General features: G+C 37.3%; 1 protein-coding gene and 2 pseudogenes across 1 annotated transcript; 2 read left to right on the top strand and 1 right to left on the bottom strand.

Moving 5' to 3' along the window:
* Positions 1–6,281: 6,281 nt before the first annotated feature.
* Positions 6,282–122,840, top strand: MINDY2 (MINDY lysine 48 deubiquitinase 2). The gene is made up of 9 exons (XM_036734558.1): positions 6,282–7,264; positions 36,469–36,526; positions 48,767–48,831; positions 55,588–55,746; positions 72,503–72,605; positions 93,408–93,550; positions 106,005–106,178; positions 116,439–116,651; positions 118,417–122,840. Exons 1-9 carry the CDS (start codon positions 6,449–6,451, stop codon positions 118,549–118,551), a joined length of 1,866 nt encoding a protein of 621 aa, XP_036590453.1. The 5' UTR covers positions 6,282–6,448; the 3' UTR covers positions 118,552–122,840.
* On the bottom strand, positions 76,635–77,373 carry LOC118828369 (annotated as a pseudogene).
* On the top strand, positions 85,586–86,117 carry LOC118828138 (annotated as a pseudogene).
* Positions 122,841–127,912: the final 5,072 nt, after the last annotated feature.

Below are 127,912 nucleotides of genomic sequence, written 5' to 3'. Positions count from 1 at the left end.
ATGATGTGTTTTCTACATTAAAAAAAGATGTAAATAGTCAATAGAAAGGGCCAGAGAGGGAAACAAGCATTTTTTAAGTGCCTAATACGTGCCAGGCACTGTGCTAAGCACTTTACAAGTATTATCTCATTTAATTCTCACAACAACCCTGAAAGGTAGGTGCTATTATTATTTCCACTTTAAAATTGAGGAAACTGAGGCAGGCAGAGGTTAAGTAACTTGCCCAGGGTCACGCAGCTAGTATCTGAGGTTGAATTTGAACTCAGGTTTTCCTAACTCCAGGTCCAGCACTCTATCTACTGTACCACCTAAACTGCATGAAGTACCCTTAGACTTCATGAAGGAGATAAAACATGAGTTCTGCCTTGAGGAATGAATAGACTTTAGATAGGTAGAAGAGAAAAGGGGGAATATTCTAGGCTAGGGGAATGGCATGAACAGAGATACAAGGGTAGGAAGATTAAGGGAGGAATTTCTGAGGCGCAGTAAGCAGACCATTTTAGACAAAGTAAGGGTTCTTCTCAGAGACAGTAAGGAGGTAAAGTTCAATAAAGTTTGGAGATTATGAAGTATTTTGAATGCTAGCCTAAAGAGTTTTATTATACAGGCAACAAGGAACCATTAAAAATATTTGAATTTGGGAGAGACATGAGAATTAAGTTTAAGGAATGTTCACCTGGCAGTGTATTGAATGGATGGGAAGAGACTAGAGATAAAATGACCAGTTAGAAGGCTACAGCATTATAGGACTATAGATAAGGTCCTAAACTATGAAGCAGTAACTGGAAGGAGAAAGAAAGGATAGAGAGGACTCATAGGTGACTATTTTAACTTAAGTGACATTGCTGGTCCCATTCACCTAAATAAAGAGACTAAAAGCAGAACTGATTTGGGAGAATGCGATCATGAGTACAATCTTGACAAGGTGGTCCATTTAAAGACATATATCCAATAGTTTAGCTAGACAAAGACTAAATTTTAAGAAAGTCAGGGTCAGAGATATAATATTGGTAATCATCTACATAAAGATGACTTCATAAGTTGTGAGAGTAGATGAGCTAAGAAAAATATATATAATGAAGAGGCCAGTAACTTAATCTTGGAAAATGCCTAAAATTAGGAGATAAGAATAATGAGAAACAAAGTTAGATATTGTTTGCCCCAAATATGGAGACCAGTAAATACCAGGCCTCAGAATTGAGTCTATTTGATAAGCAACAATGAGCTATCATACTTTCTCTAGTAGGGGAAATGACACGGTGAAAATGATGTTTTCAAAATATTCCTCTAGGAAGGGGACACACACACAGCAGGAATACCAGTGAGGAGGACATTACAATAATCTAAGGGTAATGAAGGCTGAGGCGAGGATGGTAATTGTAGGAATATAGATATAAAGTTCCCCTCCAAGGTTTCTATCCTGGGACTGAAAGAATCATGGTACTGACTATTGCATCATGCTAGGCATGAGGAAATAAAATCCTTGTCCTCTAGTAGTTTATATTTTACTGGAAACATCTACAATGATAAATAAATACAGAGGAATACAAAGTAAGTCTGGAAACAACAAATGTACACAGATAAGTAAATACAAACGTATTTACAGGTAACAATATATGAAATAATACCAAGTGGAGTGGCGAGAACACAAATAATAAGAGGGATATGGAAAGGTAGCATTTAAGACTTAAGTTGACTTGAACCTTTAAGGGAACTGAGGATTGCAAAAGGGAGGGTAAGCAGAGAGAGCTCTCAGGTGTGGGGAATGGAGAGAAAGCCTAAATGATTACTCAGCAGGAGTGAACTATTAGAGAATTTGAGGACAGACAGCTTTACATTTATATCTTGAATTAGAGTTCATAACCTGAAGGCAGTTGTAGAAAACAAGATCAAAGTCACAGATTTGGGAGTCCTTGGGTAGAGGTGATAGTGAAAACCAGGGGGTTTCTCAGGATTAAGGGCAGAGAAGATCAAGAACTGAGTCTTATATATCCGAAATACTATGTACGAGGTTGTTGTTGTTCTCGAAGAGAACATCAGGGAGATGATGCCATGACTTTCAAGTGAATTGGATTTAAGTGAGAGAGGCTGTGGAAGGTCACTCACTCTTCTCGGGAGCCATCTGGGTCCAGTGGCAAGATATAGATCAGGGTGACTGGAGATGACCCCAAGATAGTATAGTCTTATGGAAGCCAAAGGAAAGGAGATATGCAAGTAATAGTGTCAAGTACCACAAAGAGTTTGGTCAAAGTAGAAGGAGGAAAAAGACATTTGTCTTAGGTAAAACAAAGTTACTTGAAAAGTTAATTTTGAGAAATCATAAAATCTTTGAGGGCTGAGATTATTTAAAACCTGGAAATATTTTCTTCCCCTCTCTTCACTGTCTTTGGAAATTCCAATCATTATTCAGGCCTATTTCAAATCCCACTTTCCTGATCTGCCAGTGGTGCCAAACATGGCAGAGGCAGGAAGTACTAAAACTACTAATCTTTGATATGTCTATACAGTGGTGTGAGGAAGCCAGCTTATGGCGGCTCAGGAGAACTGATTGTAAAATTTTCAGTGTGAGTGTTTATGCCTCAAAATCTTGCTACAAATCAGGGCTTTATTTATTGTTTTGTTGATTGGCTAGAGTTAAGAAAATAGAAAATATTAATAATCCAGGCTAAATTTCAAAATGCTTAAAATGTGTTCAATTTTTTTCCTGGACAGGCTGTTGTTTAACATTTACCAATACACTCCTGTGTCTATATCACTTGCTTTGAGTTTTAGTTATCTTTTTATGATTATATACTAGATTTTAAGCACATTAAAGAAAACTATGTCTCATACCTCTCTTAATACTTAGTAAGGTAGTGTTGTCAGGTACATAGTAGATTATGAGAAATACTTAAGTGATATAGATATAAAGTTCCCCTTCAAGGTTTGTATCCTGAGACTGAAAGAATCATGGTACTAATTATTGCATCATGCTAGGTATTCTCTAAAGTATTTAGTAGAGCTCCTTTGGACAGGGATTATATCTTTCCTGGCAAGTTAGTTGTAGTGTGAAATTCTGGATGACCTCTAACATCCTTCTTAACACTACATCTATGATACCATGATATAAGACCCAGTTTTATCATTGACTCTCATTATTAAATTAGAAATGTATTTCTCCGGGAAAAAATAATCCTGATATAATAAACTCACATAAGAATGTAACAAGGCTCTAAAATGAACTTTAAAGAATGTGGATAAACATAAATCAGAAAATAATACAATTGAAATATCAGTTGATTTCTGTGCAAAGTAGAGATTTAAAATCCTAATAGTTTCACCATTTTTCTATCTTTTCTGCTTCACACTACCTTAAAAATTCTTATTTATGCACAATAATTGCACTTCCCTCTATTTCTTTCACCTACACTTAATAACTTCTTCCCAGACATTTTTGCCCTCAGAAAAATAAGCTCTGCTCAAATACAGATTTTTTTTCAGAGAATACTGAAGCAAAAAAAAAAAAAAATCAAACCTGTGTATCTTTATATTCTTAAATAGTAGGTCAAACTTCATGAAAAATCCATTAAAAGTGATATTATATGCCTAAGTGAATATTCTTATAGTTTCCATTTTAAGGATGGTAGACTGAATGGTAGACAAATTTAACAAAATGTAGCTTGATGTCTTTTGTTAACGTATCAAGTTTTTTCAAAATAGTTTAACTCCAAAAATTACTGGAAGGAAATATTAGGTGGCCAAGTTAAAAGAAACCTCACTTTTTCAGCTACGTGGCCAGGGTAAGGTATTATGGAGTCTATATACCGCATTGTGTCCAAAGATTCCCCTTTCTCTAACACTGCTAATGCTGTGGAAGCCCAGTAGAATGTAAACTCTTTGGGGGTCAGCTTATTTTATTTTCTTCTTTGCATCTCCAGTACATTCTAGACTTGTAAATACATTCTCTATTATTTTTAGCAATAATAGCTGCTGAAATTTATATAGTGCTTTGAGGATTGCAATGTTTTACATACATTATCAGATCCAGCTTTGTTGCTGTTTTAAAAGTAGAAAAATACTATTTTGGATTTTCTTGCTTTTTAAAGTAAATATTTGAGCATTTGAATGTATGAGACATGAAAATATTTTTAAAAAATTTAATAGCCGTGGTGAGCTTTCTTTTGGAAAGAAAGGGTCTTTTACACTGTCCCTTATTGTATGTGTTACGATTATATTAAGGTGTGCATATATTTATTACATAAGTACGGTTAACACTTATGATGAATAATATTCAAAACAAAGATTCATAAATTGTTTTAAGATTTACAAAGCCAAGACAGTGCAAATATTATCCCTATTTCATAAATTTTGAAGTTAACAGTCAAGGTCAGGATTGACCCAACTGACCCAAACCCAATTCTCCTGATTCCAAGTCCAGCAAACTGGCTGTCGCACTATATTGTCTTTCAAGGAGTAATACTTAAGTTTGCCAATGTTCTATTTTCTCACAATAGATTATATGGGGGAAGGAAAAGGAATAAGCATTTACATAGCGCCTACTACTGCCCGGTACTGTGCTAAGCACTTTATAAATATTAGATCACTTGATCCTCACTACAATACTTCCAGGTAATTGTTGTTATTAATTTTACAGTTTAGAAAACTAAGACCAAAAACACAGGTTAAGTAAATTACTCAGGGTCAGTCACATAGCTACTAAGCGTACTTATTACACAGCACTTTCTTCACAACAATCGTGTGAGAATTAGTGTAAATATTACCCTTATTTTATAAATTTTGAAGTTAACAGTCAAGGTCTGGATTGAAATGGAGGTCACCTGATTACAAGTCCAAGAAGAATTGAAAGGTAGGAGTAGGCCAGCTTATGCAGAGCTTTGAAAACTAAAAGATTTTTTATTTGATCGTGGAAGTAATAGGGAGTTACTGGAGTTTCTTGAATAAAGGGTGAGACTTGGCCAGCCCTGAGCTTTAGGGAGATCAATTTGACAACTGAGAGGACTGACGAGGAGACTTAAGGCTGGACAAAATAGCCTAAAAAACCTAAACCCAAAAACAAACAAAAAAACTTCACACAGTCTGCCTTAAAGTAAGAAAAAGCATTCCGCACTGCTTTTTACCTGGAGAGCCGCATAATATCAAAATGTTCTAAGTGTGAGTTTTGAAAAGAAAAAACCGTTTATATTGCCCATTCGCAGGAAAATGCACCTAGCAAACACTCGATAAATACTTCACTGTTGAGTAGTTTTATTTTTCTTTTTTAAAGTTTTAGAAAACAGTAACTGATGGGCGTTAAACTGGAAGAAAGCCCGGCAGATCCACAATTCCGGCTACTTTCTCAGCACGACTTGGGTAGAAAGATCCTAGAACCCTCCGCTGGCAGCAGGGAGAAAAAGATTTCGATTTTGTTTGTTTTGTTTTATTTTCCCTGAGTCTCCCCTGGCAGATTCAAGAACTTTCTGGCCTTAAACGAATGGCCAAACCTGATAAGAAATCATCTCCTCATTGCAGGCCAAGTGACAATGAAGAGCCGAGCTCCCCAAACCGCAGCGACCGGAAGAATTACGGGGGAACGAGTTTGTTTTGGGCCTGAATGAACCCGAATTCTTTGGGGACCAGCGGCCTCCAGGGGCTCTGACGCTTTACCGTAGGGGTCGTTTCCGTATTGGGTCACCACTCATCCTGTCTCCTCCACGTGTCAAAAAGGGTAAACAGAGGGTTTTGGCGGAGATGCGGACGGGTCGGGCTCCCAAGTCCCTTTTACAGCATCGGTGGATTGGGCAGCCTACAAAGGGTGACCACATTCTCTTCCTGAGCCGCCAAAACGCCGGCTCCTCGGCCCGGGGTCAGCTACTTAGCTCCCCGCCAAGGCTTTAAAAAAGACAAACCCAAAACTGGGGTGTTGCGTCTTGTCTGCGCAAGCCCGGCCGTCCTCAGATTCAACTTCCTGCACGAGAAGATGTTTTCCTACTCCAGCAGCTGCAGGACTCTCAGAGACTACGCTAACCTCCAGGGTGCGGACGGGCGCGCCCACGGCCCGCCCCCTCTGCTCTCAGTAGAGGGTGGAGCGGTCCTTGCCTAACTCCTTCCTAAGGGACGCGGGGGCGCGCCCGTAAGAGCTCAAGGGGGTGCTCTTTGGGCTGCACCTTCTGCTCCCTCTCTTCTCACCCTTTTTGAATCCGCCCCCTAGTCCGCTGCCCTATCACCAGGCTCGCTGCCACGAAGAGGCGCGCCCGGAACCAGCCGGCACGCGGGCAGAACGGGACTGGAAGGGAGGGGCCCGAGGAGTACCGCTCCTGCTCCTCCGCGCGCGCGCGCGCGCTCCCGCCCTACACCCCCGTGACGTCCCGCGCCGAGGCGCTGTAGCTGTCTGTACCGCTGTCATGGCGTCTACGCCTCTCTCTGAAGAGAAGCGGCCAAGATCTAGATAGAGTCGGGCTGGCGGCTCGGCATGGAGAACAGCCCCGAGAGCCGGCAGCCGCTAGGACACGGGGCGGAGGCGGCCGCAGCGCCGGCAGCAGGGACAGCTTTTCTCGAGGGAGGGGAAGATGAAAACAAGAACAGCGCCGGGCACAACCCTGAAGTGAAGCCGTCTGCAGAGCCTAGCAGCGCTCGCGATGGGCAGGGGGCGGCGGCCGGCCTCGGGAGCCGCCCGCAAGCGCATTCTCCCGGGGTCACAGCTGCGGACCCCAGACCCGGCGGCTCCCAGCCGGGCTCGGAGCAGAAACACAAGCGAGAGAGCCCCGCGGCCTCGGAGGCGGCTCCGAGAGGGCAGCACAAGGTGACCGCTGCCTCGGAGAAAGCGGAGGCCGGAGAAGGAGCGGCTCCCCCGGGGACGTGTCCACCGGCGGCTGGAGATGCCGGCGGCCTGAGCAGCAGCAGCAGCCCGAGCAGCAGCAGCAGCAGTCCCAGCAGCAGCAGCGTCCCGAGCCCTCCCGGGGAATCTCCGAGCCTGGATTCCCTGGAGTCGTTCTCCAATCTACAGTCTTGTCCCAGCAGCTCCGAATTCTGCAGCGAGGACGGTCCCGAGCCCAAGGGCCCGGAGGAAGAGGAGGAGACCGCGTCCGGCCGAGCTGCTCCTCTCTGTAAGGAGGAGGGAGAGGCCGCCCAGGTGCTGGCGGCCTCCAAAGAGCGCTTCCCGGGACAGTCTGTGTATCACATCAAGTGGATCCAGTGGAAGGAAGAGAACACGCCCATTATCACCCAGAATGAAAACGGACCCTGCCCTTTGCTGGCCATCCTCAATGTATTGTTCCTGTCCTGGAAGGTACATCCAGCAGCCTTTCTATTCCCGGCAGCTTTTAGGGAAGGAAAGGTGGGGAGGAAGAAGAAAGGAGCCCCAGAGTCAACAGATACCTTCCCTTCTTTTCTTTTCCTGTTGACTTCCCCCTTTTCATGTTACATGAAATCCACACGGGGACTCCTCTGTTGAAGGAATATTCTCAGATGAGTATCAAGAGTGTTGTCGCCTGACATTTCCTCTTGTAATATTTTAATATTTGTTTAGATTTTTTTTGTACAGCTGTTACCTAGTAGCTAAAGCATCTTAAACTTACCTCCACCCCATCCCCCCCAAATAACAAAGCCAAAAACTTACATCTTCCTACTCCATGCCCATTTATGAACCTCAGATGTCATTCTTTTTTAAATTGAGAAGCATTAAGAAAAGTAAGTTATAGGTATCACTACCAATCTTTGATGTTGTTTTAGACCAAGTTCTAAAGGTCTTCCCTGTTTTTAAATCTCTGGTCAGTATATGGGATGGAGAAGACCCTCACACATTTTTTCCATTTAAGGAAAACTATTGGTCTTGAACACAAACAGTACTGTAGCCTGTGTGTTCTCCTTGCTTTTTACTTGCCTCATTCCTTGCCCCATTGACTTGGATGTTTTATTAATACTATCATTTTACTATATGTTTACTATATATATGTAATGCCATATATACTACTGTGTATTGCTATTTATACATATACATACTACATATTACCATCAGCAGTAATATATTCCTGTGCCAACGGGGCTAATAGTGATGTCAAAGGTCAAAAAACAAAATCTAGAAAGGAGAAAGAGGAATATTAAGATATGAGACCACAATATAAATGGCGCTAAGAGTTTGTAGTTCTGCAAGAAGGAGAAACAGTTTAACTAGATCATATTAATGTAGGTGTATGTGTGGTATTTACAGTACAGTGAAACCTCAGTAATTTGGGACCAATTAGGGTGAAGATCAGGTAAGTCAACCCTTTTTAGTGGTTACCTCTTTAGGGATGATACAGAAGAAGTGGACAACAGTACGTGCCCTTGATGAGCTTATTGTCTGTTTGAACACACACAGTTTATTTTATTAGAACAACTAGAGAAGACAGGACAGGACATAGTGCTAGATTCTGTGGTACAGGCGACAAATGCCAGATGAATTCCGAGAAGTGGAAGGTCATTGTGATTTAGAGTAGAGCCGGTCAGTTTGGTAGAATAGCTGGGTTTGAGTTGTGTCCTGAATGGAAGCATAGAATTTGAGTTGTCAGGGACGGAGTACTTCAGGTGAAAGGAACAGCACAAATAAAAGTTTAAAAGCCAAAATGAACTTGGAGGAGCAGGGTTGTATTTTTTTTTTTGGTAGAACTGTGTCAGTGGATATCGATTTTAGAGTAGAAAGTTCGTATTTGTGAATAGTAAAAGGTTGGAGGAGTAAAGTGGACACAGTTGATGGAAACCTTAGATAACAAAGCCGAGGAGTTTAGTTAATAGTTTTAATCTGAGTCTGCAACCTTTTTTTGAGGAGTTATTTGTTGTAAGAAGAAGGTCATTGTAAATTTTAGAGTTAGGATGGAACCTAGAAACTTTAAAAAATATTAATCTAATGGTCATGTACAAATTGTATTGGAGTATGCAAAGTTTGAAAGCAGACCAGATCAATTAGGAGACCATTGCAGTGGTCCCAGTGTCAGAGAATGTTAACTCAATTCAACAAGTGTTTACTGAGCTCTCATTGTTTGCAAGACCCTGGAGATATAAAGACAGAAATGAACAAGAAACTTATGTTCCACTGGAGGATACAACATAATACAAAAATAAGCAAATAGGAAGTAATTTCAAGAGGGACAGTGTGCTAATAAATGGGCTGTGGGGGCAGGGGTTCAGAAAAAAGCTCTCATATAAGAGATGTCTTTTGAACTGTGCTTTGAAGGAAGCTAGGAATTTTATGAGAAAGGTGAGAAGACTGGTTTGAGGTAAGGTGAGGGGTCAGAGGAGAGGGTGATGGAACTCAAAATGGTTATCTTCAAGAATTTCAAAGGCCATCACGTGGAAGGAGGAGGAGAGAATACATTTCAGAAATGAAGGAAACACTAGCCAAGAAATGGAATGTAATTTGTAGGGAAGAGTTAGTGGGCTAGTGTGACTGGAGCAAAGATCATTTGAAGGAATATAAAATGAAATGAGACTGGAAATGATAAATGGGAGTCAGATTGTGGAGAGTTTTAATTGCCAAACAGATGATTTTATCGTATAGGCATTGTGTATTTTATCACACAAGCAATAGGAGACATTGAAAATTTTAAAAATGTTTTATCGATGTATTTTCCCATAATTTTACCCAGTACACTTCCCTCCAACTTTCCCAGAGAGCCATCCTATATAACATATTATTTTTTAAGAGAAAAAATAACAGGAAGAAATCACTATAACTGATCGGGAAAAGTCTGAAAATAATATGCAATGTACAATACTTGTGTGACCTCCCACTTTTGCCAAGGGGAGGAATGGCTGTGTTTTCTTGTATCTGTTCATTCTAGCAATACTTATTCCTTATATTTTTGCAACATTCACTTTTTTTTAGGCAATTCTTTATATTTACCTTGTTGTAGTTAATGTGTATGTTATTTCCTTTACTCTGCATCTTTTCATGTAGATTTTCCCATGCTTTTCTGTATTCATCACATTCATCAGTACTTATAGCATAGTAACAGTCCATTCATTCGTGTATCACAGTTTGTTTAGCTATTCCCCAAAGGGGCATCTACTTTGTTTCTAATTCATCTGTATCACAAAAAGTTCTGCTATAAGTATTTTGGTTTATATGAGGACTTTCTTCTTATTAATGACCTCCTTGGGGTATAAGCCCAACAGTAGAATCTCTGATTCTAAGGATATGGACTTTTCAGTTAACTATTTGCAGAATGCCAAATTGTTTTCCAGAATGGTTGTACTGCTTTACAGCCCTACTAACCATGCATTAGTTTGTCTATCTCCCCACAACGCCTCCTGGCATTGATTATCAATGTGTTAGTCTTTACCAATTTGCAATGTATTAGGTGAAACCTCAGCATTGTTGTTATTTGAATTTCTTCTTATTGTTGATTGGGAACATTCTTTTGTATGATTGTTAATAGTTTACAATTCTTTTAAACAACTTTCATAGTCTTTGACCACTTGTTGCAACATGAACCGCCACCACCACCACCTCCAAAGTAGATAGAATGAGGAAGACTTCCCCTCCTGAGTTCATATCCAGACTCAGACACTGGCTGTGTGACCCTGGGCAAGCCACTTAACCCTCTTTGCCTCAGTTTCCTCACCTGTAAAATGAGCTGGAGAAGGAAATGGCAAACCACTCTTAGTATTTTTGCCAAGAAAACCCAAAAGGGGTCATGAAGAATTGGACATGACTGAAAAATGACTAAACAGCAATTTAGAGAAATTTAATACAAATATTCTTCCCATTTTTTCCATTTTCCCTGATTCCCTTATTCCAGGTGCAATACTTCTGTTTGTGCAAAAGCTTTTCAATTTCATGTAATCAAAGTTATCTATTTTATCTTCTGTAATTGCCTCCATCCCTCATGAGGTGAAGACTACCTGTGCCCATAGCTGTGAAAGATATATGATTTTCTTCTCTTCTGTTTTTTTATAGTATTATCTTTACTATTAAAGTCATTTCTCCATTTAGACTGAATCATGGAATATACAATGAAATATTGGACTGAGCTTAAAAGTCAGACAGTTTTCCAGTTTTACTAGCAGTTTTTTTAATCAAAGAGCTTGTTCTTTCCTAAGTAATTTATGTTTACCACTTTATTGCACCCCAAGTTAACTGAGTTCTGTTGTTTCTGATCTTTAGTCTGTTCTATTGAGCCACCTCTTTGCTTTTTAAGCAATGCCAAATGATTTTGATAACTACTGCTGCTTTAAAATATAGTTTGAGGTCTATAAATGTATTCCTCCTTCATGTCTACCTCATTTTATCGTTTCTCTCGATATTCTAGATCTTTTATTTATACAAATGAATTATTTTATCATTTTATCAAGTATCCCTTTGATAACTTGATTGATATAGCATTGAAGTGTAAGTTAACTTGATGATATTGTCATTTTTATTATATTGGAATGGCCCATTCAAGTTTTTTTTCTTTAAGGATCATTTCATAATTGAATCTATACAAGTATTTTGTAGTTAGTTGGAATGAGGTTTCCCTTTTAGTCATTACCTCTTGGCTTTTATTATTATTACATAGATTTTTAAAACATATATTATGTATAATATAAATAAAAATACATATTATATATATGTATATATATCTGAAACTATTGTGTCAGTATCTTTGCTGATTCCCTGGGATTTTTTGAAGTAAAGTGTACCAGCAAATAGGGATAGATTTATCTCCTTTTTACCTATCTTTACAACTTTAATTTCTTTCTGTTGTCTTATTGCTAAGCACATTTCACAGTTGCATAAAATAGTAGTGAGAAGGTTGGGCATCCTTGATTTACTCCTTGATTTATTGGGAGTTGTTGGAGATTTTTGAGTTGGAGGGTGACATGGTTATATTTTAGGAATACCTGTTTGGCAGCTGTGTGAAGAATGGGTCAGTCAGGGGAGAGACAGAAGACCCAGAGACCAATTAGGAAGCTATTTTAAGAATCCAGGTGAGACGTATTGAGGGCCTAAATTAGCACAGTCTGTGGTTTTAGGGTATTGACACAAAGAACAAAAAACTAGGGACTAACAGTGTGTGATGTTATATCCCTCTGTAATCCCTGCTACCAGGGTTGTTGTTCATCCTTCCTTCTTTTAGAGGACCTATGACATCACAAGAGTGATGTCTTGACTTGCTTGAGAGTTGAATTTAAGTGAGGCAGAACTGCAAAAAATCATCAGCCTCACTCTGTCCTCCAGAGTTCTCAAAGGCTGGTGGATCACTTGAGTTCAGGAGTTCTGAGTCCCAATAGGACTGATGCTGATCATTGTCCACATTCACCAGCAGGTGAATGGAAGCTGTAGTTCCAGCTTGGGTAAGATAGGGAGACTCAGTTTCAAAAGAAAAGAAGGTCCCAAGCTGGAATACATTTCAACAAATAGCACTTAGTGAGTGGGTAGCGAAGGTGAAGGAGAAGGAAGAGGCACTGCCTTCAGGACTTTGAAACTTGGAAACCAGTATTATAGTGACACAATTAACAGCAATAGAAAAATTTGAAATTTTTTTTATCTTTTTTACTTTGTATTTCTTTGTATAGGGGAGGGAGAGGGAAGTATTTTGAAATGAAGATGATATAAAAAGTGAAATCAATTTGAAAAAAACTTTTTAAATCAATGGAGAAGTTGGAAAGGGGAACCAATTTAAGGGAGGGAAAAATGAATTCCATTTTTGGCATGTTAAATTTTAAAAAGACTGCAAATTTTTTTTGACATAAATGTTGATTTGTAGGTTATGTGATGATCTACTTTGGGGGTCATCAGGATAGAAGAGAGAAGACAGATCACTGGAGTTGATGGCCATTGTCCATAAACACTTAATTGAGTATCTCTTCTGCCCAAGTCACTCTTAGGTGTGGGGCTGTAAATACAGTATAAAATTGAATTCTTTCTCAAGGAGCTAAAAATTCCAGCGTCAGTAATGCTAATTGAGGTATTTATAATTAAAATAGCTTCATTTTATACAGCATTTGAAACTTTGTGGAGCACCTTATCTCTTTGAGCCTCGCAGTAACCCTGTGAAGTAGGTGTTACTATTATCCACATTTTACAGATGAAGAAACTGAAATTTAAGTTAAGTGGTTTGTCCAAAGCCATATATCTGATAAATATCTGAGGCAGGACTTACCTCAGGCAGGTTTTGATGACTCCCAAGTCTTAAACTCTATCTGCTATTCTAGGTTGTTTCTAGATAATTAATGCTACCTGAATTCAGAAGAGTGGGAGATTATGTACCATGAGCTATGGTACAATTGGGGGAAAAGCCTCACAGAGGTAAGGCTGATCTAGGTCTTGAAATTTGCAAAGCCTTGGAGGTGGGTATGAGCATGGCGTATTTTGGGGGACATTGAATAGAACAAGGTGCAGCATGGGTTTGCATTGTAGCGTAGTGGAAGATAAAGATAAAAAGAGAATTGGGATTAAGTTATTGAGAAAGTTGAAAGGTAGAAGAGTTGAGGCTTCGTGCAATCACTAATAAGGAATCATAAATTTATGATGTAAGGAGCAATCACTCAGAAAAAAGAGCTATTTCAGAAAACAACTTGCAGCAGTATATATGATGGACTAAAGGGAAGACAAAGTACAGTAAGGGAAACCTGTGTTGCAGTGTAAAAAGTACTGGTCAGAGAACCTGAACTTGAATTGTTGCTCTGCCACTTAGTATTTGTATGACTTAGGGAAAAAATCTCTGGGTCTTAGTTTCTTCATCTTGAAAATGAGATAGTTGAGGGGGCAGCTAGGTGGCACAGTGAGTAGAGCACTGGCCCTGGAGTCAGGAGGACCTGAGTTCAAATGCGGCCTCAGACACTTGACATACTTACTAGCTATGTGACTTTGGGCAAGTAACTTAACCCCAATTGCCTTCCCCCTCAAAAAAAAAATGAGGTAGTTGGACAAGATCTCTTCTTGTTCTAAAACTATGTGACCACTGAAATAGGAGAGGGCCTATTGAGGTCCTCTGTTGTTATAGTGTCAGCAACCAAGTAGGAGAGGAATGTGAGAAATACTTTTTAGTTTAAAAAGTATATTTTAATTTCATGTCTTTTGTCTTTACATTATAGTCATTCCCCCCTACCCTTAGTGAACTCTGCCTGGTGGAACAGCAAATGGAGTTAAGCAAAAACATCTAGTCACAGAGAGCATGTCTGGTAGAATAGTGTGAATATTGTCAGATATGCTCTCTGTATTCTTACCACTGTGATAAACATTTTGAAGGACAAATTGACATGAATGAATTAATGGAATATAAGGAACAAGGAAGGATGAATTGAATTGTGAAGCCTGGATGATGAGAATGGTAGATAGTCCCTTGATCAAGATAGTGAGATTGTAATGGGGAATGATGATGAAAGTGATTATGTAAATGTTGAGTTTGGGCAAGATTGGGCCATACAGATGAAAATATCTAGTTGGTAGAGGTAACATAGATTCAAGCACAATAAAGACAGAATTGGAGAGAAAGTTTTAGGAGTCATCAGCATAAGTTGTGTGAGAAGAATTTTCTGGGGGAGAGAAAGAAAGGACCAGGGACTGAGATTTGAGGAAAATTCCAACAGTTGAAGAGGAAAGGAACCAATAAAAACTTTCCGAGAGGTGTATGGAAAACTAAAATAGTGATAAAATCACAGAAATAAACAAAAGAAAGTTTCAAGAAGGAGCATAACAATTTCAACAAAAATGGTATCAGGAGAGTTCGAAAGATTAAAGTTTCTAAAGAAAAGTTTAAACAGGACCCTTTAAGAATCAAGAAGAGATAGAATCCAGAGCCCACAAGGGTCTATCTTTCTAACTCAGCCTACATCAAAAAATATGAGAGGGTTAATAGAGAAAGATAAGGTTATGCTGAGGTGATAGAGGAAGCAGGAGAAATTTATGCTGCATAGTTTCAGTCATCTTGACAGACCAAAATTAGAACTCATCACAAACTGAGTATTTTTGTTGTGGAGAGTGAAGTTTAAAGAAAAAAAGTCTGGCACAACTTCACAGATAATGAACCAAGGATTCTATGAAGGATGTGTTGAAATGCTCAGCAGTAGCCATGGCTAAATTGGAGTTTTATAATACAGTGGATCAGGTTGGCATGTTTTCTGAGGCTTTCCTCAGCAGTTATTTGGGATCTTGGAACATGAGTAGGGAAGCTAGACATGAGAATTAAATAAAAGATGAGTTTGGAAATGAGCAGAAATGGAAAATCAGTTCAGCAAGTGTGTCCATCTGTGGCAAGGGTCAGCAGCTTTTTAAAAAAGGAAGTGTCATTTGTTATAATATTCTTAGGATATGATATTGTGGTAATAATATCTAAGGATAGTGTCCAAGATAGAGGATACTATCTAAGGAGAGAAGGCTCAAGTGGGAAGAACAAGTAGAAGCTCTGTGCTTTGGGCAGCATTAAATGTAGGAGGTGAACCATAGGGGGAGCATGAGAATTCTCACCTAACTTTATTTAAGGCTTCTGTAGCTATATAAATCAAGACGTTGGGGGGAAAAACCTAATTTTGTTTCCCTAAAAACCACACGTATGTAATTAAAGAGCATGTAAATATATATTAAGTTTTATTAATTTCTAAAGCATGAGCATTGGGACTTAAGGTACAGGAAAAGTCAGATGTAATCATGAGAGAAGTAACAGTCTGAAAAAAATGAGAGAATTTGAGTTTTCAAAGTAATACGTAGGTGAGGGTGAAATATAATGGATAAGATTGCTTAGATCAGACATTCTGAATGTTGAGTTAGAAATCTAGGCAGTGAAACAGTAGCTTGAGATTAAAAAGGCTAGCATAAAATTCTTATGATTCTAGGCCATGCAGTCTCTTCCTGATAATTATGCTGTATTCAAGCAACACTGCAAAATTGAAATCTAAAACTGCCACTTTAACTGGCATCAGGTCAGCTCACATATTAATAGGTTGTATTTTCTGGAATATTTTGGCAATGATTTAAAGTACATCTGGTGTTTTATCTTCATATTTTTCTCATGTCATCAATTTCTTTTTTAAGAAAGAAAAACATTTTAGGATGTTTTTAAAGATTATGAACCCATATAAAGTTGTGTGTGTCTGTAATTGCTTTAAAAAGTACTGAATTCATTGCATTATTAAGATTGGCAAATCAGATAATTAATTTCAGCTAACATTTCTTGAGCTCTCTTTATGTGCAAGGCACTGCTCAGAGAAGAGGTACAAAATAAATTTTTTTTTATAATTTCTGATTCTACAATCAAATGTGAAAAATAAAATGTACATAACTCTAATGCAAATTATGATCATAGCAAGTGGATAAGAGAGGTACAGAGTGTTGAGAGAATGCAGAAAAAGGAGGTCACTTCCTGCTGGGGGAATTGGAAAGGCTTCATGAAAAAGAGAGCATTTGAGCTGGGTCCTGGATGTTAAGTAGAAAGGTGAAAATATATTCCAGGCATAGGGAGTAGCATGAACAAAGGCAGAGAAGCAAGAAAAAATGAAGATCTTCTAAGAAATGACTACTAAGTCCAGTTTGAGGTACACAGTATTTGAAGAGAGTAGAGTAACAGATGATTGAAAAAAAGTAAGTGGTTACAAATTGTGAGGAACCTGCATGCTAGAATAGGGAGTTCAAACTTTACTCAGGATAGGAAGCTGTTGAAAGATCAGGAGGTGTGCGTTAGGAATGTTGGGTAGTGGTATATAGGAGGTACTGTAATCCTTGAGAGTTGGGATTATTTAACATTTCTGTCTTTGAACTTTCAGAACTTGACACAGTGTCTGGTACATAATAGGCACTTAATACGTGCTTGTTGATTGCTTTACTGGAGATAAAAAAAAAAAACAACTTAAATCTGGTAGTTGTCTAAGCAAAAGTGAGTAAGAGCCTGAACCAATGATGTTGCCAGCAAGAATCGTAGTAAGGAAACACATGTGAGAGACATTATGGGAATAGAATTAACAAGAGTTGGTGGCTGGATGATAGGAACAAAGGAGTAAAAACCAACATTAACCCTTAAGTTTTTGAGCCAATGTATTGAAAATGATTGCCCCTTTAACAAAGATAGTGAACTCTGTCAGTTTTCTGGAGGAAGAGGAAGTCTTAAAAGAAATAAAGAGTAGGGCATTTTGGTTCGAAGTGATCGCAAGACATTTAGCTGGCAACATCCAGTAAGCATTTGGAAGTCAAAGCTCAGAAGAAAGTATTCATTTGGAGATAGAGATGTAAGAATTATATTGACCACAGGAGGAATTAACATGACCAAAGGAAACAGTATAAACAAAGAAGAGGACTGAAGTAGAGAGGGTAAATGTTTACATTTAGAGTAGAGAAGGGAGATGGAACTAGAGCAAAGGACAGAGAAGATTCAAAGAAATAGGAAGAACAGCCAATCAATCACTAAGTATTTATTAAGCACCTAATATGTGACAAGCATGGCTCAGTACTGGGAATGCAAGTACATGGTATGAAACAATTCCTTCTCACAAAGAGCTTACGTCATTTTTTATAAGCATGCAGTTTTAAACATAAAAATAATGTAACCTACATGGATACTAATAATTTATAAAATAACCATAGCATTAATATTAATGCATTGGTTGGACTAATATTTTGGTACTTTTTTTTTTTTAAATGTTGTCTTCAGAGACAATGCTACTCACAACTTTCAAAAAGTATTTAGATTTTTTTCCCCTTAACTAATCCATCCCTCCTATTACCCAACCTCCTACCCTATTAAGCACTTAAAAAAAAACCTAAAAACAAGGCCTCCAAATTTATACCTGCCGTTTCGCAAACAAATTCCTACATTGGGCATTCCTGAAAATGTATATCTCTTTCTGAATTTTAAATTCATCACCTCTCCTGAGATGTATGGAATGTTTCATTTTCATCCCCTTGTTCTTTTGCTGATCAGAATTCTAAAGTATTTCAAAGTTATTTTACTCTGTGATGTCATCGTTGTATATAGATTGTTCTCCTAATTTTGCTCATTTCACCTTGTATGAGTTCATGGGGTCTTCCCAATTTCCTCTGAAACTGCCCACTTTATCATTTCTTATGGCGCAATAATATTCCATTGAATTTATAGACCATCTTTCTTTAATCATTCCCCAATAGGAAGACACTCCCATAAGTTTCCAAAATTTGACTACCATGTAACGAGCTACTAATTACATTTTTATACACATAAGTCTTTTTCCTTTTTTTGTTTGTTTTTTGTTTTCTTTCAAGGTAGAGTCCTAGTAATGGTATTGCTGGATCAAAGAATGTGCACAGTTTAGTAAAGTTGAGAACATAGTTCCAAATTGGTTTCCAGAATGACTAGACCTGTTCACAATTCCAAAAGTGCAACTAGTGTGCCTCTTTTCCTACAGTCTCCTCAGTATTTGACATTTTCCCCTTTTGTCATCTTTGCCAGTCTAATATGTATGAGGTAGAATTTCAAAGTTGCTTTAATTTTCATTTCTCTAATTAAACTGGTGATTTAGAGCATTTTTAAATGATTGTTGCTAGCTTGGATTTCTTCCTTTGAAAACTTCCTGTTCATATCTTATGACTATTTTTCCTATTGGGGAATGACTCTAAATTTGAATCAGGTCCTTATATGTCTTGGAAGTGAGACCTTTATTATATAAACTTGCTGCAAAGATTTTTCCCTCTAGTTATCTGTTAAGGAAGCTTAAATTTTTAAAAATTCAATTTTATTTTCAGGTCCACATTCTTTCCCTCCTGCCTCCCCCATTGATAAAACAAGAAAAACAAAACCCGTTACATACATGTATGGTCAAGCAAAACAAATTTCCCCATTGACTCTGTAAAAAAAAAAGTATTTCTCAATCTGCATGCATTCTGTGTTCATCACTTCTCTTATCTGAAGTTGGGTAACATTTCACCATGTGTCCTCTGGAATTGTGGTTAGTCATTGTGTTGATCAGATTTCATAAATCTTTCAGGGTTGTTTGTCTTTACAATATTTTTATTGTATAGATTGTTCTCCTGGTTCTGCTCACTTCACTTTACATCTTCATGTTTCTTTGAAATCATCTTCTTTATCACTTATACAATAGTATCCCATCATATTAATATGACATCACTTTGTCTATCCATTTTCCAATTGATTGGCATTCCCTTAGTTTTGAAATCTTTGCAACCACAAAGAGAAGCTTACATTCTAATGGGAGAGATAATTTCATGTAAAAATATAGATATCGTAAATACAGTGTAGTTAAATGCAAGGTAATTTGGGAGGGAGGATGCCAGCAGTTGCAGGGATCAGGAAAGGCTTCATGTAGAAGACGCTGAGCTGTATCTTAAAGTAAGAGAGAGACTGAGGTGGAGGCAAGAAGGTAGTGCATGCCAGGCATGTGGGACATCCAGCACAAAAGCACAAGGTATACTATCGGTTCCATTCAGATGACCCCCAGACCTATACATCTAGCCTCAGTCTCTCTCTAAGCTTCATTTCTTCATCACCTATTTCATATTGAATGTTTAAAAATGGATGTCCAACAGCTATCTCGAACTCATTGTGTCCAAAACTGAATTCATTATATTGCCCCCGAAATTTCCCCATCTTCCAAATTTTTCTATTTCAGTTGAGGACAGTATCATCCTTCCAGGCTCCCAGAATCATAAGCTTGACACTATCCTTTTACTTCTTACTCTCCTTCAATCCACATATCCAATCAGTTGCCAAATCTTGCTATTTCTACCACCCACAGAGAGTGTGTTACAGATGATGAGCCAGCAAAGGAGACTGAAAAGGATTAGGTAAGAGATAATCAAGGGTGTCTTTGAAAGCCCTGAGAGGAAAGAGTATTCCTAAGGAGAGTGTTGTTAACATCACATGCAGGTTGAGAAGGATGAGGACTGAGAAAAGACTATCAGATTTGGCAATTTAGAGATCATTGGTTACTTTTGAAAGAGCAATTTCAGTTGAGTGGTGAAGTAAGAAGCCACTTTACAAAGTACTGAGGAGTGAGTGAGAGAATAGGAAGTATAGTCAATAAATAAAGTCAGATTTTTCAGGGAGTTTGGCTGAGATATATCATAGAAATGGGCATGGGGGCAGAGGAAAAGAGGGATGACTAAGTGCCATGCTACAGAGAGGCCAAGTAATCTAAAAACTAAAAGTACACAATTGGAATTGACAATTGAGGGCATAGCCCATAACCACATATGGATCTTTAAGAGCAGTTTGAGTAGCAGTCCTTCACAAACATGTATTAAGCTATTTTGTGACAGGTACTATACTAGGCTCTGGGGATGCAAAGGCCATAGTGAAACAGTTCCTGTTCTCAGAGTTTATATCAGGGGAATCATTTACATATATCAGCACATACTAAATAAATAGAAAAGAAATGCAAGGTAATTTAGCAAGGGAAGACACAAGCAAGTATGGGCAGAGAGGGCAGCAGTCAGGAAAGGCTTCAAGTAGAAATAGTGCTTAAGTTGATCTTGAAGAAGTAATGGATTCTCCTTCTCAAGTCTCCTTTGGTAGTCCATCATCTAATCTTCCAGGTTGATGAAAAAGGCCAGAAGTGAGGAGGGGGGTATATTCTAGGAAAGAGGATGGCCTGTATAGACACAGATATAGGATTCTTGGAATAGCAGAAGAAAAACCAGTTTCACTGAATTATAGAGTTCAAGAAGAAGTATAAAATTTGATGATACTAGAACTGTAGGTTGAGGCCAGGTTTTGAAGGACTTTAAAACACAAGCAGAGGAGTTTAATATTTCCTTTGTTGGCATGCTCTCTTCTCTCCTCTGAATCTTGGAGTCCCTTGAATCATTCAAGTTTTAGGCTTCCTTCGGGAGGCTTTTCTTGATTTCACTAGTTGTTGGTGCCGCTTTCTCAATGCATGTGTACTTTCTGTATATACTTTTACTTAGCTGTGAATATGTTGTATCCTTCAATAGAATGTAATATCTTTGTGGACAGGGACTATCTCATTTCAGTCTTTTTGTTTCCAGCATCTAGCTGAGTACTTGGAACCATAGTAGGCACTTAATAAATGTTTGTTCAGCTGATAATGATGGAGATAGCATGGTATGATGGAAAGAGAGCTGAGTCTGGAATGAGAAAATCTAGATTGTAATCTTGGCTTTGCCTCTTACTTGTTATGTGATCTTATACAAGCTACTTAACATTTTTTAGCTTCACTTTCCTAATTCCTCTCCAGGCTGCCTTCTCAGACATAATTCACACATTGGAAGTACCTTTCTCCTCTGTGGCCTCTCTGATTGGATGGCTTGTCCCTGAACCTTCATTTAAGGAGGATGACTAGGGCTGCTGTGTCTTGTTCCTCTCTTGGCTGCTCCCTGCTTTCTCTACCATCTGCCCTCCTCCTTTTCTGCTTTTCTGTGTTATCTTCCCTCATTAAAATACAAGTTCCTGGCGGGCAGGGACTGTCTTTCTGGTTGTATTCCCAGCACTTAGCACAGTGCCTGACACTTAATAAATAGATGCTTTTCATTGACTGATCTCTTAAAGCGGGGTAATATTACTTGTTCTCTCCTTCCTATCATCTAATTAATTTCTTAGCCCTTTGCAATCTCTCTTAACTTCTTTAGACAACCAAAACTACTTTCTCTGAAGTTTCCAGTGTCCCTCTTAACTGACAAAATATAATGATTTTTTCTCAGTTCTCGTCCTTCTTAACCTCTCTGCAGCATTTGACACTGTTGCCCATCCTCTCTTTTTCTGGGCTTTTATGACATTGCTTTCTTGGTTCTCCCATTTGTGTAACTATTCTTTCTCATATTTCTTTCCTGTATCACCAGCCTAACTCTAGGTATACTTACTGCAGGGTTCTGTCCTGGGCCCTCTTTTCTTTTCTCTTCTTTGTGTACAGTCTCAGTGACCTCATTAGCTCCCAAGTATTAAATTGTCATTTTCATACAAATGACTCCTGGATCTATGTATCTCACTCCAGTGACTAAAGTCTAGTCTCCTTCCTGAGGTTCAGTTCCATATTACCAACTACCTATATTATTTCTGGGATCAAATTCAGATTTCTCATTTGACATTTAAAGCCATTCACAATTTATCTCCAACTTGCCTATCCAGGTTCATTATACATTACTTGCCTTCCTTTGCTGTTCTGATAAAGAACATTCTATCTCTGTGTGACTTTGTGCAGACTGACTCCCAGGAATGTACTTCTACCTCACTGCCAACTCTTAGAATCCTTGGTTTACTTCAAGGTTCAGTTATGCACTGCATCTTAACCCTTGGTTGCTAAGGTTTCCTCATCTGAAACTATCTTGTATTTAAATCCTGAATATTTTACAAATAATAGGTATCCATAGTATTTCCTCTGATACTATGGAATGTGAGCCTTGAAGGAAGATACTCTTTCATTTTTGTCTTTTCTTCCTTAGCACCTAGCACAGTGTGTAGGACGTAGCAAGTAGTTGGCACCTTGTAAATGCCAGTTGATTGATCCAAACACTTCCTTGGTTCTGTCAGTTTTTCCTGTGAAATATCTTTTGGATTTCTTTCTTCATATTCTCACTAGTACCCAGCCACCACTGTTGTCCAAGAGTAAGACAAGTTGATCTTGAAAAAACACCCTTAGCTGCTTTTTATAGTCTTTGCCACAAAATTTAGCCAAGTGGTAACACCCTCTTTGATCTCTTACTATTTTTTATCCCTAATAAGTTTGTAATCAGTTAATAGTCAACAACTATTTATTTACTATTTAATATAGCTAGACACTGTGATAAACCAAGGGTTACAAATATAAGCAAAAAGAAAAACACTTCCTGCCCTTTGCAAAAGGCATGCATTCTAATAGTAAGGTAACACATAAAAGGGAACTATATAAGATGGACAAGGGGGAAGATGCTCACAGGGGACAAATGGCAACTTTCATAGATTTATAAGTAAAACTACAAGAAGAATGAACGGTGACTAGTCTGGGCCCTTCTTCAAAATATAAGCTCCTTAAGAGCAATAATTATATTTATTTTAAGTTGAATCATGATTTCTTGGACACAAAACTTAGTTGACATTCATTAATAAAACGCTTAAAATTCTTTAATATCTGGGATTGGTAACCTGTAGCACATTAGTCACTATTACCATGCCAGTTCATCTCCTTACATAATTTAAATATTTTTTCTGTAATTTTGTTTACACTTTTAGTTTGCTTTCTGAAATTTAGTATTTAGGTGTAGTAAAACCTCATTTAAAAGAACACAGTGTACTGTCCCAGACACAGTTCATAGAATCAAAATTAATTAGGATTTTAGTTAAGTTTTATGGTTATTTCGATAGGCACTGTGCTTAAATTAGAAGGACTATTTATTGAAAATACTTAACAAAATCAGGTTCAAGAAGTACTTGTTTAATAATAATCAAGTGACATATTAATTGCAAGTAATTACATAAAAATCTAATTTAAAACATAGCGTAGTGACTTTCCATATTGATGAAAGTAAGATTCTTAAGAACCTAGCAGATACTATTTAATTGGCTTATTTCAAATAGCGGTATATTTTGGAAGTAATAAGCAATTTTCATTTCTTTTAAAATACAGTCCCTTGATTTAAAATTTTCGGTTTTTTAAATGGCCTATCTTCCATTATCTGGCCCCATTCTACCTTTCACCTCTTCTCCTTCATGAATCTTGTGCTTCCACCAAACTGTTCTAAACATACCTTTCTTCTTCCATGTTTTTGATTATAGTGTTCCTTTCACTTTGAATGTTCCCTTTACTGTGTACTATCATGTATCTTTTCAAAAGATTTTGTTAGCTTGCAGTTCTGACAGTTAATGAATATACCTGTTTTTTCAAAACCCACCAATATTCTTTCATTACTTTTTTTTTTATTTTTATTTTTATTTTTATTTTTTTTGTGCTTGGACCAGTGCTGTTTATTAACATTTTTTTTGGTTTTTTTTTTGTTTTTATTTTAAATGTAATTTATTTATTTAACATATTTGGTTTTCAGCATTGATTTTCACAACATTTTAAATTACAAATTTTCTCCCCATTTCTACCCTCCCCCCCACTCCAAGATGGCTTATATTCTGGTTGCCCTGTTCCCCAGTCAGCCCTCCCCTCTGTCACCCCCCTCCCCTCTCATCCCCTTTTCCCTTCCTTTCTTGTAGGGCAAGATAAATTTCTACGCCCCATTGCCTGTGTATCTTATTTTTTAGTTGCATACAAAAACTTTTTTTGTTTTTGAACATCTGATTTTAAAACTTTGAGTTCCAAATTCTCTTCCCTCTTCCCTTCCCACCCTCCCTCCCTAAGAAGTTGAGCAATTCAACCTAGGCCACACATGTATTATTATGTATAACCCTTTCACAATACTCATGTTGTGAAAGGCTAACTACATTTTGCTCCTTCCCAACCCATCCCGCTTTATTGAATTTTCTCCCTTGACCCTGTCCCCTTTCCAAAGTGTTTGTTTTGATTACCCCCACCCCCATCTGCCCTCCCCTCCATCATCCCCCCCGCCTTTTATTTTTTTTTAATCTTCCTCCCTCTTCTTTCCTGTGGGGTAAGATACCCAACTGAGTATGTATGGTATTCGCCCTCAGGCCAAATCTGATGAGAGCAAGGTTCACTCATTCCCCCCTCACCTGCCCTCTCCCCTCCTCCCATAGAACTGCTTCCTCTTGCCACCTTTATGCAAGATAATCCACCCCATTCTATCTCTCCCTATCTCCCTCTCTCAGTATGTTACTCTCTCATCCCTTAATTTCATTTTATTTCTTTTAGATATCTTCCCTTCATCTTCAACTCACCCTGTGTCTGCTCTCTCTCTTTTACATATATATATAAACACATATATATATATACACATACATACATATACACATAGATATATACATACATACACATTCACTTATATATATACATAAACATATATATATATATATATATATATACATATATATATATATATGCATATTCCCTTCAACTACCCTAATACTGAGGTCTCATGAATCATACTCATCATCTTTCCATGTAGGAATGTAAACAAAACAGTTCAACTTTAGTAAGTCCCTTGCAATTTCCGTTTCTTGATTACCTTTTCATGCTTCTCTTGATTCTTGTGTTTGAAAGTCAAATTTTCTATTCAGTTCTGGTCTTTTCACGGAGAAAGCTTGAAAGTCCTCTATTTTATTGAAAATCCATATTTTGCCTTGGAACATGATACTCAGTTTTGCTGGGTAGGTGATTCTAGGTTTTAATCCTAGCTCCATTGACCTCCGGAATATCGCATTCCAAGCCCTTCGATCTCTTAATGTAGAAGCTGCCAGATCCTGGGTTATTCTGATTGGGTTTCCACAATACTCAAATTGTTTCTTTCTGGCTGCTTGCAGTATTTTCTCCTTGATCTGGGAGCTCTGGAATTTGGCAACAATATTCCTAGGAGATTTCTTTTTGGGATCTATTTGAGGAGGCGATCGATGGATTCTTTCAATTTCTATTTTGCCCTGTGGCTCTAGAATATCAGGGCAGTTCTCCTTGATAATTTCCTGAAAGATGGTATCTAGGCTCTTTTTTTGATCATGGCTTTCAGATAGTCCAATAATTTTTAAATTATCTCTCCTGGATCTATTTTCCAGGTCAGTGGTTTTTCCAAGGAGATATTTCACATTGTCTTCCATTTTTTCATTCCTCTGGTTCTGTTTTATAATATCCTGATTTCTCATAAAGTCACTAGCTTCCACTTGCTCCAATCTAATTTTTAAAGTAGTATTTTCTTCAGTGGTCTTTTGGACCTCCTTTTCCATTTGGCTAATTCTGCCTTTCAAGGCATTCTTCTCCTCATTGGCTTTTTGGAGCTCTTTTGCCATTTGAGTTAGTCTGTTTTTTAAGGTGTTGTTTTCTTCAGTGTATTTTTCAGTATTTTTTTGGGTCTCCTTTAGCAAGTCATTGACTTGTTTTTCATGGTTTTCTCGCATCCTTCTCATTTCTCTTCCCAATTTTTCCTCTACTTCTCTAACTTGCTTTTCCAAATCCTTTTTGAGTTCTTCTATGGCCTGGGGCCAGTTCATGTTTTTCTTGGAGGCTTTGGTTGTAGGCTCTATGACTTTGTTGTCTTCTTTAGGCTGTATGTTTTGGTCTTCTTTGTCACCAAAGAAAGAATCCAAAGTCTGAGACTGAATCTGGGCGCGTTTTCGCTGCCTGGCCATATTCCCAACCAACTTACTTGACCCTTGAGTTTTTCAGTGGGGTATGACTGCTTGTAGACTAACGAGTTCTATGTTCTACGTTTGGGGGGGAGGTGCCAGCTCTGTCAGAGTCGCACTCCTCCTTCCCCAAGCACCCCCAGTCCAGACTGGGCTTAGATCTTCAGCAGGCTGTTGCACTCCTGCTCTGATCCACCACTTAATTCCTCCCACCAGGTGGGCCTGGAGCCGGAAGTAACAACAGCTGTAGCTGCCCCACCTCCGCTGCCCCCGGGGCTGGAAGCTGAACCGCGAACTCCTTCCACTCCCGCAGCTTTTCCCACTAACCTTCTCTGCAGTCTTTGGTGTTTGTGGGTCGAGGGGTCTGGTAACTGCCGCAGCTCACATATTCAGGGCGCTAGGGCCCCCTCCGCCCGGCTTCTGGTCTGGATCGTCCACGCCGCTCAGGCTGGGCTCTTCTCCACTCTGTTCCCAGCTCCCAGCTCCCAGCTCCGAGCTCCGTGTGGGATAGACCTCACCCAGAGACCATCCAGGCTGTCCTGGGCTGGAGCCCTGCTTCCCTCTGCTGTTCTGTGGGTTCTGCCGTTCTAGAATTGGTTCAGAGCCATTTTTATAGGTTTTTGGAGGGACTCGGGTACGGAGCTCACTCTAGTCCGTGCTTACCAGCTGCCATCTTGGCTCCGCCCCCCTCTTTCATTACTTTTAATTATTTTTGCAGTTTGGTGGATGTGAAGTGGTGCTAAAGAATTGTTTTAGTTATTATTTCTTTGATTATTAATGAAGTTCAATTTTTTTCTTTAAAAACATTTTTATTATGAACTTAAACATGAACATTTTAGAAGACAAAGAAGAATAAGAAAAAAGGATTTTATAGAAAACTGTTAACCTCTAGGTAAACTTGTATTTTTAAAAGTTATTAGAAAGCATTCTAAATTAAATTTGACATAATAGTACTAGCATTATCCTTCTTGTTTGTCTTCCCTCTGAGTTTCCTTTTACTCTCTTCTGCACTGTTCTTATTCTTTTGCATCATTAACCCCTAGTAGTTCTTGAGACCCTATTAAGGTGTCTGAGAGGGCAAAGCTATTTTCATAATAATACTAAGGTATTTTATGCCTATTAAAATAATCCCCTTTTTTAAAAAAAAAATTGACCACTGTATTTAATTCAGCCCCTCTTTACACTTCTCAAATGAATAGGTTATATACATCTCTCTTTTGATGCACATGATCAGATTTAAAAAGAAGCTTACTATTAGGGACATTTATGAACATAAAATATTTTAAGTGGATTGGTCACCACCTACCTATATATACAGAGAATATGTCATAAGAAAATAATGTTTAAAAAATAAAGAGTTCAACAACCATTAGCAAAATTCTTAGTCTAAGATATCAAACCTTGTCTTCATAGGAAAAGGAATTTCTTGGCATGACGATCATGAATATAGGTCTCTTGATTTATTCATAGAGCCATATTCTTAAATTAAAAAAAACCCTTTTTTGAATTTCCAGATTAATTTTACATCATTTAATTTAGTAATAATTTATCAAATGGTTATTATGCTCAGTGGACCTAGTGATATTATTGGATCAAAGAGTGTGCACAATTTAATGGTTTTTGGGGCATACTTCCTTTAGCTAATCCAGTTCACAGTTCCATCAAAGGTACATTAATGTAACTGTTTTTTGATAGTCCCTCCAGGGTTTGTCATTTTCCTTTTTTTTTTTTTTTGTCAACTTTGCCAATCTGATGGGGGTGAGTTGAAACCTCAAAGTTGTTTTAATTCGCACTTCTCCAGTTAAGCATTGTTTTCAGATGGCTATTAGTAGCTCAGATTTCTTCCTTTGAAAAGAACTTATTCATATCTCTTTACCATTTATCAGTTGAGGCATGGCTCTTATTTTATAAATTTGAATAAGTTCCTTGTCTATCTTAGACCTTCATCAGACAAACTTACTGCAAAGATTTTCACCTCTTTATCTGTTGAGTAAAATGTATTTCTCTACCCAACTGTGTGCGTGTTTTTGTGTGTGTGTGACACAGAAGTGTCACCCATTCCTCCCTATCCACTTCATTTTTGTTTATTCTACTTGCACACCTCAATTATGTGAGATAAGTTTTCCCGTTCTTTCTATCCCTTTCTGGTCAATTCACTGCATCTATTAAAACAGGTTTTTAAAATCAGTTAAAACTAGTTGTTTTTTTCTGAAACTGTTTCCTTCCTCGTTTCTTATACCACCGTATTATTCAGTCACATTTCTATAACATAACTTGTTCATCCATTCTCCTTTTGGTGGGCATTCCCTCAGTTTCCATTATATCTCATGAGTTAGGGTTTGTTTTACTTAGGACTAGTCTCTCTTTCCAGTTCCCCCACCCATCGAAAAGGCAGGCAATGTAATAACAATTTATACTTAACATTTTTAAAAGGTCATTTTATGTTTTTCTTGACTCATATGTTTGCTCTTCAAAGTTTCTATTCAGCTCTTGACTTTTTGCCAGGAATTCTTGAAAGTCCTCTATTTTGTTGAGTCCATTTTTTTCTGGTTATTTTATTCTTGGTTGTAAAGCTGTATCTTTTGCCTTCTGAAATAATTGTATTCCAGGCTCATTTATGAAATACTTTAAAACTCTTTTTAACTCTTGTTTCATCTCTTCCAGTAATCCTAGTTTAGTTCATGCTCACACTATGCTTTTCTTTGAGCCTTTTTGCTCATAGCTACTTGAAGCCATCCTCTTCTTCTAGGTTTGTGTCTTGAATGTCACCATAATAGTTTTTTACCATGGGATTTTTTGTTTGTTTGCTCATTCTTTCAAGCTGCTTCCTGTCTTTGGACTTGACGTTAGGGACAGAGCTTTCTATACTTCTGGAGGGAAGATCTGGGCTGGTCCTGCAGCAGTGTTCTTGAAGGCATTGAGTACAACTTAGACTGGGTACCTCCAAGTGTCCCCAAAGTGGTCTGATCCACTGCAAAGTCTGATTTTTGCCCTCCTGGTCTCAGTTCTACAAGTTCCTGGTCTGGGTTTGGGTTTAAACAACATGTCTGTGAGCTTGTTCGTGGTTGGGAGTTCCAGCAAGCTGCTGCCAGACACAGCCACTTTCAGTCACAGGGAAAGTGTTGCTGGTTCAAAGGAACAAAACTGCAGGTTCTTCTTTAGTCTTGGATTTCTGCTCTAATTATTCCACTTCAGGCTTCAGATTGGGTTAGAAGTTGGCACTGAGACCCCACTCTGCTTCTGGGGTCAGCCATGCAGCTGCGTTGGCTTCTTGTTTGGCACACTGCCTAGGACCTGTAACCATTCCTCATTCTGCAACACCTCTCATACATTTAGGTCTACTCTTTGATTTGCCCTGGTTCTGTGAAACAAAATTGGGTAGTGACTAACAGAGCTGCCAGTTTGCGGATATTCTGCAACCTGCTCAAATTTAGGCCTTTCTTTGCTGAATTTGGGAACTTTTCTTCCCCTGATACATAGCCTTTCCTTCCACCTGCATTTTTTTGTTCAGCCATTTTTGGATAGACTTCATCTCCAGTATTCACAGATATCTCTCTCTCCCCCTCTCCCTCCCTCCCTATTCAGACTGGGCCTAGAAAAATGACTCACTGATTTTTTTTTCTTGGATTTCCTATTCAGGACTTGGTTTGATACATTTTCTAGGTCTCTATAGGAGTTGTGTGGTACAGGTCGGCTGTACATCTTCCTGCTGTTTCATCATCTTGGGTCCACTGAAGACCATTTGAAGCAACCAGATGACTTATGTTTCAGAAAATATCAATATCTCTCTGAATGGCTAGATGGTTATTTTGAAGGGCTCCAGAGGAGCTCTTGTGAAGTGATTTTGATATCAATGTTGAGTTCAGTCACCCCGGAAAAATTTTTTAAAAAGTAAGGTGGAGAGAAATATCCAGTTAGTAATTATAAGTGTAAAAAAAAAAAAGGTTGTTTTTTTTTTACAGCAAGTTTCTCTGATGAATGTATAGAGAACTGAGTCAAATTTATTAAAAAAAAAAAAAAAGGAGCCATTCCTCAATTAATGAATGCTCAAGGGGTGTGAACAGGCAGTTTTCAGATGAAGTAATCGTTGAGGTCCTCTGCCCCAACACCCAACTTGGAGGGGTCTGTTACTCGCCCCCCCCCCCAAGACCCAGGCCTTTGCCTAGAAAAGGGCCTGATATCGTGGACAATGAATGGGGTGGGAGCCGAAGGTGGTGAGTGACTCCGTTTATTGTTTCAGCAAGCAGCATTTTTATATCTTTGGTTAGGTAGGCATTAGGGCCGCCCTGGTTCCGCCTACTCTCCTCCCCTTCTCTTCCTGTGCTAACCCGAAGTTCCCTGTGGTCAGGCAGTCCAGGCAAAGAACCGGAAGTTCCATGTGCTCTGGCAAGCCCAGACAGAGAGCCGGAAGTGCCATGTGGTCAAGCAGATCCGGGCAAAGACCTGCAATTGCTACGGAGGCAACAAAGGCGAGACCCCTCCTCCTGGCTCCACCCATATCGCAGAGCCCTGAGTTTACCTCAGCAGGCCCTGGGCATGGAGGTCCGAGGTGGGCAGGGCTCTGGCTCTAACTGGCCCCATAATAAGTAATCGGAGCTATTTATAGTGGAATAGTAGTTAAAATGCTGTAGATCACTGTTGGTCAATGAAATGCAGATTAGGACAGACTAGGTGCCACCCCACACCTATCAGATTGACTAGTAAGATGGAAAAGGAGGATGGCAGATATTGGATGGGATGTGGGAAAATTGAGACACTAATGTGCTGTTGGTGGAGTTGTAAACTGATTCAGCCATTCTGGAGAGCAATTTGGATCTATGCCCAATGGGCTATAAAATCATGCATACTCTTCGACCCAGCAATACCACTACTAGATCCATATCCCAGAGAGAAAAAAAAAAAGGAAAAGGACTAGGATGCCCATCAAATGTGGGAAATTGCTGAACAAGTTTTGGTATGATTGTGATGGAATACTATTATGCTATAAGAAATGATGAGCAGGATGCTCTCAGAAAAACCTGGAAAGACTTACATGAACTGATGCAAAGCAAAATGAGCAGAACCAGAAGAACATTGTACACAGTATGAGCAATATTGTACAATGAAAAACTGTGAATGACTTAGCTATTCTCAGCAATCCAAGACAGTTCAGAAAGTCTTACAATGAAAAATTCTCTCCATCTCCAGAGAAAGAACTGATGGAGTCTGAATACAGATTGAAGCATATTTTTCTTACTTTATTTTTTTCTTTGGTTATTTTTCGGGTCTGTGTTTTCTTTCACAACATGATTGATATGGAAATGTTTTGCATGACTGCACATGTATAATGTATATCCAATTACTTGGCTTCTCAGTGAGGGGGGATGAGAGAGAGGGAGGAAGAGGATTTAGAACTTAGAATTGTCAAAAACAAATGGCAAAAATTGTTTTTACATATAATTGGGGGGAAATAAATATATATGTATACGTACATATGTATTTTAAAAAGTAAAAAAAATTTAAAAGCTCCAGGTGACAAATGATGGAAAAAATATGAAGGAACTAAGTTACAGTTTGCCCAGTCTATAATAATGTGCAGAGCCTGATCAAAGGCATTTTTGATGCAAGATGAGATCTTTCTCCTCTGTCAGTGCTATTATTCAACAGAATGGTTCACTTGCCGAAATCAAAAACTTCTTGGTTTAAAAATATATCTGCAAATTATGCATGAGACCAGGTGTTACCAGTGCCAAAAGATGAGTTAATTCCTAAAGGAAATGCTACTGAATTTGTATTAAAAATCAACTGTCCTGGTCCAATAGTCTATAACACTTAAAGAGGAAAAAAAAGAAGTTAGAAAAAAATTGGTTGGAACCTGTATCTAAGAATGTAACATTGCAACCTGATGAATGAATTCTAGAAGTTATCACTATTCAATAAGCATTTATTAAGCTGCTATTCTGTGCCAAGCACTGTTCTAAGCATGGGGATACAAAAAGAGTCAAAGACAATCTGTCCTCCTAGAGGCAGTAGGAAGCCACTGGAGTTTATTGAGGAGGTGGGGGGTGGTGTGTGTGACATGATTAGATCTGCATTGTTTTTAGTGGCTGAATGGAGAATACTTTGTAATGGGAAGAGACTTGAGACAAACAGACCCACCAGCAGGTTATTGCAGTAATCAAAATGAGATAATAAGGGCCTTCACTAGAGTGGTGGCAGTATCAGAGCAGTGAGGAGGACATATTTGAGAGATGTTATAAAGGTGAAATCAGTAGGCCTTGGAAACAGCTTGGCTAAGGGAGAAGGGGGAAGAGTGAGGGTCAGAGATAGTGAGGTATCTAGGCGGACTCCTAGGTTGTGATCCTAAAGGACTGGGAGAATGGTGTTGCTTTCTACAGCAAAAGGTTTTAGAAGATAGGGAAGTTTTAAGGGGAAAGATCATGAGTTTAGTTTTGGACACAGTGAATTTAAGATATCTATTGAAGAGATGTCTCAAAGGTAATTGGAGATGTGAGATTAGGGGCAGGAAAAGTAGATTTGAGAATCGTTAGCATAAAAGATGGTAATTAAATCCATGAGGGCTAATGAAATCACCAAGTGAAGTAGCATAAAGGGAGAACACCCAGGATGAACCCTGAGGGACACCTATGGGTAAAGGGTACGATCTAGAAGCGGCTCCAGAGAAGGAGCAATCACATAGGTAGGAGGAAAACCAGGAGAGAATGATGTCCTGAAAACCTGGAGAGAAGACAGTATCAAGGAAGAGAAAGGATTGAATAGTATTAAAGACTATAAGAGAGACCAAAGACAGTGAAGATTGAGAAAAGGCCATTGGACTTGACAACTAAGAGCTCCTTAATAACTTTGGAGAGAGCAGTTTTTTTTTAATTTATTTATTTAATATTTTTAGTTTTCAACATTGATTTTCACAAGAGTTTGAATTACAAATTTTCTCCCCATTTCTACCCTCCCCTCCACTCCAACATGGCATATATTCTGATTGCCCCATTCCCCAGTCAGCCCTCCCTTCTGTCACCCCACTCCCCCCCATCCCCTTTTCCCTTACTTTCTTGTAGGGCAAGATAGATTTCTATGCCCCATTGCCTGTATATCTTATTTCCTAGTTGCATGCAAAATCTTTTTTTTTTTGAACATCTGCTTTTAAAACTTTGAGTTCCAAATTCTCTCCCCTCTTCCCTCCCCACCCACCCTCCCTCCCTAAGAAGGCAAGCAATTCAACATAGACCACATGTGTGTATCATTATGTAAAACCCTTCCACAATATTCATGTTGTGAAAGACTAACTATATTTCCCTCCCTCCTGTCCTGTCCCCCTTTATTCAGTTTTCTCCCTTGACCCTGTCCCTTTTCAAAAGTGTTTTCCTTTGATTACCTCCTCCCCCATCTGCCCTCCCTTCTATCATCCCCACCTTTTTTTATCTCCTTCCTCCTCCTTTCCTGTGGAGTAAGATACCCATTTGAGTGTGTATGTTATTCCCTCCTCAGATCAAATCCAATGAGAGCAAGATTCACTCATTCCCCCTCACCTGCCCCCTCTTCCCTTCCTATGGAACTGTTTTTTGAGAGAGCAGTTTTGTGGAATGATACGTCAGAAGCCAGATTATAAGGGGTTAAAAAGAGAGTGAGGAGAGAAAGTAGAGGTACCCACTGTAGAAGGCCTTTTTTGAGGAGTTTTGCTGCAAAGGACAGAATGAGAAGAGAAATAGGACAATAGTTATCAAGGATGGAAGGATCAAGTGAGGGGTATTTTCTGGATAGAGGAGATCTGGACATGTTTGTAGGTAGTAGGAAATGAGCCAGTAGAGAGAAAGAACCATTGAAAATAAGAGTGAGAGTGGGGATGACAGAGGATGCAATTGACTGGAGAAGATAAGATGGAAAGGGATCACTTGAACTTAGCCTTGGTAAGGAATAAGGCCATTTCATCATATGAAAATGGATAAAGGAGGAGAAAGTGGCAGAATGCACCTGGGTGATAGATGAGGAGAGGAAGAAGGGAGAAGACAGAATTCGTAGCAAATGACCTCTTTTTTTCTGTAGAATATGGGGCAAGGTTCTTTACTGTGAGAGTAGGGTGAGGGAGGCAGTTTAAGTAGGGGTGAAAAAGTCCATAAGAGCTGCTTTGGATAGTGAGTTGATAAAGGAGGCGTTGCCTAGCATCAGTGAGGACCCAGTCATGATTCTGTAACATAGATTTGTAGTAGACTCAATCAGAACCATTGTGTGATTTTTTTCCACCTTTGTTCAGTAGCATGTCTATAGTTATGAAGGTGATAGATAGTGGGAGTGAGCCAAGGCTGAGGGTTGGCTAGGCATAATTTGTAACATGATAAGGAGGTTAGCAATTCAAGAGAGGAAGACATCATAGAGGTGAATTGCTTCACCAACGAGTCAAGATAGAGAGAAAAGGAGAGGGTGGCTAGTGCAAGGGAGAAGGCCTGGGAAAGAATTGAGAGTTTAAGGGACTGGAGGTCACAGTGAGAATGAAGAGAAGAGGTATATAAGGGAAGGGAGAGGGAGAGATGAAAAGTCAATAGATTATGGTTAGATAAGGGGATTTCAGAGCTCTTGAACATTGAGGTGGTACACTTGTGGGTGATGGCAAGATTGAGAGTATGATCGTGTTTGTGTGTAAGGTGGGATGGAGGAGTTGCTCTTAGGGGGAGAGTAGGCTGAGGAACTGTGACTAGGATATTTGAGGGAGACTCAGTATGTGTGTTGAAATTCCCCCTAGTATGAAGGCAGGAGTTGGGGAAGTGAGAAAAATTATAAGCCAGGTATTGAACTCATTGAGGAAGGAATGGGAGAGACCTGGAGTTCTGTAGACAACCACTACCAGGATTTTGATTGAGTGATAGATATGAATAGCATGAACCTCAAGAGAGATTACTCAATGAAGGAAGAATGGGGAGCCTAGAAATGGCAGGAGAGCAAGGAGTATTCCAGCTCCTACTTGACCAGTGAGATGAATGTAGGTACAGACAGTACTGGAAAGGGTGGCTGGGGATGCTGTGTCATCAGGGGAAAGCCAGGTTTCAGTAAGAGCTAGTAGGTGGAAGGAGTGGGAGAGAAATAGATTTAAGATGGAAGGTAGCTTGTTACCTATGGAACAGGCATTCCAGAGGGCACAGTGGAAGGATTGGATGGAGTTAAGATGAAACTTTGGGGTAGGAGAGTTGAGGGGAATGGGAATGAAGAATGGGGTGATGAGTTTGAGTGGGGTTTGGATGATGATCTACAGGTGTTCAGAGTCATTGAAATATGAAGGGTATGAAGGTGTGAGAATGTTCATCATTGAGTGGAAGGTGCCACTCTTCTGCCATCAAAGGATAGGTACAGCAGGAGATGGAAGATCTGAAGTCAGAGAAGGAGTTACTCTTTGCATCAGAAATTCTTTACATCCCAATTGGGACATTGGGCTGGTAGCAGGAGATGGAAGAAGCCTTGTGCTGGTACAGATGAAAGTGGTTGCTTGGCCCAAACAGCCTTTCCTCAGGGAACATCCTGTGCCAAGTAGGAGTTGGAAGACTGAGGATGCTAGCACACTTGTGGTCTGAGGTCTTCTCACCTAAGGAGGATTGCTGTACAGAAGACAGTAAAGGCAGTGTCCTGTGGATTTGAGATTTGTTTAGCTGTTAAAATATATTTGGTATTCTCCTTTACAACATGACTAATGTGAAAATATGTTTAATGTGAATGTATATGTAGAGCCTATATCAGATTGCATGCCTTCTTGGGGAGGGGGGAGGGAAAAGAAGGAGGGGAGAAAATTTAAAACTCAAAAGCTTGTGGAACTGAATATCATAAACTAAAAACAAATGAATTAAAAATATTTGTTAAAAAAAGAAAAGAATGAAAGAAGGCATAGTCCCTCTCCTTAAGGAACGTAGATCATAAAAGTAGGGTTGAGATATATTAACAAATAGTTCTAATACTAAACAAAATGTAGCAAATGCAAAAGAGAGATCCAAACAGTTTTATGAGAAATTTGTGGATAAAAGGATCACTTTCAGATGGGGGTGGGTCATAAAATGTTTTGTGGAGGAGAAGACTCACCAATTAAAGGGTGGTTTGGTAGCAGTTACCTGACAGGCTAGTTGGTGATCATAGCAGATGACTGCTAGCCTGTACCTCAGGGGCTGAAATTTTCGTGATACCTATGCCATCTTCTTAGCTAGTTGGTTTTATTACAAAGAAATTTTGCTACATTTACAAAATTTTGTCAAATGTAAGGCATCTAAAACAATTATTAAAATATTGTAAAAAGAGATGTAAAAGATGTAGGTATATCACCTTAAAATCCTTGGTAATATTAAGCATTTAAAATTTATTTTTATGAAATGTTTTTATTTTATTGAAGTAATCCTTTATCTTTCAGGTAAAACTGCCACCAATGATGGAAATCATAACTGCTGAACAGCTGATGGAATATTTAGGTTAGTGTTGAATAAAATAGATTGATTGTATCTCTTTCAAAGGAAAACGTATTTCAAAAACTATCTTGTTATAAGGTTTGTTTGGGGGTACTATAAAAAGCATGGATTTAAATAATGAAATCAAATTATTTGGTTTATTTTTAAGTTACTGTTCTTAGAAATTATTTCCCTGCCTTTCTGCCTAAATGTAAGATTATATAGTGGCAAAAAAACTACAGTATTTTAGAAAGTTATATCATTCATATTAATTCCAAAACAGTACAAATTAAATACTTAATGGTGAAATTAGTATTTATAATTTTGTTTATACATTTTTACATCTTGTCATTAGGTTTTTAGTGTATGACATAAAATCAGCTCTAAAATATGGATGGTATTACAACTTCTCCACTGGACTCTTGAGTTCTACAATACTCATTCTTATGCAGGTTTACCACCATAGAACTATGTGCTTTTGGGCAAGTTACCTTACTTCTCTGACCCTTAATTTTCTTTCATGTAAATGGGAGTATTAAAAATGGACATTTGATGGATCTGCAATTTTATCAATGTATCATTCCCTCCAGTGATATATATTGCAATTTATCCATGCCTGTTCAGCCTGGATGACTTGTTCATATCCTCCTATAACCTTGCCTCCAACTTTCCTCATCTGTAAAATTAGGAGGTTTGGACTGTATCTTGCTCTAAAATTCTGATTCTAGTGTAACTATTACTTCTAATATGGTAGAGAAATTTTGTCTTATTAAGAGTCAGGGTTACCGCTTCATAGTGAAAAAAAAATCAAATAAAAACAAGTTTAAAAGTTAACTATTTTTTCTTTAAGAAAAAATAAATTGTTCAGTAATGTGTATTTTAGATTGACTGGGCAGTATAGCATAGTAAAAAGCAATATACAGATCCCACCACCAACACTTAAAATTTATTAGTTGTGTGATCATGAGTAAGTCACTTAACCTCTTTCAACATCAGTTTTCTCATATGTAAAATGGGAATAATACATGTAGTACTTTAAAAGGGTTATTATGAGGCTCAAATGAGATAATACAGGCTTTGGTTTAAAGCACCATATAAATGTCAACCATATTTATGAGTTGCTGTGTTAAAACTAAAGTCTGATTTATCTTTGGTAGTAATCACATTTCTAGATTAAGTTTATATCCCTGTAACTTACATGGAGTCTTTTTTGTAAAAGGCAAGTTAATATCTTATGCTGGAAATTCATGTCTATGAATTATTTCCCTTGTACTCATTAGATTTTTTTTTATTATTTCCAGCATTGGTAGGGGCTGTATTTGTTTTTTAAATCTCCATGGGTCAAAGAAGTCTCTAACTCCAAATCTAAGTTGTTACATGGGAGGTTAGAGGGGCCCACAGGGAGGATTAGAGATTCCCAAATTCTCCCTCTGTTTCCAAGTTTATTGCCTGAGAATCTGAATTAAGGAGAATAATGTAATGTTTTTACTTCAATTCAGGTAGCATTTAATAATTGCTTATTATGTGCAAGGAAGTCTGGGTGCACAGACAGAAATGATAGTTCCTGCTCTCAAGTAACTTCCATTCTGCTGTAGATACAAAGTAATTTCAAAACAAAAAAATTCATAAAGGTATACAAATAGGACAATTTTGTTACTACTTTCTTCAATTTAATAATGCTTCTTTTAAAAGAAATTGTAGATAACAAAAGTTCGTGGGTTTCATGTGCAGTCTTTTTTCTTTGTAATTAGAATTTTTGAGTTCATTGGTCAAATTCATAATAAAAAGACTTTTTTTTAAAAAAGAAATTTCAGAAGGGAGGGAGAGAGCACCAACACGTTTGGAGGATCTAGAAAGATGGATAAGGAGGTAAGACCTCACTGAGTCTTGAAGTAAACTAGAGATTCTTTTATTTGTGTTTGCTTTTTAAAATGGATTTTTATTGGTATTTTTTGGTTTTTGTACTACCTACATTTCCACTTGTATTCTTCCGTCTCTCTTCTTCCTTATAACAAAGTTTTTTTTTTAAGAGGAAGAGAAAAAAAAGCGAAATCAATTAACATTTTGAAAAAATCTGACATTATTTGCAGGGCTTCATATCTGTAGACCCCTGCTGTATGAAAAGGAATGAGTGTGGGGATGGAAAAGAGGTTATCTGCTCAGACATCTTATTTGGGGTCAAATTTTTCCTTTATAATTTCATGACACTCAATTTTAATTGTTTTGTGGCTTTTCTTTCCCTTTCACTCTCAGTGTATATTGAAGTCTTTCTATTCTTCTCTGTATTCACCATGTTCAAATTTTTTTCTTATAAAACAGTAATATTCCATTATATTCACGTACCACAATTTGTTTAAGTATTCCCCAATTTATGGACATCTTCTTTGTTTCTACTTTGTTACTACCACAAAAAGTGCTGCTACAAATGTTTTGATGTATATGAAGCCATTCTTTTTGTTAGTGACCACCTTGGGGTATATACATATATACCTAGCAGTGAACTATCTGGGTCATGTAGTATGGATAACTTTATGTGTAAAAATAAATTTATTTGCATAAATCCAAATTGGACAGCTAGGAACTCTAAGAAGTAGAAGTTATATTGGAAAATGCATTGTAGGAATATGAGTAAGGCTGTATACAGAGGCACAGAAAGAAGAGTTGGCATGTTATATTCTGGCTGGAATATGGTGTGCATGAAGAGAAGTAATTGTGAGTTGAATTTAGAAAGATGAGTTGGACCCAGATTGTGGAGGGCTTCAAATGCCAGGTTGAGAAGCTTGTATTTTATACTAATAGAAATAGGTAACCACTGATGACCTTGAAGGTCTTAGACCTTTAAGATTATCTCGGCTACACTATATAGAGGATCGGTCAGAGAGCAGAGACCTATTGGTTATTACTATAGTTAATAGTCAATAAATGCTTATGAAGTGCCTGCCTTGTGCTAGGCACTGTGCTAAGTGCTGGGGTTACAAATTTTTAAAAAAATAGGTAGTCCTTGCCCTTAAAGAGTTTACAGTCTAATGGGGGAAGACAACATGTAAAAGGAAGCTGAAAGGGGGGAGCAAGGGAAGGTACTCAGTATGAGGACATGGTGGAGAGATCTCAAAGTAGTATAGCCAAATGGGAAATGAGGTAATGAGGGCCTAACCTAGAAAAGTAGTGTGTGAGTAGATAGAAAGAGACTAATTGGGAAATGTATTTTGGAGATAGGATGGGCAAGACCTGGTGACTGATTGGATATTAGGATAAGGAAGAGAAGAGTTGAGAGTGACACTCAGGTTGCAAATTTTTGGTAATTAGAAGGATGGTGATACCCTCAATAGAAACAGTTTTAATGGAGAACATTTTATCGATTGACTTATGTACAGTGCATATAGTTAATGTTTGATTATTTATTCACCTTAGGCTAGCCATTTAACCCCTCTGGGCCTCTTTTTTCTCATATGTAAAATAAAGATATTAAATTAGATAATCTCTGTGGTTTTCCCCTAACCCTAAACCCTTTGACCTTCAATATATACTATATAAATACTTGCTACACTAATGCTGTGGATTGATTCAGCTCTTCTGGGGAAAAAATTGGAATTATTTGCAAAATGTCACTTAATTGTATGTATCCTTTGACCCAGCAGTATTACTATTCTGCAAGGAGGTCAAGGACGGAGGGAAAAGACTCACATATAAGAATATTTATAGCAGCACTTTTTATTGTAGCAAAGACCTGGAAACAAAATAGGAATCCGCTAATTGGGGAGTGGATGATCAAATTGGGCACTATGAACATAATGGAATTTTATTGAGCCATAAAACATGATGAATATGGGAAATTCAGAGAAATTTGGAAAGACTTGTATGAACAAGTAAAGAGTGCCATGTAATCATTTAATAGAATTGATGCTATTTAACCTGGAGAAGAGAAGATTTAAGGGAGACATGGTAGCTTTTAAGGATTTAAGAAATTGTCTTTTGAAAATGAGATTGATTAGACTTGTTCTACTTGGCATTAAGTGGCAGAACTAGGAGCAATGGTGAAAATTTGCAGAGGAGCAGTATTAGGCGTGATGTTAAAATGGAAGTTTCATTGGTGTAGCCTGTCCCAAACTGGAATAAGCTGCTTCGGGAGTGAGTGAGTTTCCCATCACTGGAAGTCTGATTCAAGCAGGTACTTTTTGGAGAAACTGTAGAGAAAATTTCTGATCAAGTATGGTTCAAATTAGATGGCCTCTGAAGTCCTTTTCAGCTCTGAGGATCTGTAATGTTATAAACCAGACTCATCACTTTTTCATCAAAACTAGTTTCCCTTCCCAACTTTACCATTTCTGTTGATTACGCTATTGTTCTGTTCCTCCAGGCTTGAAACTTTGTTATTTTTTACTTCTCTTTTCACTTTATTCTTTAGACCAATGAATCAATCACCAAACATTTTTACTATGTGCCAAGCACTGTGCTGAGCCAGGAGATAACAAAGAAAAAGTAAAAATAGAGCCTTTCCTTAAGATGCTTACATTCTTATAGAGGAGGCAACACATTTATCCACATATAGTTATATATAGAACTGATACAAAATAACTTTGGAGAGGGAAGGCACTAGCAAGTAGGGGGATCAAGAATGCTCTTTTAAAAGTGATATCTGAGTTGAATCTTTAAAGGAAGCCAGGGATTCTAGGAGTTGGGGGTAAAGAGGGAAAACATTCTAGGCATGAGGGATGCCTAGTACAAAAATAGCCTCTCTAGATAAGAGATGGAACATTATGAGTGAGGAACCACAGGTAGACAATATGGCACAGTTATCGTGTGTGTGTGTGTGTGTGTGTGTGTATGTGTGTATGTGTAAGGAGTAATGTGTAAAAAGACCAGGAAAAATAAGAAGGGATCAGATTATGAAGAGTTTTAAATACCAGAGGAGTTTTAATTGAGTCTAAAGATAATAAGCCACTGGAATTTTTTGATTTGGGGGATAGGTTTTTACATTGTCAGACTTAAGCTTTAGGAAAATCAGTTTGACAGCTGTGAGGAAGATGGATTGGAGTAGGGAGAGACTTGAGATAAGACCAATTAGTAAGCTATTGCAATAGTCTATGTGGGAGGCCTGAACTAGTGTGGTAGGTGTATAGAGAGAAGACATGCGAAGAGAGCTTTTAAAGGTAGAAATGTCAAGATTTGACAACAGATTGGCAATGTGGAGTCAGGCAATTTATGGATGACACCAAGACTGGAAACCTAGGTGACTAGAAGGATGATGGTACCCTTGATAGTAATCGGAAAGTTTGGCAGAAGGGTATGTTTAAGCGGAAAGATGAGTTTTCTTTTGACATGTTGAATTTGAGGTTCCCATATCCAGTTAGTAACTATGTCTTCATTGTTCCTTAGATATGTCTTTGCAGGTCATGGGATTTAGAATTGCAAGGGACCTTGGAGATAATTTGGTTCAATCTCTTTATTTTACAGATGAGGAAACTGAGCCCTGGAGAGGCAGAGTGAGTTGACCAATATCATATAGAGGTGTCTGTATTAGTGGAAGAGCCAGAGTTTGGACTCCAGTCTTCTGCTGCCAAATCCATTATTTTTGCCATTACACCATGCTCTTTCTGTTGTCCCTAATATTCTAGTCTTACTATCACACCAATTCTGGGCCTTGTTACCTCACTGTTGAATTACTATGGTAGTTTTCTAGCTGATATTCCTGACAGCATTCTTAGCTTCTTCAATTTTTCCTTCATTACCACTGCCAAATTAATCTTCTCCAAACATCCATTTCATTATATCATATTCTCCTATTCAGAAGCCTATAAGAATTCCCTTTTGTCATTAGATCAAGTCCAAAATCCCCATGGTAGATAGAATTTAAAGCTATTGTAGATAAAATTTTATAATCTGGCCTCACCTCATATACCTAATTTTGTGTTCTACTTTCTGACATGAACTTTCTGCTCAATTCTAGCTAGTCTTCTTAATGGCCTTTCATATACCCTGTTTCCTGTCACCTCTGGTTTCACCCATGACATTGCCCCACTTTTTCTCCAACCTCCTCATCCCCACCTAAGGGAGGAGCACTTCCCTCCCTTCCATTTAGATTTTTAGCTATTCAGAATTAGTTCAGATTCTCTGAACTTGAAGGTTTTGTGGAAGATTCCAGGCTTCACAGCTGTTTTCCTTCAATACTTCCTCTGGGATTTCACTAACACTACATTATACTGTCTTGTTCTTTAATTGTTTTACCTGTGTATCATCTTAACTCCTAAACTCTAGTCATTGGTCCAGTTGTAATATTTCATTGTATTTCACCTTGTCAGTGAATCTGTAATCTCAGTGATGTGGTTTTCCCTCCATTGGTGCAGATTGTAAAATATCCATGCTCTCTCATCCTTCATGATTGATGTCCATATATTCTCCTGTACAGCCTTTACAGAAGAGCCTGCTGGGTGCCATTGCACATGCAGCCTACTTATCATTGCTCCCTGCTCTTACTACATGACTGACCTACTACTTTTTCTAATTGTATATTTATTTCCTGGATGGTATTTGTATGCCACATCTTATGTGTAGGTAATTTTTGGAAATATAGTAGGGACTTTCGACAAGATAGTTGAATGAGTGGTTATGACTCCAGGAACCTGGCTGCCCTGCACCACCCCAAAACAACAATAAATGCAGCAGACAGTTAAAAAAAACTGATAAAGGTGGAGGAAAGAAACCTTCACAAAAAAAGGTTAAAAGAAAAATTTTCACATGAAATAAATGTGTGAACAATGGTTTTGTGTTGTTGCCCCACAAAGCTCCAGGACTACGAATAAAAACTCTTAAGTTAAAGAACACAAGGAGAAATCTTCAGAAGGAAAGGACAGGAATTCAACAATAATATCGCCTCTACAATAAAGTAGGGACGTGCAATAATATGCCAGGAACATGGTAGGTGTTTATAATAATTACTTGCTAATTGATATATTAGTTGATTTAGACTTATCATAAGATAGAAAAAGAAACATATTAATATAATTGGAAGTAAATTGCTGAAGGAAAATAAATATAAGAATTGACTGTGGAGAAAAGACTATTGGAAAACTTAATGAAGCAGTAGACTTCAAAAGGAGCAGTATCACTCAGGTAGAACAACAACAAAATGCAATGATAGAACAGACTGAACAAAATCAAGATGGCAAAACTGAAATACCGCACGTCTCTACAACCTAAAGGACAGAACTTGATGAGACAATCTGGGAATTATCGATTTTCTGGTAAAATACAGAGAAACAGAGTCTGAATTCCGTGTTCTAGGAATTCGTAATCGGAATTCTGTATTCTAGGAATTCATACAAGAAAATTGCCTTAAAGTATAGGAAACAGAAGGCAGAATACTATTTAGAATCCACAAAATTCTAACAGAAATGAACTCTAAGTTGAAGTTCTAGACTTTCAAAGACAAAGAATCTTCTAAGTAACCACTAGTAAACAATTATAACAACAATAGCAGTTTGAATTGCAATGCCATGTACCAAAAGTAAGGAAATAAGCCTCCACCTTAGAATTTCCTATCCTGCAAACTGAATATACTTCACTATGAAAAAAACATGGTTCTTCAGAATTATTTCCTGGTAAGAAATCCAGTACTGTATAAACCATTTAACATGCAGATTTACCAAACTGCTAGAACTTAAGCAAAGTTACCTAGGCTTGAATGCAAGTAAGAACATGATGACCAAATGTTAGCATAGATGTAGAGCAAGGCAAGTCTCCTGTAGATTTTAAGTAACACTTAGTAGCATAATAATAATAATAACCAGCAATTTATATAGTGCTTTAAAGTTTGCAAAGTACTTTACAAATATTCTCATTTTATCCTTGCAGAAATCCCGGGAGAATGAAAGGAAAATGATTTACATTCTTATTTTGGCTCTTCAGGAAAAGATTTTTAAAAGATTATATCATTAAAAATAAAAGGAGGATTTGTCTTTTATGTGATTGCAAGAAGAAAATGGGAGGGGGGGACAATTAACATTGTATTCTTAAAAAGAGAGTTAGTATGCATAGAGTTCTGGGTTTGCAGTTGACAGGACCTCAATTCAGGTCCTGCTTATAGCACTAACTGTGCCCCTTGGCAAGTCATTTAACCTCATTGAGATTAAGGCAACTTCGTAGAACGTACCTACTAAATCATAAGTGATTGGCAAAGGGGGTTCCCAAAGAAAGAACTCTATGTATCTATGGTGGTGTGGGCAGGGAGGTGGGGAGGACAGGACTGGTATTTCTCAGTATATTTTAGTACAGGTAATCAGACTCCACTTCTTGAAACAAAATACAATACTGGCGCTGTGTGTGTGTGTGTGTGTGTGTGTGTGTGTGTGTGTGTGTATCAGGATTTAATAGAGGGAAAACAAAACAGAATGGTCATAATCTTGAATATTCATGGGTTAAATTCATCAATAATAGATATCAGCAGAACAAATTAGAAAACCCCACAGTTTGCTGCTTGGGGGGCAGGGTGCGGAGATTGCTTTTAAAACCAATGATTTCATACAAATTAAAAGTCAAAGGCTACAATGAAAGTTGTCATTTCAGCTGAATTTTAAAAAAAGATGCAACTACTATATCAATCATGAATTCAGGTAAGGCAATACATACCGTTAAGAGGGACAAATGAATAAACTACATTATAGATTATAGATTTAGAACTGAAAGAAACTTTCAAAGTCATCTAGTCAAAGCCTCTCACTTTATGGTTGAGCATACGGGTCTAAAGAGCTTAAATGACCCAGTGTCACAGAGGTAGTTGAGACAGTAGGATAAAAGATAAGATATATTGTATTAATCATATAAAAACAAAAGTCACATATAAAATAGGTATAAGAGAGGTATGGACTGAGAAAAATCTTGTAATCAGATATCTGAAATTTGAAGAGAATGGACATAAATCCCTAAGAGTTACTCATAAATAAATAAATATTTGGCAAAAAGGCACAAATAAGAAACACAAACTATCAATAATCATCTTTAAAATACTCAAAATTACCAACAGAAAAGTATGAATTAAGTCAATTCTTAAGTTTCCATGCTTATCAAATTGGCGTAGATGGTAGTGGAAAAATTCATTGAAGAAATGTGGTATAGTCAGTGCTAGTGGAGCTAGGAATTGGTCCAACCATCTTGGGAAATGATCTAGAAAAGTTAGAGAATTGTTCTTTGACCCAGCTACCCCACTATTTGTGGTTGTTATCCAAAGGCTCTTATTAACAACAAAAAAGACCTGTCTGTTGAAAGTAAAAACATTGTAACTTATAGTAGGAAAAGCCTAGAAACAAAGCTGCACAGTAGACAGTTGAAGGATAGCTGAACAAATTGTAGTATATGAATAATACTTGATAAAATATTGTATCATACCACAAGGAATAAGTATGAAGAATTAAATATAAGAAGACATCTTTAAAGTAATGTACAATGAACAATGCAGAACCAGAAAGAACAATATATAGAGTCACTACAACCATGCAAATCACAACTTTAAGTGGTAACAAAATTTAGATTTTCCTTTTGAGTAATAATGGAAATCATTAAAGAGGTATTTTGTGGCCTGATACAGTAAGCACATTATGCAAAAAGAAACATAAAAATAAGTATAGGGAATCCTTCTTCCATTGAATGCTTTGTAGGACATTTTCCGTAGGCGCAGAGAAAACTTTGACTAGTACACATCTCCTTGTTATCTGTCTTCCTTGAGACAAATTATCAAAGGATCAGTGAATATAGTTCTCTCCTTGGTTTCATTAATGAAAGAATCCTTTATTACATTAAAAATAATCTGTTATGATCATTATAAAAAATTGACTCAGTACAGGAAAACTTTAGACTCTTCTCCAATTAATACACATATTAAGTATCAGCTATTTCTCAGCCTCTCTACTAGATACGAGGGATACAAAGACAAAAATTAAATAGGTACGGCCCTCAAGAGGCAGACATCATGTATATAAATAAGTATATACCAAAAAAAACAAATCTTTTGAGTACTGTAGTATCTATTTTTCTTCTTATTTGGTAATCAGCAAGGAGTAAAGGTATGATTAGATTCTCATTTTGGGCATCAATAGAGAGTTTGAATAGGTAAAGATTCAATTTGTTATAGATAGTGTCTTCTTTAGTCTCCTAATTTGATGCCGATTTTGATATTTTAGTCAGTTGTATTTCTATAATGATGTGGTTTGCTGTATAAAATTATTGATAAGCACTTGCCTGTTCTTATATTTTTATCAAGCATAGCCTCAGTATGTATCATGTTTATAAATGTTTTTTTAAAAAAATGAGAAAGAAGCATATGGGGTAGTTATTTATGTCCTCTCTGTTACCTTTTTTGGGTAATATCATATACATTTTCCTCCCATATTCTTTTGGTATCTTTTTTTAAACCCTAAGAGATCTTGTTAGGTGATCCCACAACATTTTTAGGAGCAGTTAGTTGGTTCAGTGGATAGAGTACCAGCCCTGGAGTCAAGATTCATCTCTTGAGTTCAAATCTGGCCTCAGACACTTACTAGCTGTGTGACCCTGGGCAAGTCACTTAACCTTCTTTGCCTCAGTTTCCTCATCTGGAAAATGAGCTGGAGAAGGAAATGGCAAACTACTCCAGTATCTTTGCCAAGAAAACCCAAAATGGGGTCAGGAAAAATCTGACACTACTAAAACAACCTAACAACAACAACAACAACAAGATTTTTAAGATTGTGTCAACTACAACATGAATTTCTTTGTTGTGTATTTTGTATAGTAAAACCACTCTTCTAAAATCTTATATAGCACACCAGAATTCTAGTATTAGGCCCCAATGTGGTAATTCCACTATTGTTAGTATTGAAAATGGAACATTATAAGAAGCATCGACCATTCTTTTCCTTTCTCCATCAGTTTTTTGTCCTGCTCCTTTAATTAATGAATGCTCTTGAGAGGACAAGTCTCATACCAGTAGAACCTTTCTGTATTATGAATACTCTTCATACCAGGATTGAATTAAAGCCTTTCTGGACATCTTAGAACTTGCCATAATTTCCACTTTCCTTGTCTAGGCCCACTTTCATTTCACAGTGAGGCATCAGATTAGGACTTTGTAGAAAAGTTTAGGCATAAATATATTTATAAACATGTATACATCTAATTAGCATATGTCTGGATATGTTATATGATAATTAGCATATTTATAAATAATTAATATGAAATATATAGAATACATCATTCTGACTCTCTTAAAGGGATAACTAGGAAACCTTGAATGATTACAGCTTTCACTACATTATCCATATCTTTCAGTTTCACTTTCAGATATAGGCCTACCAGGTGTAGAGGAACTGTGACAGTGCTTGTTTATTTCACAGTATCCATAAAATCCTAGTATGAACATGATCTTCAGTAATGAAGATTATAATTCAACTATGCCTTTTTTGTCCTGTGCAACTAATTCGTGCCTTTCCATAAATCCTTTATAGTCAACATAGTAGAGGTCTTTTGGGGGCCTTTTAATATTTCATGAATATCAATGCAGTGCTTGAGTTGTTTAGCTACTATCCTCTGTCTCATTACATGGCTTGCCTACTACCTTTTCTGGCCGTATATATCCCTTATGTCTTTGATGATACTTGTCATATAGAGGTAATTTTTGGTGGTTTGTTCTAGCCTACGTCTGTCTACCATATGTCTTTCCATTGGAGTCACTTTCAGTTTTGATGTTTCTAAGATTGTGGTGAGTTTGATTTATAGCCATGTGGCCTCATCAGGAAAATATTGCTATTAAAAAGCTGTGTTTGTGGAGTATGGAACTATATAGTTTCCAAAATGTGGTCTAACCTGTTCTTTTCCCATTCTCTTCTGACCATTGCTTGTTAACTCTTACCCATTGACTGTTAATATAGTACATCAGTACATACATCTTTACAATTCTCAGTCGTTGGAATAAATAATACAAAACATTTGACCCAAACTAAATACGATTAAAGTTACATACTGTTTAAAAATCTTATATAGTACACAATGTAGCTTCTTACAGATCATAATATAAGTAACATTTTGACAACTTGTGTCTGACTGAAATAAATTAATTGCTTATTATATTTATGTTAAAAATAATTTAAAATGTCATTTTACAATGGAAAATAACTGACTTTAAGAATTGTGCTCCTGTGTTGCATGTATTCTTTTGTTTCCAGAGCCAGAAAACTTGAAAATGTATGCCTATTTTTAAGTTTACATTGAATGCAATTTTATTTTTTGTTTTTATAGGAGATTATATCCTTGATGCAAAACCAAAAGAAATTTCAGAAATTCAACGTCTAAACTATGAGCAGGTAATAAAAAAGGATATTTGTTACAAAAGGGAAATCATTTTACGTAGTTTAATGTAAATTTAGTATCCCATGATATATGCGATACTATATCCTTGAAAAATTACCTGTAAACTATCTTTAATGTTCTTTTCTCATTCATATTTTTCAATGAAAAATGTGTCTTGGACAAGAAAATCAATAGTACAGTGTTTAGGAAGTGTGAGTGAGAGAGTGTGTTCTGCTTTTTCTAAGTCCCACCAGTTGCACACTGTGCGCAGGTGAACACTCTGTAGTTTATTTCATACCATGATTACATTAAGTAGGGTTGTAATGAAACAGAATTTCATCCTTAATTGCCTCTTCTTCGCAGTTCTTAACTGGCTTAATAGCAGAAATGGGAAAGAGATTAGAACTATGTTTGTGACCTTGAACAAATCATTTTACCTCTGCCTCCCTTAATCTCCTTTTCTGTAAGATGGGGATAATAATAATGCCATCTACATAGATATGTCAGGATCAAATGAGATAATGCATTTAGAGCACTCTCTGATTATCATAGTGCTATATAAATGCTCGCTATTATTTGAAAGAAAGAAGGAAAGAATCTGTAATAAAGAGGGGACAAGGAACAAGTAGAGGGGAAAGTATAAGAGGATAATTTAGAGGGAAATACAAATTTAACAATTATAATCGTGAATGTGAATGGGATGAATACATCCATAAAATGGAAGAGTATAGCAGAAGGAAATAGAAAGTAGAATCCAAAAATATACTGTTTATAAAAAATAAACTTGAAACATAAAAACTTACACAGTTGGAATTAAAAGGGATGAAGAAAAAAAATCTGTTATCCCTTAGCTGGACTTAGAAAAGCAGGGATAGAAATCATCAAACAAGACAAAAATAATAGATTTGATTAAAAGAGATAAGGAAACTATTTTGTTGGAAGATACTAAAGACAATAGATGAATTTTAGTGTTTAGCGCTATGCACCAAGTGGCATAGCATTTAAGTATTTAAATGAAAAACTAAACAACCTATATATAGAAAAATGGAAAAACTATTAGTGGAGTACTTTAGCATACCCCTTTCCAGAACTAGACAGAGCTAATTAAAAAAGAAAGAGGGTAGGAATCTGAACTGGAATTTTAGAAAAGTTTGGTGTGATAGATTTCTGGAAATTATTCTTTTGGAATAGAAAGGAGTACATATATTTTTTTATTATGCATGGTACCTTGACAAAAATCAGCCAGGTACAGGAAACTGTGGTTTTGAGCCAAATCTAGCCCATCTCCTGTTTTTCATACAGTCTGCAAGTGAAAAATTGTTTTTGATTTTTAAATAAAGTGTCAACCCCTGTATCAGAGTATAAAAACCTCACAAACAAATGTGGTAAAGCAGTGATACAAAACACTGCCTTTACTGGCTACAGTGCAATAAAAATTGTATTTCGTGAAGGGCCATTGAAGAAAGGACTAAAAATTATCTAGAAACTAAATAACTTAATCATAAAAAATTAGTCGATCAATAAACAAATCATAAAATGACGGATAATTTCATTAACAATAATGACAACAGTGAAAAAACATGACAGAATTTTGGAGATGTAGCCTGAGTAGCTACTCTCCACAAAATAAGTACAGCTCCTCTTCTACATGAAACCTCTTCTCCCTCCCCTCTCTTCTCCCTTCTTTGCTCTCTTTCCTTCTCTTCCTCCTTCCTTCCCCTTTTCCCTCAGGTTTCTTTCTCTCTTGTTTTCTTTCTTTCTCTTTTTTCTCCTCCTTCCCTGCCTCCCTTCCTTCCTGTTTCCCTAGTATTTTTCCCTCCTTCCCTTCCTCACTCCTTTCTTTCCTTCCTTCCTTCCTTCCCTATCAACAGTCATACTTCTCTCCCAGTTTTCACACACACACAAAAAATAAACAGAAACAAAGAAAAACAAAAGTCTTATAACAAAAATAGTAAGACAAAAATAAAATTCCTGCATTGTTCATGGCCAAAACATATGTCCACTTCAGCACCTTGTGTCTGTCACTTCTCTGTCAGGAGATGGGTAGCATACTTTATCATCAGTTTTCTGGAATTAATGGCTTGTCATTTCATTAAACACAATTTTTTCAAGTCTTTCAAAGTTCTTTTTCTTTACTATGTTATTGTAAAAATTATCTTCATGGTTTTATTCTCTTCATTTGTTATCAGTTTACTACATGTCTTCCTGTTCTTTTCTGTTAAACAGTCCCTTTCACCATATCTTATGGCACAGTAATGCTCTATTACATTCATATACAACAACTTGTTCAGCACTTTACTATTTGAGAAGCTCTCTCTTAGTTTCCTTTTTTTTTTTTTGCTAGAATTAAAAAAGCTCTTAGAAACATTCTTTCCTTTTCTTTTTCTCTGATCTCTTTGTGAGATAGTATTGCTTACCCACCATCAAAGAGTATGTACAATCTAGTTATTTTTTAGACATAGTTCCAAATTGTTTTCTAGAATGTCTGGAGTCTCAGGGGTGGGGATTCTAGCCTCGAGGCCACACATGGCCCTCTAGGTCCTCAAATATGGCCTGAATCCAAACTTCACAGAACAATCCCCTTAAAAGGATTTGTTCTGTAAAACTTGAACTCAGCCAAGGTCCAAGGTCCTTGAGGACCTAGAGGACCACAGGTGGCCCCAAGGCCATAGGTTCCCCATCCCTGACCAATTCAAAGTTCCACCAAGTAGTGTATTTGTGTGACTGTTTTCTCAAGATCTTTTTAGATCCTGACTCTCTTGTATTGTATGCCATCCGTGTTGCTGAGAAAAACATAAACAGCACAGTCAAGGACAGATCCTTGGAGTGCTCCACAAATCCCTCCAAGTGGATGTCAATCCTTTAATACCTACTTTTTGGGCAGAGTCATGCAACCAATTCTAAATCCCCTTAATCTGTATTATCTGTCTCTCTCCCTGTCTTATCTACAAGGATAAGATCAGAGACTTTGTCACCTACTTTTTGCTGAAACCCAGGTATAATTAGCATTTCGTTGATATAGCAATTGAATGATTGTCCAAAAAAAAGTTAAAAAAAAAAAAGGAAATTAGGTTTGTGTGGCATGATTTAGCATTTCCCTTTTAAAATCTTCACAAACCATCCTGTGGTTGATAATCCATTTATAGTTTATAAAATTTTCATTTTGTAATAAATATATTATAGAATTTTGCCAGGAATAGAGGTCAGGTTTTTTGGCCTAGAGTTTTCAGTATCTGCTTGCTTTGCTTTTTTGGAAACTGCCCTTTCCCAGTCCTTTAACACTCACTCATTCTACATGATCTTTCAAAGATCACTAAATCTTTGAAAAATTAAAAAAAATTTTGTGGCTTAAAATTATATCTGCTAGTTTTTCAGTACCTTGGGATTGATCCCTATGTAGTAAGTGCTATAGGAATGTTTATTATTCTTATCTTTCTCTTTTCCTATTCCCCCTCCACCAACTACTTTGACCCCACATCTATTGACAATGACCTTGTATCCCAGTTACATAGAGAGCAGATATTAAAACAAAACTCCATCATACAAACACAGCAATTTGGAAAATTAGATTTTATTAATATTTTAACTTTGTATATAGTTACAGTACCTCAGGAATGTATCAAAGAATGGCCTCTTTGTTAAATTGATAGACATGTGAACTTGTTGGATGCACATTAGTAAGTCAGAGCAGATCTAAGCTGGCAGCCAGTACACAAAAGCCAAAATTACAATATTATTTATTAACACAAGTTCCTGCCTATGTATTCATCTAAGCTGTATTGATATAATTGAAAACATGCTCAGTAAGCTTGTAATGAGCCCCTGTTGACTGAGAAAGGCAGGAATACAGTTTATACTAATTTGTACAAATTAAGGAAACAAAGAGTAACTCTTGGAATAAAATTACACAGGTTCCAATTGAAATGTGATTGGCAAAGTACTGGTATAGCTCACTCTTTTATTATTCAGGATAATGAGGAAAAGTAGAGGCATATATTCAGGACCCTTGATGCTTGACATCGTATAGATTATGTATTAGAAAAGGTGAATTAGGTCAATAACTATAGATTATTTAAAAACGTTTACCAATGCACCTTCCAGATATCTGTTTGATTTTTAGAATTCAATTCTACTTTTAGAGGCAGAATTAGTTGTGTCATATTGTGGTTTAAAATTTGTTAGCAACATTGTAGAGGTGATCAAGATATGAATAATTGATTAGAGCTCAGTTGTTTTGTTTTGGTTTTTTTTTTTTAGCAATTTTAACTGTTTTGTTATTTATTGCTTTTTGTTCTTTTAAAGCAAGCAGTGTCTCTACTAACGTATCAACAGGGTTGTAACACATAAAAATTGGTAATTACTCTTTTAGCTCTATCAGCTTCTGGTTAGGCCCTTATTGGAGTTTGATTGTCGACATTTACTAGGAGGATTGACAAATTGGGGAGAGTCCTAGAAGCAGTGGAAAACATGCATAGAGTGATATAAATAAATTAGGGGAGTGTGGAAGAAATTACATGTCAGATCTATGGGTAGGGGAAGAATTCATAACTAAACAAAAGGTAGGGAAGTTTGTGGGAGATAAAATAGATAACTTTGATTACATAAAATTTAAAAGTTTTTATAAACAAACTAAGCCATAAAGTTGAAATTAGGGGAAAAAAGGGCAGGAAACTGGGTGGAAATTTTGCAGCAAGTTTCTCTGACAAAAGGTCTCATTTCTCAAATATATAGAGAACTGAGCCAATTTTATGAGAACAAGAGCCATTGCCCAATTAACAAATAGTCAAAGGATATGAATAGGCAGTTTTAAGAGGAAGAAATCAAAGCTATCAATAGACATATGGAAAAGTGTTCTCAGTCACTAATACTTAGAGAGATTAAGATTTCTCACACCTATCAGAATGGCTAACAGGACAGAAAAGTTAAACAAGTGCTAGAGGGGATGTGGGAAAAGAGGTATACTAATGCCCTGTTTTTGGAGCTGTGAAGTAGTCTAGCATTCTGGAGAACATTTTGGAACTATGCCCAAAGGACTGTAAAACTGTGTATACCTTTTGACCCTTCAATACCACTACTAGGTCTGTAACCCAAAGAGATCAAAGGAAAAGGATCTATCTGTATGGAAGTTTTTATAATAGCTCTTTTTGTGGTGGCAAAGAATTGGAAACGGAGATGCCCATCAGTTAGGGAATGACAAACAAGTTATGATATATGAATGTGATGGAATACTATTGTGGTATAGAAAAAGATAAAAGGCATGGTTTCAGAAAAATTCTTTTTTTTTTTACCACTGGTTCAATAGTCTAAGTGAGGGTTTCTTAACTTTTTTTTTTTGAGGCAGTCATGGTCTTCTTTTGTAATCTTGTGAAGCCTGTGAACGCCTTCTCAGTATAATGGTTTGTTACCTACACTCACAATTACAGGAGTCCTAAATTTCAGTTAGAGTTTAGTGAAAATAAAAGCATTTTTTTTCTCACTCAAGTTCTTGGATCTTAAAAAAAAAAAACCTAGGAGTCATTGGACCCTAGGTTAAGAGCACCTGCTTTATGTAGAAGTAAAGGGGTTCTATAGGACTTCTTCAAAATTTAATGCCTATACCCTCTCACAAGGCTGATCTTAAGTTTGCAATGCTTTAGGAGGTTCTTAAAGTTGTGACTGCTTAGTCAAATGGGATAGAGCCATGTTCTATGTTCAGAACATGTTTAACATTGTTGCTTCTGTTGCTTATGAAACTATATGAAGAGGCCACAATCAACAAGCAGAAGTGACTTACTTGGCCAGTCAGTCATCTTCCTATGAAAGCCAAGTGAATGGTGTCTGTGCATTAACACAGAGTAATTCCAATTCCTACTTTTGTAGGCTGCAGAACTCATGCCTTATCATCATGATAGTAACTAGGAAACTGACAGTGAACATCAGTATTCTGAAGTCAGATTTGGAGATATAAAATCAATATCTTGAACTATAAATGCTCTCTAAGATCCCTTTTAGCTTCCAAGTGCTGGTGCACACCCCAGCCTTGACCATTCACCTTTGAAGCCTCACCACACCCTTCAAACTTTAAATCCATTCTCTACTTTGGGCTTTCAAAGAGAGAGGAGAGGCAGGAAAGGCTAGGTGAGAATGAAAGGCTGGAAGGGGACTGGTCTGCTTAGAAGTAAGGGAGACCTTATTGAGTACTCTGAGCATTTACAAAGTGCTTTTCATTAAAGAATTTAAAGCACCAAAAGAAGAGCATGCCTGTTCTTCCCTCTTCCATCTTAAATGTTTGTTCTCCTGCATGAGGTTCTACTTGGTAGTTGCAGGGCTGTCGAGCCACAGTTCAGAACAGCAGGTTCTACTTTTTAGAGCTTGCTTGTGTATACATGATTGTTTTCTATCTCCTTACCTTTACTGGGAGTTGGTTTAGGCAGTGAAGTATTTTGGTTTGGGATTATTCAGTGGTAGAATCTGTATATGGGGAGATAATCTCAAATTTCTTTTCCTTCCCTAATGCCAATATCAACAAAACAAACCATTTCTGCACCCTAAATTTTGTTGATAAGAATTTCCCAGGAGAATCCAGTTATTTAAAAAAAAAACTTTTTGAAGGGAGATCTCAGAACAAAGTATTTGAACTTTTATTGGAAATGTTGGTATGAATAATGGATGACTGTTTAAGTCAGCGAAATGTTTTGTTTGCAAGTATGCTTTACAGAGAGTTTGAAAGAGTCTTAAATTTAAGCAGCTATTAGACTTTTGATTTCATGTGTTTTTTCTTTTACTTGTAGAATATGAGTGATGCTATGGCAATTCTGCACAAACTACAGACAGGTCTGGATGTAAATGTGAAATTCACTGGTGTCCGAACGTTTGAATATACACCTGAGTGCATTGTTTTTGATCTTCTCGATATTCCGTTGTACCATGGATGGTTAGTGGACCCTCAGGTAAGCAGAGGAATCTCAAATGCAATGAAAAGTTTAATAATGGGAGAAATCATCCCCAGCTAAGCAAGATTAGAGAAGTCTTCATGGAGAAGTTAGCACCTAAATTGAGCTATGAGGCAAGGAATGGTTTTCAATCACGAGAGATAGTAGTAGAGAGGACATTTATTCCAGGGATGAGAGGGAGCAAGAGCAGTTCTTCATAGTAACATAAAATACATGAAGAAATCTAGAAAGGTGTCTTGGAACCCAGTCCCAAAAGGCTTTGAATGGTTGGTTAAGGAGCTTATACTTTATTAGGTAGACAATGGGGATGTAAGATGATGTTGATCTAGAGGAATTATGTGTGCAGTATATTAACAAGAGTGTATGGTTAGCAGTGATAGTAAATGATCTCTGAAGAGCTTTGAGCTCTGAGATACTCTGATTCTCTGAAAAATATATTGGAGGGGGAAAAAAATCTGATGTAGAAATACCAGTTAGGGTGCTATTAAAATAGTCCTAGTGAGAGGAGATGAGGCCATCAATTTGAGGGACTAAATTTTTAGAGCAGTGATGGTACAGTATGTGAATGTTGATAGGTTTGCCTTGGGTTATACAGACATTTCTGTATAGCCTGTAATACTACCAATACATTTTCATATGAGTAAGGGAAGGAAGTTGGGTGGAACACATGTACTCTGTTATTTATAGCTCCTTATATAACCCAGTGAAAAGAAACCATATTCCCTTATGTGTTTTGAATATTATAGTTGTTAAAATTTTGTTTGGAAGCTGAACGTGAAATTTGAACTGGTATCTGTCAATTTAGAGGTTTTACTGATGTAATAGAGTATTTTATGGTTACCAAATGTAGCAAATGGCTTTTATATTATAGTAATTTTGCCATACTGGATTGTTGAGTTGTGAAGGCTTTTTTCCCCCAAAAAACACAATTTAGTTGGAAATAAGAGAAATATAAAGCTAAACTTAATGTTTCAGATGAATTTTCAGATTCTCTAGACACCAAGTATATGTTTAAAAATTGCTTTAGGCACTTATTAGTCAAAAGCAAGCTCTGTTTTCAGCTGATAGCTTCAGTTTCACCTTTACTAAGGAAATCTAGTTCATTCAGCTTGAACTCTCTCACCCCAGTGCTTTGTTTCCACTCCCTTCAAGAATTAAAGTTTCCATCTGCTCTGCAGATTTCATTCCTTGCCAACTTGAAAGATCTTACTCCTACCCAATCTTTCTTTTTCTTACATGAAACACCTTGAGAATCTTCACTTTCTACTTCTTTACTGACTCTACCTTCACATATGCATGGCTCCCCATCTAGGAAAAAATCTGTTAAATCTTGCTGTCCTTTCTTTTTCCTGCCTAACTTCTCCAACCAGCAGTATCTCTTCATTAATTTCATTTCCTCACCATACTTACCTGCTTTAACTCTACCATCTTCCATTTCTTTTTGTTTTTTACTCTCAGAACTTTATTATGTGGAATTTGGGCTAAAAAGAAATGAAACTTCTGGTTCAGTCACCCAATTGGTGGAGGACACAAGGAACAAAGCCTGTGTTCCTCTTGGGTTGGAGGGGACTTGTTTTCTTTTGGGAGGGTGGGAGAGTAGTTGGCCCTACTTTGTGGTGATGGGCTAGATATAGGAGTGGGGACAGAGACAGTTTCAGAAACTATTATGGCCTGAGACCCTGATGGTAAAAAAAAGAAAAAGTTCTTGGAGGGTGGGGCCTCCCCTATACAGACACATGGCTCATGTCCAATTTCACCTTAGGTTGTGGGTTGGGACACTTCTTCTGTCGTCCGACCAGAGTGAATGCCAACAGGCTGGGGGAAGAGATAGAGGATGGGACAAATGACAGAATGGTTTACAAAAAAAAGTAATAGCAAAACCAACATAGGGAATGAAAACTCAATGGCATGGAAGGGCGGCGGGGGCGGGGGGCAGGGGAGCGGCGTGGGGAGGAGAGGGAAAAGAGAGAGAGAAAAAAAAACAAAAACCACCTTGATGCTTTATGTGTACCAGGCCCTTCCAAACCTGAACTGCCTTGGCTGAGGGCCCCTTCCCTTTCCCTCCTCCTCCCACTCCCTTCCCATGCCTCTGTGAAGAGCAAATGGGACAGAGTAGAATCCCAGAGAGTTGGGGTCAAAGGAGAGGCACAGAGGAAGGGAAGGATCCTCTTTCCCGACAGAGAGCACACACAGCTGCAGGCTATAGACACAGTATTCGGGCTTCTGTGACACTTACAAATACATACATAAATATATTACATAAAACAGTGAATTAGGGGCAGGCAGATAGGTGCTCCCCCCAGATGGACTGTTGGCTGAGACAGTTACTGTTTCTCTGTAAGTATTCTTGTAGTAAAATTCCAGTCTCCAAGAATGGATCTCTGTGTGGGTTCTCCTCTCAGGTCCAGTGTCTCCCCCCCGCCTCAGGAGGCTCAGTTTGTCCAGTATGGAGAACTGTCATAGGTGGGTTTGGTGGCCTGAGACTTTGGCTGCAGGGTACTGGGTTGGCTACGCTGGCCAGAGCCACCCTGCCCATCCTGCTGGAGGTGGTGATGTAGCATCTGGGAATGGGGCTGCTGGTAGGCAGGCAGGGTATGCAGGAACGGGGCCGGGACATAACCCAGGACAGCACCAGGGGTCAGTGAGCCTGTGGAGCCCAGGACTGAGGGCAGGCTGAATGCCCACTTACCACCTTCCATTTCCACCATTCTCATTAAAATGGTGTATAATGGAAAGTAATAGGAGCTGGAGAGCATCTAGAGGAAAGGATCCAAGATGAAGAAGGACGTCAGATCCATGGCACGTTAAAATTACTTAAAAGAAAGTGGGAAGAGTTATTCTGGAGAAAAGAAGACCCAAGTGAGAAATGATAACCATCTTTAAGTATTTGCTAAATTGTCACATGGAAAAGAGATTGCAATGATTTTCTGTGCCATTTGACACTGCCAGTCATCCTTTCTCCTGGATACGCTCATCTCTAGATTTTTATGATCCTGCAGTTACCGAGTTCTTCTACCAGTTTCACCACTTCTTTTCTTTTTTCTTTCCTTCTTTCTTTTTTTTTTTTGGAGGCAATCAAGGTTAAGTGACTTGCCCAGGGTCACACAGCTAGTAAGTGTCTGATTCTGGATTTGCACTCAGGTCCTCCTGACTCTAGGGCCAGTGCTGTATCCACTGTGCCACCTACCTGCCCCTCACCACTTCTTTTCAGTCTCCTTTGCTGGATCTTCCCCCAGGTTATAACCACTAATCATGGGTTTCCCTCAAGGGTCTATCCAGGCTACTTCTCTTCTTCCTTTTTACTATCTTGCTTGGTGATCTCATCTGCTCTCATGGGTTTAATTATCATCTTTATGCACTAGAATTCCACATTTTGAATATCTCAAACTGAATATTCCCCATGCATCTCAAATTTAAAATGTTGTAAACTAAACACATTATCTTTCCCTCCAAATCCTCTACTTTCTCAGCAACTTTCATATTGTTGTCCAGAACATCACCATTTTCTTGGTCACTCCTGCTCACAATCTCAGTGTCATCCTTACCACTTGAATCACTTTCACTCCAGGTATCTAATCTATTGCTACATTTTCTTGTTTCTATCTTTAAATCTTACATCTTTATTTCTGTCTTTCTTTACATCTTTCCATTCACACAGTTAGCACTCTACTATAGGCTCACTTAACTTCTTGTCTGGACTATTACAATAGCCTTTTGTTATGTCTCCCTGCCTTTGTTCATATGCATCTCAGACTCAGCAGGTCCAAAACAGAACTTCTCTTTCCCCCACACTCTATACTCTTTCCAGCTTTCCTGTTCACCAAGTCACCCAGGCTCACAACTTCAGTGTCATCCTCAAAGTCATTCCACATAATCTATCTGTTGTCAAGTCTTGTCATTTCTAAATTCACAAAATCTTTTGAATATGTTCCCTTCTCTCTACCATCACAACTAACGCCCTGTTACACTCTTATCACCTTTTACCTGGACTATTGCAGTTTAAAGGTATAAAGGTTTGTCTCCCTGCTTCAAGTTTCTCCTAGCTTTTCTCCAGCCTCTACTCAACTGCCGAAGTCATTTTCCTAAAGGACAGATTTGACTTCTATTTAATAAGCTCCAGTGATTCCCTACCTCTGGGATCAAATATAAAATGCTGTATTTGGCTTTTAAAGCTCATCCCAAACTGACCCCTTCCTACCTTTCCAGGCTTTTTACAACACTGTCCTCCATGAACTCATGACACTGGCTTCCTTGCTGTTCCTCACACACAGCACTCCACTTCCAACACTTGTGCCTTTTCACTGGTAGTCTGCCATACCTGAAATACTCTCTTTCCTCATCTCTGCCTCTGAATGTCCTTGGGGGTCCTTCAAGACTCAGACAAATCCCTCCTTCTGCAGCAAACATTTCCTTGTTTCCATTAATGCCAGTGCTTTCCCTCTGGATTACCTCCAATTTTTATACACACATACGTACACATGCATGCATGCGTGCACACACGCACGCGCACACACACACACACACACACATACATCTTATGTGTATACCTGCTTATCCATTGTCTTCCCTATTAGAGCGAGGTGAATCCCTGAAATTTTGTGATTCTCTGAATTCCTAGCAGTGAAGTCATTGGATCAAAAGTTACCAAATTTCCAAACAGTCTGTCAATAAACATTTATTAAACATCTTATCTAATGCCAAGCAGTGTGCAAAGTACTAAGTTTCTATGACTTTTTATCTGTTACCATATATACATTTAGCCAGTAGAGAAAACATCAACATTTTTTCAGTTACCTGCAGAAAACTCTCTGTATTTGTATCTCTGCCATAGCCAAGTGAGTGTTATATGCCATCAAAATACAGAATAGTCTCCTTTCTAGAAGATAAAGTGAAGGGGATTAAAGACAACCCCTCTATTCTCCAAATTATCAGCAAGAATGGAGTGATCCTTTGTGAGAGGGAGGGAGAACAGCAACTGAAGAGCATCTATGTGAAGGCAAAGAAGAAAATGGAGTTGAAGAGGCACTGGTAAACTTTGATCTGTGTCAGGAGGTTGGGATGCAGAAGAATGTGATGTTGAGAAGAGGGAAGAAGGATCACGGAATACTTAAAGCTAAATCATAATTTTGAGACTTTTCCTAAAGAGGAGGAAGCAGATACTTTCCTCCAGTAATAATGATATAGGTTAGATGAGAAGGCATCCAGGAACGCTCAGAAGAAGAAATAAGTAGCCGTCTCTGGTGACCGCCTCCTGAGTACTGAGTCCTAATAACAACGAAAGCATCTATTGTCTTCCAGGGCATATATAAAAGATGTGACTGAGCATCCCAAGATTTATAAAAACAGACAACTAATACAAATGTGGGGATTCATGTGAGTCCAGACGATATTGCCAGAAGGAATCCAGAAAGCCTTGCTAAAGACTGAAATCTTATACAAGAAATTGAAAACCTTAAAAACATATTATTTAATCACTGCTATTGATCAAAATCAAGGACTTGAGAAAAATATTTTTGATAATTGAACCGATGTTAGGAAGATACTATCTTTAAAAAAATGTGTGTGTGTCTGTGTATGTGTATTAAAGAGAAAATGGTATCTAAGAACAGTCTTTGGATTTCTGGAAAGTATCATAAGATAGAGAAATAACAGGTTCCTGGCCAGGGACAAAGTATGCCTTAAGAAGATCTGTTAAGAATGCATTCGTCTCGGGGAGCAGAGACAAGATGGCAGCTGGAAAGCAGGGACTTGCTTAAGCTCTCCCCAAATCCCTCCAAACACCTGTAAAAATGACTCTGAACAAATTCTAGAGCTGCAGAACAAAATAGCAAAGGGAAGCAGGTCTCCAGCCCAGGAGGGTCTGGAGAGTGCCTGGGAAGGGTCTATTGCACAGTGCTGGGAGTGCAGCATAGCCCACCATGGGCCGCGCCAGGACAGACCAGACCAGGAGTGGGCTGGAGCAGGCCTGAGAGCCATGAATCACTGAGCTGTAGCAGTTATCAGACTTCTCAACCCATAAACGCCAAATACCATGGAACAGGTTAATGGGAGAACTGCTGGATCAGGGTAAGAGCAGTCGAGCCCCAGCCCTGGGGGCAGTGGAGGTGGCACAGCAGTGGTGGCAGCAGCAGCAGGAAGCTCCTGCGGCTACTTCCAAAGCTCCAACATCAGCTGCTTCCAGAGTCCCTGGCCCATGCAGTAGGAGGAATCGAGCTCAGAGTGGGATTGCAGGGAGCGCAAGATTCCCTTGCTTTGTTCTGCTTGGATCTGGGTCTAGGTCCTGGTTGGCGGTTCTTGAGGGAGGAGGAACAGTGTTGTGGCAGAGCTTGCAGTGAAGGTGGAGTAGAAGTAGCTCTGAAAACAGCAGTGCAGCCCCTAAAGCTTGGGACAAAGTACTCTCTACAAGCAGTCATACCCTGAGAAAAAGCTCAAAGGTCAAGTAGTTGGCTGGGAACGTGACCAGGCAGCACAAAAGGACACAGACTCAGACTTTAGAATCTTTTTTTGGTGACAAAGAAGATCAAAACATACAGCCAGAAGAAGTCAACAACATCAAAGAGCCTACATCAAAAGCCTCCAAGAAAAATGTGAATTGGTCTCAGGCCATGGAAGAACTCAAAAAGGATTTGGAAAAGCAAGTAAGAGAAGTGGAGGAAAAATTGGGAAGAGAAATGAGAGCGATGCAAGAAAATCATGAAAAATAAGTCAACGACTTGCTAAAGGAGACCCAAAAAAATGCTGAAGAAAATAACACCTTAAAAAATAAATTAACCCAAATGGCAAAAGAGCTCCAAAAAGCCAATGAGGAGAAGAATGCCTTGAAAGGCAGAATTAGCCAAATGGAAAAGGAGGTCCAGAAGACCACTGAAGAAAATATTACCTTAAAAATTAGATTGGAGCAAGTGGAAGCTACTGACTTTATGAGAAATCAGGAAATTATAAAACAGAACCAAAGGAATGAAAAAAATGGAAGACAATGTAAAATAGTTCATTGGAAAAACCACTGACCTGGAGAATAGATCCATGAGAGATAATTTTAAAATTATTGGACTACCTGAAAGCCATGATCAAAAAAAAGAGCACAGACATCATCTTTCAAGAAATTATCAAAGAGAACTGCCCTGATATTCTAGAGCCAGAGGGTAAAACAGAAATTGAAAGAATCCATCAGTCATCTCTTGAAAAGATCCCTAAAAGAATACTCCCAGGAATATTGTCACCAAATTCCAGAGTTCCCGGGTCAAGGAGAAAATACTGCAAGCACCCAGAAAGAAACAATTTGAGTATTGTGGAAACACAATCAGGTAACACAAGATCTAGGAGCTTCTATATTAAGGGATCGAAGGGCTTTGAATATGATATTCCAGAGGTCAAAGGAGCTAGGATTAAAACCAAGAATCACCTACCCAGCAAAACTGAATATAATGCTCTGAGGCAAAATATGGATTTCCAATAAAACAGAGGACTTTCAAGCTTTCTCAATGAAAAGACCAGAGCTGAATAGAAAATTTGATTTTCAAATACAAGAATCAAGAGAAGCATGAAAAGGTAAACAAGAAAGAGAAATCATAAGGGACTTACTAAAATTGAACTGTTTTTGTTTAAATTCCTACAAGAAAAGATGATGTTTATAATTCATGAGACCTTTCTCAGTATTAGGGTAGTTGAAAGTAATATACATATGTATATAGACAGAGGGCACAGGGTGAGTTGAATGTGAAGGGATGATATCTAAAAAATAAAATAAAATCAAGGAGTGAGAGAGGAATATACTGAGAGAGGGAGAAAGGGAGACATAGAATGGGGTAAATTATCTCACATAAAAGTGGCAAGAAAAAGCAGTTTTGTTGGAAGGGAAGAGGGGGCAGGTGAGGGGGAATGAATGAATCTTGCTCTCATAGGATTTGACTTGAGGAGGGAATAACATACACACTCAATTGGGTATCTTACCTCACAGGAAAGTAGGGGAAGGGGATAAGAAAGGGGGACAATAGAAGGGAGGGTAGATTGGGAGAGAAGGTAATCAAAAGCAAACACTTTTCAAAAGGGACAGGGTTAAGGGTGAAAATTGAATAAAGGGGGACAGGATAGGATGGAGGGAAATATAGTTAGTCTTTCACAACATGATTATTGTGGAATGTTTTGCATATTGATACATGTGTGGCCTATGTTGAATTGCTTGCCTTCTTAGGGAGGGAGGGTGGGTGGGGAGGGAAGAGGGGAGAGAATTTGGAACTCAAAGTTCTAAAGCAGATGTTCAAAAATAAGTTGTTTTCCATGCAACTGAGAAATAAGATATATAGGCAGTGGGGCACAGAAATCTATCCTGCCCTACAAGAAAGTAAGGGGAAAAGGATTGGGGGGGGAGTGGGGTAACAGAAGGGAGGGCTGACTGGGGAATGGGGCAATCAGAATATATGCCATCTTGTAGTGGGGGGGGAGGGTAGAAAGGGGGAGAAAATTTGTAACTCAAAATCTTGTGGAAATCAATGTTGAAAACTAAAAATATTAAGTAAATAAATTATTCCCCCCCCAAAAAAGAATGCATTTGTCAATATAAAATAAACCCACAGAAATCCTCAGCATTCCTATATATTACCAACAAAGCCCAGCAGCAAGAGATAGAAAGAGAAATTCCATTTAAAATTACTGTAGACATTATTAAATATTGGGGAGTCTACCTTCCAAAACAAACCCAGCAACTATATGAACACAATTACAAAACACTTTGCGTGCAAATACAGTCAGATCTAAATAATTGGAAAAACATCAGTTACTCATGGTTGGGCTGAGCTAATATAATAAAAATGGCAATTTCACCTAAATTGATTTACTTGTGTAGTGCCATACCAAATAAAGTACCAAAAAATTATTTTATAGAGCTAGAAAAAAATAATAGCAAAATTTATCTGGAAGAGGAAAAGGTCCAGAATATCAAGGGAACTAATGAGAATAAATGCTAGGGAAGGTGGCCTAGGCACACCAGATGGTAAACTATATTATAAAGCAGCAGTCATTAAAACTATTTGGTAATGGCTAAGGAATAGAGAGGTAGATCAGTGGAATAGGTTAGGTACACAAGACACAGTAGTCAATGACTATAGTAATCTACTGTTTGATAGACCCAAAGACTTCAGCTTCTGGGATAAGAACTCCCCATTTGACAAAAACTGCTTGAAAAACTGGAAAAATAGTCTGGCAGAAACTGGGTATAGACCAATATCTCACACCATATACCAAAATAAAGTCAAAAGGAGTTCATGATTTGTATATAAAGACTGATACTATAAGTAATCTGGGAGAGCAAGGAATAGTTTACCTGTCAGATTTATGGAGAAAGGAAGAATTGATGACCAAATAAGAGATAGAGAGTGTTATGAAATGCAAAATCGATAATTTTGATTAGATTAAATTGAAAAGGTTTTGTACACACGAAGCCAATGCAACCAAGATTAGGAGGGAAGCAGAAAATTGGCAGAGAAGTTTTACAACCACTGTCTCTGACAAAGGCCTCATTTCTAAAATATATAGAGAACTGAGTCAAATTTATAAGAATACAACTCATTCCCCAACTGATAAATGGTCAAAGCATATGAACAGGCAGTTTTCAGAGGAAGAAATTAAAGATACCTATAGTCATATGAAAAATGTTCTAAATCACTGTTGGTTAGAGAAATGCAAATCAAAACCACTCTTAGGTACCACATCTCACCTGTGAGATTGGCTAACATGAAAAAACAGGAAAATTATAAATGCTGGAGAGCATGTGGGAAAATTGGGACACTGATGCATTGTTGGTGGAGTTGTGAACTGATCCAACCATTCTGGAGAGCAATTTGGAACTATGTCCAAAGGGCTATAAAAATGTGCATACCCTTTGACCTAGCAATACCACTTCTAGGGCTATACCCCAAAGAAATCAGACAAATGGGAAAAGGACCCATTTATTCAAAAATATTTATAGCAGCTCTTTTTATGGTGCAAAGAATTGGAAATCAGAGGGATGCCCATCAATTGGGGAATGGCTAAACAAGTATGAATGTAATGGAATACTGTTGTGTTATAAGAAATGAGGAGCTCACAGACTTCATAACAACCTGGATAGACTTATATGATCTGATGCTGAGTGAGGGGAGCAGAACCAGGAGAACATTATACATGATTACAGACACAGGATATCTGTGATGACTAACTTTGATAAACTTGGCTCTCCTCAGCAATGCTAGGTTCTAAGACAACTCCAAAAGACTCATGATGGAAAAAGTGATTCACATCCAGAGAAAGAATTACAGAGTCTGAATGCACACTGAAGCAAACTATTTGTTCTCTCTTTTTTTGTTTGTTTTGGTTTTTTTTTGTTTGTTTGTTTCTTTTGGGGTTTTTTGTTTCTTGTTTTTCATGGTTCATTCCATTGGTTATAGTTCTTCTTTACAACTTGACTATTGTGAAAATATGTTTAGTGTGAAAGTATATGTAGAACCTTTATCGGATTGCATACTGTCTTGGGTAGGGAAGGTGGAGGAGAGGGAGGGGGAGAAAATTTGAAACTCAAAAACTTGAGGAACTGAATGTCGTAAACTAAATGTTGTAGAAATGTTGTAAAATTTAAAATAAATTAATTAATTTTTAAAAATGCATTTATTCCAAGTCTTCAAAATCTAATCAGAAGGAAAGAGGAGGTAGAAAATTACCTAACAAGTTATATATCATAGAGCAAGAATACTTAATCTGGGGTCTATGAACAAATTTCAGGGAGGCCTATGAACTTGTATGGGAAAAACATTAAGTATATATTTTCACTAATCTTTGGTTTCCTTTATAATCCTGTCTATTTTGTTTTGCCATTAAAAGCATCGTTCTGAAAAGCGGTCCATAGATTTTACCAGACTGCCAAAAAAGTCATCATATAGGCTGGCTACAGTGTAGGAAAAATGGCAGTAGAGTCGCCCAGAAATTCAAAGGCGATAGTATCCAGTAAAGAAACAATAAGTAAGACCCCTGGCCTCAAGTTTTCATGCACAAATGTACAAAATATAGATAACAAATAACAATGAACCTCAATCTAATTAGGAGAGATACGACAAAAACAATTGAGAAACTGAAAACAAAACTGAAAAGTTTAATATTCATTTCAACCAACAGGAGATATGGAATAATGAATAGTAGATACAAAATATGGTATTTTATAAAACTTGATTATAAAGTGGTCATGTTTAGTGTCTTAAATGTACAAATAGAATTCATTTACAAATTAAAGGTTTTTGTCTTTAACCTCCTTTGCTAATTTAATTTGCCTTTAAATGAAAAGCCAGGATCTATCCAAAGGAGCACTTCAACCCAGGTATTCTGGACTCTGAAGCTAGTTTTTGATCCACTCTGCCCCTCTGCCTCCACGAACTCCATTTCTTGGTTACAGGACTCTAAAAGAAGTTTGTTCAGACTTTCTGGTGAATAAACAAGATGATGGTTTGAGTAGTTTAAAAATTTCCCATGAGTTTGCAAGTTAAATTGTTAATCACGCTGCTACAGAATAACACATTATTCTCACATTTGTATGGTCAGCTTTTTCCTATGATCCTTAGGTTTCATCTTATCTCAAATTAAACCTTTGAGAGTATTTTTGCGCATAACACTTTCAATACTAAGTTATTAAAAATTGTTGTAATGATGATATTTTTACAGAATAGCAATATGACTCCTGGATCTAAAATACTCAAATAGGACTGTCCTGCGTTTTCTTAATTCTAGTTCTTAATTTTTCAAATTTATTTAGGAGACTTCTTTTAAACAAAGATGATAACCTATCATGATAACATTTGGAATTGTGTATTTTATTTGATGATGTTTGTGAGGTCGTGTTTGTGTTTTTCTCTGAACAATTTAGAATTTAGAAATACTAGATTATATAATAAAAGATCTCATTGTTTTGCTTGAAGGAAATAAAGTGGAAAAATATGGTCTAGTAGCTAGCATTCAAGTTAACACTAGCTGTAGAAAGTACAAATTAAATAGTTGCAGCTTCTCGGAGTAAGCTATAAACAATGTTTCAGTTCTGGCAGCTTTGTCTCACTGCTAAAATTAAACAGATTATTTTGACATTGGATTTGCCAGAATTCATTAATGATGCAAATAATGACAATATTTTATAGTGTGTGTGTGTGTGTGTGTGTGTGTGTGTGTGTGTGTGTGTTGTTTAATATTCTGAATTCAGGAAAAAAAACTTTAAATTCTTATAATAAGTAACTGTCCTTTCTTTTAATTCTTTTGTGAATTTGAAGGTTACATGTACTTTGAACTTTCTCTGTCAGTATTATGGTTGCTTGGTAAGCCAGATTATTTTAAAAAATATTTTATTAAATTAAATATTTTTAATTATTAAATTAAAATTAAGTTAAAGATTAATGTAAATTTAAAAAATATTAAAAATCTGTTTTTCATCATTTAAAAACCTATTATCTTTCCTCTACCAAGCAACCTAAAATTTTTAATTAAGAATTTTTTTTAAAAGGAAAAAATGCAGTTAGCAAAGCAGCCAACTATAATCCCTTACTTCTGCAGTAATGGAAGGAGGGGTGAATTTTCTCATCTTTTCTTCTGTTCCTCCTCTTCATTCTTCTCTTTCCCTTCTTCCTTCTCTTTATCTTCTTCTTCTCATCTTTACCCCCTCCCTATCCCCTCGCCAGCATTGCCACCGTTTTGATCATTCTATACGTTGTTTTCCTGGTTCTACGTGCTTCACTGCATCATTTCATGTAATTCTATGCTTCCTTTGCACTAATCATATTCATTATTTTTCATGGCGCAGTCACATTCCATTCCAATACATATGCCACAGTTTGTAAGGCCATTTCTCAGTTAATAGATATTTACTCTACTGCCACAAAAAGTGTCACCATGAATATTTTGGTATATATGGCAACATTTTTCTTTCTATCTTTGACCTTTTTGTGGTGTTTGCTTAGTATCAAGATTTGTTTTGTTGAAGGGGATGGACATTTGAGTCATTCATTTAGAATAATTTCAAATTGTTTTCCAGAATGGTTGAAACAAATTATAGATCTGTCAGTAGTATGTTATTATTCTTGCCTTTCTGCAGTCCTTCCAATATTGCTTCTTTTTCATGTTTTTGTCCCCTTGTCAGTTTGCTAACCGTGAGGTAAAGCCTGACATGAATTTCTCTTACGAGTGGTTTGGAGAAATATGATTATTAATAACTTATAGTTCTTTTAAGAACTGTTTATTTCCTTTGGGCCATTTATCCAATGAGGAACTTATCTCAATCAAGTGTTTATTTAAGTCATATGAGCTGGTGCAAAGAAGGTTGGTGCTTCTGTGTACTTCTGTGTTCTCTGTAAGGGTTTGGGCTTTTGTTCCTTAACCTTAAACCATATTATCCTACACACACACACACACACACACACACACAAAACTATATTCCCTTATTGTCAGATTTGCATTGAAATGGTTATTGACTTATATGTTGAATTAACCTAAAAGAGTTTGTCAAGATCTTTGCAGGATTTCTCCATTTCTTCATCTATTGGTAGCATATAACATGCAGTTATCTTCACAGTGGTCTTTTTGCTTATTTTCTTCTTGAGGCCTGAGGGTCAGGATGTCAGTGTTCCATGAAATTATTTTTCTGGTTACCCTTGGGTAAATAATGAATTAAATTATTTTACATATCTCTCCTAGGAGAACCTGTTAGTTATCATTCTATGTAGCTATACCTTCTTTAAATTGTCTTTATAATAAGGGTATATGTATTGGTATAATTCATGTCCCTAGAAGTTTATTGGCTCTAGTTATTGTCCAGGGGTCTTATATTTAGAGATCTGTCTTCATGCCTTTCCATTGGCTCTCATATTGGATTGCATTCCTTCCTCACTTCTGCTGCTGAAAATCTCATTTCCTTCAAAACTCAGCTTAAGCCGCCTTCTACTCAAAGACGTTCCTTATTCCCCAGAGTTATTAGTTCCCTAACTACACACCCACACACAAATTACCTTGTATTTATTTTGCATATATACATATGTTAACACTCCACTCCACAATAGAACATAAGCTCCTTGAGTTCAAAGGTTGTTGCATTTGTATCTTTGTGTCCTATAGGGTCTGGCACATAGCAGATATTCAGTAAATATGTGTTGATTGGTATAGTACCAACAGTTAAATTAATCTTTATTAATCCGTGATTCTTAGTATTCTCTGAGGACTCTTCTTATGTCAGTCTACCACCATCACTGCAGAAAGACAAGGGAGCCACAGAGATCTGATACACATTTTGTGTTTTTCTTTGTTTCATGGATTTCCAGAATCAAAGAGTTCATCTTTCAGTAAATAAATAATTATTAAGCATCTACTATGTGCCAGGTACTGTACTAAGTACTGGGAATACAAGTATGAAAAAAGAAAGACAGTCCTTGCCCTCATAGAGTTTACAGTCTAATTGGGGAAGATAACACATAAAAGGAAGTTGAAAGGGGGTGGGAGGAGAGAAGAAATCTGGCCCAGGGACATGATGGAGAAGTCCAGAGGAGTACAGTGCATAGGAAATGAAGAGGCAGCTGGCCCGGGCACCCACCTTAAATGAAGGTTCTGGAAGGGCCTCTTCACATTCCAGTTGGGGGTAAAGGGTACTGATGAGATCTGAGTTCCAAAGAAACCTACTGGTAATGAATGAATCCATCCTTAGATATGCTGATGCTTGGACAGAAAACAGTCTCCCATTAACTATAGTTGAAGCCTATGTAGACTCTGTAGAGTTCATACTTTACTGGCACAGCCTTCAAGAACACAGTCTTCTCCATGCTGTGATGAGTTATCAAAATATAACTAAGATGGAATATATTGGTTTGCTTGAGTCGTATTTTATACGAATTGCCTCTCTCCTTGTCTTCATGCTTATTGGAAGGACAAAAAAAAATTAAAGCAAATGCCTTTGATTAAGCCATGTATATTTTCTGAAGAGTGACTTTCAGCACTTTAAAATTTGATACAATAAAAATAAATGCAAATGATCAATAAGCATATGAAAAAATGACCAAATCACTAGTAATAAAGGGAAATAAAAATGAAAACAACTCAGATGTTTCATAGTTGGATTTTTTAAATGACAAAAGAAACAGGAAAAATTAAAGTTTCAGGGACTGATCTTTTTTTGTGGAAAGAGAGGTACCACTAATATACTGGTGTAGTTTTCAGTTATTCCAGTTCAGGAAAATTTTGGAATTATTGAGGGAAAAAGTCATTCAACTATTCGTGCCTTTTGGCCTAGCAGTCTCATTACTGGGTTTATATTCCCACGAAGGTCAGTGACAGAAAAGGCGGGGAGGTTCCATATATAACAGTATTTTTAGCCACATTCTTTGTGTTAGCAAAAACAAAAAATCTTGAAACAAAATCATTGGAAACAAGGTACCTGTTGATTGGAGGTTGACTGAACAGATTGGAACATATAAATCTAATGGAATATTATTGCACTATATAAGAAAGCTGAATATGAAGAATTCAGAAAAGCATAGCAAGGACTATATGAAAATTATGCTAAGTGAAACAAGCAGATCTAGGAGAATAATATGCACAGTGACAGCAGTCACATGAATGAAAACACTAGTACTAACCATGGACAACTGGTGATGAAACATGTTTTCCCTTCTCTTCAAAGAGATAAATGGGTTACTTTGTCAATCAGATTTTGCTTAACACTTTTCATTGTTGCAAGTAAAGGTTAAATTCCTGGGGAACTGGGAAGGGGAACAGAAGATATTTGGAAATTACCAATATATTTAAGAAGGAATCAGTTTAAAAAATTTTAAAACATCATGCTTATTTACTTCAGTTTGACAAATAGCTAAGTACATATTTATGTGCCTAGGTATTGGTGATACAGCAACCAAACAGTCCTTGCCTTCAAGATTACGTTTTACTATAGCAAATCAAGATTACATGGTTAAAGAAATTCAAAACAATTTGATGAATGAAAGACCACTATTAACTAAGGAGATTCAGGAAGGTTTGGAAAAGGAATCGGTATCTCAGCTGAGCCTTGAAAGAAACCTAGGGATTTGAAGAAGCAGAAGTAAGAAGGGAAGCTGTCCAAGGCATTTAGGGACAGTTTGTACAAAGGCATAGAAACAAGATAAGGAATGTCAAGTTTGGACAACACCTAGTAGTCTGGTTTGGCTCAAACATAGAGTGTCGTGAAGGAGAATAACTATTAAATTTCTAAAAAGTATTAGGTACTGAATTGAATGTAAAATGAAATGTTTACTCAGTTTTTTATTTTTAATTAGAAAAACTAGGTCTAGCCTAAAAATTAATTAGGCGAGCCTTTCCTTGAATGTAAAATTTTCATTTTTGTGGTAAATTAAATAAAAATTATATTGAAACTTTATTCTAGCCTCTGAATAATTCTAAAATATTACTTTTTATTTCATTCAATTAAATACACATTTCCGTCTTATTTAGCAAGGTGACATGTAGGTATATCATTTTTTTTTCTATTTTTGAAGATTTTATATAACCTAGACATTTCACATAAATACAGGTGAAGAATACATTTGTAGTGAATTAGAAAGGAAATGTCAAAAGGTACTTGATACTGACTTTAGTGTTTTACTTGTCACTAGTAAAACTTTACTATTATTGATATAAAATTAACTTGAGTTTTTATATAGGCTGACAATATTAGAGAGAATGGTTTTCCCTCTTGTCTCCTACAAGATAAATGAGTTAGTTATTTGTCTTGCAGATTACTGACATTGTGAAAGCAGTTGGTAATTGCAGCTACAACCAGTTGGTGGAGAAGATAATTTCCTGTAAGCAATCAGACAACAGTGAGCTGGTTAGTGAAGGTGGGTGAGTGCTATTACTCTTATTTTTAAAACATAATTTGCCATGCCATCTAGTCTTTTTACATTTATTAGATTATTTCAACAAATATTTAGTAATAAGACTTCTTATAGATATACTTAAAGATGCTTAAAGAAATTTAGGGGGTAAATTTTCTAATTGTTGAGATTTATATAATGCTTTATAGGATACTTTTCTCACATAGCTTTTTGAGTAACTAACCTCAGTATATTCAGATTCTCTAGAGGTTATTCAAATTGGTTTTTAATTATTTTTATTACTTTGGTCTGCTTCCGTACTGAGTAATTGTTGACAGAACACAAGTACAACTTATATCAATCAATAAGTATTAAGCAACTGGTATTAATTGGTTGATATTAATTACCCGATATGTGCTGGGTACTGAGGATACAAATATAATGAATGACACAATCACTACTTGCAAGTTTACTTTCTAATCAAGGCAACAACATAGATAAAAATATGCAGAGAATAAATGTAAAGTAATTAAAAATAAGGTACTTGAAAGAGGCACAAACTAGCTGTTGAGGGGATCACAAAAGACTTCCTATAGAAGATATTACTTGAGTTACTTCTGGAAGTTTGATTTTTTTTTGCAGTTGAAATGAGGAGGGAATATATCTGTTGCAAAGATACTAAGACAAGAGATGGTGTCCTGAGTGAGGAACAAAGGAACCAGTTTGATTGGATTGCATAATATGGGAGGAGGCATAACTTACAGTAATTCTGGAAACACAAGTTGAGGTCATGTTTTAAAGGGCTTTAAAAGCTAAGCAAAGGGAATTTTGAGAAGATGGTGGCATGTTAAAACCTAGAAGAGCTCAGATTCTGTAAATGACCCAGTAAAGTTTTTAAAATGCACCAGAAAAAACTGTGATAAAAGGAGGGGGCGGGGGGGGGTGATAAAACCAAGGAGAGCTTGATCTAGTCCAGGACCTCACCAAAAATACTGCCAGAACCCTGGAATCTCTAAGCAGAGACAAAGCAGGATAGGTAAAATACAAAGCATGCGAAAAAGCCACACCAGAGCTCAAGCAGTAATTCCCCCCTATCCACAGTTGGAGATAGAACCAGAGCTCAGCTTCCAGAATAGAGCACAGTGAAAAAAGCTGAGTACCTAAACCTAGGCAGCACCATGCTTAGGCCATAACAGGAACTGCAGCAGAAGAAAAGGCCAGAGCAGCCCCTGGAAAGGTGCTCTTGAGGTCTTCGGTCAAGACAGCCAACATCTGGTTGGACCCCATCAGACTCACAGCAAGGGACAAAGCCACCTATGGGTTCAGAACTGTGAAAGAAGAAAGAGAAGGCAGTCAAGACCAGACCTAAGTTGAACCACCAGGAAACTCAACCAAAAACCAGGAATTCCTACAGTAGATGGGGCCTAGTCTTACCTACCATATCAAGAACCAAGCAGGATCTGTCCCCACCTTCCATGAGTTTGGAAAGGAACAAATTGAGGCTGTAGATACAAATAAAAAGAAGAAATTCTAAGTATATGAAGAAATGCTGTGGACTGGGAGGAGCCCAAGAGGTAAACCCAAAAGAAGGAGTAACTCCACAACTAATCCAAGGAAAACTCAGAGAAAAGAAAATAAGGACTATAAAAGTATCCAAAATAAATGAAACAAGATACAGTGTAACTTTTTTTTAACTATTTAATTATCCTTTTGTTTTTAATTCTGCTTTGGTAGTACAAAAGTCTTAAGGTACAAACCATACAGTTAAAAATATATTTGACACACAAATTGATGAAAATGATGAAGAATTACCATTTTACACACGATAACAATAGTGTCATTATATATACTCATGTTGGGAATTCCTCCTACTCCAAAGAAGAAGGGGAAATATAAGCGCTTGTAAACATCTGTTGCTTTGGAAACACTTAAGAATTATCATTAGATACTAAAAACCAACAAACATGTTTACATGATTGATATATGACATAACTTTTAGCATAACTGTAAGATAACCAAATCAAAACTGCTTAAGTTTTAGAAAATACTTTAAAAATGTGCTTTTCATTTAAATATAATTTTTGATATCAGTGTATTTTCTTGCCCTAGTATATTACTAAAAAGTAGTCTGGCCTGAATAAAATTATTAAATCTTTTGAAATACCTTATATTTTCTCTCCATATTGGAATATAATTTTCAAAGCATTAATAATTAGTGATGCCTTTTAACTTAACAAAGCTAAGACTTTTAAATCTTGGCCTAATAAAAAAAATACACACACACAACACACAACCCTTTATCATAATTTTCTGTAACTCAGGAAGGTTTATTTTCACAGTTACATCTTCAATTATATATCCAGCATGTACCCACATGCAGACTTATCTTTAAGCTGTTAGAAAATTGACAGATTTTTGAACTGGACCTAAGATTTAGGTGAAATAGAGAACTCCCAATGAGGAAATTCCTTCTACCAATGCAGATCTGCACCTTTTCTAAAATTTTATAGTCTTAAGAGAGTTGCTGGGAGCCCTGAGAGATTAAGTAACTTGCTACAGATAACATAGCCTATATATGTAAGAAGTGATACTTGAACCAGGTCTTTCTGAGTCCAAAGCTAGCTCTCTATTGTACCGTGCTGCCTTGAAATACGGAAAAGGAAAAAAAAAAAAAGGCAAAATTAAATCTACCAGTTATCTGAAAGTTTGGTAAAATCTTTACTTTATTGCTAGATTTAGAAAAGAATAAGATCATATTTACAGTAATACTTAAAAGCATATTGACATAGAGTTGTTCTTTTGGGAAGCTGTTGGTAGATTTGTTTCTTATTTTTAAATTATTTTAAAGAGAATAAGAGAAATTTTAGGTTGGAAATAGCCTAAAAAACAAAACCCAAAGTAATGGCAGGTTTTATCTAGCTTATTCCATTACCGCTTCTCCCAGACTGTGCCCTTCCCTGCTATTACTGTTTGTCCTTCATTCTTGAAGAGGACCATGACATCAGGGAGGTGATGCTATGACTTGCAAGTGAATTGGATTTAAATGAGGGAAAGCTGTGCAAAGTCACCAGCCTCACTTTCTCCTCAGGAGCCATCTGTGTCCAGTGGCCAGATATGGATCAGGACAGCTGGAGATAGCCCAGGAGTCAGTGGGGGACCTTAGTCTTTTCAAGCTAAGGTCTTTAACAGGTCTCAGTTTGACTGGGACCCATTCAGTGATTAAAGCTTAATAAAAAATGAGGCAAAGAATGGCCTCTTTAAAAAAAAGAAAAGATCTGGGAGGGGAGAACACACTTGGGAGGCTTAATAAATAGTACCATTTGAATACTCTTTAACACCTAAAGGCCATCAAGTGCACCATGGAAAAGGCCTGGAAGAAGTTACAGCTCCTTGTCCTAAACTGGAGGTGCTTGTTTGGGCCTTTGGCTGTCAAGACAATAACATTTGATGGACTTGAAGTCATTTTTTAATTATTAAAATAGGATTGTTGCCACAATTTTAAGGCACTCCTAAAAGGAAGCTATTGGTAGTCCAGGGATGAAATGTGATTATGATGGTGGGGGAGGGGCATGCTGTTATCACTGCCTAGTCTGTAACAGTGAAATTGATCATGCTTACTGCTTCTTCTTCCCACATACAAAAAAAATGAAAGAAGAAACAGTATGGGGTTAACAAAGAGGTACATGGGGAAAAAAAGCACAATCTCCAACTATTCATTAATATTCTCACTGTACGTACATGTTACTGAAATGAGAAAAATATGCATTATTACAGAAGGGCAAAGGAAAAGACTTTTAAGTTAAAATACTACTGAATCTTGCCTTTCACAAAAATTTAATACACTTTTACAAGGTATAAGAGACAATACCAATTATAGAGCCAATGCATGGAACTTGGCATCTAACATAACAGTGGTATTCCATTTTAGAGTCTTAAACACTCATGGCAGAAATGGTACAAAAGATTAAAAAAAAATTTTTCTTCGGCAATTGGCTTTGCACATCACCTAAGTCTTCATTCTCTTTAAAACTTCTTCAAATAAAACTCTACCTCCTATCCTGTCCTGCATCATTCCCTTTTCACAGGGGTAACAGGTACCTTGTCATGGACACTTTCTATGCCACTCATAGACATCAGACTTCGTTCCTTGGCACTGGCCTTATGTTCCAATTTTTTAACTCTAAACCTGCCAAAACAGGCACTTTTCTTGGTGCCGACTTCTTCTTTAGATTTGTTGCTTGGTTTTATGAAGTGCCATCATTTATGTCTGCAACAATGGCTTACATATCTTCCTACTGCCCCTCAAACGGTATATAGATGGTAGCCACACATATGCTTTTATGGAGTACCTCCTGGTGACAAGAGACCAGGACTCACTGGAGGACTGCCTGGAGTGCTAGAAGTCAGAGGGCTTTCAGGATCACAGATGCTGCTGTCTGCCATCATGGCCTTTGAAATGTCAGCATTTGCTTCATTTTTCATGATGTAATGGACAATTTGTTCAGCAGTATCACTATTCTTATATTTACTGCCATTCAATTCTATCTTTTCAACTTTTCCTTCAGCATCTTGTTTAGATTCTGTTGTATCCTTATAGACCTTCTTCTTAAGCAAATGGAAGGTAAAGACTCCACAAAGTCCCGTGATGAAGAAAATTGGAACTGGGTGTCCATTCCCACCACAACTCGTAGGAGATGGAGTTGTTGAAGCCAGGGCAGATCCTGCCTTTAAGGCAGGAGAGAGCTGCTAACCATCAGGCTGCCCCCAGTGTCAAGGTTGTAGCAAGTCCCAAGGGAAGCCGTCAGTATTTCCCCTTCACATTCCTGCCTCAAGCAGCCAGGTTCCCAGTCCCCACAGTTCCAAAACTGTCAATGGCACTGATATAATGTAAATTTTTTTATGTTGTAATTTTTAAAGAAATAACAGCTCGGGATGAAAAGCAAGACAAATAAAAGTAATAGCTTAGAATAGAAGGTAATAAAAAAACCTTGCCCAAAAATTGAACACCCTGAAAATTAAAATAGACCAAACAGAAAGCAATGACTCTGTGAAACAAGAAATCTAAGAATCATTGGACTACAGAAAATCATGACCCTCCCAAAAAAGCCCAGAGAACCAGGGAATAAAATGAGTCTACTGGGCACCTGCTGAAAAAATCCCAAAATGAAAACTACCAGGAAACATCATAGCCATAATCAAGGACTTCCAAGTCAAAGAATAAATACTACAAGTAGTGAAAAAGAAATCATTCAAAAAGCGTGGAGTCATAGGATCACACAAGACAACTGCCACTCCGAAGGAGAGCATGGAGAAAACATGGAGTATACTGCTCCAAAAGGTAAAAAATAAAGTCTTATGACCACGAATAATCTTTTTGACAAAACTGAGTATAATCCTTCAGGGGGAAAAATAGATATTTAATGAAATAGACTTTCAAGCATTCTCGATGAATATTCCAGAACTCAGTAGAAACTTTCAAATACAAACACAAGAATCAAGAGAAATATAAAAAGGTACCTGCATTTGATCAGTTGGAAGTGACTATATGATGAAGTATTGTTTACATTATAATAGGGGGATTAGAAGTAAAACCCTTTAAGGATCATAGAGAAAGTTATGTTAAAGAAGATAAGGTGAAGGCCAAAGGGTGGTTTAATTCTGTCTTGATGGTCTTAAGAGAAGGAAATGGGAAGAAAGGCAGAAAAAGAAGAAAGGAAAAAAATAGGATGAAGGAGAGGGAACATACTTTCTCATAAAAGAAGGGTTAATGAGTTGAAGAATAATCAAACATATTAGAAGGAATAGGAGGAATGAGCATCCCATGAACCTCACTTTCATATGAACCAGAAAAAGCAAGGTTCTACACACACACACACACACACACACACACAGTTGAAATTTATAAATTCAACAAGAAGATAGGTGGGATCAGGAAAAAAGGGAAAGGATAGAATAGATGAGGGAAGATTCATTCATAAGAGTACAAACTCCACCATCCAGAGGGTAGAGCATGAAAAGGACATTAAAAGGAGAGAAGCAAAGAAGAAAAACTTATGTTTGGGGCAGTGAAAGAGGAGGAGAGGAAATAGATTCAATACAGAATATTTCAACTATAGAACACTAGTACTAAACAAACTCATCTTTATCTTTTTTTGGTAAAAGAGGGCACAGTTGAAAACACAAAGAAAATACTTTATGCTTTAAGGAACCTTAGATAAATCATTATCAATATTTTATATATGTATGTATATATATATGTATTATATATATACATTGAATAGCATAGAATCTAAATATTTAAAAGAAAAGTTAATCAAAATGGAGGGAGAATTAGAAAAATTTAAAGAGTAACTTAGTGTATCCCTTTCATACTGGACATTAAAAAAAAGTTAATGATCCAAGTAGAATTTCAGAAAAGTTAAAGATGTTAGATCCCTGGCAATTACCGAATGAGAATAGCAATAAGTTTATATTTTTGGATGCTATGCATGGCACTTTTACAAAAATTGGGGAGGTATTGAGGGTAAAACCCCTCACAAATAAGTGCAGAAAAACAAGTACTAAACACATACTCTTCTGACCACAATCCAATGAAGACCATATTCAATGAAGAAAACCTGAATAATGGACTAAAAATTAATTGCAGACAAAATAATTGGTGGGTCAAAGAACAAATCAAAACATAGAAAATATCATCAAAGAAAACATCAAATGAGACAACATAGCAAAATATAAGGGATAAAGCAATCCTTAGAAGAAAATTTATTTCAAGATCAACAAAATAGAGAAAGAAGAGATGAATTAATTTAATGTTTTTTTTTAAATAGAAAAGAAATGTCAAAAAATTCCAAATAAGAACTATTTTTGAAATTCTGGAAATAAAAGAAGAGATTAAAAACTGAATGCAATAAAAGCATTGAATTGTTAAAACCAGGAGGAGAGTTTTGAAAAAAAATTTTAAGTTACTAGTAAGTTAGTTCAGATTTCTTGAACGTGGAGGTGGTGTATTTGTGAATGATGGCAAAATCAAAGCTGTGGGGCTGGTGTTAAATGAAGTAGGTCATGGGAAGTGAGTTAAGTTGAGGAACTGAGTGGTTAAGGTATTTGAGGAAGAGTTAAATATAAGTCCCTACATATGAGGGCATGAGTTGCAGAGGAGATAAAAATTGACAGCCAGGTCTCGATTTTATTGAGGAAAGAAGAAGAGGTCTAGCTACCAGAATGGACAAATCACACTGCCCTGGAAAGGTTTCAGTATCCTCATGTATAAGATAGCTTCTAATGTCCCTTCCAGGTCTGGTTCTTTGTTCCTATGAACATGAAAGAAGATCATATAACAATTATCCAAGGGAGTTCAACAATCATTTAAGCTTTTAATATGTGGCGGGCACTGTAATAAGTGCTGGGACTGCAAATACAAGCAAGACTCTGACCTCAACGATCTTGCATTCTAATTGGGGAACACATTAGAACAACACATAAAAGGAAGTTTAAAAGGGGAATGAAGAGAGGTGAAGGTATTCATCCATAGGCATGATTTTAAAAAAAGTCCAGAGAGCCAAGAGTGCAGAATGGAGAGAAATGAAGACATGATTGACTGGTTGTCCTCCTTAAAATGGAGATTCTGGGAGGAACCAGCCAATAAGAAGAGGCCATGGAGCTTCAGGTACTAATAAAGTGAGAAGTTTGTGTGTGGAGTGAGCTTCAAGAATGTCAAGAATTTTCTATGGCATAGTAGAGTAAGCCTGGCGAATCAAGTGTGTCTCCCCACTCCCTCAACTCCCCCAAGGAAATGAAGTATATCAAATATAGTAAAACCTGGACTAGCTAGAATCATCAGTTAGATGGAATTTTTAAAGATAAATTTCATTTTTGTGAGAGAAACAAATTAACTTTTTAGAGCTTGACATAAACATTCAGAAAGGCAAAAAAATTTAAATGTTTATCAGATTTTCCTTGATCTTTGCATTCTATAACACACCCAGTAATGTATACTGATTATTTATTTCCCTATTGATGATCCTGACACGTTTCATGTTCAGTATACTCTACTCATTGAATCAGGAAAGTATACATTTTAGAAAAGTTCTTCAACAACAAGGGCTGAAGAAAAATGGGTTTTCCCTCAGTTAAACAGTAAATCTATTGATTAGACCATCCTATTCTTCAAATATACCATTTCTCATGCCATATTATGTTAGTAATAAATACTACCACAGATATCTTCCTGAAATCTGGATGTAAAGAGAAAGTTCAAATACCATTTTCTTCCTTCACAATGACTTCCATTATGAAACTATAGAGGCAGACCAACAAAAGCAATTTTAGATATAGCAAGACTGAAAGAAGAATGTCAAAGGAAGTGATTGAAAGTGATATTTGGGAGCAAGTGTTAAGTGAAAACTTAATCAGTATCAGATCATCTTTCTCCAAGAAGCATTTTTTAATTAAATCTTTTTCAATTAACAAAAATTTCTATCCCTCCGATTCCACCCCCCTTCTCCAGAGGGAAAAAGAAAACCCTCATAATAAATATGCATATCCAAGCAAATCTGATTTGTCCATTGGCCATATCTAAATATATCTATCTATCTATATCTATCTATCTATCTATCTATAGATATATATATATATATGTGTATATATATATGTTTCAATCTATACCTTGAGTCCATCACTTCTCTGTCAAGAGATGGACATTATCTTTTATGATGGATTCTCTGCAGTTGTGGTTGGTCATTGAATTTTCAGAGTTCTTCTGTCTTTCAGAGTTTGTCTTTACAATGTTATTATTATGTGTAAATTGTTCTCCTAATTCTACTTAATCTCACTCTGCCTCAGTTCACTTGCTTTCACAGATTTCTCTGACACTGTTCCCTTCATCATTCCTTAAAGCACAATAGTATTCCATTACACTCATATACCATAATTTTTTCAACCATTCCCCCGGTTGGTGGTTATTCTCTTCATTTCCCGTTCTTTCTGGCCAAAAAAAAAAAAGCTGTTATAAATATTTGTGTACGTATGAGTCCTTTTCTTCTTTCTTTAATCTCTTTGGGGTATTAGCCTCACAGTAGTATCACTAGATTTAGAGGGTATATATAGTTTAGTAACTTTTGGGGTATAGTTCAAAATTGCTTCCTAGAATGTCTGGCCTAGTTCAAGGTTCCACCAACAGTGGTGATTCCCCACAGCTCCCCCATTGTTTGTGGATTGTTTGGGTTTTTTTTTGCCAGCTTTGCTAATCTGGTAGGTGTGAGATAGAACCTCAGGTTACTTTGCATTAGTTGCAGAGTTCATTTGCATTTCTCTCATTATTAGTGATTTTGGAGCATTTTTTCTTTTCTTTTTTTTAATCTAGTGATTTTCTTTATTGGATATTTTTTAGTTTTCAGCATTGATTTCCACAAGATTTTGAGTTACAAATTTTCTCCCCATTTCTACCCTCCCCCCCACTCCAAGATGGCATATATTCTGATTGCCCCATTCCCCAGTCAGCCCTCCCTTCTATTACCCCCTTCCCCTCCCCCCATCCCTTTTCCCCTTATTTTCTTGTAGGGCAAGATAGATTTCTATGCCCCATTGCCTGTATATCTTATTTCCCTGTTGCATGCAAAAACAACCTTTGCTTTTTTTGAGCATCTGCTTTGAAAACTTTGAGTGCCAAATTCTCTCCCCTCTTCCCTCCCCACCCACCCTCCCTAGGAAGGCAAGCAATTCAACACAGGCCACACATGTATCATTATGCAAAACACTTCCATAAATAGTCATGTTGTGAAAGACTAACTATATTTCCCTCCCTCCTGTCCCCCGTTATTCAATCTTCTCCCATGACCCTGTTCCTTTTCAAAAATGTTTGCTTTTGATTACTTCTTCCCCTATCTGCCCTCCCTTCTATTGTCCCCCTTTTTTATCCCCTTCCCCCTACTTTCACGTGGAGTAAGATACCCAATTGAGTGTGTATGTTATTCCCTCCTCAAGTCAAATCCAATGAAAGCAAGATTCATTCATTCCCGCTCACCTGCCCCCTCTTCCCTTCCAGTGAACAGCTTTTTCTTGCCATTTTTATGTGAGATAATTTATCCCATTCTATCTCTCCCTTTCTCCCTCTCTCAATATATTCCTCTCCCATCCCTTAATTTTATTCTATTTTTTTTGATATCCCTTCATATTCAACTCATCTTGTGCCCTCTGTCTATGTATATGTATATTACTTTCAACTACCCTAATACTGAGAAAGGTCTCATGAATTACACACATCATCTTTCCATGTAGGAATGTAAGCAAAACAGTTCAACTTTAGTAAGCCCCTTATGATTTCTCTTTCTTGTTTACCTTTTCATACTTCTCTTGATTCTTGCGTTTGAAAGTCAAATTTTCTATTCAGCTCTGGTCTTTTCACTGAGAAAGCTTGAAAATCACCTCTGTTATTGAAAGTCCATATTTTGCCTTGGAGCATTATACTCAGTTTTGCTGGGTAGGTGATTCTTGATTTCAATCCCAACTCCTTTGACCTCTAGAATATCATATTCCAAGCCCTTCAGTCCCTTAATGTGGAAGCTTCTAGATCTTGTGTTACCCTGATCGTGTTTCCACAATACTCAAATTGTTTCTTTCTGGCTGCTTGCAGTATTTTCTCTTTGACCTGGGAATTCTGGAATTTGGCGACAATATTCCCAGGAGTTTTCTTTTTGGGATCTTTTTCAAGAGGTGATCAGTGGATTCTTTCAATTTCTGTTTTACCCTCTGGCTCTAAAATATCAGGGCAATTTTCCTTGATAATTTCTTGAAAGATGGTGTCTAGGCTTTTTTTTTTTTTTTGATCATGGCTTTCAGGTAGTCCAATAATTTTTAAATTATCTCTCCTGGATCTATTTTCCAGGTCAGTGGTTTTTCCAATGAGATATTTCACATTGTCTTCCATTTTTTCATTCCTTTGGTTCTGTCTTATAGTATCTTGATTTCTCATCAAGTCACTAGCTTCCACTTGCTCCAGTCTAATTTTTAAGGTAGTATTTTCTTCAGTGGTCTTTTGGACCTCCTTTTCCATTTGGCTAATTCTGCCTTTCAAGGCATTCATTCTTCTCCTCGTTGGCTTTTTGGAGCTCTTTTACCATTTGAGTTAGTCTATATTTTAAGGTGTTATTTTCTTCAGTATTTTCTTGGGTTTCCTTTAGCAATTCATTGACTTCTTTTTCATGATTTTCTCACATCACTCTCATTTTTCTTCCCAATTTTTCCTCTACTTCTCTTACTTGCTTTTCCAAATGCTTTTTGAGCTCTTCCATGGCCTGATACCAATGCATATTTTTCTTGGAGGCTTTTGATGTAGGCTCTTTGACGTTGTTGACTTCTTCTGGCCGTATGTTTTGGTCTTCTTTGTCGCCAAAAAACAATTCCAAAGTCTGAGTCTGATTCTAGGTCCATTTTGGCTATATGTTCATGTTCCCAGGCAACTACTTGAACCTTGAGCTTTTTGTAAAGGTATGTAGAGTAGAGAGTGCTTTGTCCCAAGCTTTAGGGGCCTTGTGCAGCTGTTTTCAGAGCTACTTCTACACAGCAAGCTCTGCCACAGCAGCGCTTCTCCTCCCCGAAGAACCGCCAACCCGGACTGTGACTCAGATCCAAGCAGGCTCTGCACTCCTGCTCTGATTGGCTGCTTAATTCCTCCCACAGGGTGGGCCTGGGGCCGGAAGCAACTGCAGCTGGAAGCAGCCCTAGAGCTGCATCACTTCTGCACCCCCAGGGCTGGGGCCAACTTCACATTGCTTTCACTCTGTTCTAGCAGTTCTACCCACTAACCTTCTCTATTGTCTTTGGCGTTTGTGGGTTGAGAAGTCTGGTAACTGCCACAGCTCACTGATTCAGGGCCCTGTGGCCTGTTCCACCCGGTTCCGGGCTGGTTGAACCTGGCGTGGCCCAGGCTGGGCTGTGCTCCGTTCCACTCCCAGCTCTGTGAGAACAGACCCTTCTCTGTGACCATCCAGGCTTTCCTGGGCTGGAGCCCTGCTTCCCTCTGTTATTTTGTGGCTTCTGCAGCTTTAGAGTTTGTTCAGAGCCATTTTTTACAGGTATTTGGAGGGATTTGGGGGAGAGCTTAAGCAGTTCCCTGCTTTCTAGCTGCCATCTTGGCTCTCCCCTCCCCACCCCCCCGCAGAGCATTTTTTCATATAGCTATGAAAAATGACTCAGCTCCTCTCTTGAAAATGAGACCATTATCAGAGAAACTTGCAAGCAATGTTTTTAGAAAGTAGTAACTGAAGCAAGAAGGGAACCAGACAATACCAATAACCGCATAACCCAAAGGCTGAGTTTTGCTTGACCACCACCTACTGCTTCTACCTAGCTTATTCTAAATGTAGACTCCAAAGGAACAACTGGCAGCATTTAGACAGTATTTCCCTAACTTTAGTTCTCTTTAGAAAATGAATACCTCCAGTGGAGCTGCTATTTTGACATTAGCAGCTGGAGAATGAGAAAGCTAGGCTGAGGACACCCATAAATTCAGTTTTCATGTAATGTGGTTGAATTGAGAGGCACAGTGGTATGGTTCTTGAAGAGTCAGGAAAACCTGGATTCAAGTTTCACATACTGCCCCTGTGACCCAGAGCAGGTCACTTAAATTTTCACAGCAGTAGGCAATTCTCTAAGACTTTAAGTTGCAGAACAGTTGCTGAATCCCATTAATGGGAGGAATTACCTCACCATATGTTGCAAATGCAGATGTCACAATTCCAAACCAAAAAAACATGTTTAATTAGTTTCTAAATCTATAGAGGGTTCTCCCAAAGAGTTTTTGTTTATGTGGACAATATCTATTGATACTTACTCTCTTAGAAATTTAAGTAAATTGGTGCCCTCTATATGATGTTGGGGAGCGGCTGACTTGGCCTTTTCTGCCTACTCCCCCACCCTACCCCCCCAAGAGCCTCTCCAGCTGCATTGTGCTCACACAGAGCTCTGGGCTTCCACAGCACTAGCGCTGCCGTCGCTGCCTCCGCCTCCCTCCTTCTGCCACCATGGTTATCTACCAGGACCTCATCAGCCTTGATGAGATGTTCTCCGACATTTACAAGATCCGGAGATCACCAGCAGGCTATGCCTGGAGGTGGAGGGGAAGATGGTCAGTAGGACAGAGGGTACCATTGATGATTCACTCAATCGGTGGAAATGCCTCTGCCGAAGGTCCTGAGGGTGAAAGAACAGATGCCACTGTAATCACTGGAGTCGACATAGTAATAAATAAATCTGCAAGAAACTATTTTGACAAAAGAATTCTACAAAAAGTGCAACAAAGACTACATGAAATCAATCAAAGGCAGACTTGAAGAACACAAGCCAGATCAAGTAAAAACTTTTATGACAGGAGCTGCAGAACAAATCAAACACATCTTTGCTAATTTTAAAAACTATCAGTTCTTCATAGGCAAAAACATGAATCCAGATGAGATGGTGACTCTCTTGGACTTCCATGAGGATGGTGTGACTCCATATATGATTTTCTTTAAGGGTGGTTTAGAAATGGAAGAATGTTAACAAATTCAGCTGATTACTTTGAATCACCTGTCATCATAATTGGCTGCTGCTTTTTGTCATCTGCACAGCACCAGGACCTGCACAAACTTGGACTGATGTCATCTTGAGCTTCGCTCATTTATTTTTGACCTTGATTTATCTGGAGTGGAGGCATTGTTTTTAAAAACATGTCATGTGTCTAAAATAAAACACATTTAAACCCATTTGAGAGGAAAAAAAGGAATTTAAGTTAATTAATATACTTACCAAAAATAGTTATGACCTCTAGGACCCCTAGGATCTCTCCATGCCATACTTTGAGAATGTCTTTAAGGTTTTAAAAGTGCTTTATGTATGTTTCTCATTTGGTCCTCACAATAACTCTGTAAAGTAGATACTATTATTATCCCATTTTTACAAATGAGGAACCTGGAGCTGAGACTTGTTAGAGGTCACATAGCTAATAAGTATCTGAGGTGGGATTTGAACTTAAGTCTTCCTGATGCCAAGTGCAGCATTTTTCCACTGTTGCTACCTAGCTTCCCCGTAGCTTTAAGATAACCTTACAGGGAAATTGTCAGTTCCAAAAATAATTTTAAAGCTTCTACTTTTAAAAAGAAATCACAAATGTGTAGTTGATTTTTGGGGGGGCAAAAACTACCTACCTTGAGTTTACTGGTATAATACAGTAGTTTATAATGTGCTAGAGAGAAGGTCATCTGGGCATATTATACTTGCTACATGTCAATTAGCATTGCCTCACTTTTGTCCCTGAACACTAGATTGAGTTGGTATTTGACTCTTTTGTTTTCCCCAACATTTCCGAGAAAACCTGTCTGTTTTCTTGTACTGTTTGGCACAGTACCACTTTCTTCATTTTGAAGTCCAGCTATTTCTTAATTGTTCCTTTCTCATTCTCTACATCAGTTCATACTATCCAGGATTCCCTGAAATTATCTTTTGTCATTTATAATGAAAGAATATTCCATTACACAACCACAGTTTATTCAGCCATTCTACAGTTGGCTAGAAGGCAATCTAAGGCACCCTCTTCAATTCTGGTTCTTTTCTCTCCATATGATCTACTATTCAGGATAAGGAATTTTGTTATGCTTATAATTATTCTTTTCCTACTGTTATTCTCCATCTTATCTGCTTCCCCTCCCCTTATTACTTGTTTTCCTTTTGAGTTTGTTGTATTTCTGCACTATACTATGTATACGTTTCCAACTCTTTGTTCATTTCAGATAAGAGGAGGTTTCATCTGATTCGTTTTCTCCCCAGCTCCTTCCTCTATTTTTAAGTACTCTTTTTGCCCTGATTGTGAGAAATAGCAAATTCTACTTCCTTCTTCATTCTTTCTGCCCTAGTGAATACCTCTTTTTACTGTCTGTTCTTGTTGCCCTCTTAAAACCTTTAGAATATAACCAAGCTTACCTCTTCCCCATGTCCCACCCCCATTTTTATTAATTCCCTCAATACCCTGTGAAGACATTAAGGTTCTGAAGGGAGACTTGTTTCTTTTCCCTATTAGAATGTCAGTACTACATGATCAAATGGCTACTTCTAGTTGCTCAAATAACTTTAGCTTTTAGGTTCCTCTGGACTCTTGTGTTAGTATTTCAAAGTTCTTACAGAGCTTTGGGTTTTTTTTAGAAATGCTTGAAAGTCCTCTGTTCTATTAAAAGTCCTTTTTTCCCCCCTCTGTGGGAATACATTCAGCTTCACAATTTTAATTATTCTTGGTTATAAGCCTGTATGCAAGGGGTGTCCTAAGAGCCAGCTGGAACCAGCTCGTGAGAGCTGGTTATTAAATTTTCAGTGAAAGCATTTAAACCTCAGAAATTGGCAGTTCTGCAAATCAAAGCTTATATCATTGCTTTGTTAGTTGTTTAAATTAAGAAAGTGATGAATACTGTGTTAATAATACTTAAAAACTTGCCCTGCATAAAATTTTTTTCCCCTAGAGATCCAGTTGTTAAACATTAACCAGCATACTTCTGGCTATGTCTTTTTCCCTTTAGGAATGATCCTTATTATTTCCTTGGTACTTGACCTGTTTCTTTCTGGGTGCTTGCATTACTTTTTCTTTGATATGGAAGCTCTGGATTTTGTGTATGACATTCCTGGGACTTCTCCCAGGGAGGTGATCTTTGAATTCTTTTTATCTTTACATTGTCCTCTGGTTCTAATAGGGCTAATAGGGCAGATTTTGTTTTATGATTTCCTGAAATCTAGTGTATAGGCTTTTTTTAAAAGCCATAGTATTCAGGGAATCCAGTGATTAACAAATTATCTCTCCTTGACCTGTATTCCAGATCAGTTTTTTTTTTAAAAGCTTCAAATGTTACATCTTCTATTTTTCCAGTCTTCTGATTTTTTTTCCATTATTTCTTGGAGTCATTGATCTCTGTTTGGTTTATTGTAGTTTTTAGGAGAGTCACTACTTGGGCAGGGGATTCTAGAACAAAGGACCATGTAAAATTGAAATGGCCATTGAGGAAAGTGAAGTCAGAGTGGAATTAGTGGTCTAAAAAGGTACCGACAAATGGAAGGGTTAGAGGTCGGGATGAGGGTGAAAAGGTGGTTTGAGAAGGGTGAAACATAGGAAAAGGTAGAATAAAAAGGAAGTTATGGTCAGTTGGGGAATGTCAGTTTTTAATTAGGTAAGTGAAACATGTATAAGTAATAGGTCTAATGTGACCATCTCTGTATGTTACTAAGGTGGAGCAAAAGAATAGGTCATAATATTTAAGGAGGCTAAGGAATTGCTGCGAGTGAGAGCTGGAGGTCATGTTTTAGGGAAGATCCTCGAAGGAAGGGGACTTTGAAGGAACTTGGTGACCAAGTAGAGTACTGGACCTGGAGTGAGGAAGGCCTGAGTTCAAATCCAGCCTCAAACACTTACTAGCTGTGTGACCCTGGGCAAATAATTTAACTTTTTTTTGCCTCAGTTTCCTCATCTACAAAATTGGGATAATAATAGTATCTACCTCCCAGGGTTGTTGTGAGGATCAAATGAGTTAATTAAAAAATGTAAAATGTTTAGCATAGGGCCTGGCCCATAATAGGCACTCTATAAATAGTAGCTATCATTTTTATTGTTATTGATATTATTATAATATTCAAATCCCCTAAGATAGCAACAAGCATTGGAGAGGAGAGGAAAATGGTAAGCCAAGTACTGAATTCCTTGAGAATGACCTGTGGGTTGATAAATTATAGGTACCATAGTTTGGATTGGGTGGGAAATTTTGATTGAGGTTTTTCAGTGGAGAAGATAAGGGGAAAGTCTGGAAATAGCAATGGGGAGCAACAAGTATTTTGATTTCTCCTCCAGGACCAGTGTGTCAGGGTGTGGGAGAAGGTACATCCAGTGCTGGAAAAGAAAGCCATCAGAAGGGAGCCAGGTTTCAGTGAGGGCTAATAATAGACAGAAAATGTATGAGCAAAAGAGGTCAAAGACACAGTGGAAAAAGTAAGCAAGGTTAGAATGGGTGGGTGGGATAGGAGTTGAAAGAGGGATGAGAATAAGAGAATAGGAGGAGTGTACTGGAAACAGTTTAATACTTAATGACAAGTGATTAATAGACTCAGGAATAAGGAGGAAAACAAGAGAAGCCGTAGTGATAGCAATGGGGAACTGTAACAGGAAAGTTTGGAAGAGTATGAAGGGTATAGGGGAAAAATAATGACTTCTGTTTTGGACATGTTGAATTTAAGATACTTATCATCAAGATGTCCAAAATGGAGAACTCTGGTTCAGGAGACAGACTGAGACTGAGTATATAGATCTGAGAATCTGTATAGAAGTGATAAGTGAACCCATGGGAGCTGATGAGATCACCAAGCAAGGTAGTATAGAGTCAGAGTTTTTAATCTTTCCTCTCATTAACCCCTTCTCAGAATAATTTTTTGTTTTTAATTTTTAATTCATAGTTGAAGGAATCATGAAATTTCACTTAGAGGTTAGTGAAAATGAAGACCCCCTCCAACTTCATTGACCCCTAAAATCTATTTCTTGGAGATCGGTAGACCCCTGATATAATGGGAGAAGAGGAAAGGGCCCAGGACAGAGCCTTTGGAGATTCCTGTGGTTAGTGGAGGTGATCTGGAGGAAGATCCAATAAAGGAGACTAAGAAGGAGCTGTCAGACAGAAGGAGAATCAGGAGAGAGCGGTGTCATGAAAACCTAGGTGATTGATAGTATCACATGTTACAGAAGATCGAGAAAACGCCTTTAGATTTGACAATTAAGAGATCATTGGTAATTTTGGAGAGGATAATTTCAGTTGAATGATGAGATTAGAAACCAGAATATAGGGAGTTAAGAAGCAAGTGAGAAGAGAGGAAGTTGAAATAGTATAGACAGCATTCTCTAAACAGGAGGTTAGCAGAGACTAAGAGAAATATTGGACAGTAGGTAGTGCAGATGCTCAGATAAAGTCAGGGTTCTTTAAAGATAGTGGAAACATTGGTATATTCATAAAAAGCAATAAAGAAACTGGTTGGTTGGTAAATGTTGTCCCCTTCTTTCTCAAAGAGGGCCCAAATGACATCACTATGCTAAGTCAAGTTACAGTCTGCCTGACTGTGACTGATCAGACCAATACTAGCTTGGAATGTTCTTACCACAGGTCGTGTACAGATAGTCCATGTGAACATTTGGGGTAGATTCACTCACTGAATTTGCTCAATCACTTAGGGAATGATTGAATACTAGAAAGAGTAGGGATGGTGGTAGAGGCAGTCTTCTAAAGAAAACAGGAGGAAATGAGAGAGTACATATAGAAGGATTTGCCTTGGCCAGGAGAGTATGAGTGAAAGAGGTTGAGGATGCAGTGGAAGAGGTAGGATCTTTGTCAAAGACAGAAATATAAAAGGAGATGATGAGGAAAGATGTATAGTTGATGTAAGATGAACAGGAATGGAGAAAAGGGAGCTCTTAATGACTGATCTTATTTTTCTTTTAGTGAGGTATAAAGTACAGTCCTTTTCTGAGTGAGGAAAAGGGTACTACGGGAGATTTGAGAAGGGCCAGAAAGGTTTGTATTATCCCCAATGATGAGATAGCTGATTGATTAGGGAAATATAAAAGGACTGCCTTACTGCAGTTGAGATTATCTAGTGGAACCGGGCAGGAGTTTGGTGACTTTTTTTTCCCCTGCTCATCAGTGAAAGAGTTAGACAATAATAATTCAGAGTTGAGATTTGGTAAAATTGGCAACAGGATAAGGGTAAGGTAAAAGATTTAAGAAGATAGTGTATAACATAGAGGTGAAGTGATTCACCGAAAGATTGAGGTAGTACAGGGACAAAAATATAGCTGGTGCAGGGGTAATGGCTTGGGGAAGAATGAGGACTGGAGGGATAAGCAACCTACTAAGACTTGAAGTCGAAGATGAGTTTCTATATGAATTGAAATAGAGGCAGTTCCTTTCATCGTGGAATCATAAATGCAACTCAAAATTTTTATGTATATGTATGTATATGCATATATACTTATGTGTATTACTTTCCCTTGTCTGGTTGTCCTGTTGCCAATACGTTAGAAAAGCCCAACCCTGGATCACTTCCACCCTTCTCCTTATTTGTTCCTAGTCAAATGTTGCTGACCAGAGCCCAAGAAAATCACGAAACTGTGCTGATTCCATCCACTACAAATTTAAGTTACATATTTCAACTGAGATTTCAATATAGCAAGGCAGTACTTTTCTACTTTCCTTAACCTTGCCAAGAAAACAATTGATTTTTAATGGAATAAAGGACTTTTTATATACATTTTATGTACACATAAATATACATATACGTATATTTCTAGACGGAGAACTCTCACTTCCTTTTCGTTCTTTCCTAATTATATTGTCTCTCTCTACTTACTCCCTGTCTTTTTCCTCCACTCTTATTCATCCCCACAATCAGCATATCAATACTCATAGCAGCCCTTGAATAGATGCAAAATTTTATTGACAACCATCTGCCCTTTCACTTAGGAAAAGAAATCAAAACTATGTTTATTTGTTAGATGGTATGTTTTTGATTTGTTTTCAATGTGGGGAGGTTATGTGAAGAAAAAAATGCTTGATAAGGGAAAAAAAATTAATTAAAAAAGAAATTGAGAAAAATACCTATGCTGCCTAGCTTCTTCTTCCAACTTGCTGCTTCTTTTTGGTCTTTTTGTATCCCTCTTCCTTTCCCTCAGATACCCAGGTATCTGGCATCCTAAGGACATACCTTTTCTATTCTTTCTGCTATAATGCCGCATCCTTGTTCCTAGTCACAAATGTGCCTTCTGCCCTACCACATCCTTACTTCCTATCATGTTAAAAATTTTTAGGGGCAACTCCTTTCTCCTGTTCCTTCTATATCAGGGGTTCTTAGCCTTTTTTGTGTCAAGGTGTCCTTTATTAGTCTAATGAAGCCTATGGACCCCTTCTCAGAATAATGTCTTTGAATGCATGAAATACACAGAATTACAAAGGAAACCAATTATATTGAAATACAGATGAAACTGGGTTTTTTAAAAATATGTTCACAGACCCCAGAAAAATCACTGTTCTCTAGCACCCCATCTATTAAATTAAAACCAAAAATTCACTGCCTTTAATTGGATTTATAAAAAATTACTTATTGAAATAGAGGCAGTTCCTTTCATCATGGAATCATAAATGCAACTCAAATAAAATCTTGTAAGGGTATTTGCTACCTTTTTATGTATTTCAAAAATGAAAACCATTTAATGTGTCTTATTTCCCAAGAAGACAAGCCTGTACAATGTGTAACATATCCCTTGAGGGATCAGAATAAGAAATGGCATGCAATACAATTATTGTCAAGTCTCCTGCTTGAATTTTCATGCTTCTACTCAATCAGTTTTGCTGACCAGGGTCTCTTGGGAAATAGAGAACATTTTAAAACCTGCAGAAGTTTTTGAAACACCAAAGCCATGGTAAGCTTAGCAGTAATCTGTAATAAGAGCTTTTGACTATAGCATTCATACCTGTTTTGGATAGCCGGTGATTTCCAGGTTTCCATTGGGCAATTTCTGCACAGTTGTGAATGTGTCTGTAGACATACATGTCTACATAGATATGTATATTCTTTTGAATAGGAATGTGTCTGTAGAGATAGGGATTCCCTACAGCAGGAGAAGGCAGCGTTTCCTCCAACATTGCATCCACAGAAGGCAATCTAAAGAAGAGCCATTACTTCATTTGATCCATTTCTGGAACAATGTAAATAAAATTTAAAAAATTATGATATGAATCTTGAGATTATTCTTCTCTCTAATCTTATGCATTGGTTCCATAGGCTTTGTAGCTGAGCAGTTTCTAAATAACACAGCCACTCAACTGACATATCATGGATTATGTGAACTTACGTCAGCAGTTCAGGAAGGAGAACTTTGTGTATTCTTTCGGAACAATCATTTTAGCACCATGACCAAATACAAGGTATGATATAGAAATAGCTATTTTGTTGTGTTTTCCTCAGTTAAAGTTGCTTGATTTAAAAGATGCCTTATGATATACTTAGTGATTTTAGCTTTTAGCAGAAATCCCTTAGCCATCATAACTATGTTGGTAATTACTAAACACTTCTCTAAGGTAGTATGGGCAGCTAGCTTAAATGGTTATTAAAATAAGTGGATTTTCAAAGTCAAATTAAAATTATTAATGGTTAAATAGATTTATCACTTAAATAAGAAATATTTCACTATTTCCTAAAGAGGTAGACAACTAAGGAGAGAGCCTATGATGGTTGTTTCGTTTTGAATACTAAAAGAATGCTAAGAGAAAGTCAGATGAGTGTTTTCATTTGTTTATGGTAGTGTATACTGCTAAATGATTACTAACATCACTTGAAATCATCATTATAGTCATTTATAGTCTTTACCAAATTCTATTGATTCTTCCTTTACAATGTCTCTTTGATATATCTATTCCTTTCTATTCTGCCACCACTCTAGTTTGAACATTTATAATTTAATATCTTGACCATTACAATATAATCAACCTCCTTACCTTTATTTTGCTCCCTTTCCAATTCATGCTTTGTACTACTGCTAGATTAATCTTCCCAAAATTTTACCTTTATCTCATTTTTTCCACTTTCAAAAACCTTTACTTGTTGTTCCCTGATGCCTATGGAATAAAATTCAAATTCCTTGGCCTATTATTCATGATTCTTAACAGTCTGACTGCAACCAATATTTATAGTTACATTTCCCATTCTTATCTTGCACAAACTATTTTGTGCAAACTTCTCTACTTTTTATCCAACATCTTGTACTTTCTTGTTCTGTACTTTTAACACACTGTTCCCTGTTTCCTAGGCTCATCTCCCTCTCTGGAATGCCTTCCACATATTTTTCCTGCCTGTTTAAGTCATACTCATCTTTCAAAGCATGGCCTAATTCCAACTTCTTTTTGAAGCATTTCCTGACAACCTCAGCTAGAAGTGATTTCTTCCTTCCTGTGAATTCCTTAGGCAGTTATTATCCACTCTATTCATTTGCCACTTATCATTTACTACATGGTAATAATTATCTTAGTGTATGTACTACATACTTCATCTTTCCAAATAGATTGTAAATGCCTCAGAAACAGGGACCATATCTTCTACTTCTTTGTATATGGTTGATTTATATAAGAAAATGAAAGCTCCTAATAACCATACTCAGGTCATATACCTATCATATTACTTACAGTGTAGCTAGCTGAAATTAATAATAATAATAATAGCATTTGTGTAGTTAACTTAGGACTTGCAAAGTGCTTTACGCCTGTCAGTACAGTGGATCTTCCCAATTACTCTGTGAGGTAGATGCTGATAACCCCATTTTACAGATAGGAAACTTGAGACTGAGAGAGGCTAAGTGATTTATTTTTCAGGGTCCCACAGTTAAGTACCCAAGGCAGGATTTGAGCTGTCTTCCTAACTGCAAGTCTAGTACTCTATCAGTTGCACTGCTTAGCTATCTCTTCAGGTATGGAAAATGTGGTTTAAAGAGCCTCTGATTTTCAGTAGGAGTATTATAAATCTAGAGAAAAGACCACATCTCTTTTCCAATTAGACTCATTCAAATATTCTCATACTGATGTTAGTGCATTAACTTACCTGAAATTTTTGAGTCTAGATTCTTGCCTACCTTGGCCACTGAAATTAAGCTGCCTTTACTTTGCTTTTTCTGCTTTGACTTCCTTGTTCCTAGACCCTTGACTTATTCATAGACTTGTTCCTTATAAGTGATGCATCATTCTCTAAACCTCTACCTTGTTCCCCTATTTCCTAGTTGTTTGGTCTTCCTCTTACCATAATTAGCACTTATCCCCTAGTCTCTGTTGTCTGGATCTCTCTTTGATCTGAATGGCATCCTTGTTGTAGATTAAACTGTCCCCTCCTCCAGAGAAGATTAACAGAGGAACTCTAGTTTAGATAGAAGCTGAGAACACAGAGCAACTTACCAATATCAAGAATCAGGTAGAAAGATTGATTAGCTGAGTAGGGCCAGAGGCTAGAGGTAGTATCAGAGAAGGGAGCAGGATCAAAATCTGCCATTCACAACAAGGTCCAGGAGAGGAACAAGTCCAAGGTACAGTAGTTAGGCTAAAAGTTTTGTGCTAAGATATAGACAAGGCATTGAACTTAGACAAAGAGGGTGGGTTGGTTTTCTTGTATTTGGAGGCTACACAAATGGATATGAATTATATCTTTGCACAGATGGCATTAAAGCTTAACCATGTGCCATTGGGCTCCATTCTCTAGATTTTCCCAAATCCCTATTACCTGTAGAATACCTTATGTTGTACTGCCTTCATTGGCTTCCAAGGAATCTGTGGAGTGATACGCTTGCTCACACCTGTCAGCTATAATGCTTCCTGTGTCACCCTGACTTTTATTAACCTTCATGGAATCATAGGATAGAGAACATTATCACAGGGCCACGGCTATACAGCATTCATGTTTAGATTGAACTTATCCCTCTCTAGAGAGAAGTGTAACATAGAAATCTTAGTGCTAATAAGAGACTGAAAACACAGAGCAACACACTGTTACCAGGAGCCTAAATGAGTATCTTAGGTTTATCCTTTAGACACCCTGACCAGGAGCTTCATGAAGCTATTGTATTCCACATATACTACTTGTTTTATACAAGATGCTCTATAGCCTGATACCACAGGGTTGCGTACCAGGCCATAAAGTGGAATGAACTAAATAACCTATGTTTCTGTTTTCTGTGGATTGCAATGTATTGTGGAAACATGGCATGATTGAAAAAAATAGGAGGAGGCAAAGCCAAGATATAGAAGGAAGAATAACAGGAAGTAGTACAGTGAGGCCTGCAAAAAAAAAACTTCCTCCAAACAGATCTAGAAAAGAAAATGTACCAGATTGAATGCTGATAAAGAAATCCAAAAAGTCATGGTGAGTAATTTGTCCAGCCCAGGCTAATGTAGAGAGATAGACAGAGAGGTCCTCAAACACTAGGGACAGGTCTGGCAGCACCTGAGGAGAAGTTGTGCACAAGGGCAAGAAGAGCTCCCAGACTAATACTCACACATTGTAGCATGCAGAAATAGCTGCCAAATAGCATCTTTGGAGCCCCCTGCCCAGTTATAGGTCACAGATCCAGGGCAGTCTGGAAAGGGTACCTGCTTTCTGATGTGATGTTGTTAATGGTTAGGAAAGCCGAGCTCTTTGTACCAAGAAAGGCCCAAGTTTAGAAGCGAGCAATAGTGGTGTGACTCAGAATCCAGGAGCAGAGCAGGATCTCAGTTCCATCTTCTAACCTAATCTTAAGCTTTCAGATAATAACCAGGGGAAGAATCCCAGACCAAAGGGAAACCTGCAATTCTGTCACTCTGTCAGCAGAACTTCCTAGCTGGCAAGTGGAGCCCGAGTTCAGCAACTGTTGCCCAGCCCAAACTCAGGTCAGGAATTTGCAGAGCTCAGACCCGGAGAACCACCAATCACACTTTGCCCTGAATCAGACTACTTTGCCTATTCCTGAGATCCTGGACTAACACAACAGTCAATACCCCCAAGAAAATAGGAACAGGAACAACCCAGACCTCTCCAAAAGCATGCAGAGTCCACTCTAACATCAAATTTCAAGTCAGGAAGTTGACTGGAAAAATAAAAAAAGAATCAAACCCACCATAAAGAGCTATTATGGTGGCAGGGATGCTCAAGGCTGAAACCCAGAAGACAAGAATGAGTCCAAAATATCTATAAGCAAAGCCTCAGAGAAAACCAAGCTTGGACACAAATTCAACTAGAATTCCTAGAAGAGATGAAGCAAGAGTTTTAAAATGTTTTTTTTCAAAGAAATGAGAGCATTAGAGGAAAAAAAAATGGAAAAGAATTGAGAGCTATGGAAAAAAGAATTGAAAAGAGAATTAATAGCTTGGAAGCTTACTCCAAAGAACTAATTCCCTGAAAATTAGAATGTACCAAGTGGAAGCCAATGACTCTATAAGAGAACAAGATATATTAAAACACAGTCAGATTTGGCACCCAACATTTAAAGGATGGGAGAACTTGGAATGTGATATTCTAGAGGGCAAAGGATATAGACTTACATCGAAGGATAACTCACCCAGCAAAACTAAGCATAATACTAGAGAGGAAAAATAAACCTTTATTGAAATCGAAGATTGCCAAGCATTCCTGATTAAAAGACCAAAGATGCATAAAAACTTTGGAGTTTAAATAGAGGAATGAATAAAAACACAAAAAGGTAAACATGAATGAACAATGATAGGGACTAAACAAGGATAAACTGTTTACATTCAAATACAGGGAGATATCGTACAATAATATCCCCTCTAAAACCTAATATCATCAGAGAGAGAGTCTAATTACACAGGGCCTTAGATGGTTATGTTATATCTTAATGACCTTAAGAGAACTGAAAGAGTGGGGAAGAGGAATACAATTGTGGGGGGAGTAGAGGTTAGGAAAAATTATCTCACATAATCAAGATACTCAAATAGACATTATATAAGCAAGATAGGGAGAACAACTGACTCTCATCTACATATACATACACAATAGGTTACAGTAATACATTTCACTCATCCAGGAAATCGAGGTAAGAAAAAGTTAAAAAACAGATTAAGGAAGGGAGTAGAAACCAGCAAAACAAATTCTAAGGATGTACAAAAATATCTATAACTTTTTGAGGTGGCAAAGAACAGGAACATGAGGAGCTACCTATAAATTGGGAGATTGCTGAACAAGTTAGATTATATAAATGTGATACGATACTGTTGTGCTACCTGAAATAATAAAGCAGATGGTTTCTGAGAAACCTAGGAAGACATATATGAATTGATGATGCACAGTGAAGTGAACAGAACTATAATAATAATATGGTAAAAAATAAAAACTTTGAAAGAATAAGGAACTTTGATCAGTGTAATGACCAACCATGATTCTAGAGGACAAATTATGAAGCAAGCTTCTTGCCACCCAATAGAAAAGGGAAGGACTCAAAGTATAAGCCGAGACATTTTTCTTTATTTTTTTGGACGTAGCCAATAGGGAAATTTGGTTTGATTAACTTGTTTATTTTGCTTATTTGCTTGTTTATTTTGTTTGTCATGGGTTTTGTTTTTCTTTTCTCAGTTGAGGGGAATAGTGAGAAGGCAGATTTTTACTGACTGAAAATGTGTATGTGTGTATCTATCTATCTATACACACACACACATATATATAATTTTTAAAAAAGAAAAAAACATACTTCAGTTATCCATGATTCTATCAATGGGAATATTCCCATTATGAGTACAGATTGTAGCCTTTCATACCTTATTAGGAAGCCATAGCTACTCATGAAACCAAAAATATTCATCACTAGGTGGCCACCCTTCTGATAAAGATCTTTTCCAAACTTAACTAAGATAGTCCCTGAACACACATAAAGTCCATCACTGGGTTCAACCTAAAGCCTTTCCACCAGAGTAAGACCTGCCAGAATTTACCCTTACTAGTATAGCCTTTAAGAACCAAGGATCACTTTAGTTCCAGAGTGAGTCATTAGATCAGGCCTTTAGTAGGAACAAACCACAAAGAAAAAAAAAACAACCAAAAACTATTTCCTGTGGACAGTAGCTACTCAGAGCATTTAGTTTTGGGCCTATATTACTTTATTCCTACCTGATACAGTTATTCATTATAAAGGTGGAACATAATTTTAAAATATTTCTGAGGCTCAAGATCTTCATCTTATTCCTGTACCTAAGACTCCGTCTAGGTACACAATGCTGCCGAATCAAGGCTACAAGAATATTTAAAACTAGTAGCTTTTTGTATCAAAGCTATACTTGAGTATTGGCAACTTCTAAAAGCTTTCTAATCTTCATTACAGATACTAATAGATCACTACAGTCTCAAATATTTTCCCTAATTAAAGTGTGTGTAGCTCTGCATGCCCAATGGCTCTTGTTCTTCCCATGTTTTCAGTTTGTTGTAACCTGTTGTCCAAGGGCACATGATGGAAAGATCCACACTTTAAGATCCACTATTAAGAAAAGAAAGCACCAATTTACAAACAATTTGCTGCCAATATCCCTTGGGGACATCCTAGACCCAGATCTATTTGAGAGTTTACTATATTGGCACTTCTGATTAGGATAGCTATGTGAATGGTCTGAGAGATCCATTGCTCTCTCACATGTACAGCAACAGAGACCTTTATATAGCACCAAACTGAATTATTTAGCAAGTTTAAAGAGAAACTATGATAGGCATTGTCATCCAGCCCAGGACTACGCAGTAAAAGAGCTGAGGCCTATAAAAATTAGTTCTGGCATTCATCTGAGTGCAGATAATGCCAAAAGCTTTGCCAGCACTTGATCAAAGACACTCCAGGGGCACATAAAGCCTATAGAATTCTGTATGGAAGTTGGAGAGAGGGAGCAAGGAAGCCCAGAGCATCCCCTCCCTCTGCCACCCTGTAGTGTGAAGACAGTTAGAAACACAGGAGAGCTTGATGTCTAGAGCAGTCCAACTAAAAATACTCCAGCAGACTCTAAAGATCCCAGTCCTCTGAACCAGGATGATTTAGAGGGGCCCAGCAGTAGTACTCTGAGTACAGACACACCTGGTAAGGTGGAAGCAGTCCAGGTAATAGAGATCAGCATCCAACATAAGGCCTTGATCATTCTCTATAACAGTGCAGGAACTGCAGGACCTGGTCTGGCACAAAGTCTCAAATGAAGAACTGAGATGCTAGAGATAGGAGTAAACAAAAGACACTGAATGTTGTCAGTCAACATGCATTTGTTAAACACCTACTACATATCTGGTACTGTGGATAAAAAAAGGTGAAAGACAGTCTCTGCTTTCAAAGAGCTCACAGTCTAATGAGGACCACAGCATGCAAACAGTTATGTACAAATCAAGATTAATTGTAGATAAATCATCAGAGGAAAGACACTAGCATTAAAGGGAATTGGGAGAGACTTGTTGCAGAAGGTGGAATGCTAGCTGAGACTTGAAGAAAGGGAAAATTCATAGGTGGAGATGAGGATAGAGAAAGTTTCAGGCATCCAATGAAAATGCCCCCAGTTGGGAGTTGGGAGTGTCTAATGTGAGGAAAAACAAGGAAGCCAGTGTGACTGGATTGTAAAGTACACGGTGGGGGTGATAGGGGTGTAAGGAGTCAGAAGACTGGAAAGGTAGGGAAGGGCCCACTTATGAGGGCTTTAAAAGACAAATAGTGGATTTTAATTTTGATCCTGGAGTCAGTAGGAAGCTGGTGGAGGTAATTGAGTGGGGTGGAGGGATGTGATATGGTCAATCCTACACTAGGAAAATCAGCTGAATAGAGACTGGACTGGAATGGCAAGAAACTTGGTCTAGGCATGCAGTGATAAGGGCCTCTACCATAGTGGTTACAGTGTCAGAGGAGAAAAAGGAGAATATGTGAGAGGTGTTATAAAGGTAGAAATGGCAGAGCTTGGGAACTGATTAGATATAGGTTGGAGGAAGTGAGTAGAGTATAGCACCTAGGTTGTAAGCCTGGGTACTGGAAGAATGACGGTACCCTCCTGAGTAATCAGGAAATTAGGAAGAGATAAGGGTTTGAGGGGAAAAGAAAAGAATTCAGTTTTGGACATATTGAGTTTAAGATGTCTATAAGACGTCTGGTTTGAAATGTCTAATAGGTTGTTGGAGATGTGAGCAGTGTCAGTTGACTGGTGAGGTCCGAAACCACACTTCAGGGTAAAGAGAAAAAGAGGAGTACCTGGAACAATTAAAGCTAAATCCTCATGATGCATTTTCCATGGCAGTCTTATGTTTTGAATCACACTCCCAGCATAAACCCCTAGATCAAATATGCCTTTTGGAGTCCTTCCTTCATTTGATCATGTTGTTGTCCTCAACTGCATTTTCCTTCTCATAACCTTTACCCATCTAAATATTACCCATCACTTCCATAAACTTCCTTTGGACTATTCCAGGCCACACCGATATCTCATTTCTTAGAAATATTGTTTAGTATGTGCTGTCTGCTACTCTTTTGAACATATAATCAGATACTGTGTTAACTGTTTCGTTTGTTTCTCCAAATCAGTTGCATACTCAGTTAAGAAGGGAGCCACATTTTATGTTTCTTTAACATCCTGAAATATTATCAGTAATTACTACAATATCTAGCACAGTGCTACCTAAGGCCAATACTAAGCAGAATTATAAATATTTGAAATTCGTCATTAGTTCCCCATCTCTTTTTGTGCCTTTCTCACTATTCCAGATGCTGCTTTCCGTTTTCATTTTTCCAAGGCCTCGATACTTTCCTTCCATTACCATTCCCCCATCAGAGCCTGTTGTAAGGAAAAAATCTATTTAAGTCATTTATGTCTTAGTATGAATTTGTCTTTGGTTTATTATCTCACTGGAGTATTTGCATTTTAATCCTTAGCTCAGATTGTGGCATGAAAAGCCTTGTTGCCTATTAACAAATTTTGGGCAATTTGTAAGATCATTTTTCTTGCAAGGGGTGAAGGCTAGGAAGCAACCTTGAAATCTCACCACATAGAAAGCCATTAAGTTATAATGCTAAAGGAAGTATGCTATAAATCGAATTTTAAAAAGAAATTATAGTTGTCTTAATGAATTTCTCTTATTTAAACCTGTTCAAAGCTAATGTTAACATATATACCTATAAAATCTAAATATCACACTTGTGGTGACTTTTCATGTAGGTAGTAAGTGCTTAATTTAGTTGTAGCTAATTCTTGATCTTTCAATGGAATAATAGGAAGAACAGGAAAAACTCCCCCAAGGCAGGAATTCTTACATAATGCTGAAGGTATAGTCGGTTCTCAAAAATCCTTGTTCCTTGTATTTGATTCAACAGATTTTAACTAATAGTTTCCACTTTTTCCCTCTTAAACTTTGATCTTCTCTGCATCCTAGTGTATCCAGTCTTGAAAGTGCTACACAGCTGCAAAATGGCTAACATTTGGATTAGCAGAAGGGAAATGGGAAAACATTGAAGTCAGTAAACATTTATTATTTACTTGCTCCAGAGCTCTCAATGGTATTCTGGGGATATAAAGATAAAACAGATGTAGATTATTGCCTCAGGGATGTTAGGTTCTGACGATGGAGAATATAAGCCCAACTCCAGAGACAGGGAAAGCAAAAGGGTCAGGGCAAATTCAGGACAAGATGAGGAAATTACTTTTACTATAGTTTGGAACTTGAAGTAATGCATATGAAATAGTGTAAAATGAGAGTGGTAGGTTGAAGCCAAATTGTGGAGGACTGTATTGCCACACTAAGGGATTTATATTTCTTCCATAGTCACTAGAAAGATGCCAGAAGGTTTTGAACAAGGTTAAGATTGTTGCTGCAGCTGGATTAGGGATGGACTTGGATTCAGGAAAGCCTGGATCCAAATCTCATACTTGACAGCTAGTAGCAATGACTGTGAGGGTAGGTCACTTAATTTCTCCAGCCTCAGTCAGCCCTCTAAGATTCATATGCTAAGCTGCAGATAGGTGAATAGAGGGAGTTCTGGCACAGATGTGCTGACATGGTGCTTAAAAGAGGTGGTAACACTGGAGACAGGGAGTTAGGCACTTATAGTCCATATGGACTTGAAGTAGAACTGTGTTGGTGAGTGGAGAGAATTAGACTTAAGAGGGAGATGGTAGAGATATATACATACTTACATATTTACATACATACATAGGTTCATTCATTCATTCATTATTTATCTATCTATCTATTTATTATGAACTTGAAGGAAGGAAACAAGCACTTATTAAATACCTTCTGTGTTCCAGGCATTGTGCTCAACACTTTACAAATATTACCTCATTGACCCTCAACAACTCTGGGTGACAGGTGTTATTATTACCCCCATTTACAAGACTTGACAGAATTACACAGCTAGTACATGTCTGAGGCTGGATTTGAACTCAGATCAGTCAGTCAGTAGACATTTATTAAGCACTTTCTTTGTGCTAGGCATTGTGCTAAGTGCTAGAGATAAAAGGTGAAAAAGAAAAAACAGCCCCTGCACTTAAGGAGCTGCCAATTTAATGGGGGAAAACAGTGCACAAAAGGAAGCTGAAAAGGGAGGAGAGGATAATAAAAGGTATCCAGCATGGGGGCAGAATGGAGTCCAGTCCAAAGGAGTGCAAGCTGGTGAGAAATGAAGAGACAACTGGCCTGGGAGAACCTCTTTGAAAAGGAGCTTTGGGAGGCGTTCTTTGTCTTCCAGTCAGAGGGACAGAGGGTATAGATGAGGTCTGAACAACAAAGTTGATGCATTCTCAAAGGATCCTCAGTTTCCTGATGGTGAGATTCCCAGAACCCATAGTAGAATCCAGTCCAAGGAGTAAAGCTGGTAGGAAATGACTTGCCCAGTGTCACACAGCTAGTAAGTGTCTGGGGCTGGATTTGAACTCAGGTCTCCCTGATTCTGGGCTGAGACCACTTGCCACTGCACAACAGACATGAACATTTCAATCTACAAAGAATAGCAAAAGAGGATTGTCTGTGAAACCATGAGTTTAACTTGTTTTTAAAGTATATATTAAATTTAACATGATAGTACCAACACTACTCGTGTCCCCTTCTCAACTTTATTCTACTCTGTTTTTTTTTTCATTGACACGTTCTTTTATTCTATTACCTACCTACTCTCCTCCCTTACAATTCTCACCTCAAATAAAAACCCTACCTTGTAAAAAATACAGTCAAGCAAAACAAATTAACACATTGGCAGTGTGTGAAAGTATACATCTCATTCTGTACCTCTAGTCCTTCACTTCTCTGCCAGAAGGTGGGAAACATGCATCTAGACTTGAAATGCTGAGTTAAAGGCTATGCAAAGTTTAATGTTTTTTTTATTATAGTTCTAAATTGCTTTCCACAGTGATAGGACCGTGGACTTATAAAGTTGATAAGACTTAGCAGATATAGAGGATGAGAGAAAGATGACTGAAGTTTCTGTTCTCAGTGCCTGGGAAGATGATAGTGCCGTTAACAAAAATATACAGATTGGAAGCATTTGAAGGTTTTAAAAAACATGAGGAATTCCCTTTTGGAATTCTTTAATTTGGGGTTCTATTGGGACATTCACTTGGAGCAGAAATTGGCATTTGAAAATATGGTTTTGGAGCTTTAGAAAAAATTGGAGATAAAGAATCACAGCTCAGACTTGGAAGAGACCCCCACAGGCATCTAGTTCAATCTATATCTGAAAAAAATCCTGTCTAACATAATAGGCAAGTGGCCACACAGCTGTTGCTTAGAAAGTCTTCTAATAATGGGGGATCCATTATCTCATGAGACATCCACCCCATTTTTGTATAAATTGTTAGGAAACTTTGCCTTATATCATATTTAAATTCATCATCTTTCTACAAATTTTTCTTACTGCTCCTACTTCTGCCCTCTAAGATCAAATAAAATAGGTCTTGTCTCTCCTTCAGGCGTTACCTTTCAAATACTAATTTCAATTATGTTTTCCCCAACTCTTCTCTTCTTTCGAATAAATACCTCTACTACTTTCACATGATCCTCATATGGTATGATGTTGAGGCTTTCACCATTCTAATCACTTTTTTCCTCTGGATGTTTTTTAATATATGTAAATGTAGATTTGGAATATATAAGCAAAAGGAGGGATTTGGAGGGAGAGGAGAAAGGAGAAGAAAAACAGCATTTATCAAGTACATCCTGTGTGCCAGGCATTGTTAGGTAAATACAGAGATAAACAAAAGTGAAGTGTTATCTGTTCTCAGAATGCTTGAATCCAATTGGATTTGTGAGATTTGTACAACATTTGCATAGAAATCATAACTGAAGTTGTAGGAATGGATGAAATCAACCTAGGGATAGAGTATGTTGAGAGGAGATAAAGACATCAAGTGTTGGGGAATATCCCTATTTAAGGGAATATGAAGGGAGAGGAGAGGAGTGGAGCATGAGGAGAGAGGGTTTAGAAAGGTAGGAAAACCACCAGAGGTACTGTCTGCGTAAAGAGTTAAAAAGGGAGTGTAATTTTATTGATAACTACCTTAATTCTTTAGTTTTTGTTATGTAGTTTCTTATGTTTTACCTGATATTTTTTACAGCACTTTTCTAATTTTTGATGTAATATTCCTCCAATGTATATTTGTAATTAATTTATTAATTGGATATGCCAAATGAGAGCTTCTGTTTCTGTTTATGCTGAAATGTACTCATTTAAAACTACAGTAGCTAGAGTCAAATGGTTATGCAAACAGATTTTACCAGCAGACTGCCTAAATGTTATAAAGATTGAGAAATGATATAAATACTCTAAGAACCAAACACAAAATTCCTCCTAAATTCTATACTAAATAATATTTGCCTGTTTAACGCTCTTTATTCTTTCATTATTTTGTTATTAAGGGTCAACTATATTTGCTGGTAACAGATCAGGGCTTTCTCACTGAAGAAAAAGTTGTTTGGGAAAGTCTACACAATGTAGATGGTGATGGAAATTTCTGTGACTCCGAATTCCATCTGAGGCCTCCCTCAGATCCAGAAACTGTATATAGAGGGCAACAAGATCAGATTGATCAGGTAAGTCAGTTTTTTTTCTTTTTTTAAAATGCCCATTTCATTCAGATATAAGCATATTTCCAAAGTGTTTCTTTTCAGCCAAGATTTAATTCATTAATACAGTAGTGAGGAATTATTTTACTTACTTGCCACTTGTGTTACTAACTCATTTCCAAATTTTTATTATGGATGGTAACTTGGTTAGGGGAGAAAAGGGAAAAAAACATGAAGTAGTAGAAATTTATTTTAACATCTCTGCTTAAGCTTCTGAGTATCCATATGTCAAGCGGAGAAATTTATTATGGATGAGTGGAATTTGCATGCCTGAATTAATTTGCATTTTAAAAGGTTGCCCAAGTGATGACCTTCCATCCTATCTTCTCTAGTAGATTCCAGACCCTCTATCATCCCTATTGTCACTAACCTTCAGTTACTCCCTGTCTACTGGTTGCTTCTCTGCTACCTGCAAACATGCCCATGTCTCCTTCATCCTCAAAAAACCCTCACTTGATCCATCTGTTGTCACTAGCTGTTATCCTGTAGCTGTCTTCCTCTTATGGTTAATCTCCTTAATAAAAGCATCTGCAATAGGTATCTCTATTTCCTTTCCTCTCACTCTCTTCTTAACTCTTTGCAGACAGTCTGGCTTCCATTCTTATTATTCTACTGAAACTGCTCTCTACAAAGTTAAAAAAGATCTCTTAATTGCCACATCTAATGGCCTTTGCTCAATCCTTATCCTTCTTGTCTTCACTACAGACTTTGATAGTGTTGATTGCCCTCTTCTCCTTGGTACTCCCTAAGTTTTAGGAACACTGCTCTCTCCTGCTTCTCCTGCTACCTATTCCTTCTCAGTCTCCTTTGCTGGCTCTTCATCCAAGTCACACCAGGTCATGTCTCCTTGGCCCTCTCCTTTTCTCCCTCTATATTATTTCACTTGGTGGTCTCATCAGCTTTCATGGTTTCAATTATTAGCTCAATGCACATTATTCTAAGATTGACTTGTCCATCTCTAACCTCTTTTCTGATTTCTAGTCTTACATTTCCAACTAAGTATTAAACATCTCAAACTAGTAGACATCTTGAGCTCAACATGTCTGAAACTGAACTTACTGTCTTTCTCCCCACTCTTACCACCCAGTTACTTTGGAGAGGACCACCACCATCATCCCAGTCACCCAGGCTCACACCCTGGGCATCATCCTCAGCTCCTTACTGTCTCTCACCCCTGTGTGCAATCAGTGCTCAAGTCTTGTCATTTCCACCTTCCCACATTTCTTGTGCATGTCAGCTTCTTTCTTCTGACACTGCCACCGTGCTGGTGCAGGCCCTCATCACCTCACAGCTAGACTACTGCAATAATACGAGATGTTTTCCTTGTCTCAGGTCTTTTCGCACTCTAATCTATCCTTGATTCAGCTGTCAAATTGATTTTCCTAGAATATGGGTTTGAACATAGCATTCCTCTACTTAATGAGCTCTATTGGCTCCCTGTAACCTATACAATCAAATAAATCCTCTATTTGGCTTTTAAAGTCCTTCATAATCTGCCTCCTTCCTCTTTTTCTAGTCTTCTTACACCTTTATCTGCTTGACATACTCTGAGATCCAAGGATACAGGCTTCCCACTATCCTCCCACTAGATACTCTTACCTCTCAGCTCAGGGTATTTTCACTAATTGTCTCCCATTCCTGGAACACTCCCACCTCATCTCTGTCTCCTGACTTCTCTGACTTCCTTTAAGTCTCAGCTAAAGTCCTGCCTTCTACAAGAAACCTTTCCCACTCTTCTTTAATTTTGCCTCCATTCTGAAATTGTATACCTTCTATACCCATAGTTATTTGTGTGCTATCTCCTCCATTAGAATGTGAGCTCCTGGAGAGCAGGGACTGTTTTTTGCTTTTTGTTGCGTCCAAAACACTTAGCACAATACCTGGAGCATAGCAGGCACTCAGTAAAGGCTAATTGGTGCAATAACTGGCTAGTTGGTTTGGGTCCATATCCTTTTTATTCATTATTTTCACAAAGAATAGTTCAATTAGAAATGAAAAACAGATTACAGAGGATCTCATACCCAGTAAAAGTTTCAGGTCACCACTGACGATTTGTATCTTCTACTTGTTGTAAATAAATCTACTTAATTTGGGAATGTAACACTTTTCTTGGTTTAGGCATAAATTCTTTTTGATCGACTCATTTTCGATTCTCTAATAGTTTTGTTTTTGTTCTTTACTTTAAGTGTCATGCTATATATCTATAGTAAAGAATTATAATTATAAAATCATAAATGTATGCCTCATTTACCTTATTTGAATTTTCTTAATTAGAATTACTGTTGTCAGTATAGCAATATGTTTTGCATGACTTCAGATGTGTAGTGAGTATTGTATCTCTTGCCTTCTCAAAAAGTAGAGGAAAGATTGAAGGGAGGGAGAGAATTTGGAACTGAGAATAAAATAATTTTTTTTAAATAGTGAAAAAAAGAAAAAATCTCTAGCGCCTTCTGAAATATAATCTCTTTTTTACTTTACTAGAGACTTAAGCTAAGTCAGTATTTTTGTGTTGAGAGCTGTAATGCAGGCTTGGGGTCTTACATAAATGTCTAAATAATTAATTTTTCAAAGTAAGGCAATAGTAAGAACACTTACTTGTTCTTGATAAGCTTCTGTCGCCTCACCTGAATAAACTGCATCTTTTGATACTGAAAGAACTAGAAGATAAAATTGCTAACCCTGCTGTTAATGAATTTTGAAAGATCATAAAGAACTTGAAAATAACAAATATCCTGATTTTCAAGAACAGGAAGAGAATAGACTGCAGACTTTAGGCCAGTGAGCGTGATTTTCATTATTGGCCCAGTTCTACTATGTCTTACTTAAAATACGGTGAAGAAATGAAGCTGAACGCTTTATAGTTATAGAGAAGTGTTCAGAAAACGTGCCTGCTTGCTTATTTTGCAGAGATGAGAGGCGAGGTGTGCGGATCATCTCATGTATTGTTAGATTCATTTAATGTGTTGGTTAATTTTTCTGAACTGCTTTTTTTTCTCTCCCTTTTTTATTCTTTGGGGAAGATTATGTTCAGAAGTGATGATGTTGTAAACACAAAAGATATCAATAAAAATATATATTTAAAAAGGGATTGTTAGTGAATATCTTCAAAAGGAAGTAGTAATCCCAGGGAGCCTTCCCGGCCTCATAGTGAACAAGTGATGCCAGACTGTACATGTTTGTTTTTTGGACATGATCTGTAGATAGCCATTTGCCTAGACTTTATCAGTGCATTACACCCCTCTCACGTACTCTGGTCCACCCAAACTGGACTTCTAGGTAGACTGGGCTAATAGCTATGAACTTTTCCTCGTACTCAGTACTCCGTTTGTCTCCTGTTTTTGCTCTGATTGTACCACATCCATTGAATGCACCCTCATCACTTCCACCTCTTAGAATACCTTGGTTCCTTCAGAATTCAGCCCATGCCATCTTTTAAGGCCTTTCATAACCCCACCAGCTACTAGTGCCTTTTTCCTACAAATTATCCTGTATATATTTGGTATGTACATATTAACTCCCTCGATAGAATGTGAGCCTTTGAGAGCAAGGACTTTTTCATTTTTGTCTTTATGTTCCCGGGACCTGGTACAGGAAGGATACTTAATGCTTACAGGTGGATGTTAGCTAGAAGATAATTATAGTTAGGTGTATTCAGAACTTCCATCACTGCTACTATCATTATGTATCCATGTCTTTTACCCTTTTTATCTAAACTCCTTGGAAAGGCCATCTATAGCAGGTACCTCCACTTTCTCTTCATATTTTCTTCTTAACCCTTTATAATCTGGCTTCCAACCTTATCATTCCACGGAAACTGCTCTTTGCAAAGTTACCAATTATCTCTTAATTGCCAAATCTATTGGCTTCTCCTCAATTCTCTTTCTCCTCAATGTCTCTGCAGCCTTTGACACTATTGATCATTCTCTCCTCTTTGATACTTTTTTCTCTATAGGTTTTCAGGATACCACTCTTCCCTGGTTCTCCTTCTACCTGTCAGACCACTTCTTCTTGGTCGCTTTTACTAGATCCTCATCCAGATCATGTTCTCTATCACAGAACCTCAGGAATCCTCTTTTCTTCTCCCTCTATACTATTTCACTTGGTGTTCTCTGCTCCCATGGATCTAATTACCATCTCAGTGCTGATTATTCTCAAATCTACCTACCCTAATCTACCTTCTCTGCTGACTTTCCAAGTCTCACATCTCCAAATGCCTTTCAGCTATCTCAAACTGAATATCATAATAGACATCTTGCACTCAACATCTGCAAAACTGGACTCATTATCTTTCCCCCTAAATCCTTCCCCTGACTTGCCGTCCTTCTTTCTATAAAGAGTAAAACACCGTTCTCCTGTTCCCTCAGCCTTGATTCCTCACTATGCCTCCCTTATTACTACCTGTTGCAAAGGTACTAAGCTGTTGCAAAGGGCCCTCAATTTCACCTTTGCAACATCTCTCAAATGGTCCCCTTTTCTCTTCTGACAGTGCCACCACTTTGCTGCAGGCCTCATCACCTCATACCTGGACTATTGCTATAGCTGCTGGTAGGTCTGCTTGCCTCAAATTTCTCCACATTCCAGTCCATCCTCCAGCCACCAAAGTGATTTTCCTGAAGTACAGATCTGACCATGTCAGCACCCTTACTCCCACCTCTTTGGCTCCACTCAGTGAACTTCGCTGACTCCCTATGGCTTCCATACAAAGTAGAAAATCCTCTGTTTGGCATTCAGTACTTCACTTGATAACCTAGCCCCATCCTATGTACAGCTTATTCCTTGCCACATACTCTTCAGTCTAGTGACACTGGCCTTCGTGCTGTTCCTTGAGCAAGGCACTCCATCTCTCTCTTGGCTCTAGGCATTTTCTCTGGCATTTCCCCAAGCCTTGAATGTTCTCCCTCCTCACCTCCAAATATTGCCTTCCTAGCTTCAAGTCTCAACTAAAATCTCATCTTCTACAGGAAGTCTTTTCCCACCCTCTCTTAAATCTAGTGCCTGCTGCCTCTTAGTTATTTTCTATTTATCCTGTATATAGCTTGTTTGTATTTATTCGTTTGTGTGTTGTCTCCCCCATTAGACTGTGAGCTTTCTTCATGGCTGGGACTACCTGCCTCTTCTTGTATCCTCAACACTTTGTACGTTACCTGGCACATAATAGACACTTAATAAATGTTTGTTGACTGACTGATTGGCCAGAACTAGAGAGTAATAATCAGTTGTTTGATGTCAACTTAAAAGGATATTTCCAGTGGAATGTCTCAGGGATCTGTGCCTGAGTGTTTGCTGTTTATAATTTTTATTGATGACTGGAAGTCAAGACAACAAGCATTTATTGAACACCTTTTCTGTGCCAGGCACTGTAGTAATCACTGGGAATGCAAAGAATGGCAAAAAACAGTTTTCTTTCTCTAGGATCTCACAGTTCAGTGGGTAAGACAAACTTGCAATAGCTATGTGCAAACAAGATATATGCAGGATAAAGTGTAGATTACCACAGAGGGATAAAGGCAAAAATTATATGCATACCAAATTTGCAGATGACATAAAGCAGGAAGAAATAGTTTACACCCTGGATAAGAGTCAGGATTAAAAATTAGTTTGATAGGCTGGAACATTGGAACAAATTGAATAAGATAATGTGATTTAAAAGGAATAAATGTAAGGTTTTACCCTTTTGTTTATAAAAATCAACTTCACAAATAAGATGAGGGAAGAATGGTTTGATGGTTCATCTGAAAGAAGTCTCCAGGTTTTATTGCACTGCAAGTTCAATGAGAGTCAGCAGTATAAATATGTCATACAAGAAAGCCAATGTGATTTTTTTTTAAGTTTAGCAACATTAGTTCGATAATTAGCCTTTCCTAATTAGTCTTAAGCTGTGATAAATATATTAACTATATCAATTTATTCTTTCAAATACTACTTTAAAATAAGCTCAGGAAGTCTTACAACAATTCCTTATGTTTTGTTTTTTTTTCACATTATCATTTCCATATTGAATCCTTCCTTGTTAGTAAAGAAAACAGTTAAGTAAAACAAACCCAATAAAATGACCAAGTTTGACCACATATTCAACATTCCACATTGACAGTATACTTTACCTTTCTGCTGCAGAGAGCAAAATATATTTCAGCATTTGTTTTCTGAAGCCAGAATTGAATTGAGTTCAGCTATTAGTCTGAGTTGGGGAAATCTCTTACTGTTGATTTCATTTGTTATGCAAATGTGATTTTTAAACTGCATTGGGAGGTATATTATAGTCCAGCTTTAGGCTCTGATCACATCACATCTGTAATGTTATGTTCTGTTATGAGTACCACACTTGAGGAAGGGGCCAGGCCAGCCAGGATGGTAAATAGTTCAAGCCAAATGAGGGTTGGTTGAGGGAACATGAAGGTCTCTAGCCACCTTGAAAAGAGGAGCTTTAGAGTGAATATAGTAGCTGACTTCGAGTGTTTGAAGGACTGTTGTGTGGAAAGAGGGATTAGATTTACTCTGCTTGGTCCCAAAAGGCTATTAGGGGAAGTTGCAAAAGCAAAGTTAGGCTTGATAAAAAGAAAAAAATTAGCAATGAAATCTATCCAAATACAGAATGGTCTTCTTTCACAGTTTAGCTGTAGTCTACATTTCCAGACCACATTACTTCCATATTACACATTACTTCCTTTCATACACTATCATATTTTTCAAAGATTCTTGTATGATTTTCACATATTCATGGGAGACACATTGTTCAAGGAGAGCCTTTAAAAGAGGCATATCATTTTGAGTAAACAGGCCAGCTTGAATTTTTCTGTAAAGCTTCCTACACATACATTCTCTTGTGATACTATCAAGGAATATTCTATCTTAGTTCTACTATCTTAAAATTCAAAAGCAGATTTTTCTGTCAGCTACTTGAGCTAGATTAGAACAAAAAATTGGAGTCAGGAGTATTAACTTGGCTAAATAGTTGTTATCGTTTAGATACGAGGTAACTGCAGTTGAGCTAAGATAGTGTTTGGTGAGAGGACATAGTTCTGAGAAACATCTCAGAGAAAGAATGTATTAGAATATAGAGAATAAAAATGTCGTATTTTCTGTCGCTCAAGGCAGAGTTGGTACCACTACAATTTTCATCATTATGAAGGTATTGTAGTATAAAAGCTTCATAATATATTCTTTTCTATTCATTAATGGTAAATCTTCTGTTAAAGATAGATTTAAATGAGGGACTACTTAGTAGTAGGATAACATGTTTTGGATATACAAGGTCTGGGATATTGGATTAAAAAAACCAATCTCCTTCTCACTAATACATACCTTCTATTGAAGCCCCACTCCAGTGCCTCAGCATGGTGTGGATATGGCATAAGGTTCTCTAAGTTCTCAGAAGAGCACATACTCTGACCAAACCTGCCAGGCTAAAAAAGACTTATTTCAGATGCATCCTTCTTGATGTTCCTGAAGCTTTGGACACTGGTAATCACCCTTTACTTCCTCGAGTTCAAATTACCACCCTTCTAATTGTTCTGCTTCCTCTCTAACCATTCTTTTATTATCTCTTTTAATGGTTCCTCATCCTGACCCCTGAAGGTGAATGTTCTCCAAGGTTCTGTCCTTGACTCTATTCTTTTTCCTCTCTACTTTGTCCTTTGACAAGCTCATTCATTCCTGAAACTTCAATTATGACCTCTCTACAGATGACTCCCAGAACTTTCTTTACAGCCCTAATCTCTTTCAAATTCTACGTGCATTAATTCTGTTCATGTTACTCTTCTGCTCTAAAAAAAAAAAAACTTCAGTGGCTATTTTTTGCTGTCTTTATTTCTTATTGTTCTAATGTATCACATAGAATACTTTATGTAATCTGTGTGTCAGTCAAGCTGTCCTGTTCTCTGTTCCTTAGCTTGTTTGTCTTTATGTTTTTATACTTTACCCACCACTCCCTGAAAGGAGAATGTTCTCCCTCTACCTGTTCCAATTGAATTGCTATTTATTCATTAAATCCCAGCTCAGAAACCACCTCTCCCATGAAACTTCTTCCACTCACGCTTTACCCTGAGGCTTCACATACTGCTTTATTTTGCATTTACAACTTAGTGTTCTACATTATACTTATCTGTGTGTGTTTGTGTGAGTGAGTGTATAAAATATCCTGTAAGAGATAATAAACTTAATGAGGTTGTAGACTAAGTTTTATCTAAATTGTGTATATCTTCTCCAGTGCCTCAACTCAGTGCTTTGTATTTTATTTTTCATTTATAACATATTATTCTGTGTTATGTATCTACCTGTATATATGTCTTATCTGGCCAAAACAAGTGGCAAAGAACCAAAATCCTACCACTGATCAAAAGGCTTCCTGTTTGGCTGAATGTGAGCTCCCAGGTAAAAAGGTTGGGAGCTACAGTGGAGATGGGAGTACCTGCATCGGTGAAATCACTAATCCTTAGAGTATTGAATTGTATATATGTATGTGTGATCACATGTATGACTGTATGCATACAAATATACATGCAGTAGAGTAGAAAGAATGCTGGAGTCAGGAAGGCCTAGGTTTCTCCCATCTCTGACACTTATAAGCTGTCACTTAAGCTCTTTGTGCCTCAGCTTTCCTCATCAACAAAATGGGGATAATAGTATCTACAGTATCACTCCACAAGATTGTTATAAGTTAGCAAATAAGATAATGTGTTCAAACTTTAAAATGGTATTTAAATGTGAGCTACTTTTATATCAATCAAAAAGCATTCGTTAAATGCTCAGTGTGTCACAGGCACTGTGCTAGGTAATGAGGATACAAGTACAAAAAAAAAGAAACCATCCCTACTCCCAGAGGGTGAACATTTTAATAGAGGAGACAACACATATATGTTAATTATAAAGAGAATAAATGCAGAATACGAGGTAGTTAAATACTTGAAGGTAGTGTGGGAGGGAGGGCGCTTGTGCTTGGGAAAATCAAGGGGAAAAAACCTACAGAAGGTGGTGCTTGAGCTGTACCTTAAAGGAAGAAAGGGATTTTTATGGGGCAAATGTGAGAAAGGAGAATATTTCAGATTGAGGGACAGTCAGTGCAGGGGTACAGAGATGGAGTGTTGTGTCTGAAGAGTAGAAGCCAGTTGGAGTAGGTCACAGAGTACGGGAAGGATGAGTAATGTACAATGAGGCTAGACAGGATAAATTTGGGCCAGGTTGTAAAGGACTTTAAAAGATAAAAAGGAATTTACATTTGATCCTAGAGGCAATTGGGAGTCACTATAGGTGATTGCGTAGGGGAATAACATGGTCAAATCTGCACTTGAGGAAAATTAGTATGGCAGGAATATATAGGAGGGATTGAAATGGAGAAAAATTTGAGGGAGACCAATTAAAGGAGGCTATTGTAATAATCTAGGCAAAAGTGTAGGAGTCAGGCATGGAATGTGTTGTGGAAGTGGAAACTGCAAGATTTGGCAGCTGATTGGATTTGTGAGGTGAGAATGAGGATTCAAGGATAATACCAGCATTATAAACTTGGGAGACTAATTAAAGAAAGACTTAAATTAAATTAAAGACTCTTAAATAAAAAATTTGAAAAGGACAAAGGTTTGGGAAAGAAGAATGAGTTTACTTTGAAAAGAGCTGTGGCAGTTGAGCAGTGAGCTCAGAAGCTGGATGGCAAGGGACCGAAGAGTGAGTAATTGGGGAGAAATTATATGAAGTGAGTGTGGACAGCTTCTTCTGGGTGTTCAGCTGAGAAAAGGAGAGATGTAGCACAATTAACAATAGCAGAGACAGGTATGTTTGAGGTCAGTAGGGAAGGAACCAGTAGTTAGAAGAGGTTAAAGATTTGAGAGAGAACAGAATGATTGAGGTTGCATTCTGCTGAAGAAATGAGTAGGCTCAAGGGTACATGTAGATAGAGGGGATTGACTTTAGCAAAGAGAAGGGCAACCTCTTTGTCAGCCTTTGTCAGGAGGAAAAGAGAGTTGGGAATGATGTCTAGGGCTTTTGAAATGAAGAGAAGGCAAGAAAAGAGAATTCAAATCAAATGCGTATTTTTCATATGTCATATTGGTCTAAATATAGACTGTGCTATCTCCCCAAATCTAGTTTGTATAAAATTATTATTCGTATTACTTATTCATGTCTGACTTTCTTTCCAGGGAATCTGATTTTGTGGAGACAGCCTTTAATTTCAATTAATATACAGTTAAATCTTAGTAAAATTTCATAGCTAAAAATGCTAATTTTATTTACTAGGACTATCTTATGGCCTTGTCTCTACAACAAGAACAGCAAAGCCAAGAGATCAACTGGGAACAAATCCCAGAAGGAATTAGTGATCTGGAGCTAGCCAAGAAACTCCAAGAGGAAGAAGATAGACGGGCTTCTCAATATTATCAGGAACAAGAGCAGGCAGCAGCGGCTGCAGCTGCTGCAGCCGCGGCTGCTGCTGCTGCTGCACAAGCCCAGGTAAGAAAATATGAAGTTTTAGGACTTACTTTTCAATTACATCAACATCTAATTTAGTATCACAGGTTATTTATCCTATAGTAAACACTAACTCGTTCTCAAAAATTGCTCCTTTCCCCAAATTACTTGTCAGATTATATTCTACTTTCAGAAATGACCTCTGTTTATGAAGCAATGATGTTAACTGTGCCTTTAAAGCTAGTTCCATTGGAAAGTCTATCTTGTCAGTTAATTATACTATAAATCTAGGAGTCCTCTTAAAATTCAGTCTATAAATCTCTGTCCCAATATTCACTTTATAACTCCTGATTTAAGTGTTAAAATCTACTGGATTTCGTACTCTAAATTAGCCTTTTCTTTCATACAAGTGTCACTTCTACCCTACTCAGAGTGCCTTTAATATTCTAAAGGATGTTCTTTCTGCATTTAGAGTAGCGTTTTTTAGCCTGGGGTCCCTGAATTTGTTTTTTGCTTTGTTTTGTTTTTTACATTTTGATAATTGTACTCCACTGAAATTAGATTCCTTTATAATCCTGTATGTTTTATTTTAAGCATTTAAAAACATTATTCAGAATAGGGGCGATAAGCCTCACCATATTTCCGAAGAGATCCTTGACATATCCTCATTTAAAGGGTGTCCTTTTGAAATGTTTTATGTTAGCAAGAGAAAAAAAAAGCTGGCTCAAATTTATTATTTTACCAGGGTAATAAGAGAACTGTTTTTCAGAATATTCTAATTTTGTATATTGTAAGAATATCTAAATATATTACATGTTATAATAATCTCATTATATTACTTTGAAGATGCTGATATAACCAGCATTACAGAGGAAAAATTTAAACTAGGACAGATATGTTCCAGCTAAAGTTAACTCTAAATGAAATCTTTAGAAAGTGACTACTCTTGTTCTGTGGCTGCCATTATAAAATTACAGCTGCATTTTCAGTGGAAAAAATTACTAGATAAGTTAAAAATGTTTTAAAGTAAAGGGTAAAAGTTGTGTTTGACCCTGTCAGATGCTAGGCATTGAAATAAACAATAGTGGTTGCGATACATCTCAAATCCCACAGAGCAGTCCATTTTTCCTTTTAACACTCCTCAAGTTCAGAAATTTCTGCCCCTGCCAGCGTCCTGTCATCCTTCTAGATCAAAAAAAATTTGTAGATTTTCTTGTGATTTGATTACTATTCAGTTATATATGTCTCAGAATTTTTCTTCTATCTTTCTCTCTTTTGTTTTGTTTTTGGCAGGGCAGTTGGGGTTAAGTGACTTGCCCAAGGTCACACAGCTAGTACGTGTCAAGTGTCTGAGGTCGGATTTGAACTCAGGTCCTCCTGACTCCAGGGCCAGTGCTCTACTCACTGCGGCACCTAGTTGCCCCCAATCTTTCTCTCTTTTTAAAAATTAATTTACAATAAAGCAAAGTTTGATTATCATAGCTCTTTATGAGAATGTATATAACCTTCCAACATTTGAAGTTTAAACTTATAGTTTGGCATTGTATAGAACAAGTTAGTCTCATGCTTATTATCAGTTCTTTAATTTGGAATTCTGTCCTTTGTTCATTTACTTGAGGTGTGCCTTTTCTGAGAAGAGGTAATTATACAAACTTTACTAAAGTATCTGTCAATATCTTATGATTCCTTTAATGACTTCTTTCACTATTGTGATTTTTTTCAAGATGACGGGCTAAACACTATAATTGAAAATAATTAATATATCTTCCTGTACTTTATTCTTAATATATATTTTTTTAAATTAAAGCAGGGCCAGCCAGCACAGGTAACTGCCTCTCCATTAAGTGGAAGACAATCTGGGAGTAATGAACGTAAACGCAAAGAACCTCGGGAAAAAGACAAAGAAAAAGAAAAGGAGAAAAATAGTTGCGTCATTCTGTAGCAGGTGTTGGATTCTGTTGGAGCCAAGTACTTGCCCTGAGAAACAAAACCGTGGGATGAAAGGAAGAAAAACCGTTCCATACCGTCTGTGCCTGATTACCCAATGGAATTTGTTCGTGTTTTAAAAGGAAGAAGTTGCTACTTAGTTACAATCAGACTCTCAGAATTGCACAGTGTACTCATTGTGAGCTGGAATTCCTTGTTACACGTTGGAAGTGTCTGTATCATCGATCATGAAAAATACCGCACTTTGTAGCTGAACATACAAATCACAGCAAGTTTTGTGTCATAGTGACATTTATTACTCATCAGTTAGTAAGCTATCTCATCTTCTGTTCTAACAATGAAAGGAGATAATTGGTTTTGTCAGGTTCCTTCCTGAAATCAAAATATTAGCATAATAATTTTTAAAATTAATTTCCGTGATGTTTTGTTTGTTACCAGGCCTAGATATAAAAGCATTATTGCCTGTAAGAAGCTAGCTCTGTTACTTCTTAAGCGCTCAATGCTTCAAATATTGGATTTTTTTTTAAACCTACATGTATGTATTAGGACATTTCCACCATTGCCCCATGACCACCTCTTCTTGAAGAACATGTTCATTTTGGTTACGGTCTCTTTGAGGATTAAGAATGGAGCCTCATTTGATTAAAATGGGGGGAGGGTGGCCAACGTGAAGATCTATATTCCTTTTTCCCACAATAGGCAACTGGGTATAATATTAACACTCTTATTTTGTCAGTATAGATAGCAATAGTTTGTGGAAGTTTATCGTTTTGGTTTGGTTTAGCATTCGTTATTGTAGGTAAATTGGACCACACAGTTCCTATTTATTGACCACATGATAAGCAACTAGTGGGAGAAAACTAGAATGTATAATAGTAGTCTTATAGAAATGCAAATGTAGGAATCCAGAATTAACTAATATCTGCCTTTTTTCATGAAAACCTTGAACCTTAACGCTAAGATTATGTCCACTTGCCCATTTAAGCAAGTAAATTAAATATAGATATTTTTTTAAAATCATGACTAAATAAAAAGCACACTTCAGAATGGAATCTTGAGAGGTCCAGATACTCTTGTAGTCAGATGAAAAGGCACTCATTTGTAATATCACTGTCTTCTTTTAGTCACTAGGTTAGAATTTTGGGAAACTTATGTAGAAGCAATCAGATTTTCTAATTTATGGGAACCAAATAAATATGTAATATCTAATAATCTTTATATAGGATACAGAAAGAGAATATTTGTTAACTTTATTATGAGGGAATCATAAATTCTCCTGTATTTCCAGATACAATTAAGAAAATAATTATCTTAATAGTCTTTTTAATGAGCTTTCTATGTAGCAGTTTGTTTTAGTCATTTTGGAAAAAATTATTGCTGCTCCAGAAAGTGTTGTGATTCCCAATCTAAACCTAGGTAAGTACATCTACTTAAGAAATTGTTCTAAGCATCCATCTGGAAAATAACTTTTCTGGTTTGGGATGACGATAGACTGCTTAAAAGTAGTCTAGATTTTTAATGATGACTCCTTTAGCTACTACCAAGTGTAATATAATTTCTTATAGAAAAAGTAGAATCTTATTTATGGAAGGAATAATCCTCTTAGACAAAATCCAGGGTCAAGCTGAATCATTAGATTCCTCTGCATTGCATATCTGTTGTGCATTACAGAGTTCACTGTACCTTCAACTTTGCTATACTAACATGAACAGTTGAAGACCCTGTTTTGAATATAAAACTTTGATATACAATGTTTTTTGGATCTCTTGATAACTGTTGACAATTACACATACATTGACAACTTAATAAAATGTATGACATCATTCTCTGTAGAAGCAAACAGATTAACCTCCATCCCAGTACTGAAGCCGTCAAATTTGTGCTTGATGCTAGACTAAAAAACACCATGGTTTATTTTCTTTACCCAAAAGAGATCGTAACTGTGTTATATTGGAGTGACAAAAAAAAATATAAAAACAAAAAGTTCAAGAAAGTCTAATCTATAACTAATGCAGATTTTGCCACAATCATGTACTTATACTTATTTATTGCTTTTAAAAAAAATAAATGTGTAAAAGTTGATCATTATCTTCTAGTTCTTTCCAAAGATAATACTGCCATTCTACATTCCCACTGGAAAATTACTCACTTAAACCAGCACCATTATTATCCGAGCAATCTCAATATATAGTTAAAAAATACTGAAGATTTTAATGTATTTGTTAATACCACAATTTTATACATAGTATTTCCAGGTCTTTCTTACATTCCTAAAATTCAGTTTGATGTATTAGGGCTAATGATGATAAAATGTTCTTTTTGATTAGAATAGTAAGTAAAGGGGGAAAAATGTCCTGTGCCATTAAAAGATAAAACCAAAAAAAAAACCCCACCTTTTCAGATATTTTTATTTCCCTTCAGTGAAGAGGTTATCAAGAATTTCAGAGCAACTCTATCTTAATTTTCATATTTTGTATTTTTCTTTACAAATTATTAGTATTCAGATGTTGAGTTGTTGGTTTGGGTGTCTTTGGATTTGATAGTTGTATATAGTGGTATTTCCCTGACAGCCTGAACTTGTAATGACTGAAATTCAATATCTTCTGCAGGTTACAACTTAAGAGAAGGTAAAAAAAAAATCTAAACACCTTAGTTTGTGACGCACAAAGGGTCTATTCTGCGCACAAGAAATCCTTATCATCACTGGCAAAAGGAGGCAGGGCAGGGAATAGACGAGCTGGCTGTCTTACCTGCAGACTTTCCTGCACTTAGCTCCTGCCACTGTGTGATGCAATGCAGACAGACAGCAGTGCTTCCAGGTTTTATGTGTATGTTGCAAGCATTTAAATACACTTTGTAGTTTTATCGCTAAGAATCCGTTACATATGTTTGTGTATATATGCGCATACGTACGTGTGTATGCATGCATACGTCTCTTGTTACACCTACAGCCAGAGAAGCTCGAGTCCAAACTGCAGTAAACATCATGAGCCACTGGCTAATATTTATATTGTTACACCCCCAGCTTGGGAAGTGAGCACTTCCGTGTGAGAGATGAGTACAGTTAATGAGGCTTCAGTTTACAGCTAGGATTTGCAACGTATCTTTTTTCCCTATTGCACATTCTGTGTCCTCACCTGTTTGTCCTGTATTATGGACAGCACTCTTCCCTTTTAGTCTCAGTTGCTCAAGCTGTTAATATTAGATTAGCTGGCTGATCAACATTAATCATTTTGGACTTAAAAGCCATAACATGATGATGTGAATTGTTTTGGTTCCAAGCATTTTTGTTTGTGAGTATGAATCAGAGCTCTATTCACCTAGAAACAGAGGGCCTTATTTTGTAGGCAAGTTTAAGAAAATCTGTACAAGAAGTTGAATGTAGACTAGGGAAAGAAAGACAGTGGACTTCATTGAAGTGGTAGTACATGGAGCTGTCATAAAACTGCAGAAAAAGGGTTCATGATAGGAGGATTTCCAGAGCATTCCTTAAGCAGTCATAAGTTTTAGCAAAATCCATTTTGTACTGCCTTTCAAGTGCTTTGTTTTAACATTTTCCTGTTTGATGTGCCAGGTCATTCAAAGCCCACAGAAAGGAAGACTTATATGCTTTATATCAGAGTTCACTGTTAGCCACACGGTAGCTTAATGAAAAATCTGATGTAAAACTTGCTAGTATCTGATATTATTTAGCGAGCCACCCAAGGTGTCTGTACAGTTTTGTGGTAGAGAAAGAGTAGTTTAGTCTTTAACAGAGTTGAAAATCTAGAGTCCTGAGGTGTTTCGGTTCTGAAAGGTAGCCTTCTGCCTTTCTTTGGTCAAATAGATAAACTTCTTGTGCCTCAGTTTTAATCTGTAAATGGAAACAATCCTTGTTTGTCTTTTGGACCTATGAATAAATGGCGCAGTTATAAGCACAAGATATTATTTATAGTAGTCATAAGTATTGTGCACTTTTAACTGAAGTACTTTTTGAGAACCACTTTCCATTCAACTATGTAATTTTGGAGTAAAATTGCTTGCTGAAAGATTTGTTTCCAGGTCAGCTTTTTTGTGTAGTCATATGTGTTGTATTATCTTCTCTTGTTAAAATGTTGCATCTCCCGAAAGTATTTATCAGAATGCTTTTATACTGTGAAGGGTGCAATGAGAGATTGGTCCTGTCAGAACAGGGGCATCTGGTGGAAAACATTTAGCAACCTATTTTTTATTCAAATCTCATTTATAGATTAAAAAAAATTATGTGTACCTGCTGCCCAATGGAATAAAGTCATCAAGATGCAAGTATGTGTATACGAATTTTTGTATAAATGGAAAGGCAACCATCTCTCTCCACTTAGAATCCCTTGGGGATTTGTCTGCTCCATATTCTTCATGTGTTCTCATTCTCACTGGTATTTCTGATGATTGGTGTAAAATGTTATTTAATAAAGTATGGTTGAATTCTTGGGTTTTTTTTTTAAGTGACTGCAGATAGAAAAACAACTTAATGGAATCTGATAATTCTTGCTGAATTGGGCCAAAGAAGTCATCATTCAGTGAATTTCTAAGCTAAAATCTAGTTTTCTTTAGCCCTTATACAAAATCATGATTTGATATCCTATTTTGACTCCTGCTATTGTCGCTAGTTTAGTGTTTAGCATCACTAGAAATGTTGGAAAAAACTTAAACTATAAAGGAGATTAGGTGTTTAAAACACATATCTATATAGATAATATATTATAGTCTGATCTATTTATCCACAGTGAGAAATGCAGTAGTAATGTTTGTTTAGATAGGAGTTAACAAGATTATATTTTCTTTACCAAAGAAGTAAGATGACTTTCTGCAAGTAGAGATAATAAAATATTTTTTAAACTTTTAATTAGAGACTATTTGATCAAAACAAAACTTCTGAACATATTGTGGTGACTGAGTGCTCTGGGATGAAAAACACTGGACCAAATTGTTGGACATTAGCATTTTTAGCTTAAATCTGAGTATTGAGATTCAAATTAATGCATTATTTCTTTAATATTGATGTTGCCTTTGACAGGAACTTGGATTTAAGTAGAACCTTTGCTTTCAGCTTCTTATTTCTAACTAGTCTGTGTCCCTTCTCATCATAAATTAGACTCAGAAACAAAGAAGGTAAGATTTATAGGATTTCAAATTTAAAGTCAAGCTCAGATCTCTTTCCTATTATCCTGAAAAGTGATAAACACCTACAAGGGCCTGGTACCCTGCTGCTATAGGTAGGGAATTCAAATACCAGTGCAGGAGTATAAAGTTTAAGCATTTAACCACTTTCTCCAGGAACAAAAAGTATAGTGTCATTTTACTCAAATCAGGAGCATAATTAACAGCGAACATTTCTATTGCACCTTAAATGAATACTGTTCCTATAACTATCTTGGAGTTGTTTCAGTTAACAGCAAACTTTATATTCATCTATACTTGAAAAAAAAAACCACTGCTTTTTGATCAGGGATGATGATGCCTTTATCTTAAAGATAGGGGAAAATGTGATAAATTTTTTTGCAAGTTGATCCCAGTTTGTTAGGTTTGAGGGGCTATTTTTTTTCCTTTTAGGTTTAAAGGTAAAAGAAGAAAATTGTTACAGGTTTTGTTTCATTTTGGTTTTGGATTTGTTGTTTGTTTTTTTAAAAAAAAACACTTTTTAAACTACAGAGTTCAAAAAAGGCAATCAGTCTTGGGGCGCAGTAGCTAGAGAAATTTCCCTTTAAGTATTCTAATTAATGGAATATATTTTAAGACTGTCATTAATATGTGAAGGACACTCCACAATGTAAACTGCAGTTTTAGTAGATTCAGTTTTGTTATATGAAGTAACCACTTTGTTTTCATGTGTATGACCCAATTCCATAGGCCCTATGATAGATAATGTGATTGATGATTCAGCAAGGTACTAATACTGACTCGAGATCAGATTTACCCTCAAAGGTCTCTCCCTAAATCTTTGAAATTCAATAAAAAGCCAGTTTGTTTCAAGTTTTTCCTTCTGCAGGGCACTTGGAAATTTGCTATGGCACACTTTAAATTCAAGATGGAATAGGGCAAAGCACTAGCGGGGGTGGAAAACTGAGGGGTGGAGTGAAAAGGGTACAGTTGCTTTTTTTTTTCTCCCAAATCTCTGCTCAGTTCATTTAGATCAAGAAGCTTCAATGATATAACAAGGAGAGGGGGAGAGTGGCTTTCTGGTATACAAGCCACCAGACATTTCTCAAAGATGTTAGAATTTACAATGTTCGGGTCAAAACAACCATTTATTGTTCATCCCCCAACTTTTCTCTCACTTTCTCAAAAACCCTGACCCATACTTTGAAACTTGCTTGGAATTTCCTTCAACTAACTGTAATCTCAATTAAATTTAAAAAATAGCAACCCCAAAGATGACTCATAGGAAGGAGCTTTCTCTGAATTAAAAGTTTCCGAGTAGCCCTCAAAGTTTAACTTAAGTTCTGACAGAATTTTACTGTTCTAAATATTAATTGTGCTAATCAGACTAAAATGAATTATAGTAAATGTTTTGTTGTTTTGCTTTTTCAAAAAGCTTCAAGCATATTCCTTTTTTAAAAGGGATATTGGACACAGATTGAAAAGTACAAAATCATAACTCCTGTGACTGCAAGAATTATTCAGTATTGGAACTTAATTTCATGTTTACTGTTGTAACAAAGATAGTGTCATTGTTAGATAAAATGTTGGATGTTTTGTAAATATAACTTAAAATTGTAACCAGTGAATAATATCCTTAGTATTTTTTATTATAGATTATATTTTATTTCAATAAACTTTGATATTCAGACCAAACAGTCTTTGTGCTATATATATAGCTTCCTGTCAAGTACCTAGTTTTAGGCTTCTTTGCACTCTGGTTTCTCAGCTTTCTTGTTGATTGCCACATAAGAACTTAATACTCTCATTTTAATTCTGCCTCAGTCATCTGGGAGTAGGTAAGTCAATACATATACATGAGAGGATCACAAATAAGAGTTGCCTACTTGTGGGAAAGATCATGTGGATATAACTAGCCTCTTACTTTCCAGAGGCCCTGGAATTGGGATAGTCTAGCACCACAGACCTGAGTCATCATTTTATCAACCCTGGCATCTATTAAGTCCATTCTCTGCAAAAGTTCAACTCCATAGCTATATTTAGGATGATCCTTCTGACTCCCCATTTTTAAGTATTTGATTTCAAAGGAAATTATGAGAATTCTTAGCACCAATTATCCTAATTCACTGTGATTCTTTTATGGACATGTTAAATCAAAAGACTCTTGATGCTATTAGAATTTTTAATGAGTGAGTGAACACATCAGCAACCAACTCTGTAATTGTGGTGGTGGATTTGTAATAGGGCACATGTATATTTTGTTTGAGGAGCACAGAACCCAGAAGACTGACCTCGTAAGGAGTTAATAAGGAATTACTTTTTTCATGAAAATGAATCCCTTCTAAAGCAAATTTTAGTACAGAAAGCTTAATGCTACAATCAGTAACTAAAATCACATGAATTTCAATTTATTCAAGAGATCTGGATTATAGTCACATAATTGGTGTCATTTTAACAATGGCTCACTGATGCTGAAGTAGGAGTCAGATTTTCCTTTGGGTGTTTAAGCTGTGTAGGTAATGAGATGCAAAAACCATCTAAGTTATATATATATATGTATATATATTCATATATATATGCACATATATATATATATTCACCCTAAGCTGTAGCTAATTTGAGCAAAATTATAGTGTCTTTGCTTTGCCCAGGTTTTCCTTCTGGGCACTCATCCCGCAACCCCGCCAGCAGCAGGACCAGATGTCCACTTCCTGCTTGTTTTACCTCTCTGACCCTCCTGCCATCATCAAAATTGCCCTCTTAGGTTTCATACTATTTCCCTTGTCTCCTGTGGGGACAAGTCCCATAAGGGGCAGGGTGGGTTGTTGCTTCACTGTAGCGCAGCATCAGAAGTGAAATTTTGTACCCAAGGCAACTCCAATTCCATAATGCACAGCACTCCCTCTCTCAGCAGTGGATATAGGTTGTTAATGTCACCAAAAATTATAAAGTTTGCTTATTAACTTGGAAGAATGCTCAGAACTTGGGGCAGCTAGGTGGCACAGTGAGCAGAGCATAGGCCCTGGAATCAGGAGGACCTGAGTTCAAATCCACTCTCAGACACTTGACACACTTACTAGCTGTGTGACCTTGGACGAGTCACTTAACCCCAATTGCCCTGCCTTCCCCCCTCCAAAAAAAAAAATGCGCAGAACTACGAGAACAACCTAGAGACCTAGTAGCTTGCCTGCAGTGTTAACAGGTGCAAATCTTAGCTGGTTAAGGGACCTCCTCTGGTTGAATTGAATCTACCCTAAATATTATCACTCAGCACCCTGACAATTTCAGCCCTCTCCTGATCCTTCAACCCTCTCCTAACATTTTTTTAATGTTTAATTTTGTATTGTTCTGAAATTGACAAATATTGCCATATACAAAGAAGAGAAAAAGTGGATTGTCTATGAAACCACAAATCTCATTACATACAACTTTTTTCATAGCTTATAACCAATTCATCACATTAACAAGCTGAGTTTCTTGTCTCTGTTCCTCTCTGAACCTCCTTCTGATCTCTTGTGTATTTTAAAAAAACTTCACTGATGCTCTTTTCCTTATTTTTTTTTCTGGTTTTGGCTATCACTAGCCACTCTTGCCCCCAATTTTCTACCTCCCACCCCCCAAAAAGAAACCCCTTCTTGTAACAAATTGGCATAGTCAAGGAAAACAAATTCACACATTGGTCATATCTGAAAATGTATGTTTCACTCTGAACCTTGAGTCCATCAACTTTGTCAAGAGATGGGAAGCATGCCTCACGATCAGTCAACAAGAGTCATGGTTGGCCGTTGTATTGATCAGGATTGAAAATTTGCCACAGTCCAAAAATTCTTTATTTTTTCTAGTTAATATTATCACCATTTCCTTAAACTTGATTTAACACACTTACATACTGAAATAGATGTTACTGATTTGGAGTTCTTAGCATCATAGAGTGGGAAAACTTTATTGCATTGTTTGAATCTATCTCTGTGTGGCATAGAAACCAGACCTATTCTTAGAGGGTAGCTTTGTTTAATGCTTAACTCAGCACCTTGCTTATGCTGACCAGAAACCTAGTCAGATCCAAAGACTGATACAAGGAATGTGAGCAACCTAGGTGCCTTATCTATAAACTGCCTCTTATTTTGAATGCTATATAATGTATTACTTACAGACATTTAGAAGGGGGTGGGGAGTGGATCTGGTTTTGGCTGTCCTCTTTGCTAGATGACTTAATAAAACTTCCCTCTAAATTATTT

Source organism: Trichosurus vulpecula, chromosome 8, assembly GCF_011100635.1.
Source record: "Trichosurus vulpecula isolate mTriVul1 chromosome 8, mTriVul1.pri, whole genome shotgun sequence".
NCBI lineage: Eukaryota > Metazoa > Chordata > Mammalia > Diprotodontia > Phalangeridae > Trichosurus > Trichosurus vulpecula.
Note: the sequence above shows the minus strand (reverse complement) of the source record. Positions and strands in the feature narration are given on the sequence as shown.

Bases quoted from the DNA above. Each gene is read 5' to 3' on its own strand.
- MINDY2 (XM_036734558.1), top strand. From the start codon at position 6,449: ATGGAGAACAGCCCCGAGAGCCGGCAGCCGCTAGGACACGGGGCGGAG. The intron at 48,832-55,587 runs GTAATAAAAAAG...TTTTACTTGTAG, and splicing joins AACGTCTAAACTATGAGCAG to AATATGAGTGATGCTATGGC. The intron at 93,551-106,004 runs GTATGATATAGA...TTTGTTATTAAG, and splicing joins GCACCATGACCAAATACAAG to GGTCAACTATATTTGCTGGT.